This window comes from Episyrphus balteatus, chromosome 4, assembly GCF_945859705.1.
Source record: "Episyrphus balteatus chromosome 4, idEpiBalt1.1, whole genome shotgun sequence".
Taxonomy (NCBI): domain Eukaryota; kingdom Metazoa; phylum Arthropoda; class Insecta; order Diptera; family Syrphidae; genus Episyrphus; species Episyrphus balteatus.
In genome coordinates, this window is record NC_079137.1 from 76,007,463 (window position 1) to 76,128,767 (window position 121,305).

General features: G+C 31.0%; 7 protein-coding genes and 2 long non-coding RNA genes across 15 annotated transcripts; 4 read left to right on the forward strand and 5 right to left on the reverse strand.

The window, feature by feature from the left end:
- The first annotated feature begins 1,291 nt into the window (after positions 1–1,291).
- Positions 1,292–3,794, forward strand: LOC129919671 (uncharacterized). Its single transcript, XR_008773101.1, has 2 exons — positions 1,292–2,478; positions 3,647–3,794. It is a non-coding gene; the product is annotated as an uncharacterized LOC129919671 (long non-coding RNA).
- Positions 3,795–12,231: 8,437 nt separating this feature from the next.
- On the reverse strand, positions 12,232–13,026 carry LOC129918709 (prefoldin subunit 3). The gene is made up of 2 exons (XM_055999410.1): positions 12,958–13,026; positions 12,232–12,896 (listed from the first exon to the last, which is right to left on the reverse strand). Exon 2 carries the CDS (start codon positions 12,874–12,876, stop codon positions 12,289–12,291), a length of 588 nt encoding a protein of 195 aa, XP_055855385.1. The 5' UTR covers positions 12,877–12,896; positions 12,958–13,026; the 3' UTR covers positions 12,232–12,288.
- Positions 13,027–16,111: 3,085 nt separating this feature from the next.
- Positions 16,112–19,585, forward strand: LOC129918708 (peptide methionine sulfoxide reductase). 3 transcript variants are annotated; one of them, XM_055999408.1, is made up of 4 exons: positions 16,112–16,345; positions 18,488–18,669; positions 18,741–19,001; positions 19,073–19,585. In XM_055999408.1, the coding sequence occupies exons 1-4, from the start codon at positions 16,283–16,285 to the stop codon at positions 19,308–19,310; spliced, it is 744 nt and encodes a 247-aa protein (XP_055855383.1). In that variant the 5' UTR covers positions 16,112–16,282; the 3' UTR covers positions 19,311–19,585. The 3 variants fall into 3 exon arrangements, with proteins under 3 accessions (XP_055855383.1, XP_055855382.1, XP_055855384.1); XM_055999407.1 differs by having other exon boundaries at positions 16,114–16,345; positions 18,488–18,681; XM_055999409.1 differs by lacking the exon at positions 16,112–16,345 and adding an exon at positions 16,540–16,668 and having other exon boundaries at positions 18,488–18,681.
- Positions 19,586–31,379: 11,794 nt separating this feature from the next.
- LOC129919838 (uncharacterized) lies at positions 31,380–38,515 on the forward strand. The gene is made up of 3 exons (XR_008773122.1): positions 31,380–31,545; positions 38,073–38,303; positions 38,366–38,515. It is a non-coding gene; the product is annotated as an uncharacterized LOC129919838 (long non-coding RNA).
- A 9,643-nt stretch (positions 38,516–48,158) lies between these two features.
- LOC129920215 (protein midgut expression 1) lies at positions 48,159–54,686 on the reverse strand. 2 transcript variants are annotated; one of them, XM_056001461.1, is made up of 2 exons: positions 54,407–54,686; positions 48,159–48,534 (listed from the first exon to the last, which is right to left on the reverse strand). In XM_056001461.1, exons 1-2 carry the CDS (start codon positions 54,457–54,459, stop codon positions 48,333–48,335), a joined length of 255 nt encoding a protein of 84 aa, XP_055857436.1. In that variant the 5' UTR covers positions 54,460–54,686; the 3' UTR covers positions 48,159–48,332. The 2 variants fall into 2 exon arrangements, with proteins under 2 accessions (XP_055857436.1, XP_055857437.1); XM_056001462.1 differs by lacking the exon at positions 48,159–48,534 and adding an exon at positions 48,584–49,225 and having other exon boundaries at positions 54,407–54,684.
- Positions 54,687–59,370: 4,684 nt separating this feature from the next.
- On the reverse strand, positions 59,371–74,797 carry LOC129920216 (E3 ubiquitin-protein ligase mind-bomb). Of its 2 annotated transcripts, XM_056001463.1 has the most exons (8): positions 74,626–74,797; positions 74,157–74,536; positions 62,848–63,825; positions 62,678–62,785; positions 61,609–61,752; positions 60,218–61,549; positions 59,596–60,156; positions 59,371–59,530 (listed from the first exon to the last, which is right to left on the reverse strand). In XM_056001463.1, the coding sequence occupies exons 2-8, from the start codon at positions 74,490–74,492 to the stop codon at positions 59,390–59,392; spliced, it is 3,600 nt and encodes a 1,199-aa protein (XP_055857438.1). In that variant the 5' UTR covers positions 74,493–74,536; positions 74,626–74,797; the 3' UTR covers positions 59,371–59,389. The 2 variants fall into 2 exon arrangements, with proteins under 2 accessions (XP_055857438.1, XP_055857439.1); XM_056001464.1 differs by lacking the exons at positions 74,157–74,536; positions 74,626–74,797 and adding an exon at positions 67,082–67,301.
- A 1,912-nt stretch (positions 74,798–76,709) lies between these two features.
- LOC129920218 (peroxisomal membrane protein PEX14) lies at positions 76,710–82,983 on the forward strand. Its single transcript, XM_056001469.1, has 4 exons — positions 76,710–76,990; positions 77,047–77,373; positions 82,052–82,281; positions 82,365–82,983. Exons 1-4 carry the CDS (start codon positions 76,841–76,843, stop codon positions 82,540–82,542), a joined length of 885 nt encoding a protein of 294 aa, XP_055857444.1. The 5' UTR covers positions 76,710–76,840; the 3' UTR covers positions 82,543–82,983.
- Positions 82,984–89,770: 6,787 nt separating this feature from the next.
- On the reverse strand, positions 89,771–104,975 carry LOC129920217 (mRNA (2'-O-methyladenosine-N(6)-)-methyltransferase). 3 transcript variants are annotated; one of them, XM_056001466.1, is made up of 6 exons: positions 104,758–104,975; positions 94,589–96,372; positions 94,401–94,526; positions 94,213–94,341; positions 91,521–92,150; positions 89,771–91,458 (listed from the first exon to the last, which is right to left on the reverse strand). In XM_056001466.1, exons 2-5 carry the CDS (start codon positions 96,289–96,291, stop codon positions 91,667–91,669), a joined length of 2,442 nt encoding a protein of 813 aa, XP_055857441.1. In that variant the 5' UTR covers positions 96,292–96,372; positions 104,758–104,975; the 3' UTR covers positions 89,771–91,458; positions 91,521–91,666. The 3 variants fall into 3 exon arrangements, with proteins under 3 accessions (XP_055857441.1, XP_055857443.1, XP_055857442.1); XM_056001468.1 differs by lacking the exon at positions 104,758–104,975 and adding an exon at positions 97,495–97,610; XM_056001467.1 differs by lacking the exon at positions 104,758–104,975 and adding an exon at positions 97,490–97,599.
- Positions 104,976–110,005: 5,030 nt separating this feature from the next.
- Positions 110,006–110,931, reverse strand: LOC129918568 (gonadal protein gdl). Its single transcript, XM_055999178.1, has 3 exons — positions 110,679–110,931; positions 110,329–110,623; positions 110,006–110,268 (listed from the first exon to the last, which is right to left on the reverse strand). Exons 1-3 carry the CDS (start codon positions 110,819–110,821, stop codon positions 110,125–110,127), a joined length of 582 nt encoding a protein of 193 aa, XP_055855153.1. The 5' UTR covers positions 110,822–110,931; the 3' UTR covers positions 110,006–110,124.
- Between the last annotated feature and the right edge of the window lie 10,374 nt (positions 110,932–121,305).

Genomic DNA, 121,305 nt, shown 5'->3' on the forward strand with positions numbered 1-121,305 from the left:
AGAAAATCGCTTCAGTAGTTTAGGCTGTAGCTCGAGGTTCTTACAGACAGACAGACAGACAGACAGACAGACAGACAGAATTGCCGGACCCACTTTTTTGGCATTCTCCATCATCGTAATGTCATGTAAAATTGTTATCTCGAGTTCGATTTTTTTTACGAATCCTAAACTTGCCCTATAGTACCTATATCGCAAGTAAAAAGGGATTTATTTAGCATATCTAATCAATATATTTTGTCTAATATGGTGATTTTGAAGGAATTCCTTCAAGTTTGTATTACCTATTAAATTATTAATATTTAACATACCACTCTCATGCTACATTCCATCTTTGCTATGTTCCCTTTACTTTGATTGAAGTCGAGAATACAGTTGTTTGCAGATGTTTGCTCTAAATATTGTTTTATGTCACAGTACACATTAGGGGTATTCACGTAAACGCGGAAAACCCGTAGAAACCGTAGAAACTGTAGAATTTTCTATCGGTAGAAATGAGCTGTCAAAATTTGTATGGGAAAAATATTCCGCAAATCATAGAATTTTATCTCACAAATTTGAAGCAGAAACCGTAGAAAAAAAATCAGATAAACTTTGGGTGTGTTCAATCACATATCGGATACGCTATCTGGGATCCCCGTATCTGGAATATCATTTTGAACGCGATTTATGTCTTATTATTCAGATAACCACAAATAAAATATGTTAATATTGAAAAGAGAATATTGTTTTATTTGAGCAAAATACATTTTTTTAATTGTTGTATAGTATTTGCAAAATTAGCTTGACTCATTTTTTTAATTAAACAAGTTCAATTTGACGTTTAACAAACAGCTGTTTGTTTCCCTTGTTTACGCAATTATTTTCTTCTGGGGTGTTCATTTAAACCTTTTGCGGAATTTTCTATTTTTCTGCAAAGTAGAAAATTATCTCGTTACGTGAATACCCTTATTAAGGGTATTCACGTAACGAGATAATTTTCTACTTTGCAGAAAAATAGAAAATTCCGCAAAAGGTTTAAATGAACACCCCAGCAGAAAATAATTGCGTAAACAAGGGAAACAAACAGCTGTTTGTTAAACGTCAAATTGAACTTATAAAATTTGTTTAATTAAAAAAATTAAGTCAAGCTAATTTTGCAAATACTATGCAACAATAAAAAAAATGTAATTTGCTCAAATAAAATAATATTCTCTTTTCAATATTAACATATTTTATTTGTGGTTATCTGAATAATAAGACATAAATCGCGTTCATATGTGTACTGTGGTTTTATGTCATTATATCGGCCGATACTTAATAGTTCCTAATAGGAACTTTCATACATTTTCAAACTTATTAAGTATCGGCCGGTTGCCCTAAATCTAAATAAATTATTTATTTGATATTTATTTTCACCTTTTCCAAGAGTCAAAACACCAAAAAAGAAACCTTAAAACCTGACAAAACAACGCTTTTTCTACCAATAAAACACGCCAAACTATTTAAATCAATTTTCACTCCATTTTGACTCTGCAGACATAAAAGATAAAAAGAGATTTATTTAGCATATTATCTATTATCATATATTTTTTTTCTAATATTGTGATTTGAATAGAACATTTTGAAAAATTTACCATCTTTTTTATGGCTTGTAAAGTTTGATTGAAGCTGAGAATGCAGATGTGTTAGACTGAGAATGATTTTTTCCTCAATCTATTGCTTTACCAGCCGATACTTAATCGTTCCTAATGGGAACTTTCATACATTTTTCATACTAATTAAGTATCGGCTGGGTTCCCTAAATGTAAATAAATTATTTATTAAATATTTATTTTCACCTTTTCCGAAAGCTAAAACACCATCAGAATCCTAAACCAAACCTCAGAACCAGAAAAGACAACAACTCTACCATTCAGCTAAAAATGCAAAAAGTAAAACAACAATATCTTAGGTCCAAAAAAAGCTGGAAAATAAATAATTATTTTTATTTAAAAACATTAAACCTGAAAATAGAAACAAAACAAAATTAAATTAATTAAATATAACAATCAAATACATTGTTAAAATAATAACAATGTAATAAAACAAATTACAACAAAAATTCCACACCACATCCTTATATCGCTTCATTCTCTTTTGTATTTTCCAAAATTTCAATTTTATCCACTGTAGGAATAAATTAAATTTCTGAAAATAAAATAAAAAAACATAGCAATCAATATTTGATAAATCAAAAAAAAAAAAAATTATAAAAATTAAAAATAAAATTTTATTCTTACGGAAAAATGGACCCTTCCTCTCTGGCGTCTTCTGGCCAATTGGAAAGCAGTTCTCCTCGTCATTATTATATGTTCTTGAGGAACATATATGAATCCAAGGTTAGGCTGAAGAAAAAGGAAATAAATTCAAGATTTAAGAACAATTTTTTTTCAACTTACGAAGACATGGGGTCCATCGCCAATGAGTTCTATTGGAAGCAACTGTGGTAATTCTGGTGTGGTAATTTGCTGTCCATTTAAATATTTAAAAATTAAATATATATACAGGGTGTCCCACAGTCACCGCCCCAAATGAAAACCATAGATTCCTGAGGTAATTTTAAGTCGAAAAACTTAAGAGGCAATTTTCTCGTTTTCGTCCCGTTTTCGAGTTACCACGGTTTTTATGATTTTTGCTCTCTTGTCCTTTAACTGGCCTTATCTTTGCCAAACTACGTTTGATTTGAAAGATTTTTTTTACAACCAATCAAGAATTCATTACAGTTTAAGTTTGTCTCAAAACTTTTTTTTCTGCGGATAACCGTTTCTCCGCCATTTTGCACCAAACACAATTTTCTTCGTTTTTTAAGTTGTTGTTTACACTTTCATATCAATTAAGTAAAAAAAACACGTTAATAAGTATTAATTTTTTGTGCTTTTTATTAAAGCCCAGTTTATTTCCATAAAAAAAATAAGTTTTATTTCATAAAAAAGGCTACTGAAAGTCATAAAAAAAAAAAATAAACAAACTGAGTGAATAAAAAAAAATTATTTTTAAATAAAAAAATAATTTAAATGAATTAAAACTTTTTCTGAGCTTTGTCTATTTGTTCTTTTCTTAACCACAATAGCTCAGAAAAAGTTTTTAATTCATTTAAATTAATTTTTTATTTAAAAATTATTTTTTTTTTATTCACTCAGTTTGTTTATTTTTTTTTAATTACTTTCAGTAGCCTTTTTTATGAAATGAAACTTATTTTTTTTTATGGAAATAAACTGGGCTTTAATAAAAAGCACAAAAAATTAATGCTTATTAACGTGTTTTTTTAACTTAATTGATATGAAAGTGTAAACAACAACTTAAAAAACGAAGAAAATTGTGTTTGATGCAAAATGGCGGAGAAACGGTTATCCGCAGAAAAAAAAGTTATGAGACAAACTTAAACTGTAATGAATTCTTGATTGGTTGTAAAAAAAATCTTTCAAATCAAACGTAGTTTGGCAAAGATAAGGCCAGTTAAAGGACAAGAGAGCAAAAATCATAAAAACCGTGGTAACTCGAAAACGGGACGAAAACGAGAAAATTGCCTCTTAAGTTTTTCGACTTAAAATTACCTCAGGAATCTATGGTTTTCATTTGGGGCGGTAACTGTGGGACACCCTGTATAACAAAATTTAATCTAATTAAGCTTACCAAATTATTTTGCCTCCTGAACCAGTTTCTTGGATTGGTCCACGCTCCGAATCCAAACTAAAACAAAATTCTTTTATTATTTAGCCATTTACCATCATAAATTTTAAAAACTTACATTTCTAAAAAATGCATTCTCCAAATTATTCATGTTTTATTGCAATTTTTCTTTTTTCTTGAAAATTTTTCTTTTTGATATTTTTTTTTTTTTTGAGAATATTTTTTTGCTTTTTTTATAGTCAATCGACACTAAAATTTCTCGTCGATTTCATTACTTAAGTAAACTTTTTTGCAATAAGTGAATGTGAATTATAACGCATACTTTGTTTTTTCTTTTTATTGCAATACTTTCTTAACAAGTGGACTGATAGTTGACAACAGTTGGAAGGTACCAATAGTTGGGAGGTGGCATGACAAGTGACAGATAATAAGTGACCGATGTCAAGTGACATCTGACAGGTGACAGAGGACATGACTGACAGAAGACATGACTGACGGAGGAAATGATTGACAGAGGACATGACTGAGAGAGGACATGACTGACAGAGGCCATGACTGACGGAGGACATGACTGACAGATGACATGACTGACAGAGGATATGACTGAAAAATGACATGACGGACAGAGGACATGACTGACAGAGGACATGACTGACAGATGACATGACTGGCAGAGGACATGACTGACAGATGACATGACTGACAGAGGACATGACTGACGGGTGACATGACTGACGGGTGACATGACTGACGGGTGACATGACTGACGGGTGACATGACTGACGGGTGACATGACTGACGGGTGACATGACTGACGGGTGACATGACTGACAGAGGACATGACTGACAGGTGAAAGATTACAAGTGACATATGAAAGGTGACAGGTGATAAGTGACAGATGACAGGCGACAGATGACAATTGTTTTATTACATTTTAATGCGTTCTATTGACTTATAAAATTATTATGCAATCGAGAAATGATTATTTTTATTTTATTTTTCAGAAGGATATCTACAAGATCAAACTTTCTCAGTCTGTTTGATTGCTTTTGCGTTGCTGGAAACTTTCAAATCAGACTGCAAATATGAATGATATAGCAGCCAGCACTTTTGCTGCAGTTATTTCAGCACCACAGACATCTGGTGGCAGCTGCTGTAGCGGGATCAGCTTGGGATCAACTAACAGCTCCACAAAATCAGAATGATGCTGCAGCAGCTAACAATACGCTTCTGAATTTGAGTCCACCCTTAGTCGGTGCTTCATCGCCAAGTTGTAGTTGACCCTCGACCCCCAGTCAAATTGGGCCCACCACCCGAAATGACAGCACACAGCTATTCATTCGATTGTCAATTGTGACATCATGGTATGTAGTCTCTGTTTCATCCATCATTTTTCACTAAATTGGAAACTCTTCCAGATGCTGCGCAGATGATGATATTATTCGTGACATGATATAAGAGGAGAACACATTGATTAAGGAAGATCGAAGATCTTTGTTTTCTCCCTGGTTACGGATTTATTTACAAATTGGTGATATTTCTGGAGCTGAACAGAAATTTGCTAAAGCTAGACGTCTTAAAGAAACGTAAGAAAGTTCCTTCTTATTTAACTCAAACTTCTACATTTTTTCTCTTCACAATCTAGCAATTATTCTCTAGATCGAATCGATAAAGGTCTCATAGCTGTGGCTAAAAATGACTCAAGAAGCTTATTTGCTCTTCCAGAAAGCTCTACAAATTGAATCTGGCAACTAAATGATTCTTAACAATATTAGCGTATGTCTGTTTTATGGTGTCAAGTTGAAAGATGCAATTAATCTCTTTGAACGTGCAATCAATTTAAATCCTCAAAAGTCGTTAAACGAAAGTTTGCTGGTCAACTTGTCGACTTTATATGAATTGGAGTCTTACAATTCAGCCAATAAGAAATTGAATCTTTTGAAGTTGGTTAATAAGTTTAAGCCGGACTTGAATATATGTTTGGAGTTTTGTTTGAAATTACAAGGTTCTTAAGTTTACGGAAGATCTTTTACAAAAATATTGAAAATAAAAATGATATATCCATCTACTTTTTTTCTAATCAGAATTTTTTAAATAAAGATGTTTTTGACAGCCGGTTTAACGGTTTTTCAGCTTAGACCGACCAAACATTTTTTTAGGATTCAGCATTATTTGTATAAATTATGGAGTCGATGCTTAATCCCAATGAAAACAAATGGTCATTAGATTCGAGTCCAAACGAAAAATCTGCCAATGTCCTTTGTATTTTTCAGCAGAGAAATATGCAGTCGAGAGTTTGAAATAGCTCTGTTTTTCGCAAAAGAATGTAAAAACATACTTGATCAAAGAAAAGTTTTTAAATAGGTAGGTACAAAGTGTAAGAAAAACTATTTCGTAAGATTTTATATATGTACAATAAATTGAAAAATGGCCTTTTTCTCTCACTGGGATTTTGTAACAAAAAAATTGATTAAGTTTTAAATTAAATATAATTAAAAACAAAAATTTTAAATATGTTATCCAAGTTGTTTGGCAAACTAATAACTACACATGAAAATTTAAAACTAAACTTAATTTGTTAAATTTTGTATGCAATTTTGATGATAGAAATAGAAAGCTAAAAAAATAACGAAATCTGCTTAATATAGAGACCATGAGTCGGAAACTTATGTTGGGTTTGAACTTCCAAGATATTTTGTTGTCAACTTAAAGGCATTTGTACTTTATGCATAAGCCTGGTACGCAGATCGAGATAAATTTTAGCTGAGCATACAAATTATCGATAATTTGTATCGGATAAATTTTAGCTTGGCTTAATTTTTTCGATAATTTGTATGGGATCTAAAATTTAGCTCGATTTGCGTACTAAGCTATAAGTCGGAAAATCAAGTTTTAGATTCCCAATACGAGTGGGTTTTTGTATTCATAAATGTTTTAATTAGCTGCGTTCCTTTGGAAATATTTATCTACTGCTTAGTACTTAAAACTACTTTGAAATACTTTTGCTATACTGAAAAAGTAGTTCAAAGCAGCTTTAAGTACTAAGCAGTAGAAACAAATTTCCAAAGGAACGCAGCTATTATGAGCTTAGCTTAGCTTTTTTCGTAAGTTCAGTGAAATATTTTTTTTGTTTAAAGATTCAAATATGAGTATTATTGGAATGTTTAAAAATACATGATCTATTTTCGTAAAAAGTATCTACCGATAGAATTCAACCCAAACTGCACCTGGAGGGATTTTTTTTAGGATTCTTGTTTTCTGATCTAATAAAAGTCAACTCGAAATATAAATCAAAACAAGATACCTATTCAAAGTGAGAAAAAATTTTGTGTTGTATAATATAAACAATAAATAATTTGTAAAATAAAAAAAAGCCAAATCGATTGCGTTCCATCGATTTTATTGATGTCAATATCTTAAGCATTATTTCTAGAGTTTTTAAAAGACCATTATAAGGGTCTTTATATCCATGACAATTTCTTTTTGTATTTTTAATTGATTTTTTTGAAGTTTTAATTAAAAGTTTGTTTATAGTTCAGTTTTCGTCTTAAGAAAAAAAAGTAAACTCTTGGTTTGACTCCAGTTGTAAGGATGCTATTAAGGTTAGAGAATCGTTTTTCCGCTTATATAAAGCAAACCGTTCTGAGGAAAACAGATTAAAATTCAAAGAAGCAAGAAATGCCTGTAATGCTCTGATTAAAAGAACCAAATTCTTACACGACCAAAAAATTAGAAGAAAAATTTTGGAGTGCCCTAAAGGCAGTAAAAACTTTTGGTCATTCGTTAAGAATATCAAGAATTCAACATCATCATCGGTTCCCACACTCATCTTCAATGATAACCCTGTTGTAAGGTCAATTGACAAAGCCAATTTGTTTGTTAAACAATTTGCACCAAACTCCACCCTACCTAGAAGCAACATGAGCCCACCTGTACTTGAGAACGTAAGATTTTCTATGGGACAAATTCATTTTCGCACTCGTACAGTAGCTAGAGTACTCAAAGATCTCGACATTCATAAATCTGCAGGGCCCGATGGTATTTCACCCATTGTTTTGAAGAAATGCTTTTCCACATTGGCGAAACCCCTTCGTAACCTTTTTTATCTTTCATATTCTTCAGGTCGTTTTCCAAGTGGATGGAAAAAAGCATTTGTTCAACCAATTCCCAAGAAAGGCGAATCTTCATCACCATCTAATTACCGGCCAATCGCACTCACCTCCATTCTATCTAAGGTCATGGAAATATTAATTAATCGCCAGCTTAAAAAATATCTAGAAGAACGAAAGCTTATCAATGACCGTCAATACGGCTTTCGTTGCAACAGGTCCACTGGTGATTTGATGGCATACCTTACCGAAAAATGGAATGAATCACTTCATCGTTTTGGCGAAAGTAAAGTTGTTGCGCTCGATATTTCAAAAGCCTTCGATAGAGTTTGGCATCAAGCTCTTTTATCAAAGTTGTGTGCTTTTGGCATCGATGATTTACTCATTCAGTGGATTAGCGATTATCTTTCTGACCGATCAATTCAAGTTGTTTTGGACGGTTTCAAATCCGATGTTCAAAAAATAAATGCTGGTGTTCCCCAAGGCTCTGTTCTGTCTCCAACTTTGTTTCTCGTGTTCATTAACGATCTATTGTCCCAAACTGCTAATCCTCTCAATTGTTTCGCTGACGACAGCACCCTAAGCTTTTCATACTTGTTTACAAATTCACACTTATCTTCTTTAAGTATTGAATTGCAACGAGAGAGTATGATAAACTCGTTAAATTCAGACTTAAACAGCATTGTAACATGGGGTATGAAAAATCGTGTGGATTTCAATGCATCTAAGACCCAAAGCTGTCTGTTGTCGCTAAAGAGAAATATTCCTCCCCTACCAATATCCATGAATTGTACATCAATCGAGGAAGCTCAAAAACTCTCGATCCTTGGTATGACGATAACAAATCACCTATTGTGGAATGAGCATTTATTAGATATTGCTAAAAATGCAGCGAAATGTTTGGGTTTCCTCAGGAGATGTAAAAAATTCTTTTCCCCTTCTGACCTGGCTACAATTTATAAGGCGTATATACGACCGAAGCTAGAGTACAACTCCCATATCTGGGCTGGAGCACCAAAAACATCATTAGCTCTTTTAGATAGGGTCCAGAACAGAGCAAAAAAACTGATTGGTGATAGGTCAATCTCGGAAACGTTTGTTTCCTTAGAACATCGTAGAAATGTCTCTTGCCTTTCATTGTTTTACCGCTATTTTTTTGGGTTGTGCTCTAGTGAAATAGCCAGTTGCATGCCTACCTTAAAACAATTTTCCCGTAATACCCGCTCCGCAAATTATGCCCATCGTTATACCCTTGAGCCAAACTTCGGACGAACCGTTAAGTATAGGGATTCTTTTTTTAGTCGAACAACACGAATTTGGAATTCCTTACCCAACTCTATTTTTCCTTCCCATTTCAATGTGCAAACATTTAAGACAAATGTACATCGTTATCTCCTACTTAATCCTATTTCTGTTTCCTAAACGCTCGCACTGTGTTAAAAGCTAACATATAAAGGGTAGTCATAACCCCTTGAGTGCGCGTAAATTATAAAAAAAAAAAAAAAAAATGCTATTAGATTATTAGTTAAAAAAATGTTACTCAGTAAGCTTTTCAAAATTTCACTGGATATAGCCACAAAGTCTCTAAAATAGCAACACTGTTAGTTTGCATGGTTCTTTAGTAAATGATCAAAGACGTTTAAAGGCATTTTTTTAGCCGTACAAAAAAAAAGTTACACAGTGGCTTATACAAATTCTCTTACCAAAATTTGTAACGGTCCAAAAATTTTGTTTGTTTTCTCTTATAAAAACTTTGACTCGCTTCTTTAACGATACAAAATTGAAACATATCTTTAAAGGAGATCTTCAGATAATCACTTAAATACACACAGCCATTCATTAAGACATTTGACTTGTATTTCGTCCCGTTTCTGTCTGAACTACGTATCTACACATAAAATTTTGTTCAGTTCTTAAAATAAATATACATTTTTGTCAAAGTTAAAAATATGAATTGAACAAAGGGAAATCAAATTATGTTTATGGCATATTGATTGAGTTGTTTCTACACTTAAACCTTTGTATCTATTCTTTCTGTAAGTTTTAGAGAAATGTTTAACAGAAAAATAAATCTTTTAAAAAAATTTACTTACGAGGTTCAAGCAGAAACGGGACGATTTGTCAGTATAATTTGCAAATAATTTTTAGTTTTGAATTTTGATAAAGATTCTATGTGAAACAAACAAATTTTAAAATACAGGACATTTATGTATGTCGATTTGCATGTGTTTGTTTACATTTACCCCAAAATATTTTTCATAATGGGAAAATGTAAACAACGTATTTTGAGGGTAACTGTAAACATATACTTTTGCTGAAATTATTGGTTTCAATAAAAATAAAGTATTTTTAGTCAATTACTATTGCTAAAGTGACGGGGAGTCACATTTTAAAGTAGCCAACACCCATGGTATAAAAAGACAAGGTATGATCATTAGAGCCGCCATCTTACAAAATGGGGTAATAAGGTTTTGACGTTTGGCATTTGGCAAAGTCAAAAGCAACAACAACTTCCAAGACAAATTTGTTTACAACAACAATTTCAATGGGCTGGGCTGTCAAAACCTTAAGTAGCCATAAGTTTTGACAGTTCTCGATACTGAGTTTTTTCTAATGTCGTTTTCTATTGACGAATCTCTGAATGAGATTTGTGAATTTGACAGCTGAAAGGGGGGGTGAAGAGGGGAAATAGTGGACAAATCTCAGATTTCATGATCTATTTGCGTCTTGAGATTCCAAAAAATGACAAAAAAATGAATCTGAGATTCAAGAATCTGATTCTGGATTTTTATCAAGATTCACGCATACAAACACACGCACTTTCACACACACTCCTCTGTTTGACATTTGTCTGAACATTTGTTGTTGTTTTATTTTTTTTTATACGCACAGATTTCGCACACAATTACAAAACTAGATTTCATATTCTATTTGCAGTGGAAAATCTGAGAATTTTACACAAAAATCTCAAAAGTCAATAGAAAACGACATAATGATCATACCTTCTCTTTTTATACCATGGCCAACACCATCATTTTCAGTGGATGATGTTGCAAAATCGGTCTTTGACGTAAAATAAAATAAAATAAAATGTACTACTGGGGCCGCACGTACTTGCTCTTGTAGTTCAAAGTATCGATATCTTAAATATCTATTGGAAATTAAAGATTTTCGTAAAATTTTGAACAAAAAAAATTTTTTTTGCATTTTACACTTCAAAATGACGAGAAATATCTGTCTGCAAATTTTGAATAAAATTGGCTTAGTCTTTGATGAAATATACGACATTAACTAAAAAATATATCAATTTGGCAGAGAACGGCAACGCCATATTTCCGTTCTCCGAATTTTTTGTGAAAAACTAAAAACGCAGTTTTGTTAGAATCACTAAGACTTGAACGAACACCAAATTTAATCGAAATCATTAGAGCCGTTTTCAAGAAAATTGCAATAACTCATTAACGATACACGGGAAGAGCCGACATTAGCGATTAAAAAAAAAAAAGAAACTGTCATATTTCCACTATCCGTATTTTTTGAGAAAAACTTAAAACGCAGTTATATTAGATATACGTACAGCATTACTTGTGTCAAATTTAATCAAAATCGTTAGAGCCGTTCTCGAGAAAACTGCACTACCTCTAAAAGTTTGTATGGGAGGTATACGTTCTAGACGAGATATTAAAAAACAAAAAAAAAACCTCGACATTTTTTTTTGACACGAAACCAATACTTGCCCTATAGAGCAAGTAAAAATATGACGTTCAGAGCTGCTCATTATGCATATTGGGTACCTATATAAAAAATCAAAGGAAGAAAACAAAAACTTTTATTGGAATTTGAAAAAGTTTTTGTCAAATACCTTCTTAAACGTTTTTCAAGTTGTTATCCATATGATAAAGAGAAAATTCTAAATTTTAAACCCCTGTTTACATTTACCCCGAATTTGTAAAAAAACACAAACATGATGGGGTATTTGTAAACATGCCATATTTGACAGTAATTTAACCAATTTGGGAAATATTTGTTTATATTTATAAAAAAGAATTGCCATCATTTCATATTCGCATTTGAAGATACCTGTCAAGTTGTTCCGTGAAAACATAAATCTAAAGTCAAAAGAAAAAAAAGACATGAAATTGTTTACATTTACCCACATTGACCCTACACCTTTTGATTAAAAAAAAAAATTTGGGGGGTAACCCTCCCTTAATACGGCAATGATTTAGGTCCCTACCAATACCGTATCTTGACCAAATTCAATAGAAATACTTTTTTTTTTGTTGTTCTTATAAATTTTTATTTGAAAATAATTTAAAATTGATTTTGTTCATATACAAATAAATCTAAGCGCTACATGGTTCAGCAAAAAATGAAGATAGAATTTCTGAAAGACGACTCCAGAGTCATCAAATAGGGGTATCCTACTCTTATAAGTAAAATGTTGTCATAAATAGTTAAACATTAAAGCACTTAAGAACGTATCAATGCTTTATTTTAGAACAATAACTTTTACAATAAGATAAGAAATCAATTTGCCATAACAGCAGCAGCATTCGAAGTTTCTTTCGAGGCAGCTTGTCTCTTCTTCACACCCCAATTATAAACTCTAGCCATATTAACTTCAGTTGTTGTAATTTGATCTCTCAAAAAGTCTTGATCATGTTCGACACTCTTCAAATTAGACAAAGCCGAATGCATATTTTGTTTCAACAACTCTTCTGCCTCGTCCAGAGGATATTCCAACATAACATTGGCTCCCAGCCAAAGACACACATGTTTGGTTGGTGGAACAACGGTCTTAATGAACACTTGATCACTCAAAAGAAATTGAGTGTCTCTTGCTTCGGTTTGCTTGCGCAGAACCTCAATCATTTCCAATGACTTTTGTAAATCGGGAATTTGTTGTTTGAGCTTTCGTCTCCTAGCATCCAAATTGAATGCCATGAATCTATATTTGCCGTGTTGTTCGTCGAGACGTTGGAGGACTTTTTCACAATTTTTATCATTTTCCGGTTGGAACATATATGCATCGATTTCATTGAGGAACACCGCCTCTGGGATGCCAGCAAATGATTTTTGATTCTCTGGTAATTTGGGCATTTCAACAGAATCCATGATTGTTGATATTTATTTTGCTGTAGGTTATAGTAAATTATATTAATAAGTAATTTATTTGTTGAGAAAATATTAAATTACTTTAAATAAATGTGTTTTTAAGACAAAAAAGAAGGCTACTCGCACTCGTTTCTGTGTATTTTTTTTAAAAGGCAGACAGCAAGATGTCGCAATGAGGAAATCTGTCAAAAGTAGGCGAGTTCATGTTTATGGGATCACAGAATTTAGTTCTGTCTGCCAAAGAGGTTTACATAGTCAGACTTGAAAGGCAGACACGGTTTGAATGACTTCATTTTAAGCCAGAACCATAATTGGCGGATGAAATGTTCGGAAGATAATTGCGAAAGAACTAACCGCTGGTATTTTTTAATATTTTAGTATGATATATAATTAAAATGTTTTTTTTTTATACACATGTTATTGGACATCTGCAATTCGATTAGTTTTCAAAATATTTAAATTTATATCCTCTAAGAACAAAACAATTCTCAAAATGTTCTTACATTGGGCACGTTCAGGAAATATTAGAGACTAAATATTTAGGTAATGTCATTTTCTGAACGGAAATTGACTAAATTAGTTTGGATTATACCACTATTGTGAAATTTCGAAATTTACTTGAGAATTTTAGAGATCGCATGCGGCAGACACCAAATAATAATAAATAAATAATATTAATTATAACCGATAATGCACTTTCAACTCGGTTATCACACAAATAAATTTAATTCTGCTACCGTAATTCTTTAATTAAAAAAAATCAGCTGTCATGTTGACAAAAAAAACTTTCCTAATTTGAGGCGCTCAGCGCCAAAACGGCCTAACCCGAAAATTTTATTTTTGAGAAAAACGAGTTTAAAGAAAATCATATTTTCAGGGTTTTTTTTTTTTGTTGGCTTGTAAAAGTTATAAAAAATATTATTTAATTCTTAGTTTGAAATTTTTTTTTGTTAGGAGTGTTGGCTATACTTTTGGGCTAAGGTCTGATATTTTTTTATTCCGAAACTACATTGGTTATAAATGATTTAGGCAATTTTGTCGCCGAAGCCAAAATGACGTCCACTATAGTGACAAAAGTTTTTGGCTCTAATTTTAACTCTATTTAATATAATTTAATGGGAATGTATTTTTATATTATAAATTGTTTTATTGCGGTTCGATCTGTGTACTCAGTTTGATTTTTTTTGAAAATGTGGGTTAGGTTAGGGAAAAATTTGTTGCCTAACTTTCCAGTCAGCTTTCCAATAAAATTACCTAAATTGGAAGGATTTTTTTTACAGTTGACCAATCAGAGGCCGAGAAATTACCTAAATATTTAGTCCCTAACATTTCTGAACCTGCCCATTGCATGAAAAATTTTGACGTAAATGCCAAAATTTCTTGTTTTTGTCAAAACAATAGTGAATATCTCGGCAATATCTCCCTCCCTTGTTCTTATGTGCATCTTTTGCGTCTACGTCTTCGTGTAGAAGTCGTCAATGGAGGCAGAAAATCCATGCCCACACAGACATCTTGTTGAAGACATCTTGTTTTTTTTAACTTGAGCTTTGTTTAAATCATGGGCATGATTTTTAACGTTAGGTGTACGTATAAGGTTTTCTCATGAATGTAGAGGTAAAATGAGTCATTTTATCTCCACATTCAAGAGAAAACCTTACACGTCCACGAAAGATAAAATATGAGACGAAATGTCATAATTTGCCTAGCGAAAAAAAATTGTGCTGTTTGTGGATTGGATTGCGGTTGTGATGCTGGGCAGCTGCTGTATGCTCAGTGGAGACGCTGTTATGTCGAATTCCTTTCAAAAAAAAATCACGTAGGTACTATTTAAGCGTTAAAGAACGCATTTTTTTACTTACATATCCTTTAAAAAAAAACAGCTTGAAATAAAATTATTCAAGAAAATAAAGATGCCTCTTTGTTATTAGATAAAATTTCAAATAAACTGACCAAGCATTTTTTTCTTGTCCAAATTCTCTATTGTAGGTAGTATTGGGTTTTCTAATATTATTAAAATTTTTAAACTTTGGTATCTAGGTTATTTTAATATGTGTCTTGTCATGTTATCCAAATAAGCCTTTCAATTGTTATATTAAAAATGGCAATTATTCATTTTTATGAATAAGAATAAGATGAAAATTTTGCTCCGTTCACTTATTTAGCCCACCGTTTTCAAAATGACTTTGAATCTTCCTGAAATTCTATTTATCGAAGCTCGGTGATATGTATATATACATACATACGTGATTTGAAATTTATAATTTTACATTTGGAGTTGTTATGTTAATACAGTGCTCCAATTATTTTTTATTTAATCTTTGTAAAAATGAAAACACAAAGTACTATTCGCATAAAGGCTTTTAAATACATTGGCAAAAGTACAAAACGTCGCCCGAGAGTTTTTTTTGTCGTAAACGCCAAAATGTTTTCAAATAAGGGATAAATATTTCATGTTTTATATCAATAAGAATTACTTTATAACTCATATCCTTAAAGGAAACAAAAAAAAGTTACGTATTCGCCCGAGTGACCGAGTGTGAAATCTAGAATCATTTTTCACTACTATTTTTAATAAATTCTACTAATATTTAGTTATTTTATTTATTTAGAGATCTAGTAAAATTAAAAAAAAAAAATACACTACTGCATTCACATTACAAAAAAAAAAAAAAACAGAAAACAAAAATTTTTATTTTTAAGGGCAAATTTTTCAATAGTCGGATAAACCTCATTTAGAGCTTATTCCTAGGAATGAAGTTTTTTTTTTATATTGACATTTATTCTTCTGATAGTCTAACTAACGATTGAAAAATCAGGGCTAATTTGAATTTTATTAATTTATTTGTTGAATTTTATAAATTATTTTGTACTTATTTGTATTATAATGTACTGTAGATGTATTGTTTACTGGTATCACATTAAATTTAAATGTTGCCCAAAAATAAAGAAGATTTACCAAGTAAACATCTTATTATCGGTCAAATCCATTAATGCCCCACAAAACTCGATTATTTTGTGTTATAATTTGCACTTTGTGAAAGCTATTGCAGTCCGCATGAACAAAAGTTCTCTTTTTATAAATAAAGCTCCAAATAATAATCTATACACACTTTCTTTCATCTCTTTGGGGGGGTGGGTTTTGTTTATTTCTGTTTATTTTATTGCTTCGGCGCGAGAATTATATTGAATAGAAAAATTAAAAACGGCTGGTATAAATTGCCCGACACAACAATCCACCGTTTTAGTTTGAATAATTCAACTGACAAAATAATATTACACAGTAAATTTGAATTTACAAAGGTTCCTTTTAAAGAGGACAAAACTATTAAAATTGATTTTAAAAATCATATTAAATTTATTAATAAAATAATAAATCATTAAAAATTAAACAAACAAGTTTGTGAAGATGTCTGTTATTGCTGTTCTACCATCAGGACCATTGAGTTCATACCCAAGTGTTAAGGACAAGGTAAAAACTTTTCGCATATTTTGATTTAATAAAAGTTCAAAAATATCAAAGCTTTTAAAGCAATTTTTCGCCCAAAATTTGAAACCTTCATATCATTCCAACTCTATATTATTATTACTTATTTCTACCAACTTAAACTTTTCATTCAACAACATTCAGATACCTCCTACCTTTGTGGTCATTGAATTGAATTTTTTTGATTTGCCTTTTGAAGATAGTTTAAGAGTTGTCTTTGTCGTGTGTGGTTCGCGTTTAGTTTATTTCCGTTTTTTCGTTTAATGTTGATGTCGAATATGTTCAAGCGATTTTTCAATAGCTTTAAGGTAAATTCACGCATATTTTTAAGCTATTTTATTTAACATTCATCTGTTGACTTTTAAAGTGTTTTCGTATATTTTTTGAAGTACATATTTCCTGAGAGATAATTATGTGGAGTGATTTGCAATTTTTGCGAAAGAAAATTCTTTTTGCTAGTGACGTAGTTTATGCTGTAAGCAATGATTCGAGGTTATAATATAGATTTGTCATGCATTACGACAATGGTAGTTTTGATGTACTTTGTGTTTTGTTGGCCTGTGTGGTGAAATAATGAATTATTCAATAGATTTTTTTGTCCATAGCAAAAAACTAAAGCTTACACGAGACTCTCGCATGAAACAGAAAAACGGCTGCGTCATTGTTTTGTTTCTCTTATTTTGTTATATTCGTATACCGCAAATGAGCTGTCGTCTTTCGACTCTTTAGCTTTCCATGCCAATTACAGCATTTGACCTTGATAAATATATAAAAAGTGTTGCCAGCGTTTAGTTTTTAAATGTTAAATTTACATACCTAAAATGTAAAAAAAAAAAAATAAAAAAAATAATGTATTTTATTTATTTTAAATACTAATTGGGTCACAAACTAAAAAAAATATTAAATGCATATTTTTTGTACTAGGAATTAATTTTTTTTTTATGAATGACACCCTTAACTAAAATTCACCTTTAAAAATGGTATTAAACAAAAGTTAAAAATATATCATTTCGTGAACGTAAAGATTTAGTACACAGATATAAAGACCGCTTCCGTCTTAAATTAAGCGGAAATCCACTTTATTTAAGAAGAAACCCTATTTATTTTAATAATAATTAGAAGATTTTCATCTTAAATTAATTAGACTTCCGCTTTATTTAAGACGGTAGTGGTCTTTTTATCTGTGTGCTAATTGGTTACGTTCACGAAATGATACATTTTTAACTTTTATTCAAAAACTTTTTTTAAATGTTTTTTTTTTCAAACCGTGCTTAAAACAAAACTTCTTAATTTCAACTAATTTTAATCTATTTTTGACCAAAATAATTTCCTTTTTTGAATAACAAAAGCGTTCCCAGAATGATAAAAAACTGAAATCAATAGTTAAAAATAACGTTCTATTATATTCAATTTCATCAACCATTTAAACTGTTATGACTACAAACGTTATAAAATTTCAATGTTATTCAACTCGATTTAACTCAATTCTAAAGTCAAAAATTGTATTCTTAAAAAATTTCATTCCAAACCTAACTTCAATGTGACAGCTTGATTGAACTCAATTCAATTTCGACTGTTTCCACTCAATTCCAATCTATTCAATGAATTTTTTACACACCCGTTCCCCAAGATTATTTTTTTTATTATTTGTTGTTTTCAATTTTCTGTTTACCAAAAGTATACCACCAGTCAAGTCGCACGTATGCTTCTCTTTCAGTCTGCTTTGACCAAAATTGCAAACAGAGAAATTCCCTCTAACATGATGACTCGTTTTGTTTAGGTCTTAAAAAAATGATGCAACAAGTTTCACTGCCGGCAAAAAAGAATATCAGTTGAAGTCATACCTTTTCTGATAGGAAGCTAGTTGTATTTAAGGTTTGGTTCAAAAAACAAGTTCTTTGTCCCCTTTAAAGAGTTTAAATATGACAATTTTGAGTCTTTATCCGGTTGCAGCTTTAATTGCTTGCAATTTTATGTCATCACTGTGTCTATCAAGCAGTTCAAATAAAACCGATCGACTATCAATATTCTCTCCCGAACAGAATTGTGTCTGTCCGGTAAAAAAATAAACATAAATCCTCACTCATTTCATATCATCCAATTAATTCTTGAATAATTTATTTACAGTCAATTGTTAAAAATGAACAAAAAGAGTTAAACATTACTCCAGTCCATAAACTGGACATTCCATTCGAGACAGCAACATTTGGTATGGGTTGCTTTTGGGGAGCCGAATCATTATATGGCGGAACCAAGGGTATTATTCGAACAACTGTCGGTTATTCAGGTGGTACCCTTCAAGCACCAAAGTATAGAGTCTTGTAAGTTGGGGATAGTTAAATGCAATGTATGATGGTTCTTTATTCTCTTCCTATCACAGAGGTGATCATACTGAGTGCTTGGAAATTGACTACGATCCCACAGTTATAACCTATAAACAATTGTTGCATCTTTTCTGGAATAATCATGAGTATGGACTATGTACACCAATCAAGAGGCAATACATGTCATTGATCTTGTATCACAACGAAGAGCAAAAAGAAATTGCTGAGGCATCAAAGATCGCTGAGCAGAAGATACGTACACATGAGAAAATTTATACTGAAATTTCTCCTGCTAAAGAGTTTTGGCCAGCTGAAGAGTAAGTTTTTTAAAAAAAGAGGGTTTTTAAATTTTCAGTTTTTGAAAAAAAAAACTTTTATTTCTCTTCAGTTATCATCAAAAATATCGCCTTCAAGGACATAAGGATCTCTGTCAATCTCTTGGTTTAACAACATCCGAGCTATTACAAACATCATTTGTTGGCACAAAGCTTAACGGTTACATTGCTGGAGCTGGTGGAGTTAAATTGTTCCTAGAAGAAGCCGATAAAATGGGTCTGACTCCCTCGCAAAGCGAATATATTCGTCATTATGTTGAAGAGAACGAAGGACGAGGATTGTATTGCTGACGGAATGGTAGACAGAGAGTGTGTGATAATGTTAGATATAAAAAGTATACAAGTGAATAGAAATTAAGATTTATATGGAATGTTGAATTGAAGGTAGCTTTTTCTATATATTAATATAATTTTATTGAAATTGGATTTTGTATAATGAAAGTGATGATTATCCTTCAAAAATGATGATAATAAGATAATAATAAGAAAAATCAACCTATTTTTTTAGTTTTTAAGTTTTTAAATAGAGAAATATAGAATAAAAAAATATTTTATGAATTTAACAAGTATTTGTTTTTATTTTATTAAGTTACTGGGTTTGAAGAGACGGACACTTAACAGGTAGGTACAAGGTTTGAGAGTAGTCAAACAGATCGACAACTTAAAAGACGTGTTTCTTTTGATCTAAAAACAAACTACTAAATGAATTCTCATGAAAACTTTAAAGGCAATAGATAGAAGAGCATTGGTAGTTCTAGTACTTAATGTACTAGATCATCTATTCATGAGTAAAAAACCACTTCCATAGAAAAGATGCTATAATTTAAGTAGTTTTACAAGAACAATGTTTATCGGTTAATAGACGAGTTTCTTTGGAGATGGTAGACAACTCATGAGTAGAAATCTAGTAGGTACTACCAACCACACATCTCAAGGAGAAGATAATGTGATAATTCTAGTACTACATCTATTAATCATCTACACATGAAAATCACTGCTGGTGAAGTAGGTATTTATAAGTAAGTAGGTAGGTATTTATAAGTAAGGCAACTCTGGTCCATTTATTTCAAATGTGGTTGCATTAGAAATAACTAGCAAAGTAATCATGACTCCTGAGTAGTTCATCACCTCCAAAAGGAACAGGCTTTATATTTGATTTTTAAGTAAAAACAATCAAGAACAGTAAGTGATATTTAAGGTAAACACAAATGAGTGTAAGGTCCGCCAAAAGGTGCATCCTATTTAATTCTTAAAAAGTACTTAAGAGCACTTCTGACTATTGATCCAAGAAATTTCGAAATTTTTGCAGGCCTTGTTTAGTGTGCTGCATATTAGAAGATTAGAAACCGTTCTAATTTTTTAAATGAATAACCAATCGAAAAGGTTCCAAACTACTTTGATAATACTGTAATTTGATAATACTGATAGGGACACTCAGGGACACTTTGAAACATAAGAATGGATTTGACAAATATAACTAAAGATTTACCACGTTATAAGAAAACTTATTGACAAGCTTTTTAGTCTTAAATTTGAGATTGAAATATTTTCATCGGTTTTTTTTTACTGTGTTATAAAAACCGTAGCATAAAAAAACAAAGTAACAAGAAACGAAACAAATTCTGAACTTCAAAACATAAGAATAGTTCATGGATACTAATTTTTGAGTATTCAAAATCATAGCTTTTTTTCAAAAAATAATATGAATGTTTTGAAAATAAAGCATACGAACTATGCTATCAAAAAAGTGTGAATATTTTAAAAATAATAACAGTTTCTATTTCTTTTTTTTTCAAACGCATCTTTTTAAAATGCTTTTCACTTATTCACTTTTTGGATGATTTTCAATTTCTCATAGACCGGATCTACAGCTACGATATTGGACTGCAATATTGTGCAATTGCTTTAAATATCAAAAGTCATCTCATAATTTATAATTAACTGCAAAAGCATGTATTCTATTCAAAAACAATTATATCATTTTGTGTCGGCGCACAATATACCATATATTCATATATGTAGATAGATTTTTGCTTCGTCTTAAGATTGCACTCTCTCAAGGTTATATTTGAGCGGTAATCTTACATCTCCTCCCAAGCATCAAACCCCAAAGCTAAGAGGAATTATTTATTTATTAGAATTTTTGTTTTAAAGGTGCTGCATTATCGGTTGTTTTCAAGTAAACTCTAATGACATCAAACCAAATTCTTATAAATCAAAATATTGTGTGATTAACAAAAAAAAAAAAAAAAAAAAAACTGATTATCTATGCCTTTAAATGTTTTGTTTACCTATTATACAATTTGACAATTTAAAATTCATACAGAGGTAATGATAAACGATTAAGTTTAAAATAAGCTGTATAATAGCGAACTTATCATGATAAGAACTAAATAGTAACAACTATGTATCTTCAATTAAAAGAAATTTAAATAAACTATAAGTTTTTTAGCGTATAAAGCCTAGTACGCTGCTGATGCGAAACGAAAAATGTTCAAGTCTCCAAAGTCAACAACGTCAATGCTAACAAAAAAATATCATCGAGTATTCTGTCAAACTCAAAATAAAAAAATTCAAAATTTATTTAAAATCAAGAAAAATCAACAGATAACAATTTTTAAAGCAATAAATAAATGAATTAAAAGTGAAAAAATCGTGAACATTGCTCTCGAAGTCAAGAAAAATGCCCAGGACAGTAAAAAGTGACAAATGAGTGAAAACTCTCCAATTTTTCGCTAGAGCTGTGTAGTGTACTGAAAAACGAAAAGCAAAACGAAATTTTCCGTTCAAGATTTCGTTAATGAAATTTTGTTTGGAAAATTTCATTTCGCTTCAGTAGCGTACTAGGCTTAAGGAAGGTATACAGGTATTTTTAAGATAAGAACTAACTTCAAACATTATATATATTTTTTTTTAAATAAAGCCTTGTACGCAACTGAAGCGAAACGAAATTTTCCATACAAAATTTCGTTAAAGAAATCTTAAACGAAATTAAATTTGTTTTGTTCTTGCTTTAAAACTTATTTTCTGATGTTTTTTCTTGAATTTTTTGATTTGTACTTTTCTTATTTTTACTTTGCTATAATACTCGATGATATTTTTTCTTTAACATGTACGCTGTTGACTTTGGGGACTTAAACATTTTTCAGCTGCGTACTGAGCTTAAACTGTAATCGTATCTAGGTAGAGGATATTGCAATGACAATTAACTAAGTAAATTCAAATACGTTGGGCCGTATTCATAGTTGTCTACTAAGCTCCTTTTAAGAGTTTAACCTATTAGTAATAAAATTTAGGCCTATGTTAAGGGCTAAACCTGTGGTCTAACTTTAAAAAGAAATGCTGTGTTTAAGCAGTACCTAACTAATCTTCTTCTTTATCAATATGATGGCCCATTAAATAAACCAAAACCCCATTCCACAAATTAGCCGTTTTTTACTATCCCACTTGATCCATATAGCTCATTAATCAACACGTAATAAAACAACTACATGAGATCTTGCTATTCAACAGGATCACGAATCATAATCCTGATGAAAAGTAGGATCTCATCTAGTTGTTGTAATACGTGTTGATTAATGATCAATATGAATCAAGTGGGATAATAAAAAACGGCTATTATAGTTTCACACAGACTTATCATTTCGATTTAGCCGATTTTTCGATCATTTGTATGGGAGCTAAAATTTACCTCGATCTGCGTACTAGACATTAAAAAATAAATTACATGCATATACAATAGCCCCGTGTTTCTTTGGAAGTGGTAGTTTACTCATGAGTAGATGATCTAGTACATTTGCTACTTCGACTAAATATGTCCGAGTAGATGGGAATTCGAATTGCATTGATTTCGTTGAAAGTGCGTTCCATTGAAATTAGCTAGTACCTAAACCTCCTAAGAAGGAACAGGGCTATTATTGAATAACGAGTATAGATATACAAGTAAAATTTACGTTGAGTGGCCATTTTGAAAATTTAATATAGGTAGGTTTTGCTTTGTCAATTTCAATATTAAATCAATTCTGTTTGTTTACCCATTCGGTTTTTTAAGCATTCACATCAAGAATGGAACTCCTAACGCGTGTTCATGAGAACGCAAACCTTTTTTTAAAAAAAATCAAACTATCTCCAAGTACCTATTCATAACATATCGATATGACGCAAGCACTTAAATGTACTACAAAATTCTATTTTTGACAATTAATGAAATTTGACCCAGAAAGAAAAGGGAAAGTTCTAAGGCTTCTTGATATTCTTTCCGAGTTGGATGTCAAATTTTCTTAACATCCCCATGGACACGAGTTACTACCTACAAGGTAATTTTCGAATTAGTTCCGGGTTTATGTTCAATCAAAACTCAAAAAACATCTAAAAATAAATACAAATCTTAAAAAGTGTGTCTATCATTTTTATAAAGATATCCCAAAAGTTTAATGACACTCTTCATGTATCTTGTTTTTATTTCTCTATTCTCTCATTCCACTTTTATTGCTGATTTATTTTGAAATCGGTGTCACAGCCGGCCGTCAGCAAAATATTCAAGTACACAAATTGTTTTCTTTCTGTTTTTATAACGAATGAATTTGTATGTATTGGATGAAATGATGAAAAGCTTGGCGCACTACACGTGCTTATCATTAACTTGGAAATCGTTTATATTGTTTGCACAACAGAACGATTTAAAATGATTTTCATTAATTGATTTAAGGTCCTTGATGTCCTTTGAATTGAATGAAAGTGGGTTCATTGAATTGATAAAATTGAGAAGAATCAGATTTTGAAAAGAAATCTAAAATCCGACGAATAGTATAGGAGCTATGAAAAGGTCCTTTTTATAAGGCTCCTGATAAGGATATTTTGAATTTTTTTGATTCCAAAAAATGCTTTTAATATGCTCAATCGAATCCAGTTGGTTGCATAAAATTCTGATAAATGGTTTTGATATAATTAATTTTTGAAATTTTAACATTATTGCCCGGCATTTCTACGTCATCAACTCGTTTGAAATTTGTATTATCATGAGAGCGGCGTAGCTGATGGGTGTCGGTATACAGCAAAGTAAAGGCAGAGAAAAGATTGGAAAAGAGTGACAAGTAAAATAAAGCAACAAGTTATTCTGTTACTGTAGATTTTGATTTGCTTGTAACATACATGCACAATTGATTAGGTCAAACGCCTTGAAATTGTGGGTGATTTTACATTGGGATGCAAACATTGTATATTTTTTTAGTTCGGAAGGAAAACTCAGTCACTTTGTGGATGATTTTTGTGTTTAGAGTTTATGTTATGGGACACTCTGAATTCATAGGATATTTTTTTTTCAGTTAGAATTTTAAATACAAAATAGACGAATTTCTTATCATGAATTTATGAAAACGATAATCTAGTACTTCTATTATTCCGCAAAGCAATTAGTAAGATAAAAATTACAAGGACATAAATAATAGTCTCTCTACACTTTCCAAAAGAACACGCCTAATCAAATAAAAAATGCGCAAAGATTTCTGACAGATGTCACAGATATGTTCCTTTTTAATTTTTTTAAAGAAAATATAAACTATGCAATCAATGATTTGTCTTGACATAGTTATTTTTTAAACCAAAATGGAAATCTATAAATATTTTTATCGCACTTCGCACGTTTTTTTTAATCTTGTCATCATTTTATACCCATATTAAAAACTATTGACTATACTTTGCTGTGTTAAAGTTTTGTTCTTTTTGTTGGTAATATTCTAGTACACTGTCATTTTGACTCAATAACAATACATTTTTTAAAAGACCTTCATTTTATAATTGGATCTTAAGATAAACAAATATACCTAAAAATGCTAATATTTCGAATGCAACCAAAATGTAAAAGTACTTACTCTAGGTAGGTACCTATACTCATAAACCGAAGTGTAGTTTATTTTATACTCAATTCTACCCAATCTTAATCTTACCTATAAAAATATTCACATGCGTGATTACAGAATGAACGAGTATAAGCGAACTTAAAGATTGATTGAGCACTTTTCCTTCCCCTCGATTACAAACAAACCCAGAGTAATAACTTTCCAACAAAAAACAATTCATAGCTCTGTTTCCAGGTTCCAGAATTGTACAAAACTTGGCATATGGATAGATTAAATAGAGTTCCTTTATCTGTGAGAAAATCACATTGATATCCTTCTCAGAATCCTTAAAATAAGGATATTTCTGTAGCTCCTCTAATTACCATCCGATTTTTATGATTCTTTAAAAATTAGATTGCTAGCAATATATTACTGTGGTTTGCAAAATTTCATAAAATTTCAGTTACATTTAGTGGGTCAAATGAATTTTTGAAAATTGTTTTAAATCGTTGCCGCTATCACATGGAATTATTTGCACATAAAAACAAAGCAATTTCATTCAACTTGGCGTTCACGTTGTTTGTATTTATTTATGTTTTATTTTCTTTTTGTTGTAGCGTTTTTGTTATCAAAAATAACTTGATCGCTTAATCAAGCAGTGTTAGTTTATAGACAAAGAGGAAGAAGAAAAGGGAAGTTTCTGTCTGCAAGTTTTTGAATATCCGATGGAAAGAGGGACATGAACCTTTTTTTTAATACAATTTTGAATGTATAAAATATTAATATAGCATACCATTTCTATTTACAAACTTTTAAACAAACACATCCAAAAATTTATCTCGCCCTTTGGCGATGTAGACTACTGTACTCACAAGTAGATGTTCTAGTACTATTAGTACTAGCTACTTTTTTTGGTGATATTAGCTTCGTTCCTTGGAAATATTTATCTACTTTTTAGTACCTACTTAAAACTACTTTGATCTACTTTGCTATACTGAAAAAGTAGTTTAAAGCAGCTTTAAGTACTAAAAAGTAGATAAATATTTCCAAAGGAACGCAGCTATTAAACTAGCGATTTTTAATGGAACACACTTTTAACGAAATCTATGCTATTCTTTTTTAATCTGGCAAAAGAACGTGAGTATCTCTATTAGTAAATACTAGAGTATTTACTACTAGTACTAGATTATCTACTCATGTTAAGGGGTTATATCTAGTTGTAAGTGCGAAAAACGTTCTTTTGTGAAGAGGCATTTAATTATATAAACTTAAAGAATGCATGTACATATAGCAAATTTAATGTATTAAAAGAATTCGCTGTGTATTTAAAAAAATATTGGGTTCCGTTATTTTTGTAGTAGATCACCTGGACGACCTCCAAAAAAATGTGTCTGACCTAAAATTAAAAAAACCAAAAGATTAATTTCCAGGATAGACGAATGCAGGTAATGAACGAAGGAATAGTCAAAATTTTGATTTTTGACAAAATGGCGGTGTCCCAAAGAAGAAAAAAACGTTTTTTTACGAAAATTTTCACTTTAAAGTGGCTTAAAAAATCGAATTATTGTCAAAAACCTTCCTTCGTTCATTACCTGACAAAAGTATCTAAGGCCCAGTTGTACAAATATTTAATCCGTGGTTCAACAACTTTTATCTTCTGAAATCGGTGTTAAGATTCCAGTTTAGCACTGGTGCAAGGTCAACATATGTAAAAATAGACACATCCATGTTTGAACCGAAGTTGACCCGCAGCTAATCCACCGAAATCGGTGGAATAAATTCCTGATCTGAGGCTGAACCACGTTTGTACAACTGGTCCTAAGAATATTGTGTAAAAATTTCAAGACGAAAGGTTCAGCCGTTGAGGAGAAATTTTGGTCGTCGACTTTGGAAACACAGTTTCGAGAAAAACGGGTTTTAAAATTTTTGGAACCATGTAAACTAGGTTAAAAAGTCTTCACAAATTCACAAATACGCTATTTCCAGCGGAATTAATTGCAGTATCAATGTGAAATTTTCGGACAATAATCTTACATATGTAGGTATATGTAAATGCAAAAAAAATGTTTGATTTTTTTTTTCAAAATTGAAATTGCTAAAAAAAAGCGAATTTTTAGAAATAATAACCAGCGAATTTTAATTTCGCCGAAATGCCTCAATTGTAGAAGATTTCATAAAATAGGCACGAACTGAATTTAATTCCAAATGTGAATCCTCTAGTACCAAAATGAGATTAGTTGTCTGTTATTATTTTTCACCAAAGTGTAAAAAAACAGTAAATTATATAAATATATAAAAATTAAATGTTACGTCCTAAAACTTAAAACAAAAATGGCACGTTTTGCAATAAACCGCACGATTTGGTGATTCTGATGCAAATGTAATAGGTGTACCAAGAAATTAGTATTTTAATTAATGGTGACTGTCTTACAGTGACAGATGGTGATTATAATAGATTTTAGTTCTGTTTCCTTCGCTTGTAAGCGATAAAATTATTTCCTAAAATGTTTAACAATGTATTATGATAATCGAATTCATTTACTTCAATGGAAAATAATTTTATGATTCATATAGCCCAAAATTCTTGGTAGAACATATCCAAAAATTGATTTTTCACTTATGAATTATTCTATTTAGTTAAATAATAAGAAAAAGTTACGAATCTAATCAAACGCAAAACTAACACACACAATCCGCATGCACAAAAACAATCCAAAACCATTTATATCTACAATTTGCCATCAGTTCAATTACTTCCATGTTTTGTATGTATGTCTTCATTCAGTTGTTTCATTTGCCACCCCACTTTTTCTTATTCACTATTTTCATCCGATAAGTTTCCAACTAAACTATTGTTGATTATGTAGGAATCTCCAGCAATAACGTAAAATTTTCAAAAATTAATAACTTAAAAACCGTTTTTCAAAATGAAATCAAACCAACTGGATTCGAATGCAGGAACTTGGAGCATTCTCCAAAACAAAAATTATTGAAATATCCTTACTAGGACCTTTGTAAAAAGGACTTTTCCATAGCTCCCATACAAATTCTCCATTTTGCAGTTTCTTTTCAAAATTTGATTCTCCTTAATTTTATCAATCGAATGAGACCATTGTCGTTCAATTCAAAGGATATTAAGGACCTCAAATCAATTAATGAAAATCATTTTAAATCGTTTTGTTGTGACAACAAATTAAATGTTTTTAAATTAGCGATAAGCACGTGTAGTGCGTAGCTTATAATCATTTTCAATTCCAACACAAACGAAAGTTTATTTATGTACAATTTTATAGTTTTGTGTGTAGCTTTTTTCTTGAGTTTATTTGCTGACGACGACGTTGGATGGGTGACACCGATTGAAGATTGTTGGATTGGAATAATGACGAGTACCTATAACAATGTAAAATGGCAAAATCAAGAAAAGAAAAAGCCGAATGAATTTTTACCCTTTTGTGGCGTGAAGAAACATAAAATCTTAAAAGGGTTAAAACAAGTATTAAAAAGGTATTCTCACCTGTTGGGTGAGTTAATGCCTCCATAGTCATTGCAACCGCATTCGCATTTGCCATAAACCTCAAATAATAAAAAAGGACCCAAGTTAACTTTGATAAAAAAAAAAGTGATAACCATACAAAACATAGTAAAATAGCGCATCTATTTCTTTACTTCGCAATAGCTTCTCAACAATTTATTTGCACAATTAACTATGCACACGTTTTGATTGTTGATGCTGGTGACACTGATTTGAAAACATTTTTCATTGGCAAATTTAAGCAAATTTAAATTGGTGTCATTAAACTCATTTAATTTGCTTTAAAATGATAAATTGATGAGATAAATATGATAAAAATGAAGATAACAATGAACCATGCTCCCAAAGACGAGGTTATTTTAATTTTAAAGTCTATTTTTGATTTTTTCTTAGAATTTTATAAAAAGCATTTTTTTGTGTACCAGTATTTTACTATTACTATCAAAAAGGAATACAAAATCGATTTGACAAAGAAAAACATGAACATTATAGATTTCGGTAATAAATGTAACAAAAGTAAAGTATCTCTACTCGTACAATAGTTAGTTGTTGTACTTAGCAATGATTATTTAATCGTCAGTTAGACTATCAGAGGAATAAATGTCAATATAAAAAAAAAATTATTCCTAGGAATAAGCTCTAACTGAGGTTTATCTGACTATTGAAAAATTGGCACTAAGTGTAAAATCTAAAATGTTTAAGTGAGCTGAGTAGCAAGTTACTTACCTATGTACTTGTCAGCTACTTTGTACTTTTTCTCTTTTTGGGTCAACAATTAAGATTTAGGCCGTGTGTGAGCTTGCGTCAAATTTGTTCACTTTGGTTAAAATTTATTATGCTGTTGAACCCAAATTTTAATGCAATTCACACACGGCCTTAAAACTTATCGAACACTGAACAGCTCCATCAAATGTTTTAACGTTTTTATTTCAAATAGTTTTAAAATAAAAAAAACTGTTGCATACTTTAAGAAGTTTATAACCAAATGCTAGACCAACATCCGTTCAAGATTTCGCCGTAGTTCAAATTCAAGAAACTTATTTCCGTTTTGTTCTCAAAACGATTTATTTCAAAGTTTTGTAGATTTTTATAACAATTTGTTTATCTTAAAAAAAAATTGCACCTTAAATTAAAAGATTAGCTTTGTTAAAAGAACAGAGAAATAATAATTTGTTTGAAATTCAATTTCATCCAAACAAGTAAACTGATTTTTTCCTGCATTTTCCTTTGTTTGTTTACAAATTTTAAAACTCCATGTTCCATTTCTTTCTACGTTCCACTAATGACATTTTGAAAGAATTCGCCGTGACTATTTCATTTCATTTTGCCTGTGCTGCCACTTTAATACAATTTAAAGTATTTCAATGTAAATGCATCCACACTAAATTTTTTTTGTTTTGGTTTGCAAAGTAAAATAACTATTTCACGTTTCCCATATTTACATGAGAAAAATAGTAGTTACAGTTACAGTAGAAAAATTAAATTTCTCAAAAACTATTTACTCAATCAACTTCAAATAAACATCAAATTCAAGGAGTATATTTTAGCTTTCCAAAAATGTATAGGACATTATAATGTGCTTTTGTTTTTTGTTTAATTTTTTTCCCCCATTCAAAGTCAAATGTATATATATGTCTAATGTCTGTAACTCAAAAAAGGGTTCAGGTACGATTTTGAAATTTACAAATTTGGAATCCTGAGATCATTTCGAACAAATCTGCACCATTACTTTTGGGATCTATTTTTATAAAACCTGCCGCCTTTTCAAGACCACCGTGTCGTTTTGGATAGATATATGGATTAAATATTTGAAAAATCCTAATAATTATCCAGATTTTACTTTCTCTCGATAAAAATAGTAATGCCATGGTTAAGTATCGATAATTTATACAGAAATATCAAAAATATTTAGCAAAAAAAAGCGGAACAAATGAGGTTTGAAAAAGCTCTCATAGAAAAAATAAACGAGATTTTGTTTGACATGGTTGCATTGTAATGGCAATATTTCGAGATATACGCAATACACTTTTCAGATAAAAGTCTTAAATGAATTCTTATAAGATTGTTGAACGAATATAAATATAAAATTACCAAAGTTTTGTCAAAAAATTAGAAAACAAAGTTTTCACGTTTGATTTAAAAAAAAATTTAAAAAAATTCAATATGGCTACCTTCAATCGCTAAAGCTGCTAGTACGCAGATCGGGAAAATTTTTATTTCTCATACAAATTTTTTCTCGAGACAAATCTTGAATATTTTTTTCAAGCAGTACGCAGTTCACGCGCAAAATTTAAATACTTGGAGCAGCTGTAAAGAAAAAGTCTCCACTTGGAAAAATAATGTTCGAAGCATTATTCTGCTGGCAAAATTGTGAGAAGAAAAAAAAAAATAAAACAAAATTGAAAAAAATTGAAACAAAATTAAAGGGGACTTCTAATAAATTACTTGGAAAGTGAAGACGAAATAAATAAAACTCAGAAATTACTTATATATATAAAAAAAAAAGAATTCAATTTAATTTGAAAGAAGAAAAAACTAGTGATAGAAATTACTTAGGTAATTTCTCCAACTTAAAAATTTTGCGCGGGATTAAAATATGTTTTGTAGAGCTTAAAGTTTAGTACGCAGCGGCAGCAGTCTCCAAAGTCGACAGCGAAAATGCTAACGAAAAAATGTCATCGAGTATTCTGTCAAAGTCTTTAATGAAATTTTGTATGGAAAATTTCGTTTCGCATTTCGCTTCAGCAGCGTACTAGGCTTTAACACGATAAAATGATAATATGAATCTACTACTGTTTTCTGTTAAACATTTTATAAGTTGAATGTAAAAAGTGTCATCACTTACGGCGAATTCATTTAATTTTTAATTTTTCTTTTCTGCTTTTGCTTCTTTCCATTTCCACTTCGACTTCATCAAAAAATATTCCGTTGTCCGTTCAGTTCATCTTGTTGTTTTGCTTTGTTCAGTTGTTTTCAATTTCAACGCAAATTGTTGCTGCCAGCTGCCACAAATCGCGCTTCCTTTACAAAATAAACAAAAAACCTACAAATAGTAAATTTACTTTACAAAAAAAATTCCAACTTTTTCCTCTTTTGCACGAACAAAATAAACAAAACCGAAAATGTGCAAGTGCTTAAGTGAAAGCGTTGTTTGCTGGTAAGTAAATGAAAATTCCATTCATTCTTTTATAATTTAATTTACAAAATGGTAGCAATTTTGTATTCTTTTCTATTCATGTGTAAATTTTAATGTATCTTGCCTCTTGTCTTTAATTGAGGCTAACCAGATGCAATAGCTTTTCATAAATCTTGAAGATAGTAGGTATCTATATAGACTTGTCTTTTTCTTCTTAAAAAATTGGTCTGGACTATCTGGAACCATGAAATGGGTGGTGGTTTCTTGATTTTTGCAAAGGGTGGGTGCCGCCCAAACATTCACTTCAGAGTCACAGACAAACAACAACCCACTCTCCAACTCCAACCATTTCCATAGTCCCAGAGTATATATTAATAAAATCATTGGCATTTCTACCACCCACTACCCCCATTATAACGGGGATATACTTCCTGTTGTCTGTGAAGTAGATTCTTTAGATTTCATGACATCATCACTATCAGTTTTGTATGTTTGCCTTCAAGATTAAATAAGAGCGTTGTTTTTCGGGTCACGAGTCTCTATACTCGCATGCCACAAAAGATTGCTCGAACTCGAAACGGGAGCACGCCCTAAAAGATATACGACGACGACGTCGTCTAACCCACGTCAACACCAAATCACCCAACACTCGCTTCGCTAGCACCCAGAGTTATATTAGAACTCACCACTCACGCAATTGGGGAATTTCAATTTGCGAGCGGGTGGAGTGTTATATGAATGTGTAACCTATTCCCGCTTCACCCCCTCATTATCCAGCTGTATTCATTGCTGCCACATTGCCACTGCCACATGAGATGGTGCAATGCGGCTAAATAGACAGCGAGAATGATACTTATCGTTGTCGTCGTTGAGAGTAATTGATATACTTTTCATTGTTTTTACTTGCGATATAATTACTATAGGGCAAGTTCAGGATTCGTAAAAAAAAAAAACGAAGTCGAGATAACAATTTTACATGACATATAACGATGATGATGGAGATTGCCAAAGAAGTGGGTCCGGCAATTCTGTCTGTCTGTCTGTCTTTAAGTATGGTAGAGTTGCTAGTAGCCGGTCCCTTAAGGAATTTTTCTCATAAAATAAAGCACAGAAACGTCAAATATCAACATTTTCGAATATTTCTTGAAGTAAAATGTTCTTTATTTATCTCCTTTTCGGTGAAATTAAAAAAAAAGTTAATAGGTAATTGTTCCCAAAAATAATTTATTTATGTTTTTGTAAAAAGAAGTCCGATTTTCCTAATTCCGGCCTTTGTTTCCTATTTTCGGCCATCTAGTGTCCCATCTCCGGCCACTGACTTTATTAGGTCAAGTTTAAGTAAATTGAATTTTTTAAATTTAAATTTTTGTTTTTTTTTTTAAGAATTTAGAAACAATTTTAAATATTAAAAAATAATAACATCAAATTATTCAAAAATATATTTTTTTTTCATTTTTTAAACTTTTATCAATAAAAGGGGGCCGAATACAGGAAACCCTTGAATTTCAAAGCTTTTTGTGTTCTATCTCCGGCCCGCTAAAAATTAACAAAATTTACATCTTTTTCCCATTTAAAACCTATCTTAATTGTAGGATAATATATGTATATTTAATGAGAAAAACAACATTTCAAAGGATTAAAGAAGACTGACTAATAATAAGAATATTGTAACTTTAGGAGAGATAAAAAAAAAACAGCGTAAGATCAAAAATTTAGAATATGTCCTACGAAATCACTAGTTATAACGATTTTTCTAACGAGCTTCTGAAATAAAAAAAAAATTTTTTCTACCGTTATTAACGGTTCCTGCCAAAGAACTTTTTTTTTATTTACGAATTTCTCGTAAATGGCAAAGCCGATTTCAATCAAAATTTGTTATTTTAAAAAAACACATTTTTGGATTTAAAAAAATTTTTTCAAAATTGAATTTCCGTTCGAATTCTTTTTTCTCCCGTTTTCGAATTTTAGCTGCTCCGAATTCCGCATTCGAACACATATTGCGGATTCATAGGTGTTTCGAAAAAAGATCGGATCTACAATCTTACACAACCGATTTCAATTCGTAAGGATTCAATTTTCGTTTCCGTTTTCAAATTCGAACGAATATTAGAACAGCCGTGTATATGTTAAATAATATACATATAAATTATAATACTATTTAAAAAAAAGGCTCTTAGGGCCATTTGCTGAATCGAAACTTAAATAATTTATGTTGAACATAAGCTCTTATTCCCTACTTTTTCCTCTGCGTAAACTATCACATAAGAATTTACGTAGAACTTAAATGTTTAAGTTTCGATTCAGCAAATAATTTTCGATTTTTTTTTTTCTAAAATTTTTTTTATATAAGAATTCAAATGGCATACTATACCTTCTTGGTTTTGTGTAAAAGATCATTTAAAACGGTGTTTAATTAATTACAAAAACAGATTTTATTTTTTTACACTACATGCAATTCCTAAAAAATATCAAATTTCCCCTAAATTCAGTAAAAAGCTTAAATATTAGAGTTTCTTTTACCCTGAGAGCAAGTAAGTGCGACCCCAGTCGTGCATTTGAATTTATATCGTTGTCGCCCAGTGGTGTTTAGTTTGGTTTAATTGGCTATGTTTTTTTTGTATTTCCACTGCTCCATTGTCTGAGAAAGTGTAATTTAATTCATAGCTGCCTGTTGACATGCTAATCCTTAGTACAAACTTTTGTCACATGTACTTTTACACAAAACTAAAAAGTAGAAGCAAATCCCTGTTGACCTAAATGTGTTTATGGCCAAGTAATTAAACTCAACTACACATGAAGGGAAAAGAAATAAATAAGTTTTTGTTTTTAGTTGTTGCTCCTGTTTAGAAGACGCCACAAGGAAGCACTAAAAACTATTATTAAATACGACTTTTATGGCGCGCCATTTATTTCTTCTCCCTTTTTTGTTTGTGTGTCTATGTACCACATATCTATCTATCTCTGATGTCATTCCAGAGAAAATATTATGTAAATATAGGAACTTTTTTCAAGATGCTCCCGGTTTTCATTTATGAGTTTATACGAAGCTTGCAAAAAACAACCCCTAACATTGTTTATGTACTTTATGTGTGTGTCTGATGTCATTCGATACACAAGAACACAACCTTACATCAAGTGAAACTGCTTGAAGTAATTGGATAGAAAACTAGCATTATTACAGGCGACACGCATCAGTTTAAAATTTAAAAATAAAAATCTTTTAACAACTATAGATTCCAGTATTCTTTATAAATGAGGAAATAAATTTTCCGTCCATGTTTCCATATGTATGTATATTCTGAAGGAAAAAGTTTAGAACAAAGTAAATCTTTGACTTTGAAATTGAACATATTCTCTACTAATGCAAAGGTTTAATGGCAGGAAAAATTAGATCAAGGTGCACTGTAGTACCCAGCTACATTGTTTAGGGACTTAGCTCTACGTCTACACCCTTATTTATAGGAAAAAACTCAGTTCCTGTTCCCCTAATTTTTATAACAAAAGATTAGATGTATAGGGACACATGTGGAAACATGTGTCATACTTGACGTTCATAGCTTTCCATATAGGCCATTCCAAAGTAACTGAGAGGACATATTTACGCTTGTTATCCAGTTTACTTGGATGAAAAAGCAATCCATTTTCTGGAAACTTAGAGAGTCGTTAGTCGTTGGTGTCAAAGAAGTTTTTACGAAAACCCAACCAACTGTTATCAAGTTATTCACATTTAAAGATTGTACGTGTCTTCTTCGTTACCGTCTTTATCTGTGAATATTTTTGTTACGTTTATTAAGTTTTTCGTGAAACTTCTTGGACATCAACTTTATAATAAGGTCTAACGACTCACCAAGTTTCAAGAAAAAGATTGCTTTTTCAGCTAAATAGACTGGATAACATGACTAAATATATCCTCTCCGTTACTTTGGAATTACCGACATACTGGGCCTTACCAATAATGAATCGCTAAACACACGTTTAAGTATCGTCGGGTTAAATTTTACCGTCGCGTTAAATTGGGTTTATACTAATAATCAAAATAAACACGCGTTTAACTAATAATAATTATTGTGCTTCTATTACCAGATCTATTACATTTGTTGTCAAAATGACACCATTGAAGTGACATTTTTTGCATGTAATGTAATAATGAACAAAAACATAACCACAAAATACCTACATACCTTCATATATTTTTATTTTGGTTGTAAAAGTTAAAAAATGGAGCCTAAGCAAGAAGGCCAAAAGTGCATAAAAAAAAACTTCATCTATCGTGAAGTATGACGATGAAAATTTGCAGATCTATTTCTTTTTAAGTTTTCTTTTTCAGCCTTTTCTGAAAGTAATGAATATTTATTAATAAAAAAGAAATATTAATAAATAAATACATTTTTCCATTTACTTATTTAATAATTTGCCGCCAATATTATTAATTTTTCTCAACTTGACTTGACAAATGTTTTTTGTTTTTTGCCGTCAATTAACCGTGCGTTTATAGTTGAGTTTCCCAACTATAAAATTAACGTGGCCTTAACCCTTAACCTGACTATTAAATTGGTTATTGGTATAAGCTCAGTTAAATATTTAACTGAGCTTTAAATTTGATTATTAGTAAGGCCCACTATCTAATGATTTAAATAAACTTTTTCAATTCCAACACCAGGGATAGAATTTTGTGGACTTACAAATTTAAAACTATCCAATATAAAACATCCTAAAGGCATATAATGGCATTATTTTTCTAACAAATAATTAAATATAAAAAAAAATTATAGTAGCTGTTGTATCTCCTCCAGAGGAAATCGTCGTGCGTTGAACTCAGCACACTTCAATTGTGTTGTACTCTTTGATAGTCAATTCGATATCATATTACGTATATTGTTTTGAGTCAATTATACAATAGTTGAATTGTGCTGACTATAAACATGCTGACGATTGTTTGGGCTTGCGATCACCTAAATGACACGACAAGATTGGTCTTTTGAAAATATCCAAAGAAGTCGGTCGTTTCTTGTATTTATTAATCTAGCTTTCAACAACCATTGGTATTTTTTTCAAATTTTCGGGTAACAAGCGCCTGTGATTGTCCCTTTAACAGCGCCTTAAGAGAGCTAAAAGATCTCTATCTCTACACCTTCTCAACATCACCCACCTCAATATTTGCGGGGAGATCTTGGTTTGCGTCCCCTCTAACAACGCAATTTTTTTGATCTATTCTTTCAAGTCCCTTATTAGCCGAAACAAACGGATTTGAACTTCTCCAAAACATTTTTTACTACTGTTCCTTTTGCTGTTTCTAAGTCGCTCTTGATTTTGTGCAAAAATCTAGAGAGCTTCTCAAATCCTTTGTTTTTTCTCTCTCTCTCTCTCTCTCTCTCTCTCTCTCTCTCTCTCTCTCTCTCTCTCTCTCTCTCTCTCTCTCTCTCTCTCTCTCTCTCTCTCTCTCTCTCTCTCTCTCTCTTTCAAAACCTGATATGCCTAAAAAAGTTAGTGATGATTTCCGTTGCATAGGTATAATTCCTTGCTTGTCTAAGATTTTTGAAAAAGTTTTATCTAACCCATTTTTAAGCCACATGCCATGTCTTATTTTATTCTGTCCGCGTGCAGTCTGAATTTCAAACTTGAGTTCATGTCAACGGTTTCAAACCTTAGTTTCAAAACTAAGGTTTGTTCCCTTTCAGACAACGACCATATTAACCTAACTGTTGGTCGTATTAATGGCAGTCTCCAAAAAGTAAATATATTTGTTAGATTAACGACGATCGATTCGAAATTGAGAATCAGCAAATCGTTGGTCGTGTCTATAATTGAGTATGTTTCAGTAGTTTACTCCAAACTTGATTCCTTTTCCTTGCGTAAACTCCTTAGCTATTAATGACATAATTCGTTACATTTTTGTTCTAAAAAGATTTGTCTATGTTTCGAAATACCATCAACCAGTCCTAGGAAACACTCTTAGCATTTTTATGGTGAAAGATGTTGTATTTTCTTCCATAAAATAATTGACAGAAAACCACCTTCATATTTATGTATATGAAAAATCTGTGCATATCGAGATCTCAAATTTCTATCGGAAAACATAAAACGAATTTGATTATTTTTAACTCTCTACAAATTGATTGAAAACCTCCGAAGAATTTGCAACTACCCAACAACAACACTTCAAACCAAAAATAATGAATTCCTTAAATGGTTTTACAACAGCAAAATCATAAATTATAGAGGAAAAAAACACAGTGACAATATTTACTGCCCAAGTTTACTCCAAGGTTTACCAAAAATACATTAAAAAAAATATATGCCACTGCCATGGATAACGTTCTTCTTTGAAATTGCCATGGTATGCTATAAATAATTAGTTGTAGGTAAGATTTTACAGTCAGTGACAAAAAATTTGATCTACCCAATTAAAAATTATTATGATGCAGTAAAAGTAAATTTTTAGTTTTACTTTCGTTTGATGGACACATTTTTTTTTTTATTGTGAATATTCGTTTGTTCATCATTTAGGTACAAATATGTAATAATATTAAATATAATTTTTTTTTCAGCTGCTTCAAGTGCGCCTTGAGTATGCTTATCTCATTGATATTTTCATCATTGGTGATTCTTGCTATAATTGGTGGCCTTGTCTATTACTTCTATTATTACGAAGACAACAAACACGACGATGCTGTAAGAGATCTTCATAAGGATCTTAATAAAGGAATTGATAATGCCGTCGATGAAATAAAAGATATATACAAAGGAATCAGGGGATCATAAGTCTTCTAAAAACAACTGTAGGTTATAAAAAAAATAATAATAGTTGTACATATAAATTAATTATTTTTATTTTTTTCAGAAAGAATTCGCCAGAATCTCATTCACCATTTTTTGTATTACCTTTCTTTGAGAATCTCCTAAACGTGCAGAATTAAATGTACCTACTCTTAGAATTAAATATGTTTCTATTATTTTTTTTTTATTCAAAAATTTCCACCACCTTGCAAACTACACTTTTCACACATTTTTTGACAATAACTTATAGAAAAAAACTGAATTTAAAGCATTTTATATTTTTTAAGAGCACAAGCAGATGAGCATTTGATAAAATAAAATTGTTACTCTTCATTATTAAATCCTAGAATTTTTACAAATAGATATGTACGTTAACATCACCAAAACAAAAAGACTTGAAATATTTAACACAACTAACTCATTAAAAAAAAAAAATAAATCTTATTCGAACATACAAAATGTTAAAACTTGAAATTTAATTCAAGTTTATTTGTTGGTGGAACTGTGAAATAGTTTTTTTTTATGTTATTTATTCGCGTTCTTGTTTTTTTTTTGTATTTTATTTTGATTTGCAAACAAATGTTACATTGTATAAACAAAAAAAGTGTCTTTGCCTAATCCTTAAAAGGATATTTAACATTTAAACAAAAAACAAACCTACATATATACAGAACTTATTTATAATATTTATATAAAATGGATTTTTAAAATAAAGCTTTTTGATATTTCTTTGTGTAATTTCATAAAAATAAAATAAAAAAAGAGAATATTATTATCTCAAATGTATTTGTTTCAATTTTATATGGAACTTATTAAGCCACTTCAATTGCCAACAGATTAACTGGGGCCCTATTTTATAAAACGATTCGTTTTCGTTGAAATGCGACTACGTATTACGATTATCGCTTTATTTCAACGATACTCGTTAATCTTTACGACTGCCATTTACCTATCGTTTAACTTTCGTTTTCATTTAGCTGTCATAATATTATTGCGTTTGCTGGTAGAATTCATATGAGCCTCAAAAAAATATTTTTTTTTTGGTTTAGTTTGGCCAAACGACTTTCTCGTTTTACATAATCGCTCTTTGTCGTGACTATCGTTTACTTCAGTATCGTTGACTTGCCGCTCGTTTCGTATTACGTAATAGATCCCCAGCGTTTAAGGACCAGATTTTTGTGTGAGAATGAACTCGGGTTAAATTGGCATTAGTTACATCGCTACCACCTCTTTAATCACGTTTGATATGTTTCTTACTCGATACAAATTGTACGAAAACCTCAGAAAAATTTGCAACTACCCAACAACAATACTTCAAAGTTCAAACCAATAATAATGAATTCTTTAAATGGTTTTACAACAACAACCGTAAAAGATAGAGGAAAAAACACTGACAACATTTTTAGTGCCCAAGTTAACTCCAAGGTTTTCCAAAAATACATTTTAAAAAATATACCACTGTGACTGATAACGTTCGTCTTTTATATTGCATTGCTATAAATTAGTTGTAGGTAAGATTTTACAGTCAGTGACAAAAAATTTGATCTACTCATTTAATAATTCTTTTGAGACAGTAAAATTAAATTTTTATAAAATGATATTTTTGTTTAGTTAGAACATTCGTTTGATCTTTATTTAATATAATTTTTTTTTTTCAGCTGCTTCAAGTGCGCCAGAATCTCATTCACTTATTTATAATATTTATATAAAATGGATTTTTAAAATAAAGCTTTTTGATATTTCTTTGTGTTTTTATATGAAACTTATGAAGCCACTTCAATTGCCAACGGATTAACTGGATAAACATTTTTTGACTATACTAAGGATAATTAAAAAGTGTTTTGGATTGAAATGAAGGGAATTATTGCAATAATCTCTGAATGTTTTGTTAATAGAATAATAAGCAAGTGAAAAATTCACTCTAAAATAGACGATCTCCGAAATTCAGCTAAGTTTGAGATACAGCTGTATTTTCTACACAAGCCGGTTAATGTCACATGAAGCTCTTTACAGTTATCTTTTTCCATTGAAATGCTTGCAGAGAACAATTTTTCATATACATATTTGGAAAAACAAGTCCTTGTCCTTTAAGAAAACAGAAGAAAGAATTAATTTTTATATTTTGTTATGGTAGAAGTTTTTCTTTAAATAAAGGATACAGCACAAATCGCTTATTATCACATTGGGCACGTTCAAACACCTATCGGATAGGCTATCTGGGATACCCGTATCTGGAATATCTTTTTGAACAAAGAGGTATCCAGATAGCTTGCCCAAGCAGCTACTAAAAAAATATGTAAATATTGAGAAGAGGAAACTTTTTCTTTTGAGCAAATTACATTTTTTTTATTGTTGAATAGTACTTGCACAACCGCTTTGACTTTATTCCTTGCAATTTTTTTTTATTTTGAAGCTGAATAATCGCCCGAAAAGTAATCAAAATAAAAAAAAGCCAAATGTATATCAGCTGATCACTCGGATACCTGAGGTATACCAGAAATTCTGGGATACCTTCAGATTATTTTTTGACAGAAAATGGTTCGTTTCCTTGCTAATTTTTAACATTGTTTACAACAACAAAAAGCTATCCGATAGCTTTATGTTAGCTCTTTGAACGTTCCCATTTTCTAGCTATTTAATTCTAGTGGTTTCAAGCAGGTATGCTGCAGATGAAAACGAAATTTTTCGTCGGTTTCCACCCAGAACTACAAAAAAATTTACGGAGTGCTAGCGTGAAAACTGAATGTAAGGTAGTTATCAAAGGAGAATGGGCAAGTTTGTATGAAACGTGGACGTTACGCGGCCAGGAATGAATTTGTTATTTTTTGATGTAATTAAGGTTTACATATATTGTGCAGAAGTTTTATCCCTGTGACGTATTTCAATAACGGATAAAATGCATTTTTTCATTTAACACTTTATATATGTCTCAATGTTATAACTCAATTATGTATTTTAAGTGCAAAATATTATTTTCTGTCATTTTCCCTGAGTCTGAAGACCTTTATCTTGAATATCCAAACACTAGAACCCAAACTATAAGCATTTTAAAACAACAAATTCAAGCCTATTTTTAGAGTTTTGTTGTTCAATTTTTTGTTACTTGGAATTGTTTGAAAACTTTCGAACCTGAAATGGTTGTCTTAAAAATCTTATATTATGAGTTCTATTGGTCGGATTTTCAAGATTAATGTCTTCATGCTCAGGGAAAATGACAGAGCATCATATTTTATATTCCATATAAAAATATAAATCAGTTTTTCCTTCATACATTGAACAATGCATTAACAATACTAATACTGCATTATCTTGCATTCTTAACGCAATACAGCGAAACGTCCATAGTACAAGTTTTTCCTGGGCTATATTTCTTTCATTTGATACCAATTTTATTGATGGCCGCTCAACGTCCAAAATGCCCATTCTCCTTTGCAAGAGCATATTAGCATTAAATAATTACTAAAATCCTGCAAACCGGCAGCTATTTTTTCTGGTGGCATTAGGATCGCATGCTTCTTTTTTAAAAATTTTCTCAATTTCAGCTATTTTGAAAAACGCATTAGCCCTAATATCTCGAGAACGACTTGTCGGATAGAAAACTTGCAAGGACTTTTTAGATTGGAAATATAATTTTCTTTCTTTCTCTTTCTTTTCTCTAGGAGTTATACTTTTAGAGTTACAGTACCACAAACTGTGCATTTTTTGATATTTTAAACAGTCGTATTAGAGTTACTTGGGAAATTACTGAAAATGAGATACTTTGCAGTTCTCTTACTCTGAAAGTATAACTCCTAGAGAAAAATGATCTACTAGAGAAAGAAAGATAATTAGGTATATTTGAGATTTGTACACAAGATAAAACCCTCTTTAATACTGCATTCAAACTTAGCTGACGTCATAACTTTTTTCGGATTTTTCTCTAAACTATACATATGTACCTACTCTGATCTTATGGCGTTTTTAATTGGCAATCCGGAATTGTTCTTCGATTCGGAATCCCAATTGAACAGTTTTTTTTTATTCCGAAGAATCTGAAGTTTGGTGCGAATGTATTGATTGAGTTTGAAATGTGCCACATATATGTGTATTCGCGCCACATTTCAGTTGTTTTTGTTTTTGGTCAAGTGTGACATCTCAAATTTAAATCTATGAATGTGTTAGTGATTCTGCTTCTGATTCTGTTTTTAAAACCAGAAGAGAAATTCTCTTTTTTTCAGAATCAGAACTGTCAGTTTTGTCCAATTGAACGCTTTCAGATTGCTTTTTTTTGCTTCCAGATTGCCAATTAAAAACGCCATTAGTTGCATTAAAACTAGTTTATTGAAAATCCTTTAAGCCTTAACAAAAATTGTGGAACAAAATTGTCGCGACGCGACGTATACCAAAACTATCGAATGTGAACATATTCGACATTATCACGAATTCCGTTCGTTTTGAAAATTTTCAATGAATCCCGAAAGACAATCACAAAATGCGTTATTAATTGAAAATTTCATACAAAATTGTCTAAAATGGATTTTGTTATTGTTTTTCGGGATTTGCCATTAATATCTGAATCCGAAAGGAATGGAATTGTTGATATATCCGATAGTAGTTTTCCACAAAACTGATAGATACAACAACCGGCACAACCTTAATGTTCTACAATGCTCCAAAAATTTGTGTTTTTTTTTTGCGAAGAAAATTAGGCCCAGCTCTCAAACAGATGGGACTACGACTATTTCAACTTTTTATACAGGGTCAGCATATTACGTTTGATCCATTACTTTTGGGACACCCTGTTTATTAAGATGCAAAATTTGTTTAGTCTGACTTAAATAAAATCTACATTGTGTTCAATTTAAATTTTCACTTTTGACCTTATAAAAGAGCTGAGGTAAAAGAGCTGTTAACAATGAAACTTTCTATGTTATAGATAATGTAAGGTAAGGTGTATCTCATATAAATGCTTTTCGTATAATTTAACAACAATAGAAGTACTAGGGCAGAATCCAATTGACTTTGTAGTTTTAAAATCATCTATTTGAATTTGGTTTCTTATGGTATTACTAATCTGCCAGGAAAATAATTAACTTAGTTCCAATTTCCTAGCTAGTCAATTTCCAAAAAAAAAAACACAAAATAAATATACTACTATTTTTTTCTAGGTAAATATTAAAGGTAGGTAAACTTTTATTTAAAATCACTTTAAAGCAAATATTCCTTAAAATCTATAATTAACTAAGATAAAAACTCTAAATAAGCCTTATTGTTGATATCACTTTTTCTTTTCTTTTTTTTTCATTAAAAATTGCAACATGGCGTCCGTCCATTGACGCGCCCTTCTTTGGCGGTTTTCAAATCCTCATTGACATCCTTTGTGTTACAGCTGGAACAGTTTTCTTTAATTTTTGCTCCTTTGCTAAAATTGCATCACGTATCATTTTCGACCATGGTGTCAAAACTACCGGTGGTAATATGGGTAAAGGTAATTCAGGTTCCTTGGGTATCACAAATTTGGCCACTTCTTCTGGTGTTTTCAATAATTCCACACTTTCCGAATCGTCTGTTTCAGTTTGTGATAGAATTTTTTTCCGGATAAATTTCGAAAATCTCCTTTTTGGTGTGGAACAGAATCCACTAGTATGACGATCGAAAAAGTTTTTAAAACTTGGTAAATTTTCGGGATATTCATCTTTTTTCTCTTCAGCTTCACAGATTAATTCCATATTATCAAACATATCGGATAGTGCGGTCACGAAAAGTTCACTTTTATCTGCTTCGATTAGGGACATTTTTCTGTTATTTTAAATTCTGTTTTTTTTTTTCACACCAAATTTTTGTATTGAATTTTTTTTCTGATTGATCCTTCTTGAGGTTTCCAGCTGCTCAAGTGCACTGTTGAATTTCGAATGACGTACATTTCATATTGAATAGCAGGTAGTATATAAGAGGGAAATGTTAGGGCATGACAAGCATATGGAACTATACATACAAGACAAGGATTAGGTCCCTATATCCTAAACCAAAAATAGGGGAAATACAGCTGTTTCAATCCGTATACATATATTGTACTTATTTACTAATGATCATAAAATCTCTTTACCTACCTGGGTAAGTATGAATATTTATCAAGTAGGTACATAACCATGGAAGATTGTGATATTTCTGTGAGATTTTTTTTTTTATGACTTCTGAAGATCACAGGTATTTGTATTTCTAGCAACCCTTATATTACTTGGGTCTATATAATCTTGAAGACCATAACATTTTATGTCTGACTTGGTGTTTGTAGGGGTCAACGGTTTTTGGGTATTTTCTCATTATAAATAGGTAGCTTTGCGAAATAATCATAGAGAAAATTTCAATAGAAATTAGGGTTGTTTACTAATGGAGTAATGGTTAAGTTTTTCTGTGTATTTGGGAATAATACCTAAATAAAATACAAATCTTTGAAGGACCATACTATTTGTCTTGAATATTTGTATTGAACACCCGTGGAGAGATATATTTTTTGAAAAATCTGCAAGTGATTATAGATACTGAAAGTAAAACAGGGTGTTTCCAACTTAACTGGATAAATTTCTATTGATGATGATTTGAACCAAAACCAAGGATGTTGTATAGTGGGAACACTTATATAATAACATTTATATAATAAAATAAGTTGAATAAAAATAAACTTCAGCAACAAAAATAATTTTTTTAATTCTTAGAATTAAGGCATAACTACAACGGCCACTTTTTCAATTCTTAGAATTAAGGCATAACTACAACGGCCACTTTGTGTGATAGATTTTCCAACAGAAAAATTTAAAATAATGATGCAGAAAGCTTTGTTGGTTTCAAAAACAATTTTTATAGTTTTTTTTTTCAAAAACAAATAGAGCTAGAAGGAAATAAAAATATTTTACTTTTCTTTTTCACCTTTTCTTCAAACCAAAAAAAAACAAATTTTTCTAAAGATTTTTCATGGTGCATGTTCTCCCAAATATCATAATTTATTATTTTATTATTAAACTTATTAAGAACATTTTCTTTATTATTGTTTCTTCATAAGAATAAATTAATAAATCACTATGTTCATCACACATTTGTCGAAGAAAATTGAACTGAAAGTTTAAAATTATCATAGACAAGGAAATATGAACAGCTTTATAAAATTTTTAAACCAATTTTTTCTAAAAGTAAAGACCGTTTCGGCGTTACCAAGTTTTTACCAACCACTATTTTATTAACACATAAATAACACTGGTTTACAAGGGTATTGTTGCCGAAACAAAAATATACTTTTCTGAAAGTTTTCGGTGTGCTAAACTCGAATCCGAAGTCAGAAAAAACTAATCAGCTTCCGTTTTTGAAATATAACCATTAGAAAATGCAAAAACCGTTTTTTTTTTTAATACTTTGGACCTTGTTCTTTCATATAAGGAAAATTGTTTGAGCATATTTAGTAACAGAACTGCTTTCCATCTTCCAATACCTGTTTAAATCTTTTTATTGGTCGAGATATCTTAAAATGAAGTACTCGTAGGTAAGTGGGTTTAGCTTCATATATCATTAAGGTTATAAAATTTCTATGGTAGATATAATATGCCAAACAACTAAGGATATCTCTGGCAGTAAAAAAGATATCGGAAAGATTTAAACAGGCCTTGAAAGGTGAAAAATAGTTCTTATAAAAACCGTTACTTACTATGCCCAAACAATTTTCCTTATATAAAAGAATAAGGTAATAAGGGTAATATTTCAAAAAAGGGAGCTGATTAACTTTTTACTTGCGATATAGGTATTATAGGGCAAGTTTAGGATTCGTAAAAAAAATCGAACTCGAGATAACAATTTTACATGACATTACGATGATGGAGAATGCCAAAAAAGTGGGTCCGGCAATTCTGTCTGTCTGTCTGTCTGTCTGTCCGTCTGTCTCTATCTGGAGCTGCAGCCTAAACGAGTGAAGTGATTTTCTTCAAACTTGGTAGTTAGCAGTTTTTGGTGATTCCCTAGAGGGGAAATTGAAATTTTTTTTTTATGACCAAAACTAACGGTACCTGCCATATAACGGAAATAGAAAAGTTAATTTTTTTCAAAAACGGCTCTAACGATTTTGATTAAAATTTTTGTGTGTAATACTACACATAAGGGCCAACTTTTTAAATAAAAAAAATATTTTTTGTACCGTTATTAACGGTACCTGTCATAGAACGGTTTTTTTCGTTTCTGAATATCTCGTACAAAATTAACCCGATTTAAATGAAAATTTTTATACAAAAGTGTGTTAGAAAAGATAATATTAAAATTTTAGTAAATTTTCAAAAAACGCATTTTTGGTTTTTTAAAAAATATTTCAAAATTTTTGTTTGAAAAATCAATTTTTTGAAAACGGATCAATGAAAAATTTTGAAATTTAGTTTTTATGTGTAAATTAATTATTTCTTCAAAATGGCATACCAACTTTTTTTTTGAAAAATGTTAAAAAAATTTTATATATAAAAAATTATTTTTTTAAAAAACGGCTCCTACAATTTTCAAATTTTTTTTTCTAAAAATACCTTTTTATACGAGAAATAAAATGGCATATTTGTTTTTTTTTTTTTTTAAGATATTTTAAAACGGAGTTTTATTAATTATAAAAACAGATTTAATTTTTTTATACTACTTATGAAATTTCTTCAAAATATCGAATTTTAAATTTCTTGAATAAAAAGCTTTAACATTATAGTTACTTTAAGCATAAGAGCAAGTACATGCGACCCCAGTCGTGCAATTTATTTTGATTCGAATTCGAGTTCAGCACACCGAAAACCTTCAGAAAAGTATATTTTCGTTTCGGCAACAAAAAAAAAGTTTAATTTTGTTAATCAGTATTATCATTAACTTTAGTAAAGGCATACCAAAGTAAGGGTTTTCTTAAATCATCGCTAAAAGTTATCAACTTTGCAGATAGAGGGTTACTGTAAAAAATTTATTTTTTCTTTGAATCAAGAACCACCTCTAAAATTTTGTTTATCTTATTCCGGGGCACCCTGTTAATATATGAATGCATAATATAAGGAAGAGTGTATATATTTTATTTTTTTTTAGGCGCTTTAAAATCGATTTGTTCTGATATTGGTTGTTTTATAATTCAAAAACATTTGCAAATTTTCTAAAAGAAATTTAAGTGGATTTCTGCATGGTTTTTTGCCAAGAAGACTGCCCCATCTTAAAATAAATTAACAAATCTTCTTAATTACTTGCACCTGAACAAAGCATCTATTTTGTAAAAGTGTAGGATGCACAAACGGAATTGAAAGAAAAGTATCCTTTTTAATTAAAGTGAAAATCATATATTTTTTTTAATCTTTTAATTTCAATAAAATTTATTTATGATGACATCCGCTCAATCGTCTCCCAAATAAATAAAAAATCTTCTAAATTCTTTAGATTTTTATCAATACCCCAAAGTGAAATTCTAGTACCTTGACCTTGCGTCTGATTTTTGGATTATTTTCACATACTTACAGCTTAATAGATTTTGTTTAAATTTTGCACAATATTATACTTAAAATTATCCTTAGTAATATTGCGTTTCAAGATATTATTTAAAATATATTCCTGAATTTCTTAGTAACATTATTACGTTGTAATAATGCAAGTGTAATACTTTTCTCTAGATTTCTCACAAATGTTGCATACTAAAAATGACTAAATTAATTAAAATTTTATTGAAAAATTAAACCGAAATAATTTGTTATAAAATTCGAAATAAATATCATAGAAAATCTAATAAAAATTCCTATATTCTGAAAAAATTTTGTGATATGAGATTCCTAAGAAATCCACTATATACGAATAACGGAATTCATAAACCATCGCGAAAAAAAAAAACATTTAATTAACTGTTATCTTATTCAATTTATTTTCAAATTTTGATAATTTATTTATTTATCTTTGGTATAAAAGGATTGCTTTAATTGTATATAGAAATTATAATTAAAGCTTAACTAACAAAAAACTAATTCAAGCCACAGTTCGAGGTTCCATTTCAAAACAATAATTAATTTGCTTTTTTATTGTTGATGGAAATAATCTCTAAATGATGTTGGTGCAACAGTTGCTGCCAGCATTTTAACAGTTTCGTTTGCTGCCTTGGTTGATTTATCATCATGATGTTGAAATACAGTGAAATAAAGTATGAGTCCAATTACAACCAAAAGTAGTATTCCTGAGCACAAAATAGTACATAATGCTTTCATAGTACATGAAACGCAGCTGAAATTAAAAAAAGAAAATAATTACATATATTAGAATATTTTATTGAAAAAAAAAAATGATTTTGTCACTAAGCTGGCTCAAGTTTCTAAGATCTCAGAGAATTCCCTCATATAAAAAATTTAGTAATTTTGCTGAAAAATCCCAATGAGACTAATGAGATGAGTGAGATCTTAGGACTTGAGCTAAAAGCTTCGATTTTAAGACCGTTAAAAAATGTACAACAAACAAATTGTTCCTAAATAAAATAAAAGTATATTTTTTTATAAATAAAGAAAGTAACAATAATTTGTTCTTAAAGCTGAAATCTACAAATCCTTGCAAACTTTGGAAAATGAATACTGAAAAATTACACTATAAATGTGTATTTTTGAAAGTCTATATAGCCAATTGGGTTTGAATTTTAATAGTTTGCCTAAGATTTGACTTAACAATTAAATCCTATTTAACTAAACTATAAGTCACTTTAAAACATCTCTTTGTTGTCACAATTTATTGTGCCTTGTGAAAGAAGTCTTTAAATGTTGCAGGTGTAACAACAGACATAAGGGCTTTAGCTGTTGCAACCTCTATTGTACCATCATCGTTCCTCTTGTAGAAAACAGTAAAGTAAATTATAAGACCTATAATGATTAGAAGGATAATAAGACCAAATATTCCCAATAGCATACTGCAGGCACATTTGCAGCAACTGAAATAAGAAATGTTTATTTATTTAAGTTTTTAATCCTTTTTTCAAAACATATTTGGAATCAAGTCGGGATTATAGGTTTAGGTATACTACTTTTACTTGGATATAGGTAGGGTGTTTTTACATTTATGTTTGTGGTAAAATTTTGTTAAGTCTTGTAATCCAATTTTTATAATGGGTGTGTATGTTGTTTTAATCTATAAATTTAAACTACCTACTACATATTTCTAAAAAAATACTAAGAATTATTTCATTACTTCGGAAATAGTAGGTACATAAGACCGCTTAAACTGGCAAGTCCTTTTCTGATATATTGTCCATTTAAGCCTAAATTGACATAAGACTAAAAGGATAATCAGCTCATTGAATTCGGTAGGTACAGGTTTAGTTGTGTTGTAGGTGAATCTTAATCTATGTATAACAGATTTATATTACCAAGAAGATTCCTTCTGTTCATTTCGTTATTCTTTTATGGATGCTTATAATTTGTTAGCAGTACCTATAAAGATTCAGTAATTAAATACGCACAGTTACAGCAATTGTTATTAGTTAATAATCTTTAAAGTACAAAAGTAGGTATTACATAATTAACATTTAAGCTGATAATGTCATCTGTTATACAAAGCTCTGACAACCCCAAAAAAAGGCCCAAAACTTCTAGAGAAAAGGAATGCAATGACACACCTGCATTCCCTTGACCTTAGGCATGGAATAAATTAAAGAAACGTGAGCCCTTTCAAAGTTTCCTGAGGTCAATTTGGCGAACCTCACGTTTAGAGTCTTAAGGTGAAAAAACAGTTTGGGAAAGTTGTCAATTGTCATCCCATTTGAAATCATGACAGAAATGTAAATTTTCCTCGTGAATTTAAATTTGTCGATCATAATAAAAAGTTTAAAAGCTGACCCGATGAATATTATCCTAAGTTTTCAGACATGAGCTTCAAATATAACATTATGAAAAATGCCTACACGAATTTTTCAATCTTTGCTGATTTTTGCTCTTATAGACAAATTTTTTGGTAAAATGTGTGGATCTATTTTTACTTGCGATATAGGTACTATAGGTACGGTGACCATCCGTCCCGGTTTACCCGGGACTGTCCCGTATTTCTACAGCTTGTCCCGGGTTTTTATTTAAGAAACCCGGGACGTATAAGTGTCCCGTATTTTGTAATTTGTCCCGTGATTGTCCCGTATTTGCACATTCTCTGATTTTTTTATTCAATATTTTAAAGACTTTGTACGAAAAACAAGAAAACAGTGATTGGAAATTAAAATTTTTCTAGTACGCTGCTGAAGCAAAACGAAAAATTTTCTAAGTCTCCAAAGTAAAAAAACGATAAAAAAAACTCTCCATATATTCTAGCACAGGTAAGAATTTCGTTGCCTAAGCTGCGTACTGTGCAACGAAAAGCAAAATTTTCGTTTACGATTTCGTTTTGCCTCTAGACTAGGCTTTAGTTTTTTTTTAAATGTTCGTCCACTCGTATTTAGTTCCAGCTTCTGTTTGTCAGGTTGGTACACCAGGAAAAATGTTTTCAAATAAAGAACAATATATGGAAGAGTAAAGAACCCAGATAAGTTTCAAAACTTTTAAGGACATGTTAAAAGTTGTGTTAAGGTTTATACAATTTCAAAACCATTTAAATAAAAATGTTAAAAACAGCTCTCCCGATTTTGATTAAAAATATATTTTTTTAGAAGTTATAAACAGACATTATTAAAAAAACCATTTTCTTGATTTCTGATTTCGTAAACGACTTAAATGATTTCAACAAAAACGCTCCCTAAAAATCGTTTAGGAAATCTTAATATCAAAAAAAGGAAAAATTATGAAAACTCATTTAAAAAAAATTTAAATTTTTTATCCGTCCCGGGTTTGGCTTCCAGAAATATGGTCACCGTAACTATAGGGCAAGTTTAGGATTCGTAAAAAAAATCGAACTCGAGATAACAATTTTACATGACATTACGATGATGGAGAATGTCAAAAAAGTGGGTCCGGCAATTCTGTCTGTCTGTCTGTCTGTCTGTCTGTCTGTCTGTCTGTCTGTCTGTCTGTCTGTCTGTCTGTCTGTCTGTCTGTCTGTCTGTCTGTCTGTCTGTCTGTCTGTCTGTCTGTCTGTCTGTCTGTCTGTCTGTCTGTCTGTCTGTCCGTCTGTCTCTATCTGGAGCTGCAGCCTAAACGAGTGAAGTGATTTTCTTCAAACTTGGTAGTTAGCAGTTTTTGGTGATTCCCTAGTCGACTTATGAAATTTCTTCAAAATATCGAATTTTAAATTTCTTGAATAAAAAGCTTTAACATTATAGTTATGTCGTTTTCTATTGACTTTTGAGATTTGTGTGTAAAATTCTCAGATTTTCCACTGCAAATAGAATATGAAATCTAGTTTTGTAATTGTGTGCGAAATCTGTGCGTATAAAAAAAATAAAACAACAACAAATGTTCAGACAAATGTCAAACAGAGGAGTGTGTGTGAAAGTGCGTGTGTTTGTATGCGTGAATCTTGATAAAAATCCAGAATCAGATTCTTGAATCTCAGATTCATTTTTTTGTCATTTTTTTGAATCTCAAGACGCAAATAGATCATGAAATCTGAGATTTGTCCACTATTTCCCCTCTTCACCCCCCCTTTCAGCTGTCAAATTCACAAATCTCATTCTGAGATTCGTCAATAGAAAACGACATTACTTTAAGCATAAGAGCAAGTACGTGCGACCCCAGTCGTGCAATTTATTTTTTTTTAATATTGGTTTTTGAAATATTGTCAATTTTTATCCACTGAAAGTACCTACTTAAAAATGGCTTCTTAAATTCATTCATTTTTACATAATTAACCTGAATTAAAGTTTATTCTGTTAAGATTTTTTGTACCCTCAAATAAATATCATAATTTGAATCTTAATGGTGCACCAAATGTCCTTTTATTGTGAGTACGCATTATTAAGATTTAATAAACAGACACAAACTGTTGACATTTCGAAAACCCATATTAATTAAATTCAAATGCGTTACAATAATCTATTGCAAGCAATATAATTTAACTTAAGTAAACATATCACGTTTCGGTAAACTGACACCTAACCTAAAAACTTTAGGATTTTATTGGTGTGTAGTTATCGCCATTAATTTTTGTTTTCACATGACTCATATTAAGTAAGGTGAATTCCCTTAGTACATATACCTATCGATTTCATTGCAAAAAAATATATTCCTATTAATGTGATAACAGTCTAGATAACAATTTGGCAAATTTTGCGAATATGATTAACATATTTGTCTGCTATCAGTAAAAAAGGGTAATTGTAATTACTAAGCACATATTCTAATTTCACTTTGTTTGGGCGAACAAACAATTCGGTGTGATTATCATATATTTATCATTTATGGTTCATCATTTTGAATAATAAATTGTTATAAAATTATGCTTCTACTTGGAACAATCTTAGCAGTCATATAACATTTAATCAACTATTCACGAGTATGTACTTTCAAAGAAGTTTTTAGGTATTTTAGTAATTCTTCTAGGTACTTATAATTTTTATCTTTATGGGAAACTATAAACAAAGTTTTTGAAGTGTTTTTGATTATTTCTTAAATATCAAAATAAATAGATTAGATTGAAGAGATTATCAAAATTCACCTATAAAGGCTGTTTTTTTAAAGACAAAGGTACAAAATTTTAAACACTTTAGTAAAATTCTAAAGCCATTTTAGGTATTTACTTAGTTAAAAATCCGCCTGGCTCTTTGTAACTAACTAACTTAGTAACTAACCAAAATGGTTTTAGCATTTCAAAATATCATTTTAAATTTTGCTCCAATGTTTTTAATACATTAAATCAAACATTTTCAGCGCTGATTTTTGCGGAAAAGAGCGAAATTATATTGATCCCTAAAGGATAGTTATGTAGTTAGTTAGTTGTGAAGCATCAAAACACAAGATTTTAATTTTTCGTTAACCAAAATTATTAATTCAATTAGATTTTTAATAAGAAGATTGTTTTGTTTTGTTCAAAATGAATGCATACATACATCAGCTATCCTTCTGGAAGTCCTCTGAACAAAGTCAAATAAATAAAATTAAATGCTCTTAACTCGGCATACAAAATGTTGTGGGAAAATCTTCAACAATACAGGAAATAGTCTAGGTCTCAGTTTAGCCCGAAAACCAATACTTACTTCTGAAACGAATTAAAAAACAAATTTCAACGTTGTTAAAATTTGTCCCTGGTCACTATCAAATAAAAAAGGCTGGCGAATACAAATTACACTAACAGTTTGGAATTCAAAAATAGGGTTTAAGGATAAAATTGTCTGAAACTATAAGTTACTGCTGTAAAAAAACACCCTTTATAAAGAGCTTTATAACGTAGCGTATTGTTATTTATCTACTATCGATCACATATCATTATCAGTTCATAAAAGTAAATGCACTTATCACAATCTACAGGAAGGAATCACTAAAACTCAACAGAATTTTTCTAAAAGCCTCTTTAAAGACTATAAACAGTTAATACTCTATTTTCTATTTCATGCCACATCTTTATTTAACAGCAAAACAAAAAAATAGAAAGATGGTAAGTGCTAAACAATATCATTTGCTAAGATTCTGAGCTTTTAAGTTTGATTTCAAGTGAAGATAATCGGTGGTAATATCAACATCTTACTTTAAAGATTTTCGATTCTAAAAGAAGTATCCGATATCAAAATAAAAATTTGCCTCAAAAACAAGTAAACATGTACCCAGCCCCAGCACATCAGTCATACCCAAAATCGAAATTTTATTCTTTAAATGCAATCAAACCACTGATTAGGGTTATCAAACTGTTATCATTGTTATGAAACTGATTTGCTAGAATATTTTTGAATTTGGGGTCTAAAATTATTTTAAACGAATTCTTAATTGGGTTCGGAGGTTACACAATTTTTGATAACCAAAAGGCACCCTAACCGATGGAAACAGTAATTAAAGAAAAGTACTCTAAGAATTATTATTGAATGACTAATACATTTATTTTTTTTTTTCAATAAATTGATACACTTCAATCATTTATAGTGAATGCAATTATATTAATGAAAATGATTAAATTTTGTTCACTATAATCAAATCAAATCAAATATAATTTCTTGTGACACAAACGTAAACTCATCAAGTAAATTTATTTTGTAAATACTTACCAACAGACCACTTTGGCCGGGCACTTAAGACATTCCCATAGAGCGTTACACATTTTGTTACTATTTTTGTTTTAAAGGTCGTTTGTAAATTTTAGTAATGAATCCTTGAATTACAATTTTCTGTATTATGAATGTAACAGAAAATTTTTAAAAGTTTTGTTTTATTTTGAATAAACAAAACACAACTACTTCGTTCGAATGTTAATGAAATACTAAATGGTTTTCACACCTCTTGTGTCCAACGTCACTATCAACTTCAACAAGACGTTTTAAGAGTTAATTAGATAGACCCATAGCTTTTATTAAGTTTATTGTTGTTGTTTTGTTTTTAATTTATTGATAAGATATCGAAGTAATGTACTTAAATATTGTATACAAAGAACAAAATTGGAGAAGGGGATAGGTTGGTTTTAGCTGCTTGGAAGTATTGCTGATGGAAAATATACTTATCAGTGAAAGAGTAAATTGATAACTGATAAATCAATGTAATCCATACAAAAAAATCTATGCACGTTTAGAATGAGCTATCTGATTTTACACATTTTTTAACTTTAGCTACCAATATCATTTTTATGATACACACTTAAGTGTACATATTTTAAGTGATTAAAATGTCTAGAAAATTTTTTAAGTTAATTAAATAGGTATATATGATAAACATATCTAAAATCAGTGTATTTTTTACAATGATAAGTATAAATTATTGTTTTTCAGTTCAAAAATAATAGTTAACCTAGTATCAATCATTCGAATATAAAATATATATTCAGAACCCCGCAAGTTTTTATTTTTCACAATTTTAAGATATTGGTAAATAAATATTAATCATTTCTGTAGAAAGAATTTTATTATTTTGTTTGAGTGCTAAGACTCACTGTTGTCTTGATCGCAATATCCGGTCCCTAAATCACGGAAACACTCATTCGAAATAATGAAAAATCGAGGCAGCGAAAGCCCAAGGATTTACTTTCTGGATGTTTCTGCCAAACAAAAATCGACTAGCCCGATGCATTAAACTTTTTGCTTATATCATCAACTAAGCATATGCGAGTTGCATTGTTAAAAGATTAATCTCTTAAGATTTTCTCAAGAAGATTTCTCGAAGCTTTCCTGACCGTAGCTTATGGGCTTTTTCATGTCCACGAGTCGGTATAAGATTGTTGTGTCTTCCGCCGAATTTTTACAATTTTGAATTAACCAAGAACGAAAGAACAATTCTTGCAACTAAAAAAACTTCACAATTCAATATCAATTACTTGATCATCTACTTTCCTAAAAAATGTATTGATTTATTGACAAATAATCAGGAGATTTTTTACACTCATTAGATTTGCGTCACTTTACGAAAAATTGAAAGTGATATCGATATTCCTCATGCCTTTAAATTAACTGCATTTGAAAATTTAGAATAGGTGACCCTGTCCAAAAGACATAAACTCAAATGGAAATTGGGCCAAAGTCGTTTAGTACTGGGTTACCTCTCGAGCATAAAATATCGCTACCAAATATCTGTCTGCTTTGTTTAAAATTTAAAAAAAAAGGTACACTACGGTGTATGCGCAACTTTTTTTTCGTAATTTTAATAAATTTCAATACTTGAAATCTTTTAGTCTAATTTTCAAGTATTCGTTATTAAGAACAATAACTCTTTATTAATAGTTAGATAGATATTTTTTTACCAATAATGTAAGAATATGGTCAATTGGTTGTTTATAGTAAACCTCTGTCGCAAGTAAGGTGCTTAAAAGAACAATGAGTTAAAAGAACAATGAGTTATTGATAAAAAAAATGAACACATTGTAAAGTTCGTTATACATAGATACATTTGTACATTTGTCTAGACTTCAACATTTTTCTTTTCATACTCAGGTTACGTTTCAAAAATCGATAGTAACAAAATTTTAACCATGATTGATTTATTTTTCCAAGAATATGATTATGTGCTGTCGATTAGAAAATGTGATAAATAATTTGTGATAACAAAACACACATTTATTTCCAAAAATATTATTTTATGTACGTTGGTGGTCTAATCTTAAAAAATTTCAACAACCAGATTTTCCAAGAAATTTTTCTTTTAATTTTTAATTGTGGGTTATTACGATTAATTCTTTCTATAACTTTAGTATTTCAATAGAATGTTTCAAATTTGTTTCCAAATGCGATTTTTATCAAATAGGAAATGTTTTTATATTTTATTGGATAAAAGGGGATTTTTTTAACAATCTGAACTTGAACGGATTGTATCTAAGTGGAGTAGGTACTTTGATATAGTTTTCTTGGCAATGAAAAAATCAAAACAAACAAAAGAGTAAAGCGATTTATTGATAAGATAATAATATATAAAGATAAAACAGATAGCTTTTCCTTCTTTGAATGTTATATGTATTTATGATTCATTGAACTACCAAAAAGTCTGGTTGTAGTAAATTGGTGAAAACTAATTGTTTTTTAAGTAAAAGTGAATCATGCCAACATTAATTTTGTACTCACGTCCGCCTCCATAAAGAACAAAAATGAATCACCCAAAATATTTGTTTATGATCTACTTGAAAAAAGGCTTATCAAACATGCCTACTGCAGGACATACAAAAATCACACCGATTGGAATGGTAATCGGATTTATGTTTCAAAGATTAACGAAATCGATTATTTCCTTTGGAAGTTTCATAACGGAAAAAACACAAAATTTAAACTAAGTACATTTGTGATCAAAAATCCACGGAACATACAAATCGAAGTATTAAACGAAATTTTTGAACCTAGAAGGTTTTTTAGTCAGCTCCCGTTTTTTGAAATATTACCGTTAGAAAATGCAAAAAAAAACTACTTCTGATATTAGGATTTCTTGTTTAAAACAAATTCTATTTTTCTAAAGTTTTTCGGTGTGCTGAACTCGAATCCAAAGTCAAAAACATTCGATCAGTTCCCTTTCCCATTTTTGAAATATGAACGTAAGAAAATTCAAAAACAAAATATGTACGCAGGCTATATTTATTTATAAAAAGAGTAAATCTGGACTAGGCATCCGTTCGGAAGAAGTTTTTTTCATATTTTTTAAAAATCGAAAAAATTTATAGCCTTAACACGAATTCCATTCGATCCACTTAAAATATAAAAAAAATACTTACATTATGTTGTTTTAACAATCATCGATTCAAATATTGAGCGGTCTCTTTTAAGGATTGCTTTTGTTGTAACATAATCCAATAGAATAATTCAAATTATTAAAAAAAAAAAAATTCTTGTGATCATCAGTGGCAGAATATTTTGGATCAATCGAACATTTTCCATTGAAAACTTCAATTGAACCAAATTAGATGCTGCAGATACCCGATTGCATCGGCCTCTCTCGGTGCTACGAATTCCAAAAAAATTAAAGAAATCGTACCTACGTTATTTTCGTTCACTAAACGATTTTGTGATTGTTTTTTTCTTAGCAAATCAACAATACGAATGGAATTCATGATAAGACCAACTAATTTTTCATTGCTTTCTTTCCGTGTTCGGTAAAATTTCATAGGAAAATTGAAGAGTTTGGCTGTCTTCAACTTACTTCCATTGCATAGATATTTCCTTCGACGAAGGCTACGGAATGAATCAATACAATACTCCTTTAGAACATTTAATGGCAAGTTTTTAAATGCTCAGATTTAGTTAATCCTACAAATGAATTTCAATCCAGTTAATTCAAGAATCTGTTCTCCAGTGGAGTATGCAACTCCCATAATTAAATTTAAAACTATTTTGTCAGTCATTAATATTGATAAGTGAACTCGGGTTTAGTTGATTCCGCACTGAAAAGCTTTTTATCACATTTTCTTTCACCTTTTAGGTACGTACATAGGTATTTTTGTATCAAGCAAACCCAAAGTTAATTTCAGGAAAAGAAGAAAAGTTCAATACATTTCCAAAAGTTCAAGTCGTTTCCAAAGATCTTCTCAAGAAAGTTAAATATTACTCCCGTTAATTTGCGTATTACTCCGGACTCAAAACAAATTAAGGTTAATCCATTCATAAATTCTCGATGAACAACTCTTGGGTTGGAATTGATTCTCTATTTCTGAAGTTCATGATACCTTCATTTCTCACATAAGAAAAATAATTCGCAATAACTCCAAATGTTCATTGTACTCAATAATAACTTGTAAAAATTCCAAAAGTACAAAAATGATCACACAAAATTTCCTCTTAATTAAAAAATCAAAGTATTCATATTTTTTGTTTATTAAATTCCATTCGCTTTTTCTTTTTATTTGAACAAAATAATGAAATATTAACAGTAGATACAGATTATATTCATAGAAAAAAAAATTCAAATGAAGTTTCATTTCATCAATAAAAAAGAATTAAATAAAACAATATTATTTGTTATAATTTTTGTATATAATAATAATAATATTCCATATAAATAGGATTTATAATAATAATCATAATAGTAAACATTAAAAAAGAGAACTGGATAAAAAATATAAAAAAAGAAAAAAAGTCAATTAGAATACTTAACAAAATTTTCCATTAATAAATTTAATACTCGTATAAATGCATACGAGTCAAATGACATAATTTCAATCTTCTTCCATGATAGTTTTTTTTTTTTAAGTTTAGTTATTTAATTCCAAAAATACAATTTCGAAGACAAATTTATTTGGCTAAACAGTAGTTTATATAATAATTAATTTAAATGTTAAGAGGTTAAGTTGTTTTTGCTATGACGCAGTTTATTTTTTTATTAAATACAAATCATTTATATATAATTTAGAATCGAGACAAATGAAATTTGTGCATCATCGAGAATATTATTAAGATGAGGAGATAAATATTATGTTTATAATAATTTTGTTCGTTTATAATTAAGAACAGCTGTCTTTTATGGGATGAACAAATACATACTTCAGATGCAACATCATGTTTCTTTAAATAGTAAAATAATTATTTCATAGAAGCAAAAGCTTTTGAAATAATGTTTGTTTGTTTGTTTGTTTAAAAAAGTAAAATACGTTTCTCAACAGTCTTGCGGCAAATGGGACATCCATCAATCTGATCGCCACACATTTGACATGTTCCATGGCCACAAAGGAACACCATATTTTTAATGCGATCGAAACAAACTGGACACATTGTCTAATAAGAGACGGAAAGAGAAAGGTTAAAGTCCTACAAATCAAAAATTTTAAAAAAATCCTTACCTGTTCCTTAATGTCCTGTAATTGTTGCTTTAATTTTTGTACGTCATCCATTTGGAAATTATTAATATTTGTGTTTGGCGAGCTAACATTGTTGCTAATCTGATTATTGGCGATTGGTGTGCTTACCGCTTGAACCGTATTATTCATGGCAATTTCATGACCAGCCTTATTAACTCCCACAATCACTGGATTATTTTCTTTTGGTTTGTTCTCTTCTGGTGGCACTATTACCTGGTGCAAAAGAACATCACCTTTGTAAGAGGTCTTGATCGAGTAATCTTCTTTGTTTACTTTATCCACAGTACCACCACCACCACAACAGAGTGAAAATGGAACCATTTCATCAATTGACGTACGACAAAGTACACACTTCTTCATTAGACTCGAGCAGTGTTCACATGCGACCATATGACCGCATGGCTTAAAGAATACGGAAGCACGACGATCCGAGCACACTAGGCACTCGTCGACTTTTTCACGGGAAGACACTGTCTCGCGACAAACGAGACATTTTTTAACACGCGGTGCACAGGTATCGCAACAACAAACGTGGCCACAAGGCTGAAAATACAAAAAATTATTCATTAAATCAATTCATAGTCGATTTACCTCTTCAACTCACCTTAAATACAGTATCTCTCTTCAAATCCGAACAAACCATGCATTCGTCAAATGCAATCGACCTGCCCATATCAGGAACAGGATTCTCGTTGATAGTCAAAGCTGCCATATCAGAATTCATTCCATGAAGTCCAGTGGCATGAGAGGAGAAATTCATCATTGGAGGTATACTACAAGCCACTCCAGCTCCAACAGGTGCTCCAGTAGTCACCGGCCCTTGAAGAGCTCTAGCTCTAGCATTGCTACTCGTACCAGCTACATTCCCTGGTAACTCAGCATCATCTGTCTTTCTTTCATTATAACACTTGAGCAATGTCTTACAGAGATTTGGATCTGGACATAGATCCAATGGAGTTTGTAGTTTTCTATTCTTCATAGTTAAATCAGCTCCATTTGCTGCTAGGAAACAAGCAATCGATGCTGATGCTTTCTTATCGTTTGCATTACGCAAACCCATCAAAAGTTTGCCGAATCCTTCGACATCTTGAAGCTGTTTCAGCTGCGATAAAGTGTGATGACGCAAAGCTTCGTGCAATGGTGTATCACCATCTTTGTCGGGAATGTTTAGATTGGCGCCCTCTTGAACGAGAAGCTTTACAATTTGTACGTGTTGGCGCTCCACGGCTAAGTGAAGAGCTGTTTGTAGATTGACATTCTGTCGGTCCATATTAGCTTTTCCCATATGCACAAGAAGTTCTGCAATCTCGACGTGGTTATTCAAAGCGGCCAGATGAAGTGCTGTGTAGCCGTCATCTTTCTTCTCCTCAACAATCCAAGGACGACTTGTTTTGGTGAGAAGAATTTTCATGGCACTCGGATTGCCCTTGAGTGCGGCATGATGGAGTGCATTAAATCCGTTGTTATTGGTAAGTGTGATGTCGGCGCCAAAGTCCAACAGGAGTGATAGCATTTCATCGTGTTCCTTGGAAATTGCATCATGAAGGGGAGTATCACCTTCGGAATCCTGCAAACTTGTATGGCAGCCAAGTGAGAGTAAAGTCTTAACCACATTCAAATGTCCCTTGTTGACTGCAATATGAAGTGCGGTCTGACGTCTTTTATTTCTGGCATTCAAATCTGCTCCAGCTTTAGAAAGGATCTCGATGACGGCAGGCTCATCACCGAATGCTGCATGATGAACAGCTCGATCTCCATCCTTATCTTCGATCTCTACGTCTACACTGTGACGGAGGAGTACTTGTATAACTTCAATGTGACCATTTTGGCTAGCGGCTTGTAATGCAGTATGTCCGGCAAATACTCCGTTAACATCGGCCAAGGTACTGGCAGAAGTTGCTGGAGAAGCTCCTGTAAGGTATTCTTCACATCGAGCCTTAAATTGAAAAACAAATTTAATAAAAAACAGAATGGAAGCGGAATCGTTTAATTTACCGCATAACCATTGGCAGCAGCTTTGACAAACTCTTCGGTAGCATCGCCTGAGACATTTGGTTCAAAGAGTTTCTTTAGAATTGCAGATAGACGCTCTCCATTCGATGTGACTGGAACACAATTTCCATCGGCTGTTGATGAGGCCTAAAAACAAAGATCATCACAAGGTTTTTGTTTTATTAAGTTTGATGAACTTGAATCCGAAGTCAAAAATTTTCTATCAGCTCGCGTTTTCGAGATATTCCCGTTATGAAATTTCAATAATCGATTTTTTGCTACTTTTAAAGAATTCCCCTAGCTTACAGTGGTTTTTTCTCAGGAGAATATAGTTCTCTACAGGTTTTGGGTGTGCTGAACTCAAATCCGAAATCAGAATTTGTCTATCAGCTCGCGTTTTTGAATTGAATGTTCCCGTTATAGGATGTCAATAAATCGATGGTTGCTACTTTTTAAGCTACAGTGGTTCTTAGCTTACAGTGGTTTTGTTTCATCAACAAAACAATATTCTGCTATAAACAGAATTTCTTTATCAGCTCGCGTTTTTGAGATATTTCCGTTATAAGATCTCAATAAATAATTTTCAACTTTTTAAGCTACAGTGGTTTCAAGCTTACAGAGGTTTTGTTTCAGGAACAAAACAAAATTTTTATAAAGGTTTTGTTTGTACTTAATTCGAATCCAAAGTCAAAAATTTTCTATTAACTCGCGTTTTTAAGATATTCCCGTTGTCAAATCTCAGCTATAGGTTTTTTGCTAATCTAATTTTCAAGCTACAGTGGTTTTGTGTTAGGAACGAAACAATACTTTTCATGAAGTCTTGGATATCTTGAACTCGAATCTGAAATCAGAATTTCTCTATCAGCTTTCGTTTTCGAGATATTTCCGTTATATTAATTGCTACTTTTTAATCATTTCCCTAGTACCTGTATCACCCAAACTAGAGCTGATAGAAAAAAACTGAAGGCAGATTTGAAATCAGTGATGCTAAATTAGAAATAAACAGTTAAGAAACTTCATAAAAAAATGTGCAATTTTGTTGACCAGTGTAACTAAACGGAGGATAACTTACAACTTTGGTCACAGCCAGAGGATTATACGTCCACGATGTATTCCCAACTTCCACTTTCAAATCATTATCGTGATAAACTTGTTGAACTCTTCCAACTTTTCCAAGAGTCTAAAGGAAAATATCGTCAAATTAATTCAGTTTGTGATTGAGAGATAAATTTAAGAACTTACCAATTGCATAGCATCAGCCCATTCGCCATGTCCTCTTTGCAATAATTTAATATTCTCAACATCTGAACAAATTTTAACAATATCACCGACTGCAAATTCGGGAACACTCGTTGTTGGCGATGAAACCTTTGTAAGGACAGCTGGATTGAATGTCCATCGATTGCCACTATTATAAGCTACAACAATATCATGATCCTCGTCAATGCCAACAACCAATCCAGCATTATTCAAACACTCAAACATGCCATCCGTCCAACCACCATGACCATGTTGTAGTGATTGCACAATTTCCAATTCCAAATCAACGGTGACTTTGTCACCGATTTGAAAACCATGTGGTCCTTTGCCGGGACCATTTTCACCCAACAATGGCAAATGATCACGATACACTGTTGTTCCTTTAGCATCATTGACAACTTTTAGATCAGCCATTCCTTCAAAACCAACTCGATATAAATTCTTAGCTCCATTATCCCAGACAACGTAAGCTGCTGATCGTGGTGATGCCGATGACCAGTCTTGAATTTCATTCACTTTACCACGACGACCGACTCCACCGTCTTGATCTTCCCATTGCCAATCGACACCTCGGACAACTCTTGCTCCGGGGAATATACCACGCATGGCTACTTTCTTGCATTTTCTTCGTGGTTCCAACATAATACGATCACCACCTGGGGTTGCAATTCTATAGAAACGATGTCTCAAGTGATGTTTATCGCCGTGATAACAAATCGAACACAAGTCATAGTTATTGCATTCGGCACATTTCCAGCGTATGCCAAAGATTGGCTGCTGTCGACATGTGTCACACATGGTGCCATCGTGTTTGATGCCGGTAGGAGCACTGTCCAAAATGCGTAGATCGTATGCGCCAGCGCAACGATAGTTTGCCGCTGTGCCATTGTCCCAAACAACAACGACCTCTTCAGATGATTCGAAATTGCGAACGGTACCCACGTGACCTTCACCGCCATCCTGGAAAGAAAACAAAATAAATGAGTTATATATTTGCAATTTTGATTCTTGGAAATTGAATGAATACAAAAATTAAGATTTGTAACTAAAGGTCCGATGTGAATTCTTTCGGGTTTAAGATAAATATCAAACATTACACAAAGCTGGTAATGAACTAGTGTGTGTGTTTACCGCTGAAGCGATTTTGTTCCTGCAGCTCATTAAAACTTAAACTTGAAAATCAGATCAAAGGAACTCGAGATATAATTTTCTTAAATTAACGGACAAAACTTGCTTACTTGCCCAAAGCAACTAAGATGAAATTCGTACCGCGATAAAAATAATAAAATTAGTAACAACAGGGCGGTAGGACTTGACAGCTTTCCCGCAGAACTGTTACAAGCAGCACCAATTATATTGAGCGAATTACTGCAACCTCTCAAAAAGACAGCTTGGATATATGAACGATTCCCCGGAGAGTGGAAAAAGTAAATGATCGTCAAGCTTACTGAAGGAGAATTTGATTTTGTCTGCAGTAGCCAAAATATATGTGCCCATGATAATGAAAGTGGACTAAGTCACTTTTAGCATTGTTTAAAGAAAAACTTACATAATAATTTTTTTATAACGATTTAGGGCCATTTGCTGAATCGAAACTTAAATAATTTATGTTGAACATAAACTCTTATCTACTTTTTCCTCTGCGTAAACTGTCACATAAGGATTTATGTAGAACTTAAATGCTTAAGTTCCGATTCAGCAAATGGAGGAGCAATAAAGAGGTTTATTTACTGCATTTTCGCTTTTAAATAAACTTTACCCCTTAAATAATAATTATTTTTAGGCTAGATTTGCTGCCATTTTTAGTAGTGACTTAGTCCACTTTCATAATTAAGGGCACATATTCAGCTGCATATGTCATATATTTATTTGAATAGATTTTTAAGATTTAGGACTGCATATTGTCATCAATTTCGGTTTTATTGGGGATAAATGATGTCTTGCGCGCAGTCTTGTTACGGAAGGGAAGAAGTTGGTAAAGTCAATTATTTGGCTTATTAGAAGCGTAAATGTATATCTAATAATGTATCGTTCTGTTAATTTTTTTTTTTTAGGTTTCAAGTCAATTTGTGAGAAATTTTCTCCCACCGTTTAAACATCAATTTTCAACCCATAGAGGTTAAGGTATTTTTAATTATCGACGTTTAAAAGAAAAACATCATTGGAAGTAATTGGCTTAAGTTACTTCACTTATATAAGCAGAAAAAAAATCACACAAAAAAACATTGGAACCAGAAATTTATGGAATCAAATGTAACAAAAAAATAGTTAATTAGATTTTGTTTCTATTTAGGCCCGTTTGCTGATACGACTCATAACTTTTTAAGATCCACATAAGTAGCTAATTCCTACTTAATGCTTAATGGTTTGCACCAATGTTTGATATATGTAAGTGAAAATTACTAACTTATCTTATGGGAAAGAAATAGTAGGGCATAAAGCCCTTAAGTTACACTTGCCAGATTTATAAGGTTCCATGAAAAGTTACTGAAAACTTTTCTTGAAATTTCGCTGAGTTACGTGAGGCAAATTATGGATGATTACGTCCACGATTATCGTTTTGAAAATTACGGAATGACCCCCAGGTCAATAGGTTTTTTTTTGTAGTTAGATAAGAGCAAAGATCAAAAGTACAGGTTTTATAGGTTGCATTATTCTCAATAAGGAATTTCATATTACATAAATATATTCAATAAATTTAATTCCAAGTGATTACGCTTGCACACAAAAAATCTATTTGACGACACCATTTCAGTTTGAAGAATGTATTTGACAATTAACTTCAATGTTAAAGGTCGTAGTTATAAAAAAAAAAAACAGTTAAATTGAAAATATGGGTTTAAAGTCTAGAACTTAATTTGATTTCTGTACTCAATTTTTTTTTTTGCTTGATGTAACCTTTTAGTTATTGATTGATAAACAAAAATCTAAATGACTGCAGGCTTTAAGAAATTTTTATATAAGACAGCATTAAAAAAAAAGTTTTTTTTCTTCAAGTTTATTTTTGTTTACAAACATTTTTTTACAAACAAATTTGCATCATTACTTTTGGGATCTAATTTTGTAAAACATGCCGCGTTTTCAAATGTACCGCGTCGAGCTGTAAGACTTTAGTCATGTATTTTATTTCTTAAACCTTTGGAATACATAAATACAATCACTTTCTCTCTTACGTTTATAAGTGCCGACGACGTTGTACCACCACCGGAGGTGTGTTAATTATTTAATAATAATTATAAAATATTTCTATAGGAATTGCCACCTATTAATTCGCAAGGTTCAAGAATCTAATTAAAAAAGTTAAACATGCATTTCAATGAGATACTGCTCCGATTTACTGTGGCTTTTTAAACATTTGCTAATAATACTATTTGAAGGCAAGAATAACAATTAAATTATACATTTAAAAAATAAGACTTCCTTTTTTTTGTTACTTCATTAGTTTTGAGCAAGTTAATGTTGATTGTAGACAATATACGATAAATGTGCCCCAGTTAATACATATAAGATATCTTTAGTTTGTTAGTTCTTCTACAATGCATAGGATTTCTGCAATTTTGTCATGACCTATAAAAATGAAAAAAAGTTTGATTACGCTTTAATATTTCGTCTGAATAGAACAAACTGCGGATCGTAGAAATGAGATATTCTATAACATTTGAATACAAAAACAGACCGCAAACAATGTTCTTACTCCAAATATGACTAAACAGAGAACTAAACAAAAACAGAAGCAGTGCTAATTTAAATGATAAATCACAAGTTTTTTTTGATGAATTTCAAAATCTCTGTCAACATTATTCAAATTTTGTTAGTATGTAATTAGTTTATTTCTTTTCATGCGATTATATGCTAATATTTCGTGATAAAAAAGTTTCACACTTGACATTGAGAGAGAAGTGAATTAGAATCATTCAAAATGAACTTCAAACCGTTCCAACAATGCTTAATTAAACTCTCATAATGCGCAATGTATCTTACATTTTTCCCACATGAATAAAATTACAATATCACGCCACTTTACAAATTCAATCAATTTATATACAAAGTTTAAGTTTATTTGAGGACGTAACCGCTAAGTGAGTGATTACCGGCTCTGCATCTCTATCAATTTTGTAATTACTATGCGATGGTAAAATAAATTTTAAAATATGCTGATAATTGCAATTATGGCGCCCAAGTTTTGTTTTCTTTTTTCAAAGCGATCTTCACTTACCAGCATCACCCGGTAACAATAGTTTATCATATTCTATATTAAATCACAAGAAGACACTTTAAGGAGACAGAATTATAAACTAAACTCAAAAAAAGATTTAAATTTTCTCTTGTTAAATTGCCCCCGGTTGAGCATTTCAAACAGTAGCGACACTGAACGCAAGTAACATGCCAAACTGTTATCACTGCTTTACACGCTATTCACTAGAGATTTAGGGAACGACGATGTGAGAGAATAATATAGCTACGATATACATTTTGAAAAAAAAAAAAAAACAAAATAAGAAAAAAAATCTCATATATTGTGTTGATATTTCTCGTAGATTAAATTTAATAAATTAATAAAAAAAAAAAAATATATAAACACAAACAAATACAACATCTTTTTAGCGTTGCGAATAATAATGACGATTAGCGGTTGCAGTAGTTACCCCTCATTAGAGAACACAGACAGACTAAGTACTACAGACGATTGGTGTTGATAAGGGACATAAGACCGCGAATACTTTACTTGCAATATACAAAATGAAAACAAAATAATTTTATGGAATTTTATTGTGGTTTTATGAATCACATGTCGCCGATCAACAACGGTGCCGGGTTTAAAAAAAAAAAAAAACATAAAACATTTTTTTTCTTTTCTTCATTTTAAATTGTTAATTTCTCTTAAAGATTTATTACAATCACCCGGTCAATCTTAATTAATGCAGAAAAAAAAGTTGATTATTTCAGATTGATTAATACTAATTATATCTTTCACGTAATTATGTTCTTTTCTTATTACATTGCTAATTGGGCATTATCCGATTTCAGAATAAAGTAGTATGACCTTGAGCCAAGATATTAGATGATTTATGTAAAACTAGATTATAGGAAATTCTAAATATACAACTTCATTCAAAGGAGAATAACGATGAATAAACCTTTGTTAGATCATATTTATAGTTTTGTTTAATTTTGAGTGGAGCACGCGACATGTGCAGGCGATCTGTGATTTTGTAATTAAATATCTGCTGGTTTGTTTTGAATTTAGGAAATCTTTTTTGCGCTTTATAGTATAAAATACCTACTTCTTAAATAATTTAAATACAAAACAAAAATGTGACAATGCGGCCTCACGAAGCAGCAGGCCTAGTGAATTTTAAGAATGGAAGGGACTTAAAATATATGTATAGAGTATAGAGTGTATAGAGTATACTCTAGTTAGAGCACTCGTTTAGGTCTAAATCCTCGTCTAACTTTTTCTCATTTTTTAACAGTTTAAACTGCGTTATATTATTGTTATTATTTATTAACAGAATGATTACAATTTAAATTACAAAGTTAATCTTATAACTTTAAACGAGCTAAAATTGTTTATATATATGTATATATATATATAAATATATATAAAATTGGGATCTCGGAAACGGCTCTAACGATTTCGATGAAATTTTCAGGGTTTGTTCATCTAAGCGAGTAAAAAATTTTGGAAGTATTTTTGGAAAAATCCGCCCACTGCCACGCCCACTTTTTTAACATATAAGTTTTTTCAGAAACGGCTCTAACGATTTCGATGAAATTTTCAGGGTTTGTTTATCTTAGCGAGTCAAAAGTTTTGCAAGTTTTTTTTGGAAAAATCCGCCCACTGCCACGCCCACTTTTTTAACATATAAGTTTTTTCAGTAACGGCTCTAACGATTTCGATGAAATTTTCAGGGTTTGTTTATCTTAGCGAGTCAAAAGTTTTGGAAGTTTTTTTTGGAAAATCCGCCCACTGCCACGCCCACTTTTTTAACATACATATAAGTTTTTTCAGAAACGGCTCTAACGATTTCGATGAAATTTTCAGGGTTTGTTTATCTTAGCGAGTCAAAAGTTTTGGAAGTTTTTTTTGGAAAAATCCGCCCACTGCCACGCCCACTTTTTTAACATATAAGTTTTTTTCAGAAACGGCTCTAACGATTTCGATGAAATTTTCAGGGTTTGTTTATCTTAGCGAGTCAAAAGTTTTGGAAGTTTTTTTTGGAAAAATCCGCCCACTGCCACGCCCACTTTTTTAACATATAAGTTTTTTCAGAAACGGCTCTAACGATTTCGATGAAATTTTCAGGGTTTGTTTATCTTAGCGAGTAAAAAGTTTGGAAGTATTTTTGGAAAAATCCGCCCACTGCCACGCCCACTTTTTTAACATGGAATTTTTTTTTGGTAACCACTTTAAGGATTTCGATGAAATTTTCGGAGTTTGTTTATCTAAGTGAGTAAAAAGTTTGGAAGTATTTTTGGAAAAATCCGCCCACCTCCACGCCCACTTTTTTAACATGGAATTTTTTTTGGTAACAACTTTAAGGATTTCGATGAAATTTTAAGGTTTTGGTCCCCTAGCCGAATAAAATGTTTTGGAAGTACTTTTAGAAACATCCGCTCACAGCTACGCTTATTTTTCTCACATATTAGTTTTTTGGTAATTGCTTTAAAGATTTCGATAAAATTTTGAGGGTTTTTTCCTCTAGGCAAATACAACATTTTGAAAGTATTTTCTCTTACATTAGTTTTTTTTCGCGGAGACAGATTCAACGATTTCAATAAAATTTTGAAGGATGGTTCCATATTTTACGCATTGTTCTTTTTCTTTTTGTTACAATAACTAAACAAAAATTTTTAGATCATGACTTTTTTGATCATGTATTGAAACTTTTAAGTAATTTGTTAATTAGGTATCACACATTACCTTTGTCTTACGTTTTTCTTTTGATTAAATGCAACTATTGTTAACGTATAAAAATAAAATAACTCACAACAAGCCGACAAGGCTTAACTTGAAAAAAAGATTAACTTTATGTACACTATCCAAAACTTTCTGACCCGTAAATTAAAATTTGAACAAAAAGGGATCTCATTGCTGTAGGCATTTTCGATAATGCAGATTCCTGTAACCCTTCTATCCATTACTGATCGTCGTATGTGTATTCAAACGTAAATAAACTGGATTATAAAGTGGGAATGTGGTGTTTTGTAACCCGCGAAAAAACTGGTCATTGCAAACTCAAACCCACTCCAAAAAATTGCTGTTTACATTTGACTTTTTTCACTGAAAGTTATGACATTTAAAGATACCGAGCAAAGCTCGGTCACCCAGGTACTATTTATAAAGAGCACAAGGTGCAGAGACTAACGGCTCTAACTTAAAAGATGAAAAAAATAATACCAAATGATGATACTAAGTTCAGTTATTTTTGTACATATATGTAGGTATATTATAATAAATTCACCAATTATTTCACAATATAGGATGTGATAAAAATGGGTTTTGATCTGTATTTCAGTCTTTGCACTGTTTTTCAGATTAAACCACTGAAGCAGTTTGCTTTTCAAATTTGTTAGTTTAATGTTTTGGGTGACTTCCAGAGACACGAATTCGAGTGTCATTTTCATCATCATCAGTGTATAAAACAAGGGAAACATTATTTTCTTTTGTTTTTTTATTTTTCTTTTTAAACTATATTATGTAGGTCAACAATACAATGAAATTTTTTAAATTTTAAAATGAAGCAGATAGAAATTTTTTATCTAGAGATATGTACAAGTTTGATAAACGTATAGGTAAAACAAAAATTAAAAAACATAGAATAGGGAAAATAGAAATATAAACATAGGGCAAACTATCTATAATTTAACATTTATATTAAAAGTATATACATATGTGAATAAATGCCGTTTTTTGCCAACTTCGTCTGAATTGGTCGTTTGTGAGAAATTCAGATAAAAAAAAGCTGTGACTTTCGAAAAAAAAAAAAAACTCTAAAAGATAGAACTTATCTAAAATATAACATTATTTGAATTTTATTAAAATATCGTTGGGATCGTTTTCGATAAAATTTAACCTTTCAAAATTGGTTTATGGTGGATGCCCCTATTTTTTATCTAAAAAAATTTAATTCCAAAAACCCCTCTATACCTATCATAAAAAAAATACATTCCAAGGCAGATAGACGACAGACTTGCGGGACCCACTTTTTTTTACTTCCTCATCATTGTAATGCCATGTTTTATTGCAAAATTCATTTTTTACGAATGTACAAATTGATGTAAAGTTCCTTTCTATATCGCAAAACGTTCAAGCCATATTTGAGAAAATTAAACATTCTAAAAAAATGATAATATGACTATAATGATGAAGTTTTATTTTATTTTCTATTTCCCAAGTGGAATCAGCCCTGGCTACTATTACGGCCAATTTCTTCACATGAGTACTGAGCCAGCCTAGTACCCGGTCTAGCTAGACCAGGTCCTAGCCCTGGTACTCGGTCCTAACAAAAAGTTACTACCAGAGTATTTCTTCACATGTATTGGACCTGATCTAAGCTCACTACCACAAGTGACAACAAGGTTCGAATGGTAGATACTCTTGAGAAAATAAGTTAATAGAGCCAAAAATAGACAAGCTTTAATAGGCTGTACGAATTAAGCTAACGATACAATTTTAATTAAGTGTTTTTAAAGAAGAAGATCGAAACTTAAACAAAGAAAGAATTGATTTCGTTTTGTGAACTGTTTGAAAAAAATTGAATTTTCAAGGTTTGTTATGATTACCTTTAGTCAAAATATTGCGTTTACATCTCGAGCCCAACTGTTGTTGCTTGGCGAAAAGCATTGTTTGGACTAAAAGTCACAACAAACCATTAAGTGTATTGTTAGATACTCCATTTAAGTTTACTTAATGGAGTACATAAATTGAAGCTGATCGCCAACATTTTCAGAATCATATTTAGAACCTTCAATTCACACTAAAGATAGGGATGCTAGACGTCCCGATTTCGCCGGGACAGTCCCGACATTAAGACCCTATCTGTGCCGATTTTGTCACGACGGGCTATAAGACTTTACCTTTATAGCCCGTTTTCCCAAATGAGAAAATTTCGAAAATTATCTCATTTCGCATTTCAAATCAAATTTTTAGAATTTGGAATTCGAACTGACCTATATTTCGTAACTATTAAATTTGGGCTGTAGTGAAAACAGGCTATTAAAATGGATGAAAATAATTTTTTTTTTCTGTTTAAACTCACATAAGAGAATTTAATAGTTACTTATGCAAGTGAAATGTGGAACATTCACAATTATAATAATATATTCTTACGTTTTTTTTTTTAATTTTTTTTTAAGGAATTTTAAACGCCCTGACATTCATAAGAAACATGTTTTAAGTCTTTTGTTGTCAAGAAGTCCACAAAAATTTATTATGCATGGAAAAGTTTGTATTTTACTATTTTTTTATTTTCGATTTTATACTGTTTCCACCTACGCTAAATCCGAGATTACCTACGCTAAGTAGATTTAGAATAAATCTCGAGATTTATTTTAAATCTATGTACTTCGCTAAATCTCAGATTTGGGTTTAGATTTTCACCTACTTTCAATCCGAGATTTAGAATAAAACTCGAGATTTATGCTAAATCTACTTAGCTAAATCTCGGATTTAGGGTAGGTGGAAACGTAGTATTATTCATTTTTTTCTGTCCCGATTTGTCCCGACGTTTGAGACCTGTTGTCCCGACATTAACAAAAATTTATCTGGCAGCCCTAACTAAAGAGCAAATAAGCCATAGCACAATAAAAAATTATTTTCAATGAAATAATTTACACTTTGCTTGAATTCATATTTTAGTGATTTTCTCAAACAATTGAAATTCTTCTTTTTTCTCTTTAGGGCCGCGTGTGAATTGCGTTCAATACTGCCCATTATCTCGTAAAGGCCCTAACTACACTTTTCTTACTTCTGAGTTATAGAGGGAAACACTAAATCTAATATCGCAATTTGCATATAAAAATTAAAAAAATCAAAAGTTCATTTTGAATTTTCTGATTTATTTGAAGATACTAGGCTAAAAAAATAAATGAGGATAAATCAGAGACAATTCCCTAACTCCAAATATGCAAAAAAAATCAAAATCGAAAATTTTGTAGTTAGGGCCTTTTAGAGATTATGGGAAGAATAGTTAACCCCGTGTAAAATTTTTGACACTATTGAGGTGAATACAAAATTTTCAGCTGTTAAAAATTTATTGGGCTCTGGGACCTGGTTAAATTTGAGTTAAATTTTTTTTGCAGTTGGTTTTGTTTAGTTTTTTTTTTTTGTATTAAAAAAGAGTTTTATGGCAGAAAAGAGGCAAAGAAAAGTATTAAACAATAAGCCATAAAGCTGAAATTTTTTTGTTCACCTCAATAGTGTCAAATATTTTACACGGTGTTAACTATTTAACGCAATTCATACACGGCCTTAGAACATGTTTTGTCTTTAATTGAATCTTTATAGCAAATGAATGCAAACAAAAAACAAACAAAACATCATGTTGTTTAAACAAGAGATGACAAAAGATCATTTGTACACCAAAATCCAAGACAAAGTTCTTTCTTCATCAAATTTGGATCAAAAACATGATTCATTATAAAGTATCAAAACGAATAAGACAAACACAAAACACTTTAAACGTTATGTGCTTTGTTTCAATGTCATAGAAACTCAACAGAACAAAATCACTCACGCAGAACCAAAAGCCACCAACAGAATGACAATGGCCACGCAGTAGAATTTCAATTACAAAAAAAAAAAACAAAATGCCTATAGTTTTCATGCTAATGAAAAAAATACCTTTGCACTTTTTTGTTTTCAATTTAAAACTACAAAAAAAAAACGACACCCAAAGTGCATTGACACAACCTGATTTCACTGCAATCAAGAGTGAACATGCAAAAGAGCTCAAAAGAATACCTTTTCCTTCCTTCCAACAACTAAAAAAATGCAAAACCAATGACTCATCACATAGGTACTTCCAAGTGCAGTTGTACGAGAAACGAACACAAGAAAACGTGCGTAAAAAAAACTATAAATTTAAAAAACTTGAATCGACCCCCACAACGGATCACGGTCCACCTAAACTAATTAAACGAAAAGTCATTTCAATTAAATTTCAATGACACCATCAAACCACATCGACATCAACATCATCAATCCCAATCAATTTGCTGAAAATCTTTAAAAAAATATTTGCACACTTATCAAAGCGTGATGAAAAATGATAATAATAAATTCTCACCTGTTTGCCCCACTTCCAGTCGGGACCTCTTATTACCCTAGCGCCGACACCTTCCATAGCAAATCTAGTCTGTCTATTGACTGCATTTGCAGCGCCACCAGCAGGTGCTCCGACAACAGCGGCTGAAGAGGATCCTCCTCCGGCAGCTGTTGCACCGCCATTTGAAGTTCCTGGTGCAGTGACATTGCCACTCTGAGAATTGCCACCATTGCTATTAGCTGTTGATGATGGTGCTATAGCAGAGGCACCTCCACCAACAACAACGTTGCTGCCACTGCTGCCATTTGTGGTTGCTGTTGTAGTTTCTTTGGTAGCAGCCGAAACTGCACAGGCCATTTTAACACGAATTCTTTGAAATAATTTATCAACTTTCTATTTCTCTTGAAAGTAAATTAATTATATTTTTGAAATTTAATATTTTCAAGTTTTAATTTTAGGTGAAAAATTGTATTTTTTTGTTAATATTTACAGGAATTGTAGTTTTCTATTCTTCTGTGAAATGGAAGTTTTTTCTTTCACCCGTTGGACACATACACTTTGATAGTTTTTAATTGAAATTCAACGCACACATTTAAGGGGAAATGGGGACTTTTCGTATATGTATGAGGAGGAATTTTTTTTTTATACCATATGACATTTGAAATTGTGAAAGTGGTGTGAAGTGAGTTGTGGTTGGTGGAATTTTATATTATTTTTCTAGTCCAGTGATGGTATTTGGTTGAAAATGGAAATATTTTTAAATTAAGGTGGAAATGCAAGATTATTAGATTTTTAAAAGATTTTTAAGTTAATTTAATGCTGGATTTACATACCGCTGCCTGAAAACTATAATGTTCTCTGTTTCAAAAAATGTTTCAAGAAAATCGACTACAAAGTTTGGAGTATCTGAATTTAACCCTTTATTTATGTATTTTAACATGAAAATAGAAAATTAACTAACGTAGCTGGATAATCTATCGATTCAAATGCTAAAATTTCTTTTCTGATGTTGGAAATCTGTTTCTATAAAGCTTTACAGATGCAATTGTTGCTTCTGTAAAGCATTATAGAAGCAAAATTGTTAGTAGGGCTTTTTTCCATTCATCTTTAATATTCGAGTATGGTCTACTGGTAAGGTGCTGGCTTGGTATGCAGAGGTACGTGGGATCGATTCCTGGCCGGGCCATGTGATGAAAATAAAAAAATGTGTTTTTTTTTTCAATTAAAATAATATTCTGATCATTTCAGAACAACAGAAAAAGCAGTGGAATTTCCAAAAAAAGGAAAAGAAACAAGGAAAAAATTAAAATAAATAAAATAATATGTAGAAAATACAAAACAGAAAAAATCAAAAGAAAATAAAAAAATGAAATAAAATTCAATTAATTCTTTTTTTTTTATGCATTTTCTACAACACCTTCAACAACTTCAATAAGGCCTTATTATAACATCCTACGCAAGTAATCCGGTTTGTGCATTAGATAAACCCTCTGCAGGAAGACCTCCTCCGTAAGGCCATTTTAAGCTGTTTGTCACAAGCTATTTGCCTGTGGATTACCTGTGAAGGAAAGTCCTATGCAATTTCGGTAAAATGCGCCAAAATGATTTGCATAAGACCAGTCCTTCTTGTTGTGAAAGCCAAAAAAATAGCTTGCATTGACCCTTATGAAAGCTAAATTGTTACTTGGGCACACAGGGTGAAAATAGAGTTGGAGATGAAAAACGATACAACATATTTGAGATGAGAACACTGAGGATCAATCGTACAAAATTTGTTTTAGGCCTTGTTCAAATTGACTCGCTGATATTGGCCCGTATGCATAAAAAATATTAAATACTAGCAATATGAAATTAATAAGTATAAACTAGATTTGATATGCACAAAATGTGTACTTTTCATTTTTTTCAAGTAAAAGAATTTACTATTTTGTATGCATAATATGACCCATTATATGAATATCTGATTAGAGCTAAACCTCAGCTGTGCCAGAGATTTTAAATATTTTGACAACTTGCCCGAATACGTCAAATTTAAAGTGGGATTTTAGCGTCTCAAAAGAGTTAACTACATCGGCTTAAGAAATTTAGAGAGTTCAAAAGTTAACATTTTCAATTTTCTGGTGGTTTTTCTGACTGAAAAACATACAATAAGCCCTGTTCCTTTGGAAGGCGGGAAAGTACTACTAGAAGTTTACTAGCGATTTTCACTGGAACGCACTTTCAACGTAAATGATAGTACTAGATTAACCAAAACTTCTACTATTAGCTGCGTTCCTTTGGAAATATTTATCTACTTTTTAGTACTTAAAACTACTTTGATCTACTTTGCTATACTGAAAAAAGTAGTTCGAAGCAGCTTTAAGTACTAAAAAGTAGATAAATATTTCCAAAGGAACGCAGCTATTAGTAGACTTCAACCTCCAATGGAATGTAAAAGAATTTGGTTTAAAAATAAAATTCGTTAACTCAAACTTTGTGTCCAGCTTAAAACAGTTTGAGCACCATAGTAAAAAAAAAAACAAGATGCCATTTTGCTTGTCATTTTTATTTCCCCTATCCATCTGTCAGTGTAAAAACTAGAGCACAAAGAAAAACGAAAAACTTTTTCTCTAGTTTTTCTTCTTGCTGACCGAAATTCATTTCATTCTTGAATCAATTAAAAAATTTATAAATTTATCAAAATTAATATAACAGTTGATATTAATATGTCGGACAGTAATACAGACACCGGAGATACAATTCTCTCAAATAAAACTGAAATTAATAGTAACAACAATAATTCATCATCATCATTATCATCGACCATTTTAACAACAGGAACAGGAGTCACAGCAATAGTTCCTCGCGAATCTCTGGTAAGAAAATTCCAATTTTTTAATAATTATTTGATGATAAAAATATTGCACTTTAGATAACAACTGCCGTAAATTTTTTACAAAATGCTAAAGTTCGTCATTCGACTTTAATACAAAAGCAACAATTCCTTCGGTCCAAAGGTCTGTCACCCGAAGAAATCCAATTAGCCTGTGAACGTGCCGGAATCTTTAATCATGATCCAAATAGTACAGTAATAAATATGGGAATTAGTACGGCTGGAGGAGGTTCGGCAGGCTACATGAATCACCACCACCAACAAATTGTCCAGAGACAAGGATCCACTTTGCAACAAATCAGAGAGGCATTACAATCGATGGCTCTGATAAGTGGATTGGCTTATGCCGTCTATCTCTTTTATAAGGTACACCCGAGGTTTTTACGTAGAATATAAGAAAATAGAAATAATTTATAGAAAAATAATAAACAAAGCAAATTGTTTATCTGACAAAGTGGGTTGACAAAGTTCCAAGAAAACTTTGCTGGTGGATAGATAACGAGCTTTGAGGAGTTATCGGGTTTTTTAATCACATGAGAAAAACATTGCAATTATTGTTTTCTAAGATATTTTTAGATTTGTTATCAACTTATCTTTAAAATAAAAAGAAAGGAAAGGTTTAGACAAATTAACTGAATAACCTAGTTCCTTTTTAGCCTAGGAAAATAGATTTTTTCAAGGAAAAAATTTGTAACAGGCTGGTTTTTGGTATACAGCTTGGTGTAAGGGTGGTTTACAATCTGTGAAAAGTCCTTAAGTTTCCTCTGTCCGCTACTGCCATTATAAGGGGTCAAAGATCACTACATTTTTAATTTTTAAAACGGTAAGTTTTAGACAAAAATTATGTTCTACAAAATTGTAGCTGAGGTTATTTAAAAAAAAGTTTTTTTAAGTTTTTTTGTATCACTATGCCATGTAATTTGATTTAAATAACAAATATACAAATATCAAGAAAAACATTATTATGCGAGTTTGAAGTGATATAATTTCTAAACAGTGAGCGATACAAAAAAAACTTTATATGACAGTTTTTTGTAAAATAACTTCAGCTACAATTTTGTAGAACATAATTTTGACCCCTTATAATGGGAGTAGCGGACAGAGGAAACTTAAGGATTTTTCACAGATTGTAAACCACCCTTACACCAAGCTGTATACCAAAAATCACCTGTTACAAAAATGTTTTCCTTTCTTTGACAATTTTTTGTCTATTACTAGATTATTTGACTAAAGAACAATCAAGACTAGCTGGTTGCAAGTCAGCCGCGAGTAAAAAGCGGGTTCGATTAATACCATACCACCTATGGAGCCTATTTCATAAAATTACACTGGTCAACAAGGTTTTTGTTACAGAAACCAAAATATACTTTTCTATAGGTTTTTTTTTTTGTGTGCTTAACTAAAATCCGAAGTTAGAAAAATTCGATCACATCACATTTTTGAGTAATTTCCGTTGGAAAATCGAAAATGCCGATTTTTACCAGTTTTCGAGGTTATTTCTTAGCGTTTGGTTATTTTTTTTTTTTTAAATACAATTTGTAACGGTTTCTAAATCCGTTTAAAAATGTTTAATATCTTTAATCTTCTTCGAGAAATCTTGAAATCAACGTGTTTGGGATGGTTAGGTTAGGTTATATGGGCTGACAGTTGATTTTGTTACCGTCACACTTAGATCAATGTAGATCCCTTGTGATACAATGAAGTATTGTAACTTCATGAAAAAGTGTTAACCTATGAATGCTATGGTTGTTCGAGCCATTTGGAGGACTTGACAAAGTTCAGTAGGCTATTGCCTGAGAGTTCCGATAGTTCTTCTAATTCATTGAAGAAGTAGTTTCCTAAGAATTTTTTCCTAGTGCGACAGAGTGCTGGGCAGTGACAGAGGAAGTGAACAGTGTTTTCCTGTTCGTCCTCATTGCCGCAGCCTCTGCATAGATCATCTGTACTAAGCCCCATTTTCTTTTTGTGGTATCCTAGTAGGTTACGTGTTTGGGATATCTCATACTTTTAATAGCAAATCTCGAAAAGTTCTTTGCCAATCGCATTTCAATTTTCGTTTACATATCCTGTAAGTTATAACATTGTTTTTAACAAAAAAAAGTTATATTTTTCTGACTATTAAATTTTTAGTACAACTATGTACCTGCTGTATCTCACCGCGATTCACCAACTTCGCCGATATAAAAACTTACGGGATTGCATACAGTTTAATTTTGTTGACCAGTGTTATACATATGTAAGTGTTGTACTTGTACACGCGACGAAATATTTCGTTTGCTGAATCGAAACTTAAGCATTTAAGTTCTACATAAATCCTTATGTAACAATTTACGCACAGGAAAAAGTAGAGAATTAGAGTTTATGTCCAACATAAATTATTTTTAAATATGACTTAAGTAATATGAAACAAATTAAAATAATACTGTTAAATTATTTCATTAAATTAATATGCCTTTTTGCCTTTGGGTACCATTAACTTCCTAAAATACTTTAGATAAGATAAAAGCCTTTACCATTCTGAGATTCCCATTGAACGCGCATATTTTTAAAAAAGTTGGCCACCTACCTTCCTATTGATTTTTTTAAACCACAAGTGTTTAAAATTTTTCATAAATATTTTTATTTTACATTTTGCATCCAAAAACAAATTTCAACATTTTTTTTTAAGAAAAGTTGCAACAGTTATGAAAACATTTTATTTATAGTCCGGTCAAATTAGACTAAAATAAGGGGGTGAGGTTACATTAATTCCCAGCAAGCTGAAAATTGGTAGGATTGTTGGAAACACCATCATATATTACACTTATGACTGTTCTAAAAACAGATAGAAAAAAAGTTCTATCGCAACCAGTTCATAAAATATTGGCTTTTTTTCGTTCAGTGTATTTTAAATTTTATCATCTTGTGTTTTCGTTCACTACAACCACGAATAAATGAATTTTATTTATTTCTTTTTTTTATAATTTTCTTCAATAATTGTATGAGTACATAAATGCTTAAAAAACTGCACAGCTATTGCACATTTTTGTAAAAAAAATTTTGAAATCTGTTTTTTGATGCAAAATGTAAAAAAATTATTTTATGAAAAATTTTAAACACCTGTGGTATAAAATAAATCTATAGAAACCTAGGTGGCCAACTTTCTTAAAAATATTCCCCTTAAACGAGAATCGTTATACCTAAGAAACGGTGGGTCTTAGGAAAAAAAGTGTCATGACACTTTTTATATATAATAATCTGGTCTACAATTCTTGCATTGAAAATTTTTTGATGAGACTTACCGTTTTGCTGAAAATCGTGAAAAACCAGTTTTTGTGACCTTTGACCCCCCGTAAATTTTTTTCCACACCTCGGATCGATGAGGACTTTTTAAATTTAATTTATGATGCTGTTTTCAACAATCCTACCAATTTTCAGCTTGCTGGGAATTAATGTAACCTCGGATGTCTAAATTGACCGGACTATTAGTGAGCAAATTATTGTAGAACATTATAAAAAAAAAGAAATTTATAAAATTCATCCATTCGTGGTTGTGGTGAACGAAAACGTAAGATGATGAAATTTAATATACCCAAAACGAAAAAAAGCTAATATTTTCTAAACTGGTTGCGATAGATACTTTTTCTTTTTGCTTTTAGAACAGTCATTCATAAGTGTAGGTATCAGCTATTTCAGGCTTATCCCTGTGTATTAGGCTATAGAAAATTGAGATACAAACAGTTTAAATTGAGTTTAATTGAATCATTGTAGTTTTGGTTTTTTTTTTAACGGAAAAATGTTATGAAATTCTTTTAACTTCAAAATTGTATGGACTAAATATTGTGTGGAAAATGCAATTGTATAAAAAAAGCTTAAACTCCTTAATGTACCAAAAATTTATCTATAACGGCTTTTCTAATATTCGTTCGAATTCGAAAACGGAAACGAAAATTTAATCCGTACGGATTAAAAACGACTGATTTCCATTCCACTTTTTTGTTGGAGAATATTGTTTTCCGGTGGCAGATTGAAAACACCTATGAATTTTCAAAATGTGTTCGAATACGGAATTCGGAGCAGCTAAAATTTGAGAACGGGAGAAAATAGAATTCGAACGGAAATCAGAACAATGGTGCATACTTAATTTTTAAGGAAAAAATAACTCAATTTAAGCACAATATTGTTTTTCTGTTATATCAATTAATGTTAATTCAATTAATCCGTTAATTATTTGATGGTTTTCGTATTTCTTTTTAATTAAGGAAAAAATTGCTTATGATCATTATCAAAGTCAATTTAAAGATTATCATTTATTAATTGAAAATAGATTTTTTTGGCGTTTGCTTTCAAATTAAAATGTACGACTCGGTCACACTTCCTTGCTCTTTTATTTCAATAGTACATTAATTAACCATTTAAAATGTAAAATTTTAACCATTAAAAATGGCTGGCATTAAAAATAATCCTTCTTGCTATCTCAAAATTAAGTTCAAGTCTGCAAATACCTTCCACAAAAATTCGTGCTTTGAAAGCATATTGCTTAAGATGAATACATAAAGATTTCAAAGTCAAGACTCTTGTCCCTATGTCATTATAACAAATTAAAAAGGCTACATTATAATTGAAGCGTTGAAATAAGTACACTAAATGAATGGCTTTGGTTTTTACCCCTTTAATCGCTGGAAAAATTTTTGAAAATATCACTTAACCCCTTCTTTTTCTTAACGCTTCAATTGCACTTTAACCACCAATAACTTCCAAATGCCCCTCATTAACACAACAAAACTAGTCATTTTTTCTATCATTTTCACCCAAAAATAGCTTTGGACTCTTGATTATAATGCTTGATTATTCTGGTTTCATTTTACTGATATTGTATTTTAAATACATTTAAAACGCAAATAGGCCAACAATAGACACAATACTTTTTTATTAGTTTTTCTACAAGTTACAAGTCTATAATTAAAATTTGCTATAAGTAAATTCACGAATAATTATATTATATTATTTATCCACGTCTGGCAATTGTTTTCCCCTGAACTCATCTGATTTTCTTTTTCTACAGAAATACATAGAACCCTTTCTGTTTGGAAAGAAGAAGAAAAAATCCGTCGAAGAAACCCTCACCGAGTTCGATCAAAAAGTTGAAACTCAAATGCGCGATGTGAATCGTGATTTGAATCAAATCAAAGAGCAGCTTACCCAAAACATCACAACACAAAATTCAACTATTCAGCGTGAATTTAGCAATTTTAAGAGCGATTTGGAGGCTATTAAAGGATTACTATTAAATAGGTACCAAAACACTTAAATCAAATTAAAAAAAAAAAAAATAAACAGCTTTTATTAAAATTTATTTCTCTGTTTTTTTCTTTTAGAAAACAATTTGCTAATCCAATACCAACAGTTCCACCATCGATTCCAGCTTGGCAGCTAACTTCACATCGCTTGAGTCAAAGCGACAATGAGAAGAACGATGATGCCGGCTCGGGATCAGGTTCATCAGAGACTGAAGTTGTCACCAAAAATAGTGATAGCAGTTTAGAGATAATGTAGGCCAGCAGTAGCTTTGTTTTGTTTTTTTTTTTTTTTTCGTTCTTAGATAACAGCGAAGGTTTTTTTTAATTCTTTACATTGTTTGTTTGCCAAATGTGAAATGTTCAAGATTGATATATAAACAAAATGTAAGCCTCCAAAAGGCAAAACAACGATAAGATTAATGAAAATAAGAACTTGAGTAATGAAAGAGCTTTCAGCTGCTTATCATAATAATAATAAACTGCATGTTGTTTGAATAGAATTTTGTTTTGTTCTATTCAAGAAACTCCTTGTCAAAGATTTAAGAATCAAATACATTAGATTTTAGTCAACTTAAGGCGGGGGGTTTTTTAAGTATCACATTTTTTCTAGTTCATAGTATTTTTGAGAGTAAGCTTATCATAATCGAAATCATAAATTTCTTTTGTTTGTAAAAGGGAAATGCTTATTTTATTTTCGATTTGTAAATAAAAAATTTATAAAACGAAATACATAGTTGCATTTGTGTTTTTAATTTATTAGAAATATTATTTAACTTGATTTGGGATTCTGTTTGGATACTGAATGAAAGAATTAAGAATTTCGCTGAACTACGAATTAAACTTAAACAGTAAAACAATCCAGGTTGAACCCTAGTCTAATTTGTTAAAATTTAAACAAGATCGGTATTTGTCTGGCAGTGTATTCCGTTTGCACAATTTATTGATTTAAATTGAAACAATTAAGGGCTAAGGGGTTATACCTAGTTGTAATTTTGAAAAAAATCAAATAATTTCTTTTGCATATTTTGAATGTACATATAAAAATATATAAGAATGTTGTCCGCAAATTTCAAATTGATAGAGCAGTTAGTTTCCGAGAAAATACGTATTTGAGAAGACTTTTTAACTAAGTTTACATGGTTCACAACATTTTTAAACGCGTTTTTCTCGAAACTGTGTTTTCAAAGGCGGTGAGCGAAATTTCTCCGAAACGGCTAGAGTTTTTACACAATTTTTTTAGATACTTTTGTCAGGTAATGAACGAAGCCACTTTAAAGTGTAAATTTTTGTGAAAAAAATTGATTTTTATCTTTGGGAAGCCGCCATTTGGTCAAAAATCACAATTTTGACTATTCCTTCGTTCATTACCTGCATTCGTCTATCCTAGAAATTAATCTTTTGTTTTGTTTTTTTTTTTTTTTAATTTTAGGTGATTTGGATCAGAGATATCTTGCTCACCGCCAGACACCTTTTTTTGGAGGTCGTCTAGGAGATCTACTACAAATATATCGGAACCCAATATTTTTTTAAATAAACAGCGAATTCTTTTAATACATTAACTTTACTATATGTACATTAGGGTGGGTCAAAAAAATCGAAATTCTTTTTTTTTGAATTGGTACTCCGAAAAATCGATTGCTAGACCCCTCTAGAATATACACACCAAATATGAGCTCTTTATATTAATGGGAAGGTCCTCCGCTTTGCAATTTTCCATTTTTACATCAAGCTTCTACTAAAAAAAAATAATTTTTTTATTAATTGACTTTTTAGCAAATTTCTTTTCATATTCTTGTAGGAAATTGAACGCTCTACAAAAAAGGCCTTATACACTTTTTTCGTTTATCTAACCGTTGAATAGATATTTGAGGTAAAAAAATCGAGAAAATCTTTAAAAATTCGTTTTTTGGTCTTAATTTTGTAACAAACTGAAAAATTATAATCATCAAACGCGCAAGACATATTCTTGTTGGAAATTAATTGCTCCACAAAAAAGGTCTTGTTAACTTTTTTCATTAATCTAACCATTCTAAAGATATTCGAGGTCAAAGTTAAAAAAAATTATGAAAACATTTTATATTTTAAAAAATTTTCCAGTTCACTGAAAATTTAATATTTTCAATTTAGCAAGACGTAATCTTGTAGGAGCTTAAACGTTCTACAAAAAATTCCTTGGCATCAAATTGATTGCTTTAACCGTTTAGAAGATATTCGTATCCAAATCGCAATGCATACGGGTCATAAGAAAACTATTGAAATCAGTGAGCATTGGTTTGGATACGAATATCTTCTAAACGGTTAAAGCAATCAATTTCATTCCAAGAAATTTTTTGTAGAACGTTTAAGCCCCTACAAGAATATATCTTGCTAATTTGAAAATTATGAAGTTTCAGTGAATTGGAATTTTTTTTTAAATATAAAAAGTTTTTATATTTTTTTTAACTTTGACCTCTAATATCTTTAGAATGGTTAGATTAATGAAAAAAGTTAACAAGACCTTTTTTGTGGAGCAGTCAATTTCCAACAAGAATATCTCTTGCGCGTTTGATGATTATAATTTTTCAGTTTGTTACAAAATTAAGACCAAGAAACGATTTTTTAAAGATTTTCTCGATTTTTTTACCTCAAATATCTATTCAACGGTTAGATAAACGAAAAAAGTGTATAAGGCTTTTTTTGTAGAGCGTTCAATTTCCTACAAGAATCTGAAAAGAAATTTGCTAAAAAGTCAATTAATAAAAAAAATATTTTTTTTTAGTAGAAGCTTGATGTAAAAATGGAAAATTGCAAAGCGGAGGACCTTCCCATTAATATAAAGAGCTCATATTTGGTGTGTATATTCTAGAGGGGTCTAGCAATCGATTTTTCGGAGTACCAAATCAAAAAAAAAAATTTCGATTTTTTTGACCCACCCTAATGTACATGTATTCTTTATGTTTACATATATAATTAAAGGCCTCTTCACAAAAAATCCATAAAAAAGAGCTTTTTTCGCACTTACAACTAGATATAACCCCCTTAATACAGCAGAATTGGAAAAATTTGAGTACGTTGTTGGACTGGAAGTCGAATAACAACTGGGTTGGTATCGTAAATACAAAGCAAGAGCAATTGTCTTACAGCAATTTGTATGTTTTCTTTTAAAGGTAGAACTATAATTGAATGAAGCGTCGGATGAAACGTAACTGAAGAGCGCTCGCAAACCGCACTCGACGGACGAAAACTTATCAAAAAGTCAAAGAAAACAACAACAAAAACGTAGGATGTGACATTAGCTTCCGACTGCTTCCTCCAATCATAGTTCTGGCTTAAGGGGGGAAATCCCTCTGGACGACACCTTTTTCAATATTTTTTTATGAAAAACTGAAAGCACTTATTGAAATTTGGAAAAAGACAAAAAATTACTGACATTATTAAGTATTGAAAAAAAAAATTTTGAAATGAAAAAATAACAAAATGGCGGCTCTGGAGCCTTTCAAAGTTGACGCCTCTAGTTTACGCCGTGCAATGCACAGGTCCAGGAAATCATCTTAAATCAAAAAGGAAATTTTTTTCCGTTAGATGATATTAGTACGCATTGCATGAACCTAAATTTATTTTTTTTAAATGAAAAATAAAAATTAGAAATCAAAAAAACGAAAAAAACCATGTTTTTTATTACAAAGAAGTAGTTAAAAAAATATTTACTGTACAAATTTTATTCAACTTTTAGGTTCATGTTGTGGCCAATAAGTTAAGGAGTAATTTGCTTCAAATTTCAAGTCGATAGCTTCATTAGTTTTTGAGTTACATTGCACGGCGCGGAAAAAAAACTAGTTTCGAAAAAAATGCGTTTAAAGTTTTCGTTTTCGTACTATGGTAGGTTCGGAGCGCATTGGTTTCGGGACTATCTAGGCACTTTTGAGGCTACATTTAAGGCTAAGACCACTGAAAATAGTTTCTTCGGTTGATAAATAAATTTATTACGCAAAAAAAAAATAATGCAAAAATAAAAAATTCCAGAGGGATTTCCCCCCTTAAGAATAGTGTACTCAACATGCAAAATATTATGGTATGTAATATTTCTAGATTTAACATCTAAGAACTTTGGGCTTTTTCTCTCAGGTGTTCGCACTTACAAACGGTTCACAATGTTGGACAAAGTACAAAACAAATGAGATTAAATTGACAGCAGCTGAGATGAAGATGACATGACATGACAGCAGCAGCAATAACAAAGCTTGATCGAATCCGAGAGCATTCACGTAAAAAATTCCGTCTTGGATAAAATACAGCACGATCGACAAACCTGGTACTGTCATTTACAAAGAAGAAAACCTGAGAACCGGGAGGCTTGCTGACGTTTTCTGAAGTCAACCCGGAGCCCGAGCACACTACATGTGGAGCCATAATGTGAAGCAGTTAAGTGGGAGAGTTGTGATCTCTTCCGTAATCTTTTTTGTCGTCGATAATGAAGATGTTTTTTTTTCACTCTCGTTTGCCACCAAGATGGCTATTATTCTGTTTAGCCCTTTTTTGCAGGAGATTTGATGATAGTCAGTAAAGATAAAGGTCAACGAAGGGTATTTAGTGTGCTTTAGGTCAAATAAAGGATGTTTTTATTCGCTTTGCGACGTTTCGAACATAATAATGCTTGAGAAAATGGTTTTTCAAATTCTGCAAAAAAATAAAAAAACGTGCGCTTTTGAACATTTTATTTAGCAGAATTATGAATTACCGGAATAATTCCCAGAGATATTTGTATCCACGATAGACCCTCATATCAATATTAAAAGTATTCTAAACTATTGTGCAATCTGAGAATATCTTCAAATAAGATGTAACAGGTGCGACGTTAAAAAGGCAAGCTCGTTACAGCACAATAGTTAGAATACTTTTAATATTAAAAACAATGAAACAAATGAATATATTAAGTGTTAATGTATTAAAATGCTTAATTTAGTGCATACTTAAATAATTAAGAACGAAAAACATACAAAAATCTGCCAAAACCTTACCATGGAATTACCCATATATATAACTTGTGCCTATATTTTGGTTATACATTTATGTAATATGAACATACACTATGAGTCACTTTAATAGCAACACTTAAATAACTGAACTTAGGTGCGAATCGAATCTGTGACCCACGTGAACAGCAGAATTTAGCCATTAATTATAAAATTGAATATCTGCTATGAAACCTATTGCTCCAGATTCAACTAAGAACATTATCCCCAAAGCCTAACTTTCGGCAGCCGATAAAAGTGCTTAACGATTAAGCACATAACTTTTCCTAGAAAGGAAGCAGTCTCTTTTCATTTTTGTAGATTAATTATTTTATTTATTTATTTCGGATTTTTAACAAGATTTATCTTAATATTCTACTTTAAAACGTGTTTTTTGTTTTTTTTTTTCATTATTTTGAAAAATTATTCTCAATTTAAAATTCAATATTTCTATATCACTATTTTATTTTTTATTCATTCTCTAATTAGCATTAATTATTTTTTTGTTTTTTTTTGTTTTATTTTATATTAAAAAAAGTTTTCATTTGCCTTAAAATTTGTCAAATCTTACATTATGTAGTTATATTTAAATGTGTGTATATTTTATTTTTTCTTGTTTCAATAAACTGCATTAATTTGTTAAAATTTTTTGTTTAATTGATTACACTATATTTTGAATATGTTGCTAAAAGAAAATAATAACAACTTCTGTTTTTATTTTTTATATACAGGGTGTCCCAAAAGTAATGGATCAAACGAAATATGCTGATAGGCCAACTTTAGGGCTCTCAGAATTTGGTAACTTGTTCATCCCAAATCCTTACGGTTTTCGATTTAATGCAGTTTTTGTGAAATTTCGAAAAATCCCGACTTTGCAACAGTATTTTGCTTCCTCCGCTCATAATTGAATTTTGTTTTTTACAATTCTTTCACTAAAACATTGCCAAATAATAAAAAATAATTAATTAATCAAAATATTTTTTATTTCATACGCCATTTTGCTGCAAATTAATTAACAGTTCCATGTTTTATAAAAACTCAATTTCTTTCTTTTATTTCAGAGCAAAAACCTGAAAAAAATTTGTATGGTGTGGCACTGGTTTATTATTTTGAAAACTTGTCGTGTTATTGCAGTTTTCAAAAATGTATCAAAGTTTCCAATGTTGAAGTTAGAACTGAAGATATTACAATTTAAAAGCAACAAAACAGGGCTTTTCAGAGAAAAATAACAAAGAAAAATAAACACATTTTTTCGACTGTTGTTTGTTAATTTCCTTTTGAACAAAAGCCTCGATTTTTGTTTGTTATTTTGCTCTGAAAACGTCTGTTTTTTTGCATTCAAATTGTAATATCTTTCGTTCTAATTTCAACTTTGGAAATTTGTATACATTTTTGAAAACTGCAATAACACGGCAAGTTTTCAAAATAGTAAACCAGTGCCACACCATATACATTTTTTTCAGGTTGTTGTTTTGAAATAAAAGAAAGAAATTGAGTTTTTATAAAACATGGAAATGTTAATTAATTTGAAGCAAAATGGCGTATGAAATGAAAAATATTTTGATTAATTAATTATTTCTTATTATTAGGCAATGTTTTAGTGAAAGAATTGTAAAAAACAAAAATCAATTATGAGCGGAGGAAGCAAAATACTGTTGCAAAGTCGGGATTTTTCGAAATTTCACAAAAACTGCATTAAATCGAAAACCGTAAGGATTTGGGATGAACAAGTTACCAAATTCTGAGAGCCCTAAAGTTGGCCTATCAGCATATTTCGTTTGATCCATTACTTTTGGGACACCCTGTATATTTATTTTATTCTTTTAAAAATATGTTTTCTTTTGTTTTTAAAAAACTGATAAAATAGAAAAATAATGTGCAAAATATGTATTTATCTGTATTTCTTTTTATATAGATAAAATGTATGTAGATATAAAACAAATAAATAAATCGAGAAAAAAAGAATTACTTTAATAAAAAAAAAAATAGTTTAGAGCGAGAAGTAGTTGTTAAAATTTGTGTTTAATGTTTTTTTTTTTTCATTAAAATAAGTAGAAAATAATATAATATTTCTTTTGATATATTTTATTTATGTTGGAAGGTGTTTGTGTGTTTTTTTTTTTTTCTTTATAAATAAATCTTCAATAATATTTCTTTTTTTTTTGTTATTCTTATAAATATATAAATTTGATTTTATTTCATTTAAAATATGTGTTTTTTTTTTGTTTATATAATAAAATGTACTTTTATTTTCTTAAAAATTAATCTCAAGATTGCCACATAATAAAGTTAATTTTTTTGTTTTTTATTTTCTCGTAACTTTGAAAGTTTCTTTTTGCTAAGTTTTAATAAAATTTTATTAATTTTTTTTTATGTATAATACATATTTGTTCTTTTTTTTTTGAGTGGTATTTAATAGATTTTTTTTGAGATGGAAAGGAGTTTACTGTTTACATACGAACATGTATGTATAATGAAAAAAATGTATTGCTTCATTTTTTATTGGGAGACTTTTAGAAACAAGAATTATGCTAATATTTATTTTTTTTTAATATGTGAATATTAAATATACAAAGATTTAGTTTTTGTATTTTTTCCTTGTTTTGTACTCCACTTTTAATTGATTTTTATTTTTAAATTTAATTTTTGGTCGGAATTAAGGCATTTAAAATTAAGAGGTCGTACATAAGAGGCACTTCAAATAAGTTACTATTTTTTAAACGATTTAAGACAAACTATACAAATGTTTTTTATTTAAGGTTGTGGGTAAAAGAGTGATGCAGATTTTTTTAATTTTTACTCTGCTTAAGAAAATAAAATCAAATATTCATGAATGAAGAAAATTTTAAGCGAGCGATTGTTAGGTATACATACATATTCCTATATATTCGGTTGAAAACTTTTTAAAATACCGCCTCTAATTATTTTCAAACAGAAAAGCAATAAGTATTATTGAATCTAAAAATACGTACACCTGCCACAGTAAAATCCATTATAAACACAATTTGATTCAGGTATTGAGTGTGACTTAATTCATTTATGATAATTTATGAACGGAGGGAGATAAAGAGCTGAACTTTCGTTCACCCTACATTCTACATAATTTTAAAAGCGAATTTTTTTTATACCATTTTATACTTTTTACCATTTATTAAAAGCCTATTCTTGAGTATGTCAGTCCAGTTTAGCCCCACTCACAAGGAACCGAACGTGTGGAATGAAGAATTTTCCATTCGACTTTAAGAAATCTTTTTCCCTTCTGCCACCTTTCCACTCGTCGTTCGATGTTGTTTTTTGAACTGGGTTCTCAAAAAAAAACTTTTTTGTACAAAACAATACCAGCTTTGTCGGTTGTGTTGGATTTTTTTCAAAGCGTCATTTTTGAGCGTGAATGTTTCCTACGATTTTCTTTCTTCTTATTCAAGCTTTATTACTCCTGCTGTCATGGGAAGCATCTTCACCAATTTAATAACTTGTAAGTAAAAAAAAAAATGTCTTTACTTCCTTTGGAATTCTGTAACTAGCCAACTTAAACTTTTTGGTAATTTAGGTAATTTTTTCCTTGTTCTTTTTTCAATAGGAGATTTTCTCGCCACATGAAGTCTATTTTTTTGTTTAAGCTTAGTAGAGTCAAACTTTGCGCAGATTTTAGCACTAAATATGGATTTTTTTGACTTGACATTTCTACATTGATTGAATAAGTTGCAGTAAAAATTTTGAGTATCGAGTACCCGAACAGTTTTTTAAGGGCTTGAATGCATTATAAACCATAACTTGCACTTGGACCTACAGGCACTGACATCGGGCATGATCAGTTAAAATAAAAAAAAGAATATAATAATAAAAATGAATTCAGTCTATAGCGAATTCATTTAATTTTAAAACATTCTACACCAAAGTATGTTTATTTTGTACATAAGAAAAGCTTGTACTATTAGTTTTCTTAGTTGAAGAATGGAAAGTATTCTACAGTCTGCCAACCCACATAAATAAGAAATATAGTTGAAAATTTAAGAAGCTAAATTTTTCATTAAACAAAAAAAAAATGAATAAACTTTTCCGTTTCTTTATTTGACTTTTATGAAACTCACCCCTTGTTGTTTTTTTTTTTGTTAAATCCTTCTAATTTATTTTATAGAAATCTCTTTTAAAAAACCACTCATTATAGCTATGCTTTAGCACTTAATTTTACAAAAAAAAAATATATATATATATAATATTTTAAACGACTTTTTCAACTTACTTCTAAGTAGTAACAGTTTTTCCTCGTTTGATTTTTTTTTCAACATGCTCTCTGTGTGTACATTGTCTTTGGAACATTCATTCATTTCATTTAAAATAAAACAATTTCTCTCTCATGTCGTCACTTCGTGGTCGTCATCCTTTAGTTTAGACAGCAGAATTTATTGCAGTTACTGTATTTGCTGGTGTCACTAAAACCGACGACGTTGTTGCAACCATAGAATTCGAATTTGTCACAATAGCAGTTGCAATTGCAGATGGCCCCGCATCTAGACTATCATTTGATGATGAACTTCCTAGACCTGTGCTAACAGAAGATGGTAGCACCATTGCAGATGTTGTCGGAATTGGTGTTGAAGATGTAGCTGGTGCAGTAGTATTTGGCACAGACTGTTGTTGAGTAGTCTGTGGTGCGGTTGTTGTAGCTTTTGAAGCACTATTTTCTGCTGCGGCCGCTGCTGCTGCAGCAGCAGCTGCAGCCGCTTTTTCTCGTTCTTTGTCACGTTGAGGTCTAAATGCTTCTCGGAGGGCATCGACACGTGATTCATTTGGTCCCCAGCGAGCATGACCAGCACTGTTTTGCATCCAAACTACTGTGGTGCCCTGAATGCACTTGACATTAACATCAGATCTGGAATTAAAACAAAATCATTAAAATATGAAGACAAGTTGTGGAAAGTTTTGAAGAGTCAAATTCTAAAAACAACTAAAGTCATAATAGTATAAAACAAATTCCATACTCTGATAATATGTATTTTAATCCATATAAATAAATTCGAATTTAAATTGATCAACATTCAAGATCTTGAACAGCCAATCAAAGCTATGAATAAGAAAAAGGACTGTTATAGATTAGATTGCAGAATAGTTCTTTATTATAATGAATGAAATTACGCCCAAACTATTAAAAATCATTAATTTATATCTTTTAAATGGTGGGTTTCCACAAAGTAAGAAGGAATCAGTTGTTATCTCTATTGAAAAAGTCGAAAATCCTTAATATTCTGAAGACCATAAACATGCTTGCGATTTATGAAAAGATCCTCGAAGAGATTGTGTGCAATCAATTAACAAATTACATAGAGAAAGAAAATATACTGTGTTTGAACAATTAGGTCATTGTGTTGGGTTATTAACGAATCGAAAAAAGAAATTGATAGCGGGGAAACTATCCATACTATCTTGGTGATTTTTCTTGAACATAAAAAACAAAATCCAAAAATTAATTTTTTCAAAATTTTATTTCTGGGTTATATTAAAATTATATGAATACTTCTTTACAAAAAGTTTCGTTGAAATCGAACAAGTAGTTTTGGAGAAAATCGGATAAAAAAACGGTTCTTTGGCAGGTACCATTACTAATGATTTTCCGTTTTTGATAAATATATAAATATCAACTTAACTAAAATCGGTATATGAGAAGTACCGTTATTTTTGGTGCAAAAAAATTAATTCCAAAAGCCCCTTTGGAGAGTCGCCAAATAACGCTACATATGATAGTAATCGGTCCATCCGTTTAGGCTGTAGCTTCGTTTACAGACAAACAAACAGACAGACGGACTTCCGGGACCCACTTTTTTTTGGCATTCTTTTTCATCGTAATGTAATGTCTGATTGTTATCTCAACTTTTTTTTTGTACGTAAGCATAACTTGATATCGATACCTTCCCGTAAGAATGTATTAACCCTCTGTCGGCACACGGGTGCGAATTTGGCAGGACAAAAATAAAAAAATTACGATTTTTCAAAAAAGTGGTCACAAAAAAGTGGTCACAAAAAAGTCTCTTTATAAGGGTGAATTCGAATTCCTCGGAATATTCTACATCAATTTCATACTTGATTCTCTATAAAATATTGTGACCGAAAAAAGTTCTAGCGACATGAAAAAGTATAAACCAAATTCGCACCCGTGTGCCTATCACGTCACAAAAAAGAGGTGTGCCTACAGAGGGTTAAGCGACATTTTTTCGAAAATGACTTTTTGATGTGGAAATATAGTTTGAGTCAAGCGCAACGTTTTGGTTGTTCTATCATCTATGCAAATGAAACTAGAGTAAATAAAATCTTACGGGAAGGTATCGATATTACCTATGTCAAAATTAACAACTGGCTCTGGAAATATAAATTTAAACTAAACGTCTCTAAGACGAAATGCATGTGCTTAAATACGGGTAGTTTAAATGCCAACATATTAATAAATAATCAACCTATCGAATGTGTGCATGGTATAAAATATCTTGGGGTTTTTATCGACTATAAACTCCAATTTAAAGAATCCGAAACTATATTCCTTTGAATTGTACAATACATTGATTCTACCACAATTCGATTACTGCTCGTCGATAATATTTACGTCCAAGTATGTATAAGAAAATTTCAAGTACTGTAAAATAGGGTAATGAGGACAGTACTTATGTTAGAATATAGAACACGTATTTCTGACACGCTAACGGCCCTTGTAATGACTTTTAAAATCACATATTTACAACAAAACGTGAACTATATAGCAAATTCTTTAAATAATGTAGAATACCGGCGATTTTAGACTTCCTGTATAGAAGAGATGCAACACAAAACAACCTACTATAAAGGCATTCAACTTTTTAATAGCTTAAAAACTGAACGAAACTGAAATAAATTGTAATTTTTTATGAAAACCGCTTTTAAAAAATAATGTTATTGAAGAAACTCACTTTGGAATTATATGCTGATAACCATGTCGATATTCATGAGCCATCCCCAGAACCACCATTGAACGTCGCTTATGGATGTTCTCCTCCAGTTTTGCTATACTCTTCCACTCGGGTAAGAAAATTATAAAACTACCCACAAAAAGGAAAACATTATTATTCCTGTTTGCCAGCAAGTTTCCCAAACTTACCTTAGTGGCTCCATAGAGTCTGTTAATAGTTTATCAATATGCAACAGAGCAGCATCAATGAGTTCTTCTACATGAGGTGGATTCACTTGAAAAGAACCTGACACAGGCTTGAAATCCAGAAATGGACTGAAACATAGAAAATCATTGTAAGATTTCCTATGAATGTTTTTTGTTATTCTCCCACTCACCCTCTTGATCCAAAATATGCATCTGTATCGGCAAATGCCGAACAATATTGCCTAAAGAATGAATTAAATGGCGAAGCAAAACATTCAAATGTTACGCCAAAATGTCGATGCAGGCACTCAAAGACCGGCACTGGCAAAGAAGCCTGTGTTAGCTCAGCTTCCTGTGAAGAGTTCAAAGCATTTCCTAAAAATGTCTGATAGCGCTTAAGCAAACACCACACACGTCCGATGAAGAGATCGAATTTCTTATCATCGAAGCAATTGAAACGATACAACTGCTCAAGCTTTTGCAGATGGGTCAGATTGATGTACTGAGCATCGGGTTGGTTTAGTGTGGCCGGTGTGAATTTAATAATCATGTGATCGCGATCTTGCAGATACTCAATGGTGGGCATTCTAGGCGATGGTACTGCAAACTGGATGGGATAGCACCAGACTTTCTTGAGGTGCGGAGGCGGGACTGGTGGAGCTGGCTCGGGAATTCCGTGTTCTTTTAACAGAAGCATGTGTCGTTCGCGAATCTTTTTTGCATGCTCCGCTGAGAGATGATAGATTTTTGTGCAGAGAGCTTCGACGCTTCCTTTAACCGTTTCCACTAGATGTGGTTCACACTGTCTCTTAAGGTGTTGTAGTCGATCTTGAAAATCTTCATAGCTTGCGCCGACAGTACGTCTTAACCATTGGAATGTATCTTCAACGTTCCATTTGACGACTTTTTTACTTTCGGGCGGAGCCGATCGAGACTCGATTATATGCTTGGCTGCTTCAGCATATCGAGAGAGCTGTTTGCGTGCGTCACCAGTGAATTTGGGTTTGACAATCTTAATCGGGATGTCATTCATAATTTCATAATACATAGCTGGAGAGACTTCGATATTGCAAAAGCTAGGAAGCAATGGATCGTAGCCACGATCAATGACCTTCCGTTCGATTAGCCAACGATTGAAGGAATCTTTTGGCGCCTTTATGCTCTCTCTTCGCATACAAAGATCTTCATAGGTTTTCACCAATTTCATGGTGTATGCTGCTCGAATGGCTTCTATTTCTGGATGAGGATGTGGTAATAAAGTCGGTGGTCGTTCAACGATTACTGCATTTGTAAATATTTCCAAATCCCATGGTCCAGCTAGAACGAATTTTTTCATAGGCGGCGCCATTCCATGGTGCATATCTTCGGAAGGTCTTCTTTTTAGATTTGGATGTGGCAAAGGACTATTTGGTTGGGGAGCACCAGGATGACAAATACCAAGTGGATCGGTAAGTGGATCGAATGGTCTTTGGCCCGGCATCTCCCACAGAGACTCGCCGGTAACTTTATTCCAATAGTACGGTCGATTTTCTCGTTTAGACCAAAATTTACGCCATCCTTGATTTACCAATTCTGTGCTAAGTTCTTCACCATAGCCAGAGCCATGTGAAGTTGGTGGACCTTGGGGTGTGTGTGCTGTCATTTCGGGCGGTGGGCCCAATTTGACTGGGGTCGAGGGTGAACTACAACTTGGAGATGAAGCACCGACTAAGGGTGGACTCAAATTCAGAAGCGTATTGTTAGCTGCTGCAGCATCATTTTGATTTTGTGGAGCTGTCAGTTGATCCCAAGCTGATTGTGCACTCGCTGCAGCGGCTGCTGCTGCTGCAGCAGCAGCAGATGTCTGTGGGGCTGAAATAGCTGCAGCAGAAGTACTGGCTGCTATATCATTCATATTTGCAGTCTGATTGGAACGTTTCCAGCAACGCAAAAGCAATCAAACAGACTGAGAAAGTTTGAACTTGTAGATGTCCTTCTGAAATAGAAAATAAAACTAATCATTTCTTGATTGCATAATTTCAAAAGTTGATAGAAAGCATTAAAATATAGTAAAACATGTCATCTGTCACTTATCGGCTTTCATATATCACCTGTCATTTGTTATCTGTCATCTGTCAGTCATGTCACGTGTGAGTCATGTCACGTGTCAGTCATGTCACCTGTCAGTCATGTCACCTGTCAGTCATGTCCTCTGTCAATCATGTCCTCTCTCAGTCATGTCTTCTGTCAGTCATGTCCTCTGTCAGTCATGTCCTCTGTCAGTCATGTCCTCTGTCAGTCATGTCCTCTGTCAGTCATGTCCTCTGTCAGTCATGTCCTCTGTCAGTCATGTCCTCTGTCAGTCATGTCACCCGTCAGTCATGTCACCCGTCAGTCATGTCACCCGTCAGTCATGTCACCTGACAGTCATGTCATTTGTCAGTCATGTCCCCTGTCAGTCATGTCATCTGTCAGTCATGTCCTCCGTCAGTCATGGCCTCTGTCAGTCATGTCCTCTCTCAGTCATGTCCTCTGTCAATCATTTCCTCTATCAGTCATGTCTTCTGTCAGTCATGTCCTCTGTCACCTGTCAGATGTCACTTGACATCGGTCACTTATTATCTGTCACTTGTCATGCCACCTCCCAACTGTTGGTATCTTCCAACTGTTATCAACTATCAGTCCACTTGTTAAGAAAGTATTGCAATAAAAAGAAAAAACAAAGCATGCGTTATAATTCACATTCACTTATTGCAAAAAAGTTTACTTAAGTAATGAAATCGACGAGAAATTTTAGTGTCGATTGACTATAAAAAAAGCAAAAAAATATTCTCAAAAAAAAAAAATATCAAAAAGAAAAATTTTCAAGAAAAAAGAAAAATTGCAATAAAAAATGAATAATTTGGAGAATGCATTTTTTAGAAATGTAAGTTTTTAAAATTCATGTTGGTAAACTTTTATAAAATAAAAGAATTTTGTTTTAGTTTGGATTCGGAGCGTGGACCAATCCAAGAAACTGGTTCAGGAGGCAAAATAATTTGGTAAGCTAAATTAGATTAAATTTTGTTATAAATATATTTAATTTTGAAATATTTAAATGGACAGCAAATTACCACACCAGAATTACCACAGTTGCTTCCAATAGAACTCATTGGCGATGGACCCCATGTCTTCGTAAGTTGAAAAAAAATTGTTCTTAAATCTTGAATTTATTTCCTTTTTCTTCAGCCTAACCTTGGATTCATATATGTTCCTCAAGAACATATAATAATGACGAGGAGAACTGCTTTCCAATTGGCCAGAAGACGCCAGAGAGGAAGGGTCCATTTTTCCGTAAGAATAAAATTTTATTTATAATTTTTATAATTTTTTTTTTTTTTGATTTATCAAATATTGATTGCTTTGTTTTTTTTATTTTATTTTCAGAAATTTAATTTATTCCTACAGTGGATAAAATTGAAATTTTGGAAAATACAAAAGAGAATGAAGCGATATAAGGATGTGGTGTGGAATTTTTGTTGTAATTTGTTTTATTACATTGTTATTATTTTAACAATGTATTTGATTGTTATATTTAATTAATTTAATTTTGTTTTGTTTCTATTTTCAGGTTTAATGTTTTTAAATAAAAATAATTATTTATTTTCCAGCTTTTTTTGGACCTTAAAAAATTGTTGTTTTATTTTTGCACTTTTAGCTGAATGGAAGAGTTGTTGTTTTTTTCTGGTTTTGAGGTTTGGTTCAGGATTCTGTTTTGGAGGTGTTTTAGCTTTCGGAAAAGGTGAAAATAAATATTAAATAAATAATTTATTTAGATTTAAGACAAGGGCCGATACTTAATAAGTTTGAAAAATGTATGAAAGTTCCTATTAGGAACTATTAAGTATCGGCTGGTAAAGCAATAGATAGAGGAAAAAATTATTCTCAGTCTGCATTCCCAGCTTCAATCAAACAACAAAGATGGTAAATGTCTTAAAACGTTGTATATTGTAATTAAATCACAATATTAGAAAAAAAATATGTTGATAATATATGCTAAATAAATGTCTTTTTATCTTTTATGATTGCAGTGATAAAATGGAGGGGATATTGTTACTTAAATGATTTGGCGGAAGAAGCGTTTTTTTTCAGATTTGAAGGTTTGCTTCAGGTTTCTGTTTATGGTGTTTTAGCTTTCGGAAAAGTTGAAAATAAGTATTAATAACATGATTTATTTAGATTTAGAGCAACCGGCCGATACTAAATTAGTATGAAAGTTCCCATTAGGAACGATTAAATATCGGCTGGTAATGCAATAGATAGAGGAAAAAATTATTCTCAGTCTGCATTCCCAGCTTCAATCAAACTTAACAGGCCATAACAAAGATGGTAAATGTCTTAAAATGTTGTATATTGTAATTAAATCACAAAAAAAAAAATATGTTGATAAGATTTATGATAAATAAATGTCTTTTTATCTTTTATGATTGCAGTGATAAAATGGAGGGGATGTTGGTACTTAAATGATTTGGCGTGCTTTATTGGCGGAATAAGCGTTGTTTTTTTCAGATTTGAAGGTTTGCTTCAGGTTTCTGTTTATGGTGTTTTAGCTTTCATAAAAGTTGAAAATAAATATTAAAAACATTATTTATTTAGATTTAGAGCAACCGGCCGATACTTAATTAGTATGAAAATGTATGAAAGTTCCCATTAGGAACGATTAAGTATCGGCTGGTAATGCAATAGATAGAGGAAAAAATTATGCTTAGTCCAACCACCTGCATTCCCGACTTCAATCAAATTTAGAGACCATAACAAAGATGGAAAATGTTTTAAAACGTTGCATGAGTGGTGGTGGAGTGGTTTACTAATAAAAACTTGAGGGCATTCTTTCAAAATCACCATATTAGACAAAAAATTATGTTGAAAAGATATGATAAATAAATCCTTTTTTTTGTCTTTTATGATTGCAGGGATGAAATGGAGTGAAAATTGGTTCATAAATGGTTTGACGTGCTTTATTGGCGGATTGTTTTGTTTAGGTTTTAAGGTCTTTTAACTTTCTTATTATTTATTTAGATTAAGGGCCCCAGCCGATACTTAATAAGTTTGAAAATGTATGAAAGTTCCTATTAGGAACTATTAAGTATCGGCCGATAAATGACACAAAGCAATATTTAGAAGCAAAAAATTACTCATTCTAACACACCTGAATTCTCGGCTTCAATCAAAGTTTAGAGAACATAACAAAGATGGAAAATGTTGCATGAGAGTGGTGTTTAATACTAATAATACTATAGGTAATACAAATTTGAGGGCATTCCTTCAAAATCACCATGTTAGACAAAATATATTTGATAGGATATGCTAAATGTAAATCCCTTTTTTATCTTTTAGGTTTTGCAGAGATATAATATGAGAGAAATTTAGTGCTTAAATGGTTTGGAGTGCTTTATTGGCCAGTGACCCTGAACATCAAACTTTTATAAAAATGCCTTATTTACTCTGTCGTTGCACCCTTACTCGTTTGGTTAGGTGATTGTACTTATACAACCCCGTGCAGTTCGTTGTACCTTCTTCTTCCATCATCATCAATGCAGTCGGAAAAAGTAATACCCTGCCTGATCTGAACGCAGGTTTTGTTGACTGTGTTTACAGCGGAGTCTAGGGAGATGAAGTCCTTTACTCCCTCCTTCAAATACGTTATTAATTATAAATTAATCTTTGAGAAGGGGCATTTTGAAAGAATTGATAGAATTGAAAAAGTGACAAAAAAACTGATAATCCTGCAGAATTTTGGCCAGTTAAAAAGCTTATGACGGTAAGTAAAATATTTGAAAAAGCTGTACAAAGACAGTTGCATAACTATAAAGAAGCTAACCATTTTATATCTGAATACCAATCTGGGAGCTGATTCTCGACAAGCTAAGCTACATCAACTACATTAGCTACATTTACTACATCGACGACCCTAATACCAATAGTAAAGCGACTTTGAAAATGTTTTAATTCACGTGAAAGCTAGACTGTTTGTTGATGATACGTTGTTATGTGTATGTAACCTCAAGTACTTCAGAGGAATGCATCGATCTTATAAATGCTGATTCAAAGAGATTTGAAAATTATTTCAAAATTAATAAATTGAAGCTTAAAGAGAGGAAAAAAATAATGAAAATTATTTTTATTTTTAAGAGGAGCGATTGAATATAATTCAATTAAAAAGTTAAAATGACCTCAACTCCATATGCGTTTCGCCCAGGTATGATAGTGGGCTCAGTGGGCCCTTACTAAGACGCAAAATTTTGGTGCAAGAATGTAACCATGTTCCCCTAAAATATTAGAATTCACGTATTCACGTGTCTGTATTCATGGACCAACATTTTGCGTCTTAGTAAGGGTATGACATCATCTAACTGATGAGCCCACTGTTGTACCTGGGCGAAACGCATATCGAGTTGAGTTCATTTTAACTTTTTAATTAAATTGAAGTTTAATACAAACAAAATAATAGCAATTATAGTTAAAGGATATTCGAATGAAGATATTTTAATACATAATGAAGTTATAAAAAAAGTCGATTTATTTAATTATTTAGGTATTGTTTTAGATAAAAATCTTTGTTTTGAAAAACACATCAACTAAATTTGTTATAAAATAGCGAACAAAATTGGATTTTTTCAAAGAATAAAAAGTAAAGTTTCGTTGGTTTGTGCAATAAAAATAAAAATGCAATAAAAATGTAAAATGCACAATCGTGGAATAAAATGTATTTTGCAATTTGTTAACAAAAAATAGACGGGATTTTAGATTACCGTTTTTTTCTACATCTACATTTCAAAATATATACTATTTTTTAGGGTTTCAAGTTATTTAATAATATACTGAATAAATTGAAATCTGAAAATAATTGTGATATTATTTAAAAAGAAGCTGATATTACATGTTAAGAATAATTATAATTGACAATTTTTAGTAAATTAGTGTTTTCTTTTTATTAATTTTAAGCCAAAAATTGTAGCAAATAAATAATTAAATCAAACAAAACAAAATAAAAATTGTTTCCTTAGAAACATGAGTGATTCATTTATTCAAATTCGCAAATCTTCCTAATCATGTGACTTTAATACAAAAACCAACTATCAACATCGGTACTTAATCTTCAGTTGCCATTTGATGACTGATCATCCAATACAAAAAATATAAACAACCTACCGACCTAGACTCAAAGTACCTCTCGTCTATTATAAACAAACCATTTTCATTCAAACAGCTGATTTAGAAAAAAAAAAACAAAATAATAATTTCCTACCCCAATAAGCTGCTAATAGTTCATATGAAAAAAAGAGATTAAGAAAAAAAATAAATAATATTTTGCAGCAAAAAAAAACCCAACCACGACACAACATACAAAAAGAGAGAGAGCAAGCACCAAGTAAATAAAAAACAAAAAACCAACTTGCACGTGTAAATTCTCATTTGATACAGACCGTCCGTAACCGAGGAGCGTCCAGGAAATCAAAAAAACCATTTTTGCCATACTTTGCATCATCATATCAACCACCACCATGAGAGAGAATCAACCAAACTACTAGACACATTTATCCTCCACAACAACCCAAGGATTCCCAAGTGGTGGTGGATGATTGCTGTTGCAATCGAGACAACGGCTGGTTAACGACTGTTTCAACTATATAATACCCAAGATTTCCGTGTGTCTGCTCTGACTGAGCTTCCCCCAAAAAAAAATTATACTGAAACAAAACAACGGAATCCATCCATTCCACACACATTAAAGTGGAAGCATTTAAAAAATTATTATAGACGTAGACGAGAACAGGAAAAAATAAAATGAAAATATAAATAACACTTGACTTGTTCGCAGTTGGTTGATATCTGAATCTGATGGTATTAGCTCTGTGTGCTCAAGCTCTGGTCTGAATCTGAAGAAATCAAATAAAATTGAACAATTTTTATGATAAACACTCAGTTGAGTATTATATGTTGGGGGAGCAGCAACTACGCTACACAAAAATGCCTTCCACAAAAGGTGACAGCAGTGTGTAGCAAGTCAACAACGACGACGACGATGATAGCATAGTGCAGGCCCGTAGCCAGAGTGGAATTTAAGGTAGGGCATGGGTAATTTTTTCAATTTGTTTAACTTTTTTTTTTGATAAAAATCTACACTTGGTTTTCGGTTTTATCTTCGAGTCTACTCAAATAATTTTTGACCTTAGTAGACTCTTCACTTGTTGGAATTGTTAGACCTTAAAAATCAATAGAAAATTTGCATTTTTCCGATATAAAAGAATGATGCAAACTTTATTTTTGTATCTATATTATATTGTAACTTTTATTTTGTATCTGAGACTAAACTAATCTTTTCTAAAGGTTTTTTTTGTATGCTGGGACCCAATTCCGTAAGAGTGAGTTTTTTGTGAGTTTTTCTCTGCCTTGTTTTAAATGCAATTTACACGTTTTTTCGTGTACACAGAGAAATTCACTCTTGCGGAATTGGGCCCCTGAACTCGAATCCCAATTCAACATATTTAGTCACTTTTTTCGGTTTTGAAATATTAACTCTGCGCTGGAAAATGCAAAAAAAACGTTTTTTTTTACTGTTTTTGAGGTTGTGCTTTAATGTATCCGTTTCTTTAAAAAAATACATGTCTTCTGTCAAAAACTGTTCAGATCTTTCCGATATTTTATTTCTAGTGTCTGAGATATCTTCAGTTATTTGCCGTATTATAATTTATCATAAAGGAGAAATATAACACCTTTTTTATAGGTAAATAGGGCATTTTTGAATATCGAACATTTTCATAAATAGGACGTCTCTGAAGGTAGTTCATTTTTGAGGGAGGAAATTTTTAAAGCAAGATCAATTTTGAAAGTACGGCATCTTTATAAGTTGGGCATATTTTTAAAGCTAGAGTTTTTTTTGAAGGTACTGAATTTTTTTGTAAGCGTATTTGGGAAGGTAGGGCATTTTAAAAGCTAAAACATTTTTGAAAGTAGGATATTTTCTTAAGTAGGGCATGTTTTAAGGTAGGGAATTTTTAAGGAAGGACATTTTTTAAGTTGGGGCATTTTTGAAGGTACTCCATTTTTATAAGAAGGGTATTTTTGAAAGTCGTGCATTTTTGAATAAGGGAATTTTTAAAGCTAGATAAATTTTGAAGATACGGCATCTATATAAGTTGGGCATTTTTGAAGCTAGAGCTTTTTGAAGGTAGGACATTTTCATAAGTGTAGCCTTGTTGAAGTTAGTGCATTATAAAAGCTAGAACATTTTTGAAAGTAGGACATGTTTTAAGGTAGGAAATTTTTAAGGAAGGAAATTTTTAAAGTTGGGGCATTTTTAAAGGTACCTACTGCATTTTTATAAGAAGGATATTTTTGAAGGTAGGACATTTTTCAAGGCAGGGCATTTTAAATTTAAGGCAGGGCATTGCCCCTCAATGTAACAAGGGGGGCCTTGGCTACGGTCCTGGCCCCTTGTCCCCATTCCAATCGTACTGTTCTTTGCTAGTGATGAAAAAGTGAATCACCATCACGCAAGTCATTCGATATAAAGAATTGAGTGGAACTTGAAAAGAACACACAAAACAAGTGACGTCATCAAATTTTTAAGTATAAATCAAATTGAGGCCTCCTCCGACTGGAGTGAAGGCACGACATTGACGACAAGTTTTTATTTTCTTGGAAATTTACAGAAATTCCCAACTAGATAAGAAACACACCGAGTCAAGTGGAATCTATCTAACTTGGAACTAACAAAAATATTTTTGTTTTCTCTCGTTGTCATTGGGTCGTTGTCGTCTCATCTCTCATTTTTCGTTTCATAAAACCAAACCAAAGAAAAATATTAAAAATGTGGAATCACAACAGAAATATAAAAATCAGATTGCATTTGGGTGTCCATATGGAAGGGAGTTCTCTATCGCCAAGTTAGTAACAAGAAGAGCCGCCATCTCAAAGTCGCGCGCCACAACGCATAATCTTCAATGGAATGGATCGTCGTCGTCGTCTTCGTTGCTTTTTTGGTGGGACAGTAGCAAGCAAAAGACGATGACGACGACTTTCTACAAGCTTTTTGGGGGGGTTTAGGAGGGGGGTCATTCGTGTTCGGTTCGACACTTGAGAAATTTTTTCTCTTTCCAAAAGGGCGGCAAAGTGAAAATTTTTCACAAAAATTCTTTAAAGATTTTTGGAACTCACTCAATTTTCACATAAATTTTAATGAAAGTATAGTAAATTTCCCGCTAAAATTTTACACTTCTCCCATAATTAAATATAAAATGAAAATTTCACTTGGATATTATTATCACCGAAAAAAAGAAAATTTTCAATTTTTTTTTCATGAACTTTGTGTGGAAAGATTTTTCAAGAGAAAACTCACCAGATTGTTCATAAAAATTTTAGTTTTCATTCGGATAATGAAACAAATAAAAAAAACACTGTGGAAAGTTTTTTTTTTTTGTGTTTGCCAGATCAACAATTTGTTTTGTTTTGCAACAAAAACATTACGGTATAAAGCATGGAATTACGATTATTTTAACAAACGAAATAGAATTCAACGTCCGACACGAATGTTCGCCATTTGCAATATTTTTTCATTCTGTGTGTTTTGTTTCGTTGGATTTTCTTATTTCATCGTCTTCGCTTTGATTTTTCTTCGTACACATGAATGGTGTAGGTGTGTGTGTGTGTTATGTTTTCATTTTGATATTTTCGTTGAGTTAAAAAGAGTAGGAATGATAAACATTATGATGCTGATGTATTTACACTTATTGGAATGTTAAGTTAAAAAGTAATTGGATGATAGATAAGTTCCACATTAAAAGGGAACTGCCAAATAGAAATGAATATTATGGCCTGTTTGCATGAAACATATTTATGAAAAAATAAAAATGTATACATTGGCTGTGTTCCTTTGGGCTCGGCAAAGCACTTTTTAGTACTTCTGAATCCATTCAAAGACGTCATTTTTCTATAGAAGAAATGGAGTTGAATACAACCAGAAGTACTTAGCAGTAGATACTTTAAGCCAAAGGAACATAGCTTTTATTATTATTATTATTTCGGGATCATTTTTAAACGGCCATATATTATTCACTAGTTAAAAATAAATTGGGATGTAAAGAAATTTAAATGTCAAAAAGAAATCCAAATCCATAATATTCATTACTTAAATCCAATCTCGTTATATCCAAACAAATTTAAACTGGGGTCGAATCACCGCACACGATTACGATCATACGTTATTGTTTTGATTATTTCTGTCTCTATTTAATTAGTAGAAAAAGATAGGGACACATAGCGACCCCCTACAAACAATTGTGCTTCTATAAAACTTTATAGAAGCAACGGTAGCATCTATAAAGCTTTATAGAAGCAAAATTGTTAGTTGGACATACGTTAACGAACGTACATATGTCTTAATTCGACCCCTGCTCTCTGGAGGTCTGTTTAACTTTATAAATCCGGATGTAAAATTCATTTTCACAGTGCTCAGTTGTTTTGTAAAGTATTTTGTGAAGGAAAAATAAAGATAAATGCAAATTATACAAAATTTATTGAATAATAACATAATTTTTTTTAGTGAATAATATGAACAAAAAATTAAATCCTTTGATTTATGAAATTCAGATTTAGAAACAAACACAAAATAAATAGGTCGTACTAAAATAACGACCAACATGATCGCTTTTTACACTCTCTAAATTAGAATAATTGCTCAAATTTAGAAATTATAAGGTCGAATGTTTTTTCTTTATTAGATAAATAATAAAAAATATTTCATTCAATAATCTTAACAAATGTGAAAGTTATTTACCAATCAGCGTTACCACTTGTAGAAAAAATGGAAGTAGATTGAAAAAAATCGAAGTAGATTTCAAAATATCCTATACTTAATAAAAAATCTATATTAAAAAAATAATTCTATTAAATTTATTTAAGTTAAATAATTTAATTAGTAAAAACAACTAAAACCAAAAAAATTTAATTCTTTCAAACTACATATTTTCGGTATATAATATATATTTTTATACATTGTTTTAATAACAAATGGTTTGTGGCAATTTAAAATTCATTTATTTATATATGTATACATAGATTTACAATTTTATGTATTAATAAACTATTTACATGTTTTAATAATACAAATTTTTCATTTTTTTTTTAAACATATTCCATTTTTAGTAATAATAGGTGTGTTTTTTTGTTTATCTATATAGATTTTGTGCAAAAAAACGACATCGGGATTTTTGAAATCCATGCAAACATTTGGCACCACTGTACATATACTTTGGCAGCTGTCTGTCAAAAATGTTGCTTTTGTTTTTTTTTTTATTTTAACTCCGAAGTGGGAAGGCCATTACATCCATGTTGGATGCAAACAAAAATTTTCATATGGCCATGGCATCCATGTTGGATTCAAAAAAATTGTTTTTCACAAAAAACCAAAAATTATCTGTATATTCTTAGCTACATTTTAAGACCATGACCATTAACATTAGTTGCGTCGTTCTTGTGTTATAAGCGTTTGAAGGTAGCCATATTGAATTTTTTTTCGATTTTTTAAAAATCAAATGTGAAAACTTTTTTATTTTTATTTCTAATTTTTCGAAAAAACTTTGGTAATTTTATATACATATCTGTTCAACAATTTTATCAGGATCCATTTAAGACTTTTATCTGAAAAGTGCATTGCGTATATCTCGATATATTAACATTTCAATGCAACCATGTCGAACAAATTTTTGATTATTTTTTTCTATGAGAGTTTTTTTCAAACCTCGTTTTCTCCGCTTTTTTTTTTGTTAATATTTTCAGATATTTCTATATGAACACAACAATTAAACTACCTTGGCACTACTGTTTTTATCGAGAGAAAGTAAAATCTGGATAATTATCTGGATTTTTCAAAAATCTATACAGATAAAGTTTTTGTTGTATTTAACACGTAAATTGTTTTGATTTCAAAAATCTCGATGTCGTTTTTTTGCACAAAATCTATATAGATAAACAAAAAAACACACCTAATATGTATATGACTTTTAAGAAATTACTTAAGATTTTTCAGTTGCATTCGTTCAAAATTTGGAGTGTCTTGGTTAATGTATTTTTACCAAAAAAAACACTAGCCTCTGTTAGTTAAATACTGGGCATACACTTATATGAAGGGATAAGGGATTATTTGTTTAAGCCTGGTACGCTGTTCGAGCTAATTTTTAGCCGAGATAAAATTCCCATACAAGTTATCTATAATTTGTATGGGGCTCATTTTATCTCGGCTAAAAATTTTCGATAATTTGTATGGGAGCTAAAATTTAGCGCGATCTGCGTACCAGACCTTAGCTACAAAATATATTCTTAATTTTAATAAATTTAAAGACATATCATTTATATTGCACCAATGAAAAAGTTTTTTTAAGTAAATTTGGAGAAAATGTGCACCTTCATGGTTCTTGACCATCTGTTCCGGTTTACGCGGGACTGTCCCGTGTTTCTATAGCTTGGTTTTTATTTAAGAAACCCGGGACGTATAAGTGTTCCGTATTTTGTAATTTGTCCCGTGATTGTCCCGTATTTCCACATTCTCTGATTTTTGTATTCAAAATTTTAAATACTCTGTAAAACAAGAAATGGTTGGAAGATAAATTAATTTTTTTTTAATTTTTCGAATAAAGCATTAGTTTTTTAAAAAAATTTATAAATTACCTATTTAGTTCCATGTTGAAAATAAGCTAAACCAGAATTAAAAAAACTAGCTTTCACAATTTTGTTAAAAAAAATATTTTTTAAAGAACCTATTATGCAATAAAACAATTTTCTTGATTTCTGACTTCCTCGTAAACGACTTAATTAATATCAAAAAAAACTTCTCCCATAAAATCTATTACGAAATTTTGATATCAATATAAGGAAAAATTATGAAAACTCGTTTAATTATGTATCTTTTTTTTTTGAAAAACCAATGTTTTCAAAACGATCCAACGAATTTCTTATTTGCCCCGGGTTTCGCTCCTAGAAATATGGTCACCGTAATCATCGGCAAACATAACATAATCTTTATTACGCATTACACATATCGTTTATAATAACACAAATAATGGAGGACCAATGTGACTTCCTTGAGGGACACCAGAATTGACATTTATAATTTTAGATATATTATTCTTAATAATTACCTACATGTTGAGTTCTATCTGAAAGATAGGATTTCAGCCACACTTCTGCTTTCTTTTTGTTTGTATTTTAACTTTAAATCTTTTTACCTTACCTTTGAAGGAAATTCTTAAAGTTACAACTTGTTTTTGAAAAATTATAACACAAAAAACAAAAAAGGGAAATTTTAAAATCCGCCCCCATTAAGGGAGCCTTGGTCAACCTCCGGCATAGGTTGGGAGATCAAGTCAAATAAAGAAATTTCAATCTAAAAACAAGAGAAAATCTCAATAATGCAGAAATATATTCTTATTGAATGTAATAAAGTTTACTTACTGTAATAATACATTATAAAAAGATTATATTTTGTTGTTGTTGTTTTTTTTTATTCGGGACAAAATTGTTGTTCTTTTAATTTTGTACTTTTTTGCAGCACTTGAAGGAGTTTCTGCAATATCTGAATAGAAAATTAGTTTTCAGACACTTACATAAACTAAAAATTAAATCATCCTAAAAAGCAGCTGTTTAGTTCAGTCATTAGAGTAACGGTTTTTCGTAAAACGAAAGAGATAAATCTTAAGGGAGCGACAAAACATGCATATGACGTAGCCTCCCATGTGTCGAACCTCCCGCTTTTACACAATTGGTTCGAGTCAATACTATCAGCCCTATTCTGCTATTCGATTCAAGTGAAAGTCTAATGTCGAATTCCGATGAACCTAAAACCTGCAGTCCACTTGCAGTCGCTACTTTTCCTTAAATGAATTCCAATGAAACAAAATTGGGTAGGAACTTTTTCCCGAAGAATCGATCCTTTTTAAATCGCTTTTTTGAGACGGATTTACACAGATTTTCACACACACTACAATTTTGTCAAATGCAAAACGTCAATCCAAATAAAATTTTGTAAAGAAATGAAAAACCAGAGCCGATTTTTGTTTATTTGCGAAATATACATAATATGTAAATAAATCCTTTTTAGTGAACAAAATAAACAATTTTACGTTGTTTTGTTCTTACTATGAAGTTTTGTAAATTCTTTTGTTTTTCATCAGTCACTTGGGCACAAAAACATTCACAAAAAGAGATCGCTACCTCTTTTAATTTCCTAAACAGACAAAAAGTATCGATTTTAGTAGCGACTGCAATTGGTTCAAAGGAATTCGACATAAAATAAGAAGTGTTTAAATGGGGGTTAAAATAATTCTTTAGAATTGCTAAAAAAGACGGAAACAACGCTTTGCTTTCGAGAGTTAGAGGTTTTTCAAAGCCAGTTTGACTCGATAAAGAAAGAAAATCTTTCGATTCATGTGAATCGAATAGCAGAATAGGGCTGTATGATCTGAGGGTTTGTACATTGTACGTTCATATGGAAAGCAAATTAGAGATGAGGAAAATTATTCTAACAAATTTCAAATAAAAACAAAAGAACAGGTAAATAGTTTGCTTATCATAAAACATTTCTTTTGCATTTCGTGCAACGAATTCGGCTTTAACATACATAATAAAATAATATTTTATACAATTTTCTTTTGAATCAAAGTCAAATCAATCAAGTCTTATCTCTCTGGGTCTCATCCCACTGCAGTAATTCCTATTTATTCGGTTCGAATTTCACCCGACTCAAACGCAAAATAAAATCAAGCAAAAACATTTGAATCTTGATTTCCCTGGGATTGTCTGTTACATAAAATCCAGCCACACATGCCTTTTCCAGTAATGATTGTTGGTCTCTCACCTAAAATACAAATAGAACTAAATTAGTTTTCTTCTCTTTTGAAAATTTGTTTTATAAAACTTTTTGATCCAAATGTGCAATTAATTTCATATCAGTTTCTTTCAGTTTTTTCGTGTGTTTTATCTTCATTAGTCCCAAAATGTGTTCCAATTCTTCTGGATCTGATATTTTCGATGCCCAATCTTGTACTTCAATTTGATATTCATTCTCGACTTGATTGCGAAGATTTTCCAAGTGTTTTTCGGTTACATGTTGAATGTCCATTAATCCTTTAACTATTTCGAATATTGTATCGTTTAGTAAGGAATTAGCTAATTCTGTTAATAATTCGTAGGATATTCTTATTTGGAATTGTCTAGAAATGGAATCAATTTAAAATCTTGAAGGGTTCTTTGGTCATTTTTTCTTACTCGGGCAAAGCAGAATGCATTTGTTTTAGTTGATCAACAAGAAAATATAATTTTCTTTGGAGGAATTCTGGCGATGGTTGTGGATCATCCTGATATGTGTCTTGGGATAGTGAATTTTCTTCAACTTGAAAATTATTTTCCATTGTTTTTTGTTTAGTTTTTCTGCAGAAAAATAATCAAGTTTCCAAGTTTTGTAAAATATTACAAATGTGAAATGTTATTTATTCGTTTCAATCAGTTTCAATGGTATTCAACTTTTTTTTGACATTTAAGATTTGACGTTTGAAGTTTATTGTATGGGTTTACAAATGAGAGTTTATTCTTAAGGCTACTGGTCAACTTTTTTAATTTATAGCCGTGTCCGTTTCGACATAATGAAATAGTTTCGATCAAATCTACCAAACGTAAAGTCTAGTACGCAGATCGCTCTAAACTAAATTTTATCTCAACACTTTTTATCTCTATACGCGTTCGCAAAAAGCCAAGATAAATTTAAATTTGAAAATAACGCCTGAAAGTTTCATTTACCTACACCTATTGGGTACATACATATTTTCTTTTACCGGCATGCTGCGGCAGTATACCTTTTTTAAGGCTTGGCCACACCGGAGGGTATGCGGTAGAGGTACGGGTAGCGGTAACGATATTTGTATGAAAAAAATTCCACATCTGAACGTTGATATGTCAGTTTGGAATTTTTTTCATACAAGTACCGTTACCTCTACCCGTACCGCTACCGCATACCCTCCGGTGTGGCCAAGCCTTTATTCTTTCATTTTATTTTGTTCCTCTTTTTTTAAATATTCAAAGGTTTTCTGCTTTTTATTATTTTCTTTTAACAACAACAAAAACCACAAATCTCAAAATTTATCTGTGAATGAATGCGACGAGTATTATTTCTCGAGCTAAATTGAGTGGAGACTTTTTATCTAGCTAAAAATCCTCGCTTAAATTTATTTTTGGAGGAAATTTGTAAGAAAAATGAATTTTAGCGATCTGCGATCTGCGTTCTAGGGTTTAACAGACCTACAAATCTTTTATTCCGAATAAAATACTTATAATTTCGATTTCATATGCGCAAAATGAAGTTAAATTTCTAAAAAAAACGAAAACAGCGTTGTGCTTTTTATTTCAGAGCACACAGCTTGAAGCCTAGTACGCAGATCGCGCTAAAATTTATCTTTCATACAAATTTCCTCCAAAGATAAATTTTAGCGAGGATTTTTAGCCAGGTAGTACGCAGTTCACGCGCTAAATTCGAATTCTCATCTACTACTTTTGCAAAAAGTCTCCACTCAATTTAGCTCGCGAAATAATGCTCAGCGCATTTTTTCACAGATAAATTTAGACATTTTTGTGGTTGTTGTTATTGCTGCAAGGAATAAGAGGCAAAAAAAACCTTGGAATATATAAAAGAAGAGGAATAAAACAAAATGAGAGTTTAAAAAAGGTATTCTGCATGTAAAAAAAATATGTAATGTTATATTGAATGTAAGCTGGTATAAGTAAATGAAACTGTGATTCAGCCGTTATTTTTAAATTTAAATTTATCTTGGCTTTTAGCGAACGCGTGTAGAGTTAAAAATTGTCGAGATAAAATTTAGTTCAGCACGATCTGCGTACTGGGCTTGACCTAACAAATTCTTTCGTGTACCAGATTATTTGGAGAGTTATCACTTTTCTATATACATATTTTAATCGTCTCGTAGTTTTTCTTGAGGCAAAAAAAAAGAGTTTTGTTGATGGTTTTATAATTTTTGTTTCGACCTTTTTTGCTTGAAAAAATCTTTTCTGAAGTTATTTTCTTGATTTGAATTATGACTATGGAGACCTGGAAAATGTTCGTTTCGCTTCAGCTGCGCGCAAGGCTAAAATATTCAAAAGCCTGCTGCTGATAAAAACGAAATCTCAATTGAAAAATATTTATTTACACTATCGGAAATTGAAACACAAAAATAATAAATGCAATGACAAAATAAACAACAAGAAAAGAGACCCAGAGAGATAAAAACAAAAAACTCAAATGTCATTTTTCCGGGCACAATTTAATGTACCCGTCAAAGTAATGGAGACATCTCCAAATAAAATGGTATAATTTTCGCTAGTCGAACAAAATTAAATTTTTCATTGTCATTTCCTGTTAAAGCCTAGTACGCAGCTGAAGCGAAACGAAATTTTCCATACAAAAATTTCAGTAACGAAATCTTGAACGAAAGTAAATTTGTTTTGTTTTAAACTAAGTTTGTGATGTTTTTTCTTGAATTTTTTTATTTGTATTTTTATTATTTTTACTATGCTATAATACCTGATGGTATTTTTTTGTTAACAAGTTCGCTGTTGATTTTGGAGACTTCAAAATTTTTCGTTTCGCTTCAGCAGCGTACTGGCTTAAGTAGTAATTTTGGTTTTCATCAAATGATTTTTAATAGAAGAAGGTATACCAATTGTGGCCACAATCAATAACCGCTTAAGTGAGTTAAGAAACAAATATTTGAGAGGTCTTATGATGCTTTCCATTTTTAAATCCACATTTGATAAATTTTTTAACTATGAAAATATGATATATGTATAAAAACCATGTACATCGAGTTAAGAAAAGATTGAGTTGTCATTGAGGCAAATAAAAAAATGCGGAAAATTATAGTGAAACTAAGTTTTGCTTTATTTAACTCACTTAAGTGGTTATCCTTTCATTGACAATAAAGGCTGTCGCACAACAACTACAACCAAGTGCAAAAAATGCCTGAACGTCGACGCTCCGGTGTGCATTTTTTTCATGCAAACCGGATAGTTTTTGTGTACATAAAAGTCTAGTACACAGTGCAGGAGATATTTAATTTTATTTCTACATTTTAAAATTTAAGTTTTCGCAAGTCCGTAGTGAAACGTCCAAGGAAAAAAAAAATTTTCATCTAGGATTCTGGTAAAATCGGAACAAAAAAAATATTTACATTAAACTCTTGCCTTTGAAATACACAAAATACACGATTTTAAAAATACAATATTATTATTTTATTCAAATGATATCTAAGTATCAACTTTGCAATACATTCAAAAAAATTCTTTAAAATAATATGGTTTTCACCAACGTTAACGTTTCTCTGAAATGATTAAAATGTAATCAATTTAAAAGTGAAACATTTCTTAAAAATTATTTTCTAAGAAACTTCTAAAACTTAAATTTGCACCACCATCAATTGCAGAATCGAAAACGCATAAGCTAATTCATTTTACAAATGTACGTATTCTCAGAAATCGACGGTAATTACTTTCTTACACATTGCGAAATCGTAGTTTTATGATCTTACCGTAGACACATCATACAACCACGCACCTTTTCTAGTTTTTCTACCTGCTCATTCTGCTTTCGCAACATCATGATTTCGCAATTCGAAAACATATAAATAGTAGAACTTTGTATTTGGTATTTCAGTTCCACTATTATACACACCACAATCCACACACATTTTCACTTTGTTCCAATATCACCAACACAACACTTAAAGAGAAAAATGGAGAGCAAAGGGGTAAATGTGGAATTTAACAACTCACTCCAAAACGAATTGTTATCAGCGCTGGAGAAATTGGTGATATTGGAACCTAAAGTGTACGAGCAGATTTTTAATCCAAAGGCCACATCGACACCAGATAAATCAGCTTACACCATCGAAATGAGAACAAGAAGAAATCGTAACAGAGTGGAACCTTATAAAAATAGCTGCTCACAAAGAGCAAGGAAGAGTTTGAATTTTTTAAATGTTTAAATGATATGCTTCTTTTAAATAAGAACAAAATTATATTAAGTTAACATTAAGTTTATAAAATTAAGATAATTCTGTACTTTTTCTTGTGATGTTTGGATATTAAGTGTGTGTAGTCATTTTAAAGATCTTTTTTTAAAACCTATTTTGATTGTAAAATATGAGAATATTTGAATTGAAAAAAATAAAGTAGGTAAATAAGATTTTACAATAATTATAATTTGATTTGTATACAAAAATGAATAAGTTAAAATAAAAATACATTTAAAAACAACTTGTTACTTCTTATATGTTTTCTCTTCAAGTATCTACAGTAAAATTATAAAAAAAAACAACCAAGCAACCAAATAACAAAGTCTCTTTGAACCATTTACATCACGGGTAAAACTAGATTTTTCTTTTTGATATTTCCTCTTTTCTCAGTGGTTACTGCTTAAAAGTCAAGAGCTTAATTTAAGCAATTTTTAATCCCATGCAACCAAATTTACAAATATGCTCAGTGCTTGCGCCTAAAATCAGCATACTTTCCCATCCGATTGTATCACATAAAAGCAGGACAATGTGTTATAAAGTTGGCTCCGCTAACAAGTGTATTTTGACGAGATTACACCAATCATAAGATTACAAAAAAATACACAAAAAAAAACTGAAAATAGCTGTTATGAGAAATCTTGTTGCTTTCCATGAGATTTAAAAAATATTTGCTCGAAATAAATATTGTGATTAGGCCACAAAATCTCGTTGATTTTTTGTTACATAACACTGATTAAGAAGTGGAAACTGCATATATGTAATTGATAATAATAAACAACTGCAAAAAATTATTAAATTTTATACTCTAAAAAATTAGAAATGCAACCTATTTCATTTCTATTGCATCCTTTTAGAGCGCGACAGCACAGCGATATAGTGTACATGGGCCAAAATACTTTTTGATGCCTAATTAGGGCAGTGAATTTTGAAAAAAAAATATTTATCAATTTTCATAAATTTTAGTTGAAATAGAATGGTTATAATTTTTAATCTATTATAAAATTACATTTGCAGAGATCGATGTTTTGAATGATATTTCTATATTTTTGACAGTTTAAACACAAACAGCCATATTTATTAGATTTGCTTACATTGGCTCTCAAAGGTTTTTTAGTTAAGCTTGCTTAAATATTTAATTCGTCTTTAACCAACGTTGCTTAAATTTGTATTTATAATAGAATTCCTACAGATGATTAACTAAATGATAGTTGTGTCAAAAAATGAGGAGAAATTAACTAATCTAGTACAGAATACTACTACATTTTAGAAACATCACGTGGTTTTTGACATTTTGTAAATATGTACATATTTGTAAACATATATTCTTAAATTTGACTGCAAACACTGCAAAACACAAAAACCCTAATTAGGTCGTTCATTTTGCTTATGTCGGGTTTCTAAATAAAATGCGCAGATCAAGGCCAGAAGGGGGAGTTGATTTTTACTAACCATTTTAATTTTTTTGTATTAATATTCTTCAATTCTTTAATTTCAATTTAAAATTCAAGCTCCTTTTAGGGAATAATTTCATTTCAAAACAAAATGACGTCTTCACATCAAAACCCTAGATAAATTAATAGCATGATACTGAGCTCACGATCTTACTAATAATAATTATGTGGTCCAATCATTCTTAAAATGGCTCTAAGCAAGCTCTAAACGTGGTGAACGGCGTTTAAGTTAAGCAATTGTTAAGCAACGTTTCTTAAATGTGTAAATTCTTTATAAATACACATTTTGTACTTAAGAGCTATTTAGAGGTGGTTTAAAGTTAAACAACCTTTAAGATTCTTTTATAAATATGGCTGAAAGTGATCAAAACCAAACAACTGCGTTACTTTACTGCAATTTTCAGTTTTATTTGTAAAATCATATAATTAAGATATCTGATATTCCTCTATGAAACTATAGGAACAACGTAAGTCTCCTATGAAATTGAATCACACACAATTAAATATTCTCAATAGATTATTACCAAAAATCAGCTTTAAAACTTTAAATACCACTGCGTTATCAAGATTAACCACAATGTTACCGTGATTTGCAAACAATTCAATCCAAATTTGGGTTTCAAACTTGTAAATGTAAATAATGTTAATTTTATAACTCAATATTGATTTTGAATAATAAAAAAAAAAATCCCCTTATTTTTGCAGATTTTTGTTTTGAAGCTAGATGGCGCCCAACGAGGATTAATTTTTTTCTCATAGGTATTCTCTGCATTTCTCTCTGCAAACCATTCAGACATTTTAAATGCACGTAAACCGATAGATGCCGCTTGTAATTTTTCCTCTGTTGATAGTACCTACTATAGACATTTATTTATACACAAATATATCGCAAGTAAAAATTTAAATCTGTAATAACCCTATAACATCTCTGCTCTTTTAGCTTAAGCTGTGTGTTAGTAATCCTTATAGTGTTTTTACCTGTATTTCCTGGTTTTCATCAAGTGAAAAAAATAAATAAAACATTAAAAGTGAAATTTTAAAGTGGTATTTTTGTTTTAAAAAACAATTTCTGCTGAACTATTCATTTTTTGGTGTTAAATTGTGATTTTCACATTGTGTTGTTCCAGAAAATTAATCGTAATACTTTGTTTTCTGTGAGTCATTTTTACTTTACTCTCTGAACTTCTTTGTTTTTGTTTTAATATTTAAATTTGTCTTGAGTGATTTCTTTATTTTGTAAATTTCTTATTGCATACTTTTAGGCAAACTTAATTTTAAAAAATAGTATTGCATAAACACAAACACGCCGATATCAATTGTATAGTTTTAGGTTATTATTTATTTAAATTTGAATTATAACGTCTGTTAAAATGAATTGCATTATCTGTAAAGAAATTATTGGCGATGGAGAAAGAATGTGTTTGTGTTGGTTATGTGATGGATTTGCCCATATGAAATGTGCTGGTCTTAATGTCAAAATAATTGAAGGTCTTCTTAAAATTGGTAATGGTTTACGTTGGTTTTGTAAGAACTGCAACTGCAAAAAAACCACTGATTTGTTTCAAGTCCTTAAAAAATCTAAAAAAACTTTCAATGATATTTCAAATGATTTGAAAAAAAATACAAAAAAAGTTGTCGGATTATGAATTGCTTTTCAACGACATGAATTTCGAAGACAAGGATTTATCGCCAAAACGTAAGAAGACAGAACATAACGTTATCTGCGTTCCAACAGGGTCGAGACTATCTCTCGTAACTCCTTTGCAGATAACTTACTCAACACCAATAATTGAAGAAATCCCTAATTCTCCCACTGTGTCGCAAAAAAGATCTTCTTTGTGTGATAAAACTGCTAGCTCGCAAACCGTCGCGTCGGACCAATAGCTTCCGAAATGGATGAGGGTGTTTCGGACGGGTTAGTTGTTGTACCACCTGAGAAGTCTATCTTTATATCACGTCTTCACCCAAATACTACTTGTGAAATGGTTGTTAACTATGTAAAAAAGAAACTTTCTGTGCCTGATTTGTCTTTGAAGTGTTTCAAAATGCAGTTTTCGTATGAACGTCGTATTTCATCGTTTAAATTATTTGCTTCTGATCCTACTATTAATCTTATGTTGTCTCCTGATTTCTGGCCAAAATTTACAATTGCTCATGAATTCAAGAATAGCCCTAGAAAAGAAAACGTTGGTAGATTCCCAGTTTTTGATAATAACCCATCCAAGGTTCAGTCAAAAAACTAAATATTTACTATCAGAATGCTGGAGGAATGAAATCAAAACTAAAAAACTTTTATTTAAATTGCATTAATGGAACTTATGACATTATCATTATAACTGAGACCTGGCTTAATTCATCTGTACATGATGCTGAGATATGTCCACCTGATTATAACTTATATCGTTTAGACAGAAATCCTTCTAATAGCGTTTTCAAAAATGGAGGTGGCGTTTTAATTGCTGTTAAATGTTGTCTTAAATCTGAGTTGTTGTTTTCAAACAAGCATACAAATTTGGAACTCGTCACAATAAAGATAAATTACTGTCATTCTTCGTTTGTCATCTGTGGTATTTATGTCCCGTCTGGATCATCGCCTTCTGTTTATGAACTGTATTCATCTGCTATATCGGATATTGTTGAAAATTCAGTTATGAGTAATATATATTTATCTTTGGGGACTTCAATTTAACAAATCTTGAATGGAAAATGGATGATGATTTGAAATATACTTATAATGTTCTAGAGCATGGTCCAATATTTCAAAGAAATTTTGTTGAGACAGTACACTTATGTGGTCTAACTCAAATTAATGGATTAACAAACGAATTTCGTCGATTTCTTGATCTCGTATTTACTGATTTCCCTGTTTCCTGTGATACTGTTTGTATAAATGACTGGCTTTTGCCAAAAGTACCTCACCACAACGCACTTAATTGCAATATACAAATCGATCATCAAATTTCTTCAAACATTATTGCTGAACCTAACTTAGACCATGACTTTAATTTTAGTAAAATCGATTTAGGACAAGTGTCTTAAGCATAAGTGATGTCAATGCATGTGTTGAAAACTTTTATGCTGTTTTAAGTAATTGTATTCATTTTTGTGTTCCTGTTATAAGAAAAAAAACAAATCCCCCATCAGTAAATTGGTTAAATAAGGATCTAAGACACTTACGAAACTTTAAAAACGCATGTCACAAAAAATGGAAAAGAACGAGTTGCATCCAGTTTTATAACCGTTACTTATACTATCGCAAGCTATTTAACACAAGTTTAAAAACATCTTACAAAGCCTATATTTATAAAATTAAGTGCAATTTATCAGGTAATCCGAAATCATTTTGGAAATATGTTAACTCCAAACGAAAAAGTTCAACATATCCGTCGACTGTGCAATATAAAGATAAAATCTCTAGCTGTGATAAAGAAATTAGTAACATATTTGCAGATTTCTTCCAACAGACATATACCTCGAGCAATCCTAATTACTGTGATAATATAGATTTAAGTTTTCCAACCTGTGATATACCTTTTATAAGATTGACTGAGGCGGAAGTAGTGCAATATATTGACGAATTAAAAAGTAACTGTTTTGTGTGGTCCCGATAAAATTCCGTCCATATTTGTCAAAGCAAGCAAGTCCTATATATGTTCTGTAATTACGTATATATATAATTGTTCACTGTCAACTGGTGTTTTCCCTGAGCTGTGGAAATCTTCATTTATTGTCCCTCTTCATAAGAGTGGTAATAAGAATAACGTTGAAAACTATCGAGGAATTGCGAAACTCTCATGCTTACCAAAATTATTTGAGAAAATAGTCTGCAAACATATTCAATTTTACTGCCAAGGATTAATTTCTCCTGACCAGCATGGATTCTGCTTGCAGAAGTCAACTTCAACAAACCTATTGGAGTTTGCTAACAATGTTAACATCAATCTGCAAAATGGGCTCCAAACTGATGTTTTCTACGCTGATCTTAGCAAAGCTTTTGATAGAGTATGCCACTCCATACTATTTATTAAATTGGCAAAATACGGTTTTTCTGAATGGTTTCTTGACTGGATAAAATCTTATTTAAAAGCACGAACACAGTTTGTCATCTTTAAGAAAAGTATATCTAAGCAAATTGATGTCTTATCCGGAGTTCCACAGGGTAGCCATATTGGACCACTTTTATTTATCCTTTTTCTCAATGATATTTCTAAGGATATTTCGTATTGTAAAATCCTCAAATTTGCTGATGACTTCAAACTTTTTTACGGCTATACGAACCCAAATGGCTATTTATTTCTACAACACGACATTGACAGAATATTTGAATGGTGCAATACAAATGGAATGGAACTTAACAAAAAAAAGTGCAAAGTAATGTCCTATTCCAGGAGCAGGAACCCCTATTTATCTTACTACTTTGTTGAAGAATACATGATCGAAAGAGTTGAACATTTCAATGACTTAGGAGTCTTATTTGATACAAAGCTGTCGTTCAACCCTCATATTGACATCATCACAAGCAAGGCAAGGAGTCGCCTCGGTTTTATAATGAGGTTCTCAAAAGAATTCAATGATCCTCTCGTGCTCTCGTCCGTCCCATCGTTGAATATTGTAACTGTGTATGGTGTCCTAGCTACGACGTAGCCATAAATAAAATTGAAAGTGTTCAAAAACGCTTTTTACTTTTTGCTCTTCGACATCTCCCTTGGGACCCGAATATAAATCTTCCGGCTTATGAAAATCGCTTAAAGCTTCTTGGACTATCGACACTTAAAAAACGGAGAGAAGTCACCAATGTTCATTTTATCTACCAGCTTATATCCGGATCAATCAGTTCATCTTCTATCCTCAGCATGCTGAACATCAACACTCGCCCAAGACTTACTCGCAACCCTTCATTTTTTTATTCTGCTTCATCCAGAGTTAACTATGGAATTAATGAGCCTGTTAATATTATGTGCATGGACTTTAATCAATACTATCAATACATAGATTTTAATTTATCAAAAAATATTTTAAAGACAAAACTATTGAATTGTTAAATATGATTTCTTAAATTTTGTAAAATAACTATTGTTACTATTTTAACAACTTAGGCCCAATTTATTCACTCTCCATTATTTTTAAAGGCTCCATTAAAAATTATAAAACTGTCAAATCGCATACAAATTGTAAAATTTACCTTTTTTAATGGCGACTTTAAATTTAATGGAGTGTGAATAAATTGGACCTTAGACACTTAGTCTGTAGTTGAATAAATAAATAAATAAATAAATAAATTAAACCTTGGATATTCCCAAAAGTAAGGTTAAGTTCAAGTTTTCAAGAGAAAAAAAATATTTTTCATTTCAAAATTAAGATTTTGAAAAAAAAAACATTTCT

Excerpts from the sequence above, each read along its gene's own strand:
- LOC129918709 (XM_055999410.1), bottom strand. The coding sequence starts at position 12,876 with ATGGATTCTGTTGAAATGCCCAAATTACCAGAGAATCAAAAATCATTT.
- LOC129918708 (XM_055999407.1), top strand. The coding sequence starts at position 16,283 with ATGTCTGTTATTGCTGTTCTACCATCAGGACCATTGAGTTCATACCCA. Across the intron at positions 16,346-18,487 it reads ACCCAAGTGTTAAGGACAAG|TCAATTGTTAAAAATGAACA; the intron begins GTAAAAACTTTT and ends ATTTATTTACAG. Across the intron at positions 19,002-19,072 it reads GAGTTTTGGCCAGCTGAAGA|TTATCATCAAAAATATCGCC; the intron begins GTAAGTTTTTTA and ends ATTTCTCTTCAG.
- LOC129920215 (XM_056001461.1), bottom strand. The coding sequence starts at position 54,459 with ATGTGTAACGCTCTATGGGAATGTCTTAAGTGCCCGGCCAAAGTGGTC. Across the intron at positions 48,535-54,406 it reads CCGGCCAAAGTGGTCTGTTG|CTGCGTTTCATGTACTATGA; the intron begins GTAAGTATTTAC and ends TTTTAATTTCAG.
- LOC129920216 (XM_056001463.1), bottom strand. The coding sequence starts at position 74,492 with ATGGCCTGTGCAGTTTCGGCTGCTACCAAAGAAACTACAACAGCAACC. Across the intron at positions 61,550-61,608 it reads CTGCTGCCAATGGTTATGCG|GCTCGATGTGAAGAATACCT; the intron begins GTAAATTAAACG and ends TTTCAATTTAAG. Across the intron at positions 59,531-59,595 it reads TACAGGACATTAAGGAACAG|ACAATGTGTCCAGTTTGTTT; the intron begins GTAAGGATTTTT and ends GTCTCTTATTAG.
- LOC129920218 (XM_056001469.1), top strand. The coding sequence starts at position 76,841 with ATGTCGGACAGTAATACAGACACCGGAGATACAATTCTCTCAAATAAA. Across the intron at positions 76,991-77,046 it reads TAGTTCCTCGCGAATCTCTG|ATAACAACTGCCGTAAATTT; the intron begins GTAAGAAAATTC and ends ATTGCACTTTAG. Across the intron at positions 77,374-82,051 it reads CCGTCTATCTCTTTTATAAG|AAATACATAGAACCCTTTCT; the intron begins GTACACCCGAGG and ends CTTTTTCTACAG.
- LOC129920217 (XM_056001466.1), bottom strand. The coding sequence starts at position 96,291 with ATGAATGATATAGCAGCCAGTACTTCTGCTGCAGCTATTTCAGCCCCA. Across the intron at positions 94,527-94,588 it reads GCATATTTTGGATCAAGAGG|TCCATTTCTGGATTTCAAGC; the intron begins GTGAGTGGGAGA and ends TCTATGTTTCAG. Across the intron at positions 94,342-94,400 it reads GACTCTATGGAGCCACTAAG|TTTTATAATTTTCTTACCCG; the intron begins GTAAGTTTGGGA and ends TTTTGTGGGTAG.
- LOC129918568 (XM_055999178.1), bottom strand. The coding sequence starts at position 110,821 with ATGGAAAATAATTTTCAAGTTGAAGAAAATTCACTATCCCAAGACACA. Across the intron at positions 110,624-110,678 it reads ATGCATTCTGCTTTGCCCGA|ACAATTCCAAATAAGAATAT; the intron begins GTAAGAAAAAAT and ends TTCCATTTCTAG. Across the intron at positions 110,269-110,328 it reads TTGCACATTTGGATCAAAAA|GTGAGAGACCAACAATCATT; the intron begins GTTTTATAAAAC and ends TTTGTATTTTAG.